Source organism: Manis pentadactyla, chromosome 10 (genome assembly GCF_030020395.1).
Source record: "Manis pentadactyla isolate mManPen7 chromosome 10, mManPen7.hap1, whole genome shotgun sequence".
NCBI classification, from domain to species: domain Eukaryota; kingdom Metazoa; phylum Chordata; class Mammalia; order Pholidota; family Manidae; genus Manis; species Manis pentadactyla.
The window spans coordinates 38,542,931-38,682,333 of NC_080028.1; the positions used below are offsets into that span (position 1 = coordinate 38,542,931).

The window sequence follows — 139,403 nt, forward strand, 5'->3', positions numbered from 1 at the left end:
TCCCTCTCAACCTCTTTCCTCAAACCCTCTTCTTTGCTGTCTACTCCTAGAAACATAGAAATAAAAAACAGGGAGAGAAAAAAGGGAAAGAGGAACTGAGCAGCAGATGATTAAGAGAAAACCAGAAACTGGGAAAGCACAAGGAACATAAGAGTCAGGGAGAGGGAAGGCAGAGAAAACCTGGAAAGAGGGAGCATCCTCTGTGTCCTGGTGTCAAAAGCAGGAGAGACATGCCCACACCCTCTCAGCACCTTCAAGGAGCAGGCAGCTCCATCTCCCCTGCCCCCCAGGTCGAGGTGCTCCAGGAGGGGAATGGTGGGGCAGGAAGTAGAGAAAAGGGTTGTGTGACAGACAGCAAAGGAGTGCAGTCAGGCCCAGGTATCTGGGAGCTGGATTCTCCTGGTTCCTGCCAGGAAGAGCCGAAACATACAGTAGTGGAGGGCTGTCGTGGGGGTGGGGGATTGAGGGGACAGGCCACTTGAAGAGGTGCTCCTCGGTATTGGGTATTCCAAGTAGCAGGAGGGAATGGCCCACCCGTGCCCACACAGCACAGGCAGGGCTTCAGTCACCTGCCTCCTTCCGCTATGCTGCAGAGCTCACCTGCCCCCACCTCCACCTGTGCTGCAGATGGAGAAGTAGAATTTCATCAGCGGCAGCAGCTGTGCCCAATTCCTTAGCTCCCCACCAGCTTCCTCCCCCCAGAAGACAGCAGCAGCAGGGAGGGAAAAAAAAGAAGGGGTACAATAACCCCAAACCTTTTCATCTCGGCAGCCCCTATATTTATCAGCCAGCTCAATTCTCAGCCTCGCTCTGGCTCATAACCAAATGATCATACAAGGCTTTGCTGAGAAGAGGCATGAGGCCATTGAGCAGGCACTGCCTCTCCCCATCTGGGCGGGGCTTCCCATTATACACAGAGATGCACCTGTTTCCAGAGGTATGGGGTAGAAAGAGCTCATCAAGAGTCCCAGATTGTTGCAAGAAAGATAATAATTTGATGGGGTTGAAATTAAATGTCCAAATTGAGGCTGCTTATGGAATTTTAAGGAGGTGGAGACAATGTAGAGTGGAGAGACCAGAAATGAAAAGAAAAAAAAGACAAAGAGAAAAACACACAATATAGCAGACAAAGGGGAGAAACCATAAAAAACACAGACGCACAAATAAAGACAGAAGCTGAGAGAGGAGGGAGCCGGCACCTGGAAAGCAAGATGTTACAGCTGCAGAGCTGGTGGGGGAAGCAAGAGAGCAGAGCAGGGAAGAGACAAAGGCCAAAGGAGCTCAGGAGTTAGAAGCAGACCCTTCCCCTCATGTGCCTTCTGCTTGTCTACCACTTCAGCAGGTGAGTGCACAAGAGTTCTTACCCTCTGATCTTCCCCATCTCTGCTGCAATAACAGAGCCCCATTACTGGTATGGTGTGCTCACACCCACCAGCTGGCCTCAGCTTTTGCCTGGTTTGGCCTCTCATTCCCTTCCCCTCCCCCCACACACAGGTCACACTCAAGGCTTGCGTACCAGCTTGGCATGTCACAGGCTGTAATGGGTTTTCCTCTGCACATGCTCATGTGAGCAGCCTCAACACTAGGCTCTCACCCTCAGGTCACACCTCCTTCCAAAGGAGGAGGCTGTCTGGGGGCTGCTTACTCTAAGGGCAACTTAAGAGCTGTGCACTCAGTGACGGAACTAAGCTGACTCCCACACAGTGATCCTCCATTTCCTCCAGACTGTCGGTGCTGCACTGATTTCACTAGCTCTGCAGCCCTCCAGTGGGGACAAAAGGAGACAGAACTGCCTGGCTCTGAACTTCACCAGCACAGAGGCAAGATTCCTGGAGGAGTTATGAGCGATGGTGAAGACATCTGAATGAGGGCCATGCAGGCATACCCCGACACACAGGATGGCAAAAAAAGCAAAGACAGCTGTTCAGGATTGGGAGTGCTGGTGTCAAAACCCTGGAGTCCTGCTTTGCAATGGGCCCTAGGCAGAGATGAGCAGCACTACGGTGAGAGAACTAGAAAGAGACCGAAAGGGAAGGAGCGGCAGTCCCAGGCTTCAGAGGTGGGAAATAAATAATGTCCAGAAGGGCCTGGCTCTGAAGTGGACCAAATGGCTCTCCTGTCCCATGTTTATGGGGTCATGGACCATTAAACCAGCCAACCTACAGATGTCTTCATAAGACTTTACGAGATTTAGACTGGGGAGACCCTATAACTCAGCTGCAAGAAGGAAAACAAGAGTGAAGAATTGCAGATAAGAGATGGCGGAAACAAGAAGGCTCAGCCTTTGGAGGAGTCACATCTCAGTGGGAGGATGTCTGGGTTCTGGGCTTCCTCCGTTTTCACTTCTCTGTGAGCTTCGGCCAGTCTCCATTAGACAAAGAACAGCTTTATATTGCCCAATAAATTCTTGATTATCTATATACTTTCTTCCTTCTAACCAACATAGAATTTCCCCGTCCAATCCCCCTCACCATGTTTCTGACCCACAATTATTAGCTCCTCAGAGAAGACAGTTTCTTTGGTTTTTGTGAAGCACATCAGAACAATAGTTTTATTTACAAACACACATATTTGGATTTTCCAACCTGATTTAGATTGTCAGAGTGGTTTCCCACAAATTCTAATAACCAGGAGTTGACTCTTCTAGGGATCCCTGGGTTCCTGAACACTAATGTTTATTCTCTGGGCTATCAGGGGCAGAGACCGTGCGGAGACCAGGATGGCATACACTCTGAACAGGCTGAGAATAGAGTAGGGAACAAGGTACATGTTTATTCCCTCGGGCTTGCGCCACCCTGTGGCTATTTGCAGAAAGCCAGAGACCAATGATCCTTCAAAAAAAGCTGGTTCTCAGATCCTCTTCCAGAAATGCATGACTGACTGCTGGTTGACATTCCAGGGCCCACATTAGGGAAGGAGTGTTAAGACCCAGATCTTCAAACCATCACTCAGGATCCATATTTGAAAAGCAACCATTTATTAGAACCAATACAAGAGTATGAAAAGAGGGAAAAGAGGAGGGTGGAAGAGGAGAGAATGAGGTCTGCAACAGATGTCAGTTGTAGAAACACACAAATTGCCTACTTTTAAACATTTACATTTAAAAGGTGAACATATATATATATACCACTTACCCTAAAACAATAAAAAAATAAAAAGCAGACATGTCTGGCTTAACTAAAACCAAGAAACACAACCAAAACTCCCCACAAACCAAGAAGGTCCATAGAGAATTCAATTTCCTACTTTTCCAATCAGAAATCTGGCAACAAAGTGTAATTTGCTTGCTACTCAGGATGGTAGAGAGCTGAAAGAAACCCAGCCTCTTGAGTCTCTTAGATCCCATCCTGGGGAAGGGAGGTCAGGCCGGTGGGTCATGGGTGAATGAACTCCTGGCTATTTGGCAGCTTGTCAGCATACGTGCTCTCTCCATCCTCCCCAACTCCAGACCCACCTGGCACTGCCAGCGCTGGGTGAACAGAGCAGAGTCCACAGAAGAGAGAACCAGAATGTGACTGCAGTAAAGGGCCAGGGCCTTGTGCTTTCTCATGGGTTACACATTTAGGGCCAAGGAGAGGGAAAGGAGAAAGAGCCTTATTGGGAAGAGGAGCTGGCTGAGTCCCTAAACTGAGATGAAGAGTAAGGCTCTTGAGCCCACACCTGGGCAAATACAACGTGTCCGAAGTTTTCCCAAACCGGAGGGAAAAAAGGTCAAAGTCAGGTTCAGGCTGTGGACACTAAGAAAGAAATGACAGACACTGAATGCGGTGAATTAGATGAAGCTTTAAGGAGCATCAATGCCCAATTTTGAGTGTTAAACATATTCCTAGAAATTTTTTTTCTAATGTGGCTCTTCTCTGGTGATGGACAGAGGAAGCAGATACATTTATTGAACCAGCTGGTTCCCATGGGGAGGCAAGGGCTGCAGAGACTCGGCTGTCCTGGATTAGTTAGCAGAATGATAAGCAACAATATAAAGTAAACCCACTGTGTTTGCTTTGCTCCTGTGATGGCCCAACTCACATGGGAAATGGGACCTCAACTACCAACCTGCAAGAGAGAAACAAATAGTAGCATTCTGGCTTCGTAGTTCCCTAATCCAATGCTCTTGAGTTTTAAACCACCTCTGTTTGTGGATGCAACACAGTAAACACCAAGTGCCTTCCTCCAGAACATCCAAAGTTAAGTCTGGACTAATAAAACTCCAACATTTACAAAAACACTGTCAACATCTGAACTAGCAGCTTTGATGAGGGGTGGGGGGCAGAACTTGCCGAGATCACTAAGTAGTTCCAACCTCAGGACAGCTCAGTGAGGACTAAGGCCTATGTCAGGCCTCACCTTCGGCTCAAGGTGTCCCCCATCGAGGACTCTAAAGTATTCTACGAGTTTGATTTACAATGCCTCACAACACCCCGTGAGGTAGGTCAGTATTATTACCCCCATTTGACAGATGGGGAACTGAGGCATTGAAAGGAGTGACTTGCCCAAGGTCAGCCACTATGGAATCAGTGGAGGAGGTTGGCATATAGAGTCAGCATCCACTCAATTCTTCTTCTACTCCCTCGAGCATTTAAACTTAAGAGTGCACTTGGGAACAAAATGAAGTCAGTAGGTACAACTCACTCTGTAAACCAGACAAATTCAATCAACCCGCAAGCATTACCTGAGGGCCTATTATTTATCTACCATAACGTGAGGAACATTAGAGAAACAAACTCTTTCTGAAAGTCTTGTGTCAATGCATGTTTGAACAGAAAACTTCATTTTAAACATTAAAGGCATAATATTCTTTTGTAAAGAAATATCACTTTATCCTAACAGATGAAGGACTAACTACATCACACTAATTTCCCGAAGTTCTTTACTGAGTAACTCACATTCCTAAAATCCAGAAACAAGACCACATTCAGAAGAACCATTTCCCCACTGGGTGGTGGTCTTGGCAGTGCTTTGAGCTGCAAGGTGGTGGGGGAAGGCGAGCACTCCACAGGCTAAGCGAGGAATCTAAGAATCCTACCACCCACCAAACACCCTCCTGCCGCTACTTCTCTCTCCCCACAACACTCAGAGGGTGATCTCTCCAATCTTCCTGCCTCAGCTCAACTTCAGGAGTTACATCATTTTCAAAATCAGCTCAAGATTAAGGATATAAACAGTAACCCCTACTTTTCCATTCAGGAAGAGGGTATGAAGTATTCCCTATAACTTGTCATAAGACTGTAATATTCTTTCCTCCTTAACTATTTAACAAAAGAAAAGGCAGAAGAAAAAACATTTTTCCCTCTCCTTTGAATTTACAACTGGATTCTGGTAAAATGATGACCTTTATCCTAAAATTAGGGGGAAAAAATAAGTCCACAGCCAGCCCTTGTTTCAAATCAGATACTAAAGCTACCGGAAACTGTAAAACACTGACAAGCCTTAAGAGTGCAGTGACCCAATTAAGCTCTACCTTCTCAGGCTTCTCAAAGAACCACCAGGCAGAAACCCCTCCTTTCTTCCATTACCCCCTCACAGTAGCCAGAGCAGGACTCTATATACATCAGAAGCTCAAAAAGTGATTTATCAAGTTTAATGCTCACCAGATATACTTTAGTTCCAGGAGACTAACCATTCCAAGACCTAAATATAAACCTTTTTTCACTGATTGCTTATCACACTGGACAAGTCCAGGTGATGATAGTTTCAAGACTGATTAAAGTGGCAATGACAGTTCAGGTTCAGTCTGTTTAGAATTCCTCAAAAAGTGTGATGAACTGGCCCCTGGACCAACTTTGAGGGTCACACCTGCCAATGCCAGGGGACATTTTGCGCATACACATGCCCACACACACACAAACCAGAATGGCAAGATAAAAAGTTCACTGCATTCAATTTAGTCTAATTTCTTGATAATAGTTTCCTATTAGATTTTCCGATTAATACTGATGGCTCTTACCTAGGCTGTGATAATTAGGTTTTGATCTATTGTGACATTAATGATCACAATCAGTTGACTTTGAAATTGTCTTAATTAATGGCTCTTCCTTGTCGGCTGCCTTCAGTGCAGGTTCTGCACCCCTCGCCCCAACCTTCGTTTAACTCTTTCTCTTACTGATCTCAAAGACAAATAGCATGGGAGGATCACTTTCTCTCCATGAACAAATATTTTAAAGTATTTTTAAAAACTTCTCTGACGGAGGAGCAACATGAGATACTAGGTGAAATAAGGATCAGGAGAAAAGGCAAGGCATCACTGTGCCCGTGTAAACAGCACAAATTCCACCTTAGAAAACCACCAAAGTCAAACCTGATGTTAGAGAGGCAATAACAAGCTGAAGTAACTCTAAAAAGACAAGATGAGGTAGCTTAAAATTCAGTAAATCCAGCACAAACAAAAAGAAAACTGTAAATGTCTTCATGAAGCTATCCAAAGGACCTCCACTTTAGTTATTCAGAACCGTTGTTCTAATTCCTGGGAATTCTGACTTTCAAAGCTAAGCAACGCCAATTATCCAGGCAGAGAAAAGTATCTTTTTCTTGCGGTCACATGGTCAGAACTGAAACATTTCTTAGGATCAGACTGTTCCTTAACAGGCCTACTCCTCACCCCAACCCTTCTTAGATTAAAAATCAAACTCCAGGCTGTGTGTATTTTGGGAGAGGTTTTCACATAACTGACACAAGTCTCTGCTTAGAAATCACCATCTTTCCATGTTGAATGTAACTACATCGCCCAGAGTAGATGCCCAGTTGTTAATAGATGTGCCCCAAGCCTTTTTTTCAGCATTTTTGTCATTGGAATTATGTCCCTATTTTAGGCTTAAAGCCAACCTCATGTTAATTCCTCCAAACAGGATGAGAAAGTGAAAATCGTGTGAATAACTGTGATAAAATGTCCAGGAGAAATAAATGTTACAGAACCCTCAACAAGGTAACAACATATAACTGGACCTACAATATAATTAATACTTTACACAAGCAAGGACTAAAACTATACAATTATACCCTTTGGCAATGGGCCTAAAATAGGGACCATAAAAAGAGTCTCTCAATCCCCACTTACTGTTTTCTCTCAGTTCTAACAGCAGCTTATCTAACAAACCTTTTAGATAATAGTTATCTTTATTTTCTGGAATAAAACAAGCCCTAGTCATTGTGGTCTAACTATGGCCAGTTAGCTCAGCTCATTCAAGATCCTAAGTCTTTTCCACATATGAACCAACTGTCATCCTTCTACTTTAGAGCTACAAACTACAACAACTAGCTGTCTCTGCCACAAAATCAGAAACGTGTGCCCATTTATAACCTTTATTACACACAACAATGTTCAGTTCATCCCACACCAGTATGAAAAGTTCTTTGAGGTCAGGGAACTGCAGTTTTGAACTTTGTATCCCCAGGGCCAAAAAATGTTTGCTGAATGAAATGAATGTTGACATACACTAATGTGGTTAGAATATGGACTACTCAATACAAATCTACTGTTATTAATTGGGTGGGGGGCAGGGGCACCCAATTCTGAGCATGCTGTTGGGTGTAAGGCTGATAACCTATTTATGAAAACATAACTGGAACACACTGGATTTAGACCTTTCCTCTCTCTGCCTTGCCACAGGTATGCTTGCTTGGTGGTCTGATCGCAAAGGTACAGACCTCAACACCGTATTTATTCTAAAAATCTAAACCAAGAGGATGGGAGTGACAGGTGCAAAATGAATTTTTCTTGGACCTCATTTGAGAGAAACTCTACATTTCCTTATCTAATGCCATAACCCTTCCTGGGGTTCTCATGGCGTTGCAAAGTAGTATTTTAAGTTCTCAAATTTGAACCCTCAGGGCAAAGTCAATTGCTCCCCAGCTCAAACGCAGATCCTACTTGATCCCTCACTGTACCTTAGGAATGCTGGGCTAAACACAGATCCAACAAAATCACAATATTAAAATCCCAAGCATCTTTGCCAAGGCCCTAGGACTTGGCCTGAATATAAGGAAAACGGATTGCCCACAACACTGTGGTTACAGAACAGGGATGGAAAGAGTTAGTAACAACCTGACTGCCCAAGCTATGGGAACAAGACCAACCTTCCATCAACAAAAGGTAGTACTCGATATGGCTGGGGGACAGCCAAGGACCATCTAGACCTCTGAACCTTAAGAAGCACACAGGTTTTGCTCCCTTGCCCAAAAACTGGATTGTAGCAGGAAAAATGACACAGCTTTCTCTGGGTTAAAAATGAGTGCTTCCATCAGAGCTGACTTTCCTAACAGCTGATCTTAACACGAGGGCATCGGCCCAGCCCAGGGCTCAGAAATGCAGCTACATTGACCTTGATAGACTCTGCTGGACGAGGTTCTGCTACATTCTGTGGAAAGGGCGATTCCTGAATGCTGATTACCAGAAAAACTTCGCATTAGAAAGATGTCTTGGAAGAGGACTAAACACAGGAAAAATATACTTTGAGCACTTGAGACGTAGATGTTTTAAGGAGTGCTTGGCCCAATGCTATATAAATTCTTCTGTTAGGAGAAAGCCCTAAGGAAACAGGTTCTGTTTGAGGTTGCACTTCTCCACGGGGCAGAAGAGCTACTTAGCACAAATGCCAGAGGCACAGGCAGGCACCTGGTTGCCATTCTGCTGAAGGCTGAAATCAGTATTGGCTTCTGGCTACCTACATTTCTATAGGAGCAGCTGTCGGTAGGCAGGACAGAACAAAAGTTGTGTTGGCAGCACTCAGTACAAGACTATGATCAACAAACTGTGGACAGAAAAAGATGAATGGAGTAAAGAGTAAGGTACTAAGGGGGTATGAGTAAGAATAAGCTATGAACAGTAGTTGATACTGTGGTTATTTCGTTAAAAGAAAATCAGCTATCAACAAATATCTCAAGTATTACCTATAACCAATGCAACCATGTGCCTTAAGTTTCTCAGGACCAATCTCAGTAAGAAATAATTGTTGTAGTCTTTGCCCACGTGTTAGATTTTGGTTTAAAAAATATGGTCACTGTAGTTTCCATGCCCACTGTCCCTATGAGATAACACACCAGCTACACGGATAAGCTATTATTTCTCCATTTGCAAACTGAAAGACCCAAATCACTTCCTCAGGGCTCTGGCCTACTTCTGTCCTATTCTTGTCTATCCTAATTGACATCCTCAGTTACTTGTATGACAAATCTGTTTTCTGACCATTCTTTCTTTCTGTTAGATATCTACCTATCAGATTAAGTACTAACAATTCTCAATAACCTAGCACTTATCTAGGCCTTTAATTCCTTCAGAGAGTAAGCGAAGATGGAGCTAAAACTCCTACCCACTTGAGGTATGGGTTATGAGTTTCACCCAATAGCATTACTATTTAGGATTTTCCCGGATGCCTTAAACCAAAAGCTTCATTGTTCCAGTCTGTCACATCCCTGCGGCAACAGCTGTCTCCTGAAGTGTGCAGTATACATCCTGACATAATTTATACAAGCACACAGAATTCAATCAGTAGCTGAGCAGGGAAGCAATGTTAACAAATGCTATGAATGGGTATATGATTTGCATATTATTTGGCTCAACTGTGGACTAGAGCAATCCATCCATTCTCATTACTCTGAATAATCCAGAAATGGTTCAACGCCACTGGCCAGAAAGCTGTGTTTTAAAAATCAAAAGCAACAAGAACCACCTCAATGGCCAGTGAACCCCAGAGTTAAGGCTACTTCAAGCATTTATTCTTATTTCCTCAGCCCTGGCCTGGGAAAAGGATGCTCAAAACCCTGCTGTTTCCTTACTTTTAGTCTTGGTTCTCTAGACCCCCATTAACTACAAAAAAAAAGGGTATTTCTGTAGGGCATTTCTTGGGGTACAAAGGCAGAAGGATATGATCGGAAAAACTATCTCAGTGTAAAGGCAAAGTGGGAGGCAGCCAAAGGGAAGTATTTTGCTGAGTAGGGAGAGATGGTTGTGTTGACACACTAATGCCAGGGCCTGTCACTCTCTTGAAGTGATAGTCTTCCACAGAAATGCATTTTTAAAAGTAAGATACAACTACGAGTTTGAGGATGGAAATAGGAAAGAGCATTAATACCTCGGGGTCTCTTAGTGGCAAATCCAGAGTCAAAAAAGCAGGAAATTTATGACTATAAATGCTATTAATATTTAAAATCGATATTGTGGCCAATGGCTCCAAGAATTCCCCACTGAAAATAATGGCATGGAGGGGAAACTCGGGTTCACTGAGAAGTGAGGGTCAGGTTTGAAGCCTCTTTGGTAACAGGAATGCTTTGGGAGGCCACAAAAGTTGGCAGGGTTGGAGGGTGCCTAGCACCTTGGCACAAGCAAGCACCAGGCAGTCACTCACACCTACATAAATATATAGTCCAAATGTGAGGGATGGAAGCAAATAATACATACATACCATATGTGATGACAACTGTATCCTACCCCATCATCCTCATGTACTAATAGCTAAAAATCTACACAGTTAATAATCTTGTAATTTTATGACAGATTACACCACCTTGTAGAAGCAGAACCAGAGACTGCTAAGAAACAAGGCCAAAAGCCCTAGGGCTAAATTTGCCCTGACAAATTTGAATGTAAAATTTCAAGTCCTCCAAAGGATAGAGCTACTTTGGGAGGATGGGTGAGGATGAATAACAGAGGGTGGCTCTGAAGACCACACCAGGAACCCTGTATTCTCCTGGATAGAGCTGAATGAGGGTTGGGAAAGCCCCAACAGGTAGGCAGTTGCTATTGGTTTTTTAAAAAGATGGGCAACATCTTTTCCTTACCAACATCTCAAAACAAAGGCTAGCTGGTCATCAACATGTTCTAAAAAACCAAAGTAAGAAACCAAAATTTATCACCACTGTAACAAAATCCCCCAATCTAAAAAGCAACCAACTCTGAGAAGATCGAAACTCTAAGGTGATTATAAAGTTAAAACTTATCTTGACGTCAGAAAGAAACAGAACAGAAAGATCAGGGCAAAGGAAAAAATTGTGGGAACTATACACAGTATGTAAATGCCTGGTCTTCACAGAGAGACACTTATGAATGAGACCATCAGTTATGTTACAAGAGAACCAATACCAACACTTCTCCTGTGGAGCACAGTGATAAGCACATTTTTTATGGATGTGTTTAGGATAGAAGAGGGTGAGTAGAAGGGAGAGGAGGCAGGGAGGTGAATGTATTATGTACAAAGAGAAATGACAGAGACCACTCCCTCCTTTAGCTCTTTGCTGTTTCTTTCTCTTTGTTTTCCGCATCCTCAGGATATGCATGCCACGTCAGTCTCTCTTCATAAAATGCTATCACAATCTGGGGACATTTTACATTAGCTTCTTTTGCAAGAACCAGGTCTGCTTCATCTGTGTCTTTCCTGGAGAGAAAGAATATCAGACTTAGAGGGAGACAAAGTCAGAGTAAGTCTGTCCAAACATAGGTTTATGTCATGTGCATTTAGCTGATGTGATTTCTTCTTCATCTTGATAGCAAGGTGAAAAGGACCCTAACAGCTCAGTATTTTCAAGAAGAAATTAAGTAACTGAATCAAATTATTAGTGAATATCATTTAACTACTACATCACAAACAGAAGTCTTCAGCCAAAATTTAAATGGAAAATAAAGCAGGCTTAATCAAAAGGCTGAAAATTAAATTATATGAACTCTGCTCTCATAATTTTTATATGTGTATGAGCACACAATCAAACCTACATTCAGCCCTACTGATTAAGCATAAATTCATCAATCCGGTTTCTGGATCACTTAAATGAAAAGGGTCCTAACCCTTCTCCCTGTAGCCTTTTAAACACTCATTATCCTTGTGGTCAGAACCGTGGGAACAATAAGAAAACAGAAATTTAAATCAGCAACAATACTTCTAAAAGGGAGAGTAAGGGGAATAGAAAGTCTAGACACTAAAATGAAATGTACGAATTAAGAGCAAATTTCAATTATCTGAGTTACACAGGCTCTCCTACCAACATGTAACAAAAAAATCTATCAAGTTTCTTGACCAGGATTCCAAGAAAAAAATATATTTTAAATTAAAATGCCACAGTGATGTGAGCAAACACAACTACCTCCTTTTCTAGAAAACTGAGATATTTAATCCATACAGTTAAATATTATGGGGGAGAGGGTGGGAGAAACACACAGGTCGGAGCAGATATTCAAAGTTGGACTGTGATGGAAAAAGCTGGTTAATATGTGAATGTAAATCACAAGTAACAGATGGCTGAGTGGGAAAAGCAGTCAATACAGATCCTTACTTCTGACAGAGTACGGTGATTCTTCAAACATAGGATCTGGGTAATTTACAAGCAAAATCTCAATCAGTTAAAATACTAAACTTTCTGATTATACAACTTTTAAGGTAATTAGCTTCTTTAGTTGATACCGTAGCATGAACCCTCTATTTAGAGACCAAACTTAAATCACAAGCCCAGAACACTTCAAAATAGACAGTGAGGCCCACAACATAACTCAGTAAGTCTTTAAGGAACCAAATTGAGGGAAGTAAGTACACTTTCCTCTAAGAGCCATTCCTTTCTACTGGATTAAATAACTTGTGCTTTTGGCCAGTATTATTCTTAGTGCTTTGGTTGAGATTATTTTTCTCTTTTAGACATTTTTCAGTTGTCTTGATCCTCAGTGATGGCAGAAAGCCTCATTCAACTCCTATCCCTCAGCCACAGGCTCATGGTCTGATGGTAAATGATTCAAAACTGTGTAAATAAATGGTTAGGTCATGGTTCTATGTTTTCTACCTCAAAAGCTACCTTAGGTATTTGGGCTAACATAATTTGGCTTAATATCAAAACTTGAGCTTGTCTTAAATCTATTCCAAATCATAATACCCACTTAATACTGACAGTTGGCATCAGTAAATGATCCTTAACAATCAAAAATCTTAGTTGACGAATACTTATTCTTCCTTCCTTATCTTTCATAAATTTCCAAGTCCTGGCATAGAAACACAATTGTAGAGTGAGGCCCAATCTCTCTCACCATTTCATTAGGAACATTAAGTCACCACAGGAATCTGTCGCCCCAATGATCTTTTCTGGTTCCAGTCCTCTCTCAAAGCCCCGGGCGATATCATTGCTCTGCTATAAATAGAAGATGAAGAAAAGTTACAGCTTGGAGAAAGCGTAAAAGCAATCTCCCCATTTCTCAGCTCCACAAAGCACAACCTAAGTTAATATCGCCTGATGTCATTTTTGTCACCAATTCATAAAATTCTTAGAACTTAAGAAATACAATACTGAGTCAGCCAGTGGCAGTGGTGATGCCAAGAGGTATTCTTTCCAAGAGGATGCAGCGAGAGGATATTCTTCCAGTATTCCTTCAAAGGATTAGGAGTTGCCCCTAAAATTCTTTAATATCCCTTAAGATATTCTGGAGCCACCATCTAGGAGCTCCTCTAATCTCCTTAATATTATAAATTGACTACCCCTAAGTTCCAAGATGATAAACAAGTCCATGTTTAGCCAAACTAAACCCATTTTCATTTTGTAAACCTCAAATATATCAGCGCTGAATTTTTTTTTGACTTTCAGTTTACCTTAATACTGACCAATATTTCTAATGCTTTTCACATAGTGATCTGTATTTATGAAAGAACAGGGGTCAGAATGATTCAAGGCAGTACCATAAAACAGGACTTGTCTTTCAGAGCTCACAGACGGCAACACTCAACACTTGCAGAAGGGGCCCTGGTCTGTGCCTATTCTCCTCCTCCTGCGGACAAGTTGTTAGCATTAGAGGGCAAAACTGGACAGTGAGTTCAAAACAAACAGGAATTCTCTACGTGACTGTTCAAACTTGGTCAAAATGCAATCACGCAGGCTAGAGAAGCAGCACAAGTGTGCTGATTCAGGTGTGACGGCACTAGTAATAGCACAATGGTAAAATTTTAAACAAACCAGGTAGTTTTTAAAACCTTGTTATGGTAGATAGTGTAAGCTTATCTAGTGGCAACACAAAGAAAGATTTAGAAAGGCAGCCTAAATGAACTGAATCTCTGATGTCTGATTTTCATAAAATCTCTTTGATCTGACACTCACCTTCTTACTACTGAGAGATACAAAGCATTCAGGGTCCAGGTGGCTCCCCAGATACCAGAATCCACAATGGGAAGGAAATTCCATACATGGATCAGGGGAGATAATGGCTCAAAAACATAGCCTCTTTGGGGGGCGCTTAAGGGGAGGAGGTTCCCAGATGTGCACACAGCTGCTCACAGCTGGAATGCTGGCGCATGAACTGAGTCGTAAATCATAGCTGGCGGCTGAAAACAGTTTGCCACATAGGGAGGGAAGGGAAGAAAAATGTTCAAGCTGCCGAAAAGGAGCCGAGGCGAGGAAAATGCTAAAATCATCACACAGGCAGTAATCTTAAATCAGGCATAATGCCGACTAACAAATTTCTTTTGCAGTGGTCTAAAGAAAGAAACACAATCCCCTCCTGTACCTTTAAAACTGAAAATCACCTATCTTCCCAGCTGCCTACCTGACAGCCACTGGCACTGCTGAGAACACTGTCAGGGGCCCCAGATGAACATTACAATGTAAGGGACATATGGGGGTTGTTTTCAAGGTCGGCAGCATCAGAACCTAGCCTAGGAAGGAAATTCTCTCTGCACTGACCAGTGGCTCTAAGCCAGACTGCTCCTTTTTATAAAGACAGAAACCTTTGGTTGAAGAAATACACACTGTATCACAAATGGCTAGTCAGAAGTCTTATGCTGTGTTGTTTTCTGGTTTCTTTACTTAACTAGAAAGTGAATCAAATGATAAAACCCAGAATACAAAGGACTAATGAACAACAAAGAACAAAGCTAAAGAAGTCTTAGCTTCTTAGAGAAGGGGAGGCTTTCTCAGATTCTTGATCAGTACCATGTATCATGATATACACACCTCACCAGAACAGAGTAGTTTTAAAAAATAAGCTTGGAAAAAATAAAACTAAGCAGGTAAACAAGTAAGGAGATGACACAAACCCAAAGTCCACTTTCACTTGCAGCCTCCAATCTCTCACTCTTACTTCTTTTTGGAAAGGGACTCTCCCAAGTTCTCTCTTATGGAGGCCAGGAATCACCTGTGCAGTCTTTATAAAATACTGATGCCTAGGACCAACCCACAGAAATTTGAACTAAACTGGTCTGGGTGTATCTTGGGTACTGGAGGTTTTTTTAAAGTGTCCCCCATTCCCCCACCCCTCAGATTATAATGTGGAGCCAGGCTACAAATGAATGCTTTAGAAAGATGGGTATACAAGTAGAATAAAGATAAATAGGGATGCTTACAGCAGTGATGCTAAAAGATTCAGAAGTGGACTTATGCTTTTATTTTATTAAATTTTAAAGATACGGCACATTCTTCACCACGAAAGCCTTCATAACCTTGAAGTAAATGGAGTAGAGGCTGAATGAGTGTGTGTTTTGTGTGTATGTGCACACACATGCGCACAGACAGGAAGGATATATTGGAAAAAAAGGCAAGAACAGAGCTTATGTTAGATATTTGAGAACTAAAGATTAGAAGAACCTCCCCAACTGAATCAACCCAAAGTTTCATAAACACACTCTCAACACCGAATAGATTCAAAAGGAAGATGAAAATTAACTTATTATTTTTAAGTATGTACAAATAATATCAAGAGACTATACATGTCACTGAACTGTACAATTTTTAAATGGTTAGGGTTAATTGTATGTCTGTGAATTTCACCTCAAAAAAAAAAAAAGGATTGAAAATAAGTGCTATCTTAGGAACAAAAGAAAAAGGAAGTAAAGAAGTAAAGTAAACATTTTAAAGTCTTTTTCTATCCTTAAATAATTAATCAAAGACCCTCCCCCTCTCTAAGATAACTTAGGTGCCTATTTATGAAGGCAGAGAGAGTGGTTGAGTATTTTACAGAGATTTAATGTTGCCATCTTAATACAATTAGTAGATTTTCATTTCTCACTCAGCCAGGAGGGGGCACTGTAGTTAGTCAACATACCTCCCTGGAAGCTCTTTTGTTCAACAATTTTATCTTGCAGGCCATCCTTAGACCAGAGATAACCAAAGTAAGATTTTTTTTGTTTTTTTGGGGGAGGACGGGGGAGGCAGCAAAAGAAAAGTTTGTGGAAAAATGGGAAAGTAAGCTTACCTCTCTCTTTTTTTTGGATTTGATATCATCAGCACTGTTGGAGAAATTGGATTTCCTCTTGTTACTTTCTGACTTCTCTCTTGGTTTGTTATTTTCACCCTCCTTCATCTTCTTATATTTTTTCATAAACTCAGAAATTAGCTCAGGGCAATCCAAATTTTTCTCAGGTTCCCAAGTATTGTGCTCCCTGGGCACAAATAATGAAGAAAAAAGGGAAAGAATGAGGAAAATACAGTCCAATGCCTTATTTTAAAGAAGTAGCAGAAAAGAAAGAAATCCTACACTTAAAGAAGATAACAAATTTGATCTAGGAATCAACTGAAATTAAAATACATTCACAAAAAAACTTGCACATTATTTATAGCAGCATTTTAATAGCCAAAGAGTCCACCAACTGCTGAATGGATAAACAAAATGTGGTATATCCATACAGTAGAACACTATTCAAACACAAAAAGAAACACAATACTAATTAATACATGCTACAACACTGAAGAACCCCAAAAACATTATGCTAAGTGAAAGAAATCAGACTATACATATTGTCTAATTCCATTGATATGAAATATCTAGGAACGACAAATTTAGAGGCAGAAAACAAATCAATGGTTCCATGGGTTTGGGGCTTAGGATTAACTACAAATGGGCTGAATTTTGGGAGGTTATGGAAATGTCTAACACGGGAATGTGGTGATAGTTGCACAATTCTAAATTTACTAAAAATCATTGTACATTTCTAACGAATGAATTTTACAGTATATAAATTATATATTAATAAAGCTGTTAAAAACTCAAATATGAATTCTACTTTATTAAGTGGCAAAATAATGATTTCATAAATATAATCAAGGCAATCCTGAAGAAAGAACAATCTAATAAATCATGTAACCACTAGTTTACAGTCTTAAATGTTACCTATATTTTGAAATGTCAATAAATTATTGGAAGATTAGAAAGCTTTCAATTTTTTATTGACAGTTGATATACATTATATTGATTTCAGATGTACAACATAGTGATTCAACAATGACATACTACTAAAATGCTCATCACAGTAAGTGTAGTTACCATCTGTCACCATACAAAGATATTACAGCATTATTGGCTGTATTCCCCTATGTTATTTTTAATCCCTTTTACCTATTTCACTCATCGCCCCACCCTCCCTATGGTAACCAACAGTCCACTGTCTGTGCTTATAAGTGTTATTTCTATTTTGTTTTGTTTTTTAGATTCCACATATAAGTGAAATCACAAGGTATTTGTCTCTTAGTTCACTTAGCATAATATCCTCTAGGTCCATCCATGTTGTCACAAATGGCAAGATTTCATTTTTTATGGCTGAAAAATATTCCATTGTATATACATACCACATCTTCTTTATCCATTCATCTACTGACGGACACTTAGGTTGCTTCCATATCTTGACTATTGCAAATATTGCTGAAATAAACATAGGGTGCATATATCTTTTCAAATTAGTGATTTTGTTTTCTTTGGGTAAACGCCCAGTACTAAAATTACTGGATCATCTGGTATTTCTATTTTTCATTTTTTTTGAGTAATCTTCTCATTTCTTTTCATAGTAGATACACTACGTTACGTGGAAATAGTTATTTAGAAAAAAGGCAGTAAGGGCTTAAATCATTAGAATATAGGCAAACTGTAAGACAAAGACACAGATGTAGGATTTGGAGTGTATTAAGTCAATGCTCTGGATTCAAGTCTACTGTCATTAGGTAGTCAGAATATATTTTACATTAATAAGCAAAAAAAACCACTCAAATTAAATAACTGGGTCTAATTATTGATCTAAGCTTGGATCAAGGGACTCCTATTATGAGGAAAACAAATATTCTAGTATTCACAGTTGTTCTCTGTATTCCTGGCATAAGTTTTAGAAAACTAAACCATAAGTTATGTTTAGAAAACAAACCAAACTTACTTCGTAAGTTTACAGAATCAAAGCAAGAAATGTACCTACATGTTACCAGGCATCTTCTTCACTCTTAGCCAGTGGCAGAGGTTCTTCTGGTTATATAGTATGGCCTAATTTTTATTATGATACATCTGTAAATATACCACAGAAGCAGTTTCTACAATCCTTTCACTGATAGGGAAATTTTTTTTTAATCTATGGACTATCGATTTTAGATATTTTTGTTTTTTAAACATAAGGTATCTTTACATAGGAATGGTTTGAACACATGCCATAATAACTTGACTCAAATAAGAAGCAGAATGGTAGAAAAACATGAGATATTTACTCGAGATTTAACTTCCTGCAAAAGGAGTTTAAGAATGAGACAAAATCTATTTCTAAACCATTTAAACCAAAACTGGAAAAGCCTCTCTCCTTCATAGCTCTTCAGAAAAAAACAAATACCCTCATATGGTAACTTTCCCCCAAATCCACATACATAGTTTACTATTCCAGAAGAAATTAAGGAACCAAGATCAAGAGGCATACCGACACTGTAACACAAGCAAGTAGACGATGGGTTAGGGGAATGTCTCTGTTGACAGCAAGGAAAGCCAGCCCTACAATGGGATTATCCCTTGTCCCAGCATATTGGAATTCCTGTTTCTACATCAACCAATTTTCACCCAAAGACAATATGGCATAATTTAAATAGTCTAGGCTTTAGGGTCAAAGAAATCTGATATTGGATCCTTGTTCCCACACTTACCAGTTATGTTATTTCAGCAAATAACTTCACTAATTTCCAGAGCTGTAAACTGAAAATACCTCTAAAGGCTGTTATGAGAATTAAAGAGAACACATGAGATAGAATGGAGACATGAAACAGAATATAACCACTGCCGAGCAAACAACAGATACTTAGGTTGAACAAACTTGGTTCTAGCCTTCAGTGAAATCCTGGGCATTTCCAACAAAGACAAATGCTTAACCAAACCTTGTCTTTCCCTTCTTTATCTATGTAAGGTACCAGTAGCTCAACTACAGACACAGATAGTTTCAAGTACCTTCAAAATATCCAAGAATTTTCAGTGATTCAATGGGCCCAATAAACACCCTTAAAATCTTTAGGTGTTATTTCAATTTCTATTTCATAGTGCTCTAGATCTCTCATAGATCTTGTACCTAGAGGATGTTGTGGTATCACCACTCCTCTTTAGAATATACAGAATACATCCTCATTGCTGTGCTACCCACATTTAGTGCCTGCTGTGTGCTAGAGATGCTAAGCATGCTATACTGTACCAACTATCGCACCTAAAATGCCAATAGTGCCCTGGATAAGAAACCCTGATTTGTGTAAGTAACCTTAAGTATGTTCCCAAGGCTCCTTAGTTATACCTTTGTCCAAAGGTACTATCGAAACATGGAATCTAAAGCTCTACACTTTAAAAGCTTTGATGTTCAATATGGTACTAGCCACAGTTGGATACTTAACCACCTGAAATGTGACTAGTCTGAATTGAGATGTATTATAAAATATACACCAGCTTTTGCAGACTTATTAGCATGAAAATATAATGTAAAATCTCAGATGTTTATATTAATGCTGAAATAGCATTTTGATATATTGTGCTAAATAAAACATTATTAAAATTAATTTCACTTTTACTTAATATGACCACCATAACACTTTAAATTACCTATGTGGCTTGCATTGTATTTCTATTGGACAGCCCCACTCTAAGGAGCCTAAACCACTTTCTATCAGTTCACTGGGATTCTGAGAAATTAATTCTTTGCTGTCACGCATCCTAAGAAGAGAATCAATCAGAAACTGAGGCAAAATGCCTAATGATTAGTTTCATGTAGTTCACCTTTCAAGCTACCTATTATATGCTTCAATAAGTATCTACTTCTGTTTATTCCAAAGGAAAGAATCTACTTTAGCACTTAAGAACAAAGCCAGTTACTGCCTAATAGACATACTAGTCAATTCTTCAGTATTGTTCTTAAAACTCACTGACTTAAAAAGGAGGGTTTTTAACATCTTTAAAAAAAGAAAAGAAAGGATAAACTAATGGACAAAGGAATAGATGGATAGTTTATATTAAAATGTTAATTGCAAAAAGTATGTTAAAATGCTAATTGCAGTGTGTATCTGAGTGTTCACTCAATTTTTTACCTCAGCTGTATATATAAAATGTTTAAAAATGAATATGGGCGGGTTGTGGCCTCAGATTTAAGTCTCTCATTAAGATAAGTGCTTTTCCTAGGACACTTCTGAGATCCAAGGATCATTCTGGAAGGCTATGAGACTGATGACGACTTCTCCTGCTGTTGCATAAATGCATATATTGTAGCGTAGTTATATCCAAAAGGATAGTTAGCAATAACAGTTTATTAATAGTAACAGTAGTAATAACAACAGTTACACTGAGCTTATGAGTCAGGCTGTGTATATCTATCCAACCTCTTCTATGGCAAGTACCACTTCTTACCCCTATTTTATTCAGGAGGAAAAAAAGATTAACGAACTTAACTAAGGTCACTCAGCTCTTATCAAAAGTGGTAGACCAAGAATCTGGTCCCAGGCAATCTGATTCCCAAGTCTGTGCTCCTAACCAATTCATTATACTGCCTCTCAAAAGCAGTATCATTAGAACACCAGCTCTAAGGGGATGACTTTGTTTAGTTCACTGTTTTTCTGACTCTAAGGAAAGGCGTGTAGGTGGGAAAAAAAAAGACGAAGATGGCAGTGGTTCATGGGGAAGTAAACCAAAGGTGTCTATCTCTGCAGATTCCTAAAGCCTGAGAAGGCACTTACTCAGAAAAGCCTTTCCACTTCAGTAGATATTCCACTTGCCCCTTAACCACACGCCTGTCTAGCACCTTCTCCACCACGTACTCCTCCTCATCCTCTGAAGAAGAACTGTCAGCTGTCCGCTTGGTTTTCTTTCCCATGTCGCACACTGTTCCACCTGAAGGACTTAAGGCCACCAGGTTCCTGCAAATGGGAAGGACAAAATGGACAGAATCCATGAGAGGAGTTAAAACTTTCTGTCTCTTCTTGATGGGTTGCAGTGTATTAATACAAAGCGTCTATGTGCCCTTGGATCTTGAAGCATTCTAGAGATGAGTTCTAAGAATTTAAAAAAAGGGTCAATCCTGACCACAAGTTTCTCCTCAGCTAACAAAGCCAAAATTATTAGATGGCATAATTGTCTAATTCCTCTACCTTCAGATTCCAAAACACTAGTGTGGTACCTTACTCCTGGCTACTTCTGTAACTTTACAAGCCAGCAATTCAAAAAAGAAATGTGAAAACCTTCAGTTAAAAGAACCATGACTGAATTAAAACCTTTGCCTCCAAAACAAACAAGGTTCTTTGTAAAAGCGAAGAAGGAAGAGCTACCAAAATGTAACTTTCCTCTGCTCTGAGATCTTCCCCAGTCTCTCAGCTGCACAAAGAAGGCCTGCTCAAGCACCTTTCACCATGCTCTCAGGGACTCGGTATACCTCCCTTGAACAAACTGAGTTTGTCCCTTTGGAGCATCCATCAGCTCACAAAAGCAAGGCTGGTGTCCCAGACGCACTAAGTGTCCTTTTCAGTTGGGGATGCAGGCAGGGAGAAGAATTCTTTCAGTCCTTAAAATCAAAATTAGTCATTGGATTGTCCAGTAATTCTCAAGGCTCAAGTAATTCAAATAGTTAAGGAGGTACTGCTCCTCTTAACTGGAGCTGACTTTGGGCCAAAGGAAGAGGAGGAAAAAGGAGTTTGGCCCCAGACTTGCATCAACACGAAGCCTCAAAACACAGAGCAACCATTCATAGGCCCAAGGAAAGCTGAAGCAAGGCAACACAAATGGAAATCGAGTTAAGCTCAGAAATATGCACAACCAGGGGGTACTCGACAGAGAATCTAGCTTTAAATTCCTACATTGCTACCATAATCATTTTTTAAGAATTATTCCTGAACCATGTTAAATGGTGCCTACAGTCTGGATTATAGAATAGCAGGAACTATTTTCCTAGCTGAACTCCATTTTTATCTTTGCTGTTGTATTTCAAGATTTTCAGCTCACTTTAAAAATATTTCCATCTACCAGAGGACCACTCCCAGGAACAGGGAAGGCCATTACTATCTCCAAATTTTGTTCAAGTATCACAAAAAGTTGCATTTATCAATGTACTTCAATTAGCAAAATTTGAAGAATTATTCCAAGAATACATAGGTGAAAACCATTATCTCCAGAACTTACCAGCAATAGGTCCTCACCCAAAAACGGTACCCATTATCGTTTTAATTGAAATACTTTATTTGGAAGAGGGGTTGGGGGGAGAGTGCAGGTAAGCGGTTTCAGAATGTTTCCATGAATTTAGGAGAGTCCTAAGCTTCAAGGAAAAAAAATCTGATTTGAGTTATTTAAAATAAAAACAGCCTCCGACCTCACCAGAGACAGGAAATGTCATATTCCCGGGAGAGTACCCCACCCCCCACCCCCACTCACCTTGGAATTTCCGGGCGCTGAGCAGTTTAGGTCAGAGCACTGGGGTTAAAACCAGCCCCAGGTCAGACGCATGCAGTTAAGCATTGTGGCTATGGCCTCCTCTGCCTCATGAGGAAAAAACAAGGATTTACATATGTGTTCAGTTTGAGGGAGGAAAGAGGGAAAATCTCCCTTTACACCTTCATGCAGAAGAGGAGCCCCAAAGGTAGAACATGAATCGGGGGTTCCCTCCTTTACCTACCGGATCGCCCCAGTTCTTTCTTTCCCTCTGGGCTAAAAGGAGGGGCCTCCCCTCCCAGGTCTGGGGCTTGGCGGGCTGGCAGCTCCCCTGCCCCCACCCAGCTGCCTGGGAGCCACTGCGCAGCTGTCCCAGTCCGTTGCTATGGCAACTGGCAGCAGTACTAGACAAGGGGGGAGAGGCAAACGGAAAAGTTAAAAGGCTTAACTTTCCTTTTCAGTGAAGGCTGGGCGGAGAAATTGGAATGTACCTCCCTTGGCCTCAAGACTAAGGCATTCTGAGCTCAAGGGAACTGGTTCTTCGGTTTTAAATCTAAAACTTGTGCTTATTTCTCTAAGAGCACTGGGAATTAATCAATAGCATTTTGAGATCATCTAACAGGATTATAGCTCAACTGGAAGGGGGAGGGGAAAGGTCCTAATACAACAGGATCAGTACAAACCACCAATCCCCTAATCCAATCCACCACAAGCACTATAGACAAGGCCTTTTCTACCATCTGTCACTGAACAGTTAATTAAAATTTCTTGGGGGGTGGTGAGAGAAATAACAAGAATGGTGGGGTGGGAGGGAAGTACTTTAAAGATACTAAACAACTTTCCTTCTTTGGGGAATTACTAGATACAGAAACAGAATCCAGAGACTTGAAGCACTACCAAGGAGCCTTTTAACTGAAATTACAGGTAGAAAAAAAATGTAATCTTTCAGTAATTTTAAAAAAGGGAGAGGAGTACTGTTAAAACCACTTCTCATTATTGCTCTTGAAATGCTATGAAACAGATTTTTAATTAATTACTACTCACCTTAAACAATAATATGTAACATAATAATTTAAAGCCTCACATATCAGTAATCCCAATACTTGAGAAAAATAGGACTGAGATGGAGACAGAGACTTGCAGTCCCATAAAATTTCTTTTACTAACCCTAATGGACATTTTAAAGCTTCAGCACCCTGCTCTGCTTACAGATATAGGTCTTGAGAGAGAGAAGCTGCTGCCACAGTAAGAAAAAGGGACAATCAAAAGCAAAGAGCCCAACTGAGGAAAAAGGAGAGAATGGTGCTTATTTTAGTTATCAAACAGAAGAAATTAGAGGGTATGAGAGCAAAGTAGACAGTTTTCAACTACAGGATTTCAACTCATTTTTCAACTAGAGGATTTTCTCAACTTCAATTGGACCCATCAGGAAATCTCTGACTAAAAACTGCCTTTTCCTACTCTTCCAAACTTTTAACTTGTTGTAGCTAAGGAATATAAAAACAATGCCAAAGGATTTAGTTCTGATGTGTGATTAACTTGCCATGTGTGATCTTGAGTAAATAAATTTTTGATCTAACCCTGGAATCACTAAAATGGGCCAAATAAATCCTCACTGCCCACCTCCTAGGGAAAGAGTGAGTTTATATTGAAACCGAAGAGCTGTTAAGTCCCCCAAAGAGAAACTTTTGTAAAAATATTATAGGGCCGAATACAACAGCAGTAGGAAGTTTGTGACCTTCCAAATTCCTAAGCCATTAAACCATACCCCATGCAGTAACTCCTCTACTCAACACGTCAGTAGACAGCAAAGAAGGAGGAATAGTCTTTGTTAATGACATGCCAATAAACTAATAAACCTTCAAAGAATAGGTAGGTACATTCTCTCTCAAGAGTAAAATACTTAATCTTACTCCTTAAAACTCAAAAAAGCATTGGAAATGGCAGAATCCAAGGACTAATAGTATTTCTGTGAAGGGATAAAGGACAGGAAAGAATGACAGCAACACTAACATTTTAGTAAAACCTTTTGGCGGGGAACAAGTGAATTCAGTGAGGAAAGGGACAAAAATATTCTGGTATCCACTCCTCTTCCTAACACACTAGGAAATGAAATCAGATCAATTCCCTCTTTCCCACTCTTAAGAACTGCCTAAAGGGCATATGGCGGAGAGGTCCCTCTCTCTTTAGAAAATGGGTTTTGTAACAGCTGACAAATCAAACTTGGCCTGATGCCAGGAGTCAGAGTCCAACCATAATATTCTAAAGAATGGCATGCAACTGTCTTGTAAATCTCCTGGACAGTCACAGATCAGAAACTGGCAAGGATGACGACATAGTTCTGATGGAATGTGTCTTATCTTAACCTTGAAGTTACAGATCTGCTCAGGAGCAGCAGTAAGAAATGAGAAATGCACTCAGACATCGGAGGGGACATAATTCTCTTTTAGACAGTGCGACCCAGTGTATTAGGGTCAAATGAAACACAAAGCCAGATGGACAATTTAAGGGCTAGAGAGAGCCTGCATCAGATAAAGCATCAAGACCGGTGGTTCACGCTGAACTTGGGAGGAGGGAGAGAGTACTCCAGTATGAGAAATGAGACATGGCAGGCAGGATGATGGAGTGATTAAGGTAGAATCCCAATACCATGACGGAGGAAGAGAGGATGAGCCTCTGAAAGCAACCTTATCCTTGTGGAAATCTCCATAGGAAGGGGTGAGCAGCTTCTCAAGTTTTCTAGTCTTTCAGGCATAACAGCTCTCAGTCCTTTCTTGGGTGTACACAGGAACTCTCAGGTAAAGTCATCAACAACTGCAGACAGATTCTGGCAATTTAACTGCCCATCAGGAAGCAAGAAAAGAACAAACCCCATCAACCCTTCATATCAACAATACAAAGCAAATTCACCTTACAGGCCTCTGAGAGCTGGTGAAAAAAACACCTAAACCAGGGATCTGGTGAAAAGTCAGCCTTGGCAAAACATCAAAGAGCTTTGCAGTCAGGCACAGTCAGAACCCACATTCCAAGCTGATGACAGAGACTTCTTTAACAGATGAATCTTCCGGGGGGGGAAGAGGCAAGAAGGTGAAGCAGAAAGAGAGACAAAAATCCCACACACTGTAAGGGTAAAATGAAAAGCATGTAAAAACTGCCAGTCCCCAGAAATTAGAGAGCTGGGGCCATCCCGAAGATATAATGGTTAACTATTTGCATTCACCAATCAACCCTGAGACCAAAGAATCACCCATATGGAGTGAGTCTTTGCTACCTGCTCCACCCAGTTGAGGCTCTGCCCAAGTCTCCGGGTCACTACTTTTCACTGCCAGCTGTCTTGGTGGCTTTTCTTAGATCTTAGTGTAGCACATTTTATTTTCACCACTACTTATGGGCAAAAGCATATATATAAACTAGTTCTAAATTATTCTCTAAGCTTTCTTTGTACTGTTTAATAAACGATGAAAACTAACTGGTTAAGTTGCCTCAGCAAACTACCCACTGAACTGCTTGGAGGTGGTAGTTGGACCATATATGAAATGCACAATTAATGAGCTCTCTCTTCATTCTAGAGTTTCAATAAGCCCACTAGGAAGGTAAAATCCTCCAGAAAGTAAGCCATTCTAAAGAGTGGGGAAGGGAGAAGACATATGCAAAGCTCCCTATCACAGGTATTAATTAAACATGCCCACTGATGGGTGACTTCAGGAGGCCCAGGCTTGAGAAATTCCCATTCCCCCCTAAGGCTCTTGAGAAAGCTAGTGGTTTAGGTGAAGATTAAATGGTCAGGTACAGCATTATCTTCAAGGCATCCTCTATATAGCCTTATTTTAACAAATAAAACAGATGAAAAGAAACCAAATTCACACAACTATTTTAATCTGGTCTATGTTCTTTGCTTTTTATGGATTTAGCAGAACCAGTGGTTTTAGGTTTGTAACACAGCATAAAACTAAAACACCCTCTATAAAGATGTTTTCTTCCAGTAGATTTATGATTTACAAAGTATTAGCCATGTGGCATTTTTAAAAAAACACAGCATAAAGATGCAGCTGTCCTGGCTGTCTCAGGTTTTGTTAAATGGGCTGATAACTATCACTCCACCTGAATCAAAAAGCCTATGAGCACCCAATTCAAGGAGTTAAAAGCGTTTTAAATGTCTATTTAAGAGACTGGATTAGGAAAGAGTTGAGGAGGAAGATTAACTGTGGCCGTTAACACCCCTATCATTAACAAGCCACAAATAGACAACACAAACTTTATTAATAGAAAGGAGTGTGGAGAAAGGAAATGCTCTCCCTTTGGCTAGCACAGCTCCTGCTTGTGATCCTCTAAACATCAGGCCCAGGCACTGCTTCAACGAGTCACAGAATTAATTCTGGGGCAAAGTATCCTGTTTGTTGACTTCCAAGGGTCCTGCTCCAGTGGGCAAGGAGTAAAGGGTCCTTTGTTCTTTTAAATTAAAATATATACAGTATAAATGGAGATAAAGGCTGCCTTACAAATTTTATTTGGTTGTATTGTTCTCTAAGCTCTGACTACCATTAAAAATATAAATGAATGTTTAGTACAGTAATTATCAGAACTGCTTGAAGTTACAAGTCTGGTTCGTTGGTATATAGCAGAAACACAAATTTTTGTTATCTCATTAGCAGATCACAGCCCCACAAAATAATCATCTTACATGGGATTTGATTTTTCCCTGATTAAAGCCTACTAAATTTCTTCTTTCAGGCGTCAGTTTTTAAATTTAGTTAGAGCACATCTAAACCCATCACTGGGCAAGAAGTTAAATATCCAACTGTTCCAAGATTTATGAGAAATAGAATTTTGCATCACCACAAGCAAATTGTCCCTTGCTTCGCAACAATTCTATCCTTGAAATGTACTCAGCTCATCTCAGGGCACCACAGTCTTAGATCTAATACCCAATCCTCTTTTATTTAAATGAGACAGAGCATGAACTAGTAGTAGATCCTGTCACCTTTCATGAAGAACCTGGTGATCTCACCATAAATAAATCTTAAGAAAAATGGATAATAATAGTTTGGGTAGATCAACATGAATCTTAGATTTTTACATACCACTCTGGCAGAGAGCACGTTCACAAAATATGGAAGGGTTCAAAGAGAACTAATTGTCTATCCCCAAATAAAATTATGGGCATAAAGCACTTTTCAAAAACCCATTAAATTAAGAATAGGTTCTTACCCTTGCATCATGTAGCTTGTACAGATGTTGGACATCAGATATAAAAGCCCCTTCAAGTCACTTCATCAAATCCTCTATTTTAAGGAAGCACTTTTACTATACCTATTTATGTTCTCTCATAGCCTTAGTTTAGTGAAGACTTTCAAGAGACATAAAAATTAACTTGCATAACCATAAAGTATATAAAATATCTCTGTTGAGATGGTATTAGAATTTAAATCAATATGCTAAAATCTGATTAATACATGCTGACAAAAAAGGAGTTTTTACATAATTGGAATAAGAAAGATATCTCACACTGTAAAACTTCAAGGAGTAAAAAAAAACATTCCTCCAACATATGCCATAATTTTGTGTTTTGCCATTACCTTGGTGTATTTACAACATGAATTATATTGAAGTCATAGACCACGATTTAAAGAAATGAAATCAAGCCAGTATTGAACTTTTTCCCATCCCATACAACAGTATCCTTGGCAGCGCCTTGGCCATCTATTATGATCCTGACCAATTTCTTTCTGTGGCAATTTAAAAGCTGTAAAAAAATACATAATGGGTGATGACAGGAGAAACAAACCCACACCAGAAATTATTGAACCTTGTAGGTCTTTGCAAGTGTCTCTATTGACATTTAAGTGTGAGTTACTATGCCACAATATCATAAAAGAATGCTCTACACTTCAAATATATTGATAGTTAAATGCAAAGAAAGGCCACTATCAGATAAACAGCTAAGGGGATGGCCAATCTCAGACCACCCAGCTCTTCCACTGAGAATTTTGATGTGTTACTTAAGCCAAGTAAGATGTTTCTGGCTCTCTTTCTGTCCAGTTTCCAAATGCAATCCCCATTCAAATCCTGTGCCAAAGGGATGATTAATATTGTAATTCTGATCCTTGCTCTAAAATTGGTTGGTTCCGGAGCACTTATTGAGGGCCTAGTAGGAGTCAAGCACTGAGTGGGCACCAAGTCCAGCCCAGTCTTCAACTTAAGGGCTGAGGATTTTAACAGCTTCTCCTTGGTTAAGTCTGCACTGGTTAGCACTGTCTCCAAAGGCAGTTACAAAAAAGCTACTAAAGGAGCAACTTGTTAATAGCTGCAAGATCATGCCTAGGATCAGGGGAAGCAGTCCTATCCCAACTACATCAATTCTAGTTGGTAGAACTGGTCAATTCACTTAACCTTAAGATCGTTAGTATTTGCCCTACTTTTCTCATACATCTGCTGCAGGAAAACACTAAACTGGAAAACACTTCTTAAAATGTAAAACAAATACAAGTTAAATATCTAATAGTAGATAAAAACTTAAAAATGACAGACACTTTTAGTAAGTGTTCCCTCCTCTATTTTCTGGAAGCATGTGTGCAGAACTGATATTACTTATTCCTTAAAAAAGTTTGGTAAAATCATTAACAAGGCCACCTGGGGTCCTGGAGTTTTCTTTGTGGCAAGGTTTTTATCTACAAATTCTATTTCCTTAATAGATATTGGGCTAGTGAGGTTCTGGGTTTCTTCTGAAGTGAGCTGTGGTAGTTTTTCAAGGGAGTGCTTCATCTAAGACATTGAATGTAGTAGCACAGTTGTTCATACTATTCCCTTATTACCTTTTTAACGTCTGAGGGATGAGTAGTGATATCCCTTCTCTTATTTCTGATATTTGTAATCAGTGACTTCTTTTCTCTAATCAGACTTGCTTGGTTTATTAATTTTATTGATCTTCTCAGAAAACCAACTTTCGGTTTCACTGATTTTTTTCTCTACTGTTTTTGTTTTATACTTCATCAACCACTTACTGTTTTACCTTTACTATTTCTTCTGCTTACTATGGGTTTAATTTGGTCTTCTTTTCTTATGTTCATAATATAGAAACACAGGTCACTGACTTTAGACTTTTCTGCTCTTTTAACTGAAATATTTTAATACTATAAGATATATATGTATACACATATATATAAAGCACTACCTGTTAAATATCTCAAATTTTGATGTCATGTTATCATTTTTATTCAGTTCAAAATATTTTCTAATTTTCCTTGTGATCTCTTCTTTGATTTATGGTTACTTAGTATGTTGTTTGTTTCAGTTCTGTATGTATATATTTCAGTTCTATTGTTCTTTCGTCCATGTATTTTGAAGCTTTATTATTACTTGTATAAAATTTAGGATTGTTGTATCCTCTTGATGAATTAATAACATCTTACGTAGTGTTAGCTATTGCCTTACCTACCTCATGTCTGTTATAGAAAAAGAACAAGAAACAGTCTGCAAAATATACAGGAAACAGAAGGTAAAATGTTTGGAGGAAGTTAAAAATAACCTTAATGAATTTTCATAACGATCTTTTATCTATGCTTGTCTCCAACTACTCATATAAATGAGGTCTGCCTATGTTTTATCAGATACTTAGATACAATTTATTGTTGTAAATACTGAACAAATTAGCAGTATATTACCCTAGGCAACTTTCTGTGAGGTAAATGATTTAGGAATGAGAAACAAGGCACATGGAGTTCAAGGATTTGCCTCAGAAACCAAACTTAAGATAGTTTCCCCAGCCTGTTGGTTGACCTCTTTAGCACAGGGCATTTTATTCCGACATAATTATGGCCCCTGATATGAACTTCAGATATGAACTTGCTTTATTCTAAGAAACGAAGGTAACAATCAGAGAAATACTTGAATTCAACTTGGTTCCTTCTCTCCATGGAAGAAATAAATAACGAGTGTTATAAAACATGAAGTTGGAATAGTCCTTTAAATGACACCATCTCAATTCCATGCTGTCTAGTGTCCTAAGCAACAAAGCACGAAGGAACAGGCACTCAGTATGTCTGAAGAGTAAAACTTCATGTGAAAATTTTTTAAACTAGGTTCATGACCTAGTTTCAGGTAGAAAAATCTGTCAGTGTTTAATTTTGACTGACTAGTCTTTCCAGTAAGTCACAGTACTGCACAGTACACAGCCTGTTGTCCAGCTAGTCCATTACACTCTTTTTAGAAAATCACACAATAAACAAGTATAGGTTTGTTATCCTGTGTCAATACCCCAAGGAGTTGACAACCAGCCAACAACTCAGTTTTCTGTTCTCATATCCTGGCCACGACGATAGAACTACACTGGCCTCAAACATTAGAATGAGTTAGTTCACATTTAAAATTATTGACTCCACAAACAAACTCCAAGATAATTTAGGAGTCACTTCATAAATTTTTTTGGTCTATAAGGCTATTAACTATCATCAATCCAAATCCTTCCACATAAAATGAAGAAATTAATGAACAATGGGGGGAAATGACTCACCCAAGGTCACATCACTAGTAAGTGGCAGAAATGGGAAGAGAACCTAGGTTTCCTGACGTTTTTTTCCCTCCCCATTTGCCTCTCACTTTTCAAAATAACCTTTTCTTTTTGAATAAGGAAAAATTTATTTGGGTAGAGGTTAGAAAACAAGGGGTTTGTGGTGTGACAGCAACCCCCCCAAAAAAAACACCCATTTCCTAATTCCTTGAACCTGTGAATAACACCTTATATGGTGATACATGTGATTAAAGGATGTGAAAGGAGAAGTTTATCCGGGATTATCCAGGTGGGCCTTAAATGCAATCACATGTATCCATATAAAAGAAGCAGGAGTTCTAAGCCAGACACAGAGAAAAGACAATGTGGAGACAGAGCATAGGGAAATGAGGCCACAAGATGAGGCTGACAATTCCCAGGTGCTGGAAGCAGCAGCAAGAAAGGGACTCTCCCCCAGGGCCTTCAGAGGGGCTCAAGTCTGCTAGACTGCAGAATTCTGGGAGAATAAATTCCTGTTGTTTGAAACCACCAGGTTTGTGGTAATTTGTTACAGCAATCACAAGAAAATAATATACAGGGGAAATAAAACCATTAACTGGACATACATAAAAACCAATTACTGATCCAAAAAGAACTGGGTTCAAAGTGACCCTTTGCCTAAAACCATTAATTCCTCACTTCAAAGGGTAAATTGAGGCAATCACAGGATGTAATTTACCCAAAATATATTGCCAAATCTGAAAAGACAAACTCAGAAAGTTCTAATATTTACATAGCTACTAACAAGAACAGTTTAGGTTTTCCCCCCACACCTGCTAGCTGGTAGAGCTCCTGGACAGACTAAACACAGGCAACAGTTGTTACTGTGGGTGTTCTGCCAAATCAAGTGTAAAGTTGTCATCAGAAATAAAAATGTGGCTTCAAGTGGCTTACAGAAATCCAACAAATCTGCATCTTGGACTCTGTACAAGCCAACTCTCCTCCTCAGGATGACCTGGACTCCTTCCCATTAGAACAATGATCAGCTAAAGCCATCCTTTATCAGCAGGGAAGGAAAATCAAAAGTTTATGTCAGGAAAAAAGATGATTACCCAGAGTCCAAGCTCATGAATAACAATGTGTAAATAGCAGCCGTAAGTGATATTTCCCACTGTTTTTATTACTTTTAAAATCAATATCCACAGCACACAATGTTAAACCCAATTTCAGGTGAATGGAAATAAAAATAGACCAAGTAAAAGAACAAAAAAAGGGAAGAAATGCTTTCCTAGGGGTTGTCAAATGGACTATTCAAGATGTAAATCATGCTATATGGTTAAGTAAAATATCTGAATAAAAGTAGAAATACTAGTTTTCCTCACAAAGGTACCCTGGATACCTTTCTCTCTTTTCTAGAGCTATTCTCTCATCAATAGCTCTGAAAACCATCAGAACTTTCCTAGACATTAAAATCCAGTCACTTGAGAGGTATGTTCTTTCCTTTCCCCAAACCATCACCCTGCTCACCTACTACCCACATGGCTTTCTACTAACTGGTGTCAAACAAAACAGTAAAGATGTATTATTTTCCCTGGGTAAATTCATCTCACCTCCCCACACACCCTTATTTGTGACAATCAAAATGTCTCCAGATAGTGCCAGATGTCCTCCGGTGGTGGTGTGTAAAATCCCCCCAGTTGAAAAGCATTAATCTAAAATGACAGATGTTGGAGTTGATTATCTTGTTAAAATCTTTTATTTGACCAACTGGAAATTAGAAGGAGAAGTGGGGTGAAGTATTTAGGAAGTGGCCTTCTGGAAATGGATCACTAAATCCTAATTATCTCTTCAGATACAAAGTGATTATTGTGCTATTGGCTGAAAGGAAATTTTTATTGTTATTTATCATTTCTTGCAATTCAAACATGATTGATTACATCTTGTGTGTGTTTGGTTTCTCAAAATAATGGCAAATGTGTTTTTGAAGAAGGTATACTTAAGAGGCATACTATTGCAGCTAAACCTAAAAGGGTATGTATACTTTGCTTCAAACACTTCATACATTTACAGCTCAAAATGTCAATAATGCTGAGGTTGAGAAACCCTGTAGTAGAAGAAGACTGTTCCTTTCAAGCCTAAATCAACTAAGAACTCATACCCTTAACCTGTATCTTTTGTTCATATAAACTAAGCAGTTGCATTATTAGCAAAAATAGTTTATAACCAAATATGAAACAAGTTTTTGCCATTTTGCAAGTACCAGAGAACATGGAAATCTCTCCTCTGTTCATTATAAGCTCAACAAAATCTTTCTTTTGTAAAATATCAGAAAGGTCTCTAATCGTATACTTCATATGTAGTTGAACTTACTATAGTATTTGAACATCTTTCCCTTGATCCTAAATATACCAGCGAACACAGCACTATAGACTGTGATGCAGCCAATATGTAAAGAAAATTCCTGTATTTTACTAAGACATCTTGGAAAAAGCAGAATGAGCATTACCAAAAGGAGATGGATTGCATGTAAAATAAACACTTTAAAGAAAATATATCAAAAGACAATGGAATAATCGGTGATGGATGAGGTCATCCCATCTGCAACACCCTAAGTATCACCCTCCCTAAGCAACTTTCTTCTTATCCAAATTCAGACACCCTCAGAGAACAGCAGAAAGAGGGGCTTAGAAACTCTTCCAATAGTATGATACATGTCTTTATGGGGTAAAAGTTCCTCACAAGCACTGGAGACATGGATAATTTTTGCAAAGCGCTTAGCATGATGCCTAGCAGTTACTGAGTACTCAAAAAAGTTACCTTTTTAAATTTATATTTTTATGCCGAGAATCACCTTGGCACTTAAGGGAAAAACAGCATTCTTTTGAGGTGTAAGGAGAAAAGAGATGATTATGACTGAAAATACTGAAACTGCCTTTAAATTTTAATCATAAATCATTAATATCCCTGCAAAGATGTAAACAGCGATCCAACCTGCCTAGATTCCACTGTGTCCCTAGATGTAACACACTTCGGTATGTAGCTTTCCAGAACTTACTCTATGGATTTACAAACACCGATTTGTCCGTGGAAATACGATTATTATTTAATTTTTCTCAGGCGCCTTTCCATGACAGTACAGAGATTATCCTATTCGTTCTAACATTACAAGTCAGACTTCAAAAGAAGCGAGTTCTCAAAGTTTAGACTTTTGTTTCCCCGAAACCTAAAAAGTGGTGGATGGTAGGATGTGCAGATGGCGGGGGGGGCGGGCAAAGTCAAGACACACAAGAGTAAACCGTTAAGTTTCTCTACCAGGTAGGTGTATGGGATGGAGGCCTAAAGGCTTCGTTAGAGAAGTCGCTGTGCAAAAAATACCCACCCCGACGCGCCATGATAGGTATTGAATCCCGTTCCTCACAATCTCTCATCTAAGACCTCCCTCTTTCGCAGCACTGATTGGACGATATGCGCGAGCGCTTTCCGTGGCCAACGTTCGCCTACTGGCTCCAGATTAGGTCCATCCAATTAACCACCCGATTTCCCATTGGAGTCAAACAGCGGCATCCTGTAAGAGCCCAACCTACCGCGCGCTTCGGGCTCATTGGCTCAGTGAGACGTTGCTCAGGAGCGGAAAACCCGCCTCCCGTATTCCTATGACCCAAGGACGGATCAGTTGGCACCTAGAGACAGACCCAATTGGCCGATGCATTCGTCAGTCAATTCGTAGGCTGCAAAGTTCCACAGAACCTACAGAATAAAACATCCCGCCCCTCTTCTCTCATTGGTTGGTGGGACCCACCGCTCCCCTCTCACGAGCCCCCACCCCGCTGTCCATTCATTTTACACAATAACGGGCCCACTTGGAGTCGGTTCAAGACCTCGTATGAGTAGGGAAGACTGTCCGCCACTTACCCAGGATCGAGACAGGATCACTCAAGCTAACGTCTTCTCTGTTCCTCTGTGCTCAGGCGGGACCACAAGCCACCGCTGCCGCCGCCTTCTGCGCAACGCCAACCGCCCGCCAAAACGGATCCTTCCCTGCGCTTGCGCGACCAATCCTGGGACTGGACCCTTTCTCCGCCCTTTACGCCTGCGCAAATAGAGCCACAACTCCCGCCACTACGCAGGCGCCGTAGGTTCGTCGTGGTCTCCCGCCCGCCATTTCACGTGTTACAAGCTTCAGGCGGAACTTCTTAATGCGCCTGCGTAAACTCGCCATTTTACTACACATGCTCTCAGTCGGCGGGGGTTGAAAATAATTGTCACATACTACTTTTCTAATACATAGTATTAATCATGCTTTGCCTAGTGAATTGAATGTGATATTTGGGGCGTAGAGAACTTAAAACTTACTTAAATACTGTAGGTACATTCAAATATGAATGATTGGTTGACTAGCCAATCAGATTAGTTAAGGGCAAATTACTCGGAATCCAATAGACGCCAAGGGGTGGAGACTGCGTAGAAAGCCAAGACGGATTACGTTACACAGCAATGCGGCACCACAGACCAATAGTAGTGGAAAGCTATTTCAAATATCCAATCAGAGAGACGCAGAGGCGGAGTCTACCAATGCGGAAAGTGAGAAGGCGGGATAAAAAAGCGAGGCCGAAGGTAGGCTGGCAGATACGTTCATTCGCTTACTCCTTTCTGCCCGTGGACGCCGCCAAGTAAGCATCGTTGAAGTCCCCCGCCCCTTTCCACTGCCGTCATGTCTAAGTCAGAGGTGAGTAACATACTCTTCTCCAACTTATTCTTCCTGGCGCTTTTCTGACTTCTGTACAATAAGGCCTGTTTTTGCTCCGTGCAGCAGCCCTTTCGGCAGTTCTAAGGCCCCTTCCAGGGCCTACCCCTCCCAAAGTTCCCGTCGCCATTTTGTCCTCGTCGCCATGAGGCCGCCGTCCTGCAACCTTTAGTTATCAGGCCGGGCTCCTTCCTCCTGGCAAAACTCGGACACATTAAATCGATTTCTTACCTTGTCTCCGAGAACGAGTTTCTTGAAAAGCAGCTATAGCCTTTCGCTGGCGCTATAATCCTCCCTCCCGCTCAGTCCTTTTGTTGCGCGTGCGCCGGGGGGTGGTGGGTAGGGACGCATGCGCTCGCAGCTTCCCAGCCCCCAACATACCGCCGCCCTCAATGAGGGGAAGCACGTGGCTTGCAGGGACCCAAAGGAACAATGCGTGCTACGTAACGTTGAGTTTTGTTTATCTTAACTGAAAGGTATTTCTCGGTATCCCCAGTTAACTCTCTTTCCCCACCTCCTAGTCTCCTAAAGAGCCCGAACAGCTGCGGAAGCTCTTCATCGGAGGTTTGAGTTTTGAAACAACCGATGAAAGTCTGAGGAGCCATTTTGAGCAATGGGGAACGCTCACGGACTGTGTGGTAAGACGGGACAAGAGACAAACGAGCAGTAGAACTGGTTGATTTTCCTTGCTTGTCTTGCTGTAGTTAGGTCTGAATGCTCAAAATGGTTAATAGGGTTATGGTCGGAAATTGGCAGGGGGAGGTGTGACTTCGTTAAAAATACACACTAGATCTGTAGTGAGAAACTAAAAGCTTTGTTCTTTTGTGTAAAGAGCCTACTCAAGATAAAAATGACAGTAATTTCTGGGATCTTAACTATGTATTAAATGAATTAACAACTCAGGTAATGAGAGATCCAAACACCAAGCGCTCCAGAGGCTTTGGCTTTGTCACCTATGCCACTGTGGAGGAGGTGGATGCAGCCATGAATGCAAGGCCACACAAGGTGGATGGAAGAGTTGTGGAACCAAAGAGGGCCGTCTCCAGAGAAGTGAGTGATTCTTTCGGCTTGTTAGTCAATTATAAGTGTGCCACTATGGACTTCACATCTACTGGTAATCAAAAACTTACATTCTTGATTTGGGGGGTAGGTTTTGCTAATAAAAATAACTGGGAGTTTTTTCTTAGGATTCTCAAAGACCTGGTGCCCACCTAACGGTGAAAAAGATTTTCGTTGGTGGGATTAAAGAAGACACTGAAGAACATCACCTAAGAGATTATTTTGAACAGTATGGGAAAATTGAAGTGATTGAAATCATGACTGACCGAGGCAGTGGCAAGAAGAGAGGCTTTGCTTTTGTAACCTTTGATGACCATGACTCTGTAGACAAGATCGTCAGTAAGTATCAGATAAGACTGGCATTTGCAAAAGATTTTGAAATTCCATGTTGTGTTCTAAACCCTAAGATCGTGTTCTCTTTTTCTTCAAAACTTTTTAGTTCAGAAATACCATACTGTGAATGGCCACAACTGTGAAGTAAGGAAAGCCCTGTCTAAGCAAGAGATGGCTAGTGCTTCATCCAGCCAAAGAGGTGGGTTTATTGCTTAGTTAAAGCTTAAAAGTAACTTTGTAATTCCAGTCTATATGACTTTAATACTTAAAACTTCTTTTTTAAGGTCGGAGTGGTTCTGGAAACTTTGGTGGTGGTCGTGGAGGTGGTTTCGGCGGGAATGACAACTTTGGTCGTGGAGGAAACTTCAGTGGTCGAGGTCTGTATGGTTATAGTTCACTACTAAGAATTAACAGTACGCTTATAATTTGTTCCCAGATGATTTGTCGATTTTACAACTTGGGGGTAAATGTAACTGCCAGCAGACATTTTCAGTTACATTTTATCCCAATATAGTTGGCTTTTCACTAACCAGAGGTTTAAAGTCTTAAGTACAGAGGTCATTTTTGCAGTACAAGAATTGCTTGTTAAACACTACACTTAACAAGGGTGTGGTTCTATACAGTCCATACACTGCACACCTGGTTTAACACTCTGCTTTCTTCCAGGTGGCTTTGGTGGCAGCCGAGGTGGTGGTGGATATGGTGGCAGTGGGGATGGCTATAATGGATTTGGTAATGATGGTAAGTTTTTGAGGAATACATAGGTTAAAAGGGTTTTTGGCAACCTTTAGAATAGGTTAGTAGAGACTAAAATTGTAGTGCATGACAAGCTTAGCTCTGACCATAACAGCATGCTGTGAGCAGGCCTTTAAGCCATTAAGCTTGCAGAGAATTCGATTGCTGAATACTTTTGTCTTATTGAGAAGAATTGTATTCTTGTAGGTGGTTATGGAGGAGGCGGCCCTGGTTACTCTGGAGAAAGCAGAGGCTATGGAAGTGGTGGACAGGGTTATGGAAACCAGGGCAGTGGCTATGGCGGGAGTGGCAGCTATGACAGCTATAACCACGGAGGCGGAGGCGGCTATGGCGGTGGTAGTGGTAGGTATCCAGTGATCCAAGTACTTGGTGTAATAGCTAGATTAGCCTTTTAGAGTTTATGACCATAATGGGATTTAATATTAAAGCATTATGTGTGTGGTACACTGCATGGTAATGTTTTTTAATGAGCTTGCTAATGCTACCTCCTCCTAGCTTTAAGCTGGGGCCGCCTCACTCCCAAATAAATAAATAGATGGGTAAGTGGATAGTGGCATCTTCCATTGGAATTAGATTAGCTTCCAGCAGGATTTAGTATCTTAACTCCTTTGGGATCTTAGGCACTTAGTTGACATATCCAGTGAGTTTGCAGTGACCCTGAATGGGTAAAGGCCTTCAAGGCTAGAGAATATACACCCTTATGTCATGGTGAGTTGGGTGAATTTTTACCTGGATTGTTCAACTGAAGGCCTTTCCCTGAAAGGATGAAATACAAAGATAAACATTGGAGCCACCAGAGTTTGGGAAGAAAGAAAGATCATAGAACTTCTTTTCGTCTGACACTAGAATTCAGACCTACCATCTTCCCCCAAGTAATAGATAAAGACGCTCTTTCCATTTGTAGGAAGCAATTTTGGAGGTGGCGGAAGCTACAATGATTTTGGCAGTTACAACAATCAGTCTTCAAATTTTGGACCCATGAAAGGAGGAAACTTTGGAGGCAGAAGCTCTGGCCCCTATGGTGGTGGGGGCCAATACTTTGCCAAACCACGAAACCAAGGTACAATTATAATGTAATGTTGGAGTATGAAGTATATAATTACTGATAAGGAATACAATGGATCCTGAGGTGTTACATGTGTAAACAACTAACAGTTTTAAATGTCTGGGATGCTTTACTGGTAACCTAGCATCAAGCTGGGGAAAATGAGCATAAACACTTGTAACTGAATTTTATCATCTTATAAATTAAGGTATTGATTGCTCTTACTGATACTGGGAAACTTAAAGGAACAAATTTTATTTTTAGGTGGCTATGGTGGTTCCAGCAGCAGCAGTAGTTACGGAAGTGGCAGAAGGTTTTAATTAACTGCCAGGTAAGTAAACAGCTTTTTTGTTTTCACTTCATTATTATAATTGATAATAAACCCCAGTAACCCTAATATAGCTGAGCCATGCGACATAGTTAACATTATAATTATAGTAAAATTGTGGATTTTAAGTTAATGTTCAGATCAGCAAAATTTGTGGGAAACAAAACTTGCTATTGGATTGTAGCCTTGAGTCTTAATATGTTTAGATTAACAACTTTATTCCATATTGTTCAACAGGAAACAAAGCTTAGCAGGAGAGGAGAGCCAGAGAAGTGACAGGGAAGCTACAGGTTACAACAGATTTGTGAACTCAGCCAAGCACAGTGGTGGCAGGGCCTAGCTGCTACAAAGAAGACATGTTTTAGACAATACTCTTGTGTATGGGCAAAAAACTCGAGGACTGTATTTGTGACTAATTGTATAACAGGTTATTTTAGTTTCTGTTCTGTGGAAAGTGTAAAGCATTCCAACAAAGGGTTTTAATGTAGATTTTTTTTTTTTGCACCCATGCTGTTGATTGCTAAATGTAATAGTCTGATCATGACGCTGAATAAATGTGTCTTTTTTTTAAATGTGCTGTGTAAAGTTAGTCTACTCTGAAGCCATCTTGGTAAACTACCCCAACAGTGTGAAGTTAGAATTCTTTCAGGATGATGCCAGGTTCCATTCAGAATTTACCTGCTTGGGCACAGAAGCCATTGTCTCCAGAAATCTTGGTGTAGTTAAACTTGAGTTATACTGTGTTGTGACCTGGAGTTCCATGAAAAGGGTCACCCAAGCAGTCAATGGAGTTTATTTGGTTATTAATATGATTGATTGTTGGCACATCCTATGCAATATATCTAAATTGAATTATGGTACCAGATAAAACTAGATGGGAATGAAGCTTGTGTATCATCCATTATCATGTGTAATCAATAAACAGATTTAATATCCTTTGAATGGAATGACAACTGTATGGATTTGGGACTGGCAGAGCTTTGGACTTTACCCTGCCCACTGCCCCTGATGATGTTCAATGCTTCTATCACAATTCAAGTTCAAAACTCTGCCAGAGAATAGAAACCAGCTGCTGGCTGATGCCACCCTATAAGTCCACAAATTAGAAGTGTTTGGGAGACCTTTTTAAACTGACCAGCACCAGTAAGAAATATCTTAATTCTTAATACAAAAACAGGCTTAAATTAAAGGAAAACTGCAGTTTAACTTTGGTTGGGTGGGCCTTTTTAGAGAGGTTTTGTAGATCAACCACACTAGTTATTACCTGTTTGGAGATAAAAATTACAGAGATGGTGAGGAACCATATCTACTTACATTGATAATTAACTGCAGTTTTCCTTTAAATATGGCCCAAGATCACGACTATTCTAAAATGTTAATTGTATATAGAAAATGATTTCTAAACTTATTTTTAACAGTTACTTAATACCTAGTCATTGTTATTTGTACATAGGTTCCCTCCCTTTGGTACCCTCAATTTCAGTGCCATTGTACCTAGTAGCATAGAGATTGTTTATCCCTGTAGGACTGTGTATTCCATCCCATGGGTCTGTTACTTGGAAGTTTGGGGAGGAGGGTGGGTAGATGTGGGTTTGGGAGGGTGGATGTGGGTGGGAAAGTGTGGATGATAGTTCCATGGGTTTTTATATTGGCTGAGTTTGCAATGGCAGGTGGAACCTTAACTATTGAGGGAGTTTGCAGATACCTCAGGATTCGTGACAATGCCTTTAAAGATCCAGGAGAGATGTTCAGCTACTAGGAACTGCTAGCAAGTATAGCGCGAATGGCTCCGAGCTCAGACTCTACAGCTGAGAGTAGACACTTGTGGTATGTGGAGTACAGATAAGCCAGGGGCGGGCACGGCACGCTCCATGAAAGCTAGGAGGGAGTGAAGTTTTCAGTGATCATCGCAAGAAAGGAGGCAGACAAGAGTAAGGCACACCTGACTCTTAGGACTAGCATTCAGAACCAGGAGAAAAGGTTTTATTGCTATGCTGGTAGGTAAGAACAGATTTTACTTACATACATAATAGTTACCTAAAATCCAGTTTTGCTATATTTTCCTTAATTTGAGCCAAAACTAGTCCAGTCAAGCTGAACCTGGTTTTTCTGGAGATTAATTTATTTTGAATTGACACCCTAGTCTTGGTGGCTCTGAATTGAAAGAAGTGGGCACTTTTAACTATTTCTACTGTGATACATATTTTTTGGCCCTTTAATTTTTATCTATTTCCTTCCTACCTTTGACCCATTTCTTTAAAATAATGGCTCAAAGTAATGCATTAAAATCTTCCCCAAAAGGATGGAGGGAGGTGGGTGGGCAATTAATGGGGCAGGGGTGGGGAATTTAGCCTGAGATGGGACTTGGTCTCACAAAAGAGCTAGTTTTAAAGGTTGTTTACTTTTCTAGGGAGGAGTCTGCTACCACAGGCTTTATCAACTCTTAAAAAAAAAAACAGAAACCCAACTATCCAAGTTCATGGCTAAAAGGTAAGCTTGAATAGAGTGACAGTAATGTTTGGTATCACCAACTAAGAATTACAAAGTGCCTTTGAACCAGAAAATTTAGGTCTAGTAGATGAGCCAGCAAAAAAGTACTAAAGCAACTGGATTTCCAGTAAAAGGGAATGGATGTGATTGTAGAATCCTTCACCTGCTTAATATGAATCTTTTTCTTTCTGCAGGAACATCCTTGTGAGGACAACCTTTGTATGAGCCACTGTGCACTTCATTTTTCACTGCCATGCAGTTGCTACTGGCTGCTCTGCAGTTTCAATGTAATCATTCAATTTTGTGAATGGACTTTTTAAATAAAATGCTTTTAACTTTGTTTCTTTTGTTCTCTGATACCTGTGGTAAATAGCTTGATACTGTACATTAACCATTTCAAGTTGGGAATGGGAATTAAAGGCATTAATGACATCAGATGTCTAGCGGAAAAAGTTCTTTTGGTTTTACTTTTTTTTTTCATTGTCCTTCAAAGCAGAATTTTTAGCAGAGTCAAAAGTCCCCCTTCCTTAACCAGTGTTTCTTTGTGTCCTTATAATCTAAGGGATCCTCCTGTAAGTATGTTATCACTGCATCTTGAATCTAGCAGTTGAAGGAAAAGTAGAGTGTAAATGCTTTAAAGAAAACCACAGGTTTGAAATTGGGAAGGATTGGGCTATTTGAAGTGGTTCTGATGGTTGTGTAGATTAAGGTTTATCACAGCAGCAGCATTTAGTGAAATGAGAAAATAGATGACCCAGCAGGAGTCAGTCTTCACCCAGTTATAAGTTACTGTTGCTGTACCTGAGTGTTTCCCTTTACTAGCTCCTGTGGCAAGAAAGCTAAGTTGTATTAAAAGCAAACAGCTGCCATTTAGCCCTGAGTCTTACGATTGCAACACTTGTCAGTTGAGGTTCTGGAAGGGCTTAGTGGATCTCTGATGGGTAGGTTCACTGTTAATTAGCTAAACATTCAATCCAGGGGAGAAAAGATGTATGATATGAAAAGTCTTAAGAAAGGTGACCTAAACGTTGATTAGGAAGCAACGTTAACCCTCAAGCAGATGCTTATTTTTACCCTACAGCATTTTAAGTCTCCCAGCCTCCGTCCTAGCAAGAGGTGGGAAATAAGGTGTGTGAACCCGTAGGTCCTTCTACAACTGATTTAATCTTGCTTGAAATTAACCACAGATGTTCTGCATAATGTAATCATGGTTTGGAGGGAGGGATAGGACAACTCAGGCTACCAGTTAGCTAAAAGCATTCCTATCCAGTAAAAGTTTATTCTGCGATCACATTCTGTGTTCTTTCCCTACCTGATTTACGTATTTAAAATTGTTAGTAAATTCCTTACTTTTCAGATGAAAGATTCAGTTATCTCAATTCAGGTCCTTAGGACTTCTGGATCACATAATCCAGGTCACTCAAATAGTATGTCCCACCTTTGGTTTTAGGTAGACATACCAAACTGTAGGGTGGTCTTCCTCACAGTGTATCCAGAGAGCATTGTTTTGTGTAGAGCATAGTAGGTGCTCAAATACCTGTTGAGTAGATGAATCTAAATTTCGCTTCTGAGTTACCATTGTTAAGAGCTTGGTTAGAAGTGAAAAAATCTGTTATCCCTTAGGTGATCAAGTTTCTGAATAGCTACAACTTCATCCTGTGATCCTGTATTTTCAATCTTTTGGGGAAAACTTGACAAGTCTGAACTGTCTAAAGATCTATTAAGAATAAAGCTTTAAATTGCTTTTATTTCCTAAATCTAGCCAAGAGATGACCTTTCCCAGAATCTGTACATATGACCATTCTACATCTTTGATCATTCCTGTCTTGTTTTTATGTCTCACAATTGTAATATCAGAACTAGAAAGTAAAGTTTCCCTGTTGGGATGGAGCTAGTAAAATTGAATAGAAGTTAAAACACCCTAAAGTGGTTATTTGTGTGATTCAGTGACAGAGAAGATTGAGAACTAAACTTCAAGAAGATGGGTGTTGGGAAGCTTTGATTGGACTTTGACATGAAGGATTCTGAGGCTTAATTGTTTCGTGGGGTGGGGACTAACAAAAGGTCCTACATCTTTATAAGGATCTAGAAAAGAGGACTCACAAAACAAGAATAGGGTAGGATCTAACGTAACCAGGTAGAGAAAATTTAACCAACGTGTATTATACACCATTCGGAACAGGTTTTACCCAGGCCTGGATGTGAAATCCTCTGAAGCTTTGATAGCCAGTCAAATTCTCTATTCCAATCCAGAGCAGCTTACTTAGTCCTCTGAGAGCCCCAGCATGTCAGGACCTGAGCTAGGCAATCCTACAGGAGTAGGCAGGAGGGGAAAACAAAAAAGGACTGTGGACATGCCAGGCTTTTCTGTGCTCCGAGGATTTAAAAAGACAAAAACCTCAGGGGTCTCACAGGGTGTAGCTAGCTTTGACAATGATCCCAGCTCCACATGGGGGCCACCAAGGAGTGGGGATCTTCAGATGATGTATGGCCCTTGGCACTGAAAAGAGGGATGAAAGTAAATCTCCAGCTGCTCAAACCTCAACTTCATGTGTACCTCTCCTACAGAGCTATAGGGGAAAGGAGTGCAGCAGGATTCCCTCCCCACCAACAAGCAGTAAGCTGTGATGAGTACTCAGCTTCATCACCCTCTCGAGAAGGAAGACACCGTGGAAGGTTGCTTCTGTAGAGTGCTTTATATACCAAAGCTCAAACATGAGGTGGAAGTTGGAGACCTGCGAAGCTGAATCTTGGAAGAGAGAGTCCAGCCCTCCCCTCACACGCTTGCTTCAAGGCAAGCCTCGCTGAACACATCCTGAACCTTCCAAATACCAGGTTTCCAACGTTGTCCCCTCCTGGTCTGGAGAACTCATCTCCTCCTGGGCCTCAGGATTGGGGAGTACTTTTATCAGAAGGGAATGAAGGAAATCTCCATCACCAATCCTGCCCCTCTGGGCCAGCTCAGTCTGTGGCCTCTATCTTGGTCCCCCGGGGCACCAGGAAGATGGCCCCATCAGCAGCCTGCTGCAGTGCATACTCTTCAGGAGAGTAGCTGTTGCCTGCTTCATCCCGCAGGTGCTGGAAAATGTCACGGTACAGTTCTGTTAGCTGTTGGCGCATGACCTCCAGGGTCCGGTCAGCCTCCCCTCTGGCCCGGAGAAGCCGCTCCCGTTCACTGCCCAGCCGCTCCAGTTCCTGCTCCAGCTGCACAATAGTCTCCAACTTTCTCTTGCGACAGTTCTGGGCTGCCACCTTGTTCTTGCCCCGCCGTCTGATGTCCCGGACTAGTGCCAGCTGGCTCTCTGTTAGTGGGTACCGTGCCAATAGCTCATTAAAGTCATCTACCGGCAAGTTAACAATCTTGTCCGTAGGAAAGGGGATCTTCATAGCTAGGGCCCGCCGCTCATCCCGACTCCCTGTCTCCCCCCGTGCATTGGGCTTGGCCCGCACAGGGCCTGAGGAGGATTCTAAGGCTAAGGGGATCTCGGCAGGCGGCAAGGCATAGTTGGGGTGGGCTAAGGAGTTGGGCATAAGTGAGTAGGAGTATTCCACTGGGTACATCTCTACGTATTCACTACGCCGCCGACCAGCCTCTGTCCCCTCAAGCTCAAGAGATTCAGCATCACTATAGTTGAGGGATAATCCTGAGTCTGACTCTGGGTCTTCTTGGGGCTTGGGTGGCCCCGCTGGCAGCCCAATGTCCAGGAGGGCCAAGGGTTCTGGGAGGGGCTCACTGAGCAGACCTGAGAGGGTCAGTGGCTTAGAGACTGGTATGGTGATGTTGCCATACGAGTATGGGGTGTCTGGGACATGAGAAGCGGGTGCTGGGAGCTCATAAGGTGGTGGAGGAAGGGGGAAGCCAGCATCTGGGTGGATTGAGCAAGGGCAGTAAGTTGGGGGCGGCAGGGGCCCAGGGTATGGAGCTGGGGCTGGGGGCTCGAATGATGGTTCACTTGGAGCATTTAGGCCCTGCAAGAAAAGACACAAAGAGGTTTGGAGACAGGCTTTCAAAAAGAAACCACTCTCAAGACCAAGCTGGGTCCTTCTGAAAAACCCAGTGAGATAATAACAAGGGTAACTGAAAGGTGCTAAAAATCATCGAAAGCTTCTTGTAAAGTTGTAATGCAGCTATTCCAAGAGAAAGCAGCTTAAACAAGAGTGGAAGTCACTGAAGTCAGACTTTAGAAAGGACTAACATTGCAACATTTATGCATCTCCTCACCAAGAGAAGTTCTTACTGGATTGAAATGGTTCATGTTTCTTAATTTCCTTCAGGAAGACAAGGAGTTGTTATCCAAGATGGCTCCTTGAAACTCTTTCCTGCTGCAATTATCTGGGGTCAAAGGTTCAAGTTCACACCCTGAGCATGCCCTGGCTGCCCAGCAGAGGGAGCTGCTGTGCGGGAGGAGGGCTTAGGGCAGATCCTGGGGGCCCAGGCACCAAGGCAAGGGAGAGAAAGGGAGTGGTTGCAGAACCAGGTCTGAGGGCTAAGAGGCACCTTGGCGAGCCAGCACAAACCCCACCCTCCCCCTTCAGTCCCTGTCCCTGCGCAGGTGCAGTGAGGAGGAGAGAACATGATGGAAACAGGGCCCCCGACCCACGTCGGGGAGCCACCCTGCTCCAGCCCAGCTGGGGACAAAAGCATCATTGTTAGGCCAACAGACACCCCTTTGTCCAACTAGCAGGGGGAGAGGACCCCGGCATAGTCTGACCCCCCTTCCCAAGGCCCCTGAACTACTGCTCTGCTACCTGGGGGAAGGGGGGCCAACTGCTGAGGGCAGGGGGAGGAAATGGAGAAAGATGGGAGAGGGAAGTCAGAAGGGAAGAAGGTGAGATAGGGAAGGCGGGGCAGGAGGTGAAATAGAGAGATGTGAGCAGAGTGGCTGCTGAGAGAGCTTACACCCCCAATCAGATCCCTCCTTCCCCACATTCTATCCCCTGCTCATTCACATCCCTTCCCCCCTTAATGTTCTGGTCTTCCATCCAGATCTCCCTCTTACTCCAGCTCTTCCTTTTCCAGTGCCTGAAACATTTCCAGCTTGCTCCAGCCCCCTGCCTCAGTCTCAGCCAGACTCCCTGCTTAACCTTCCTTCAACTCTGTACCCCAACCCCACTCACCTGCAGCTCTGTGATGGACATGATCTCTTGCCAAGTCAGTTCCATCTCACCCAGCTCCAGAGTGGGCAGCTGTGTCACCCTGTTTCTGCTCTGCTGGGGAGGACACGGAGGCATCCTACTGGACCAGGGCCTGGTCCAGGGTCCCCCAAAGCTCAAATGGTCCCAGTAACCTGTATCAGAGGAGAAACAGGGGTTAGGGCCTTTCCTGTAAGGATTGGCAATTTTGTCCTACCTCCAACTTCACCTGAGAGGACAGATCCCCCGCATCCATGTTTTCCTCAACCAACTCCTTAAGCTAGAAAGTCTCTGAGGTATGGTCTCCATCTCACCTGCTCTCTATATAACTAACTATAGTTAATTCCTTTGGGAGCATAGTAGTCTTTACCTTTTTTTTTTTCCCCCAAAGATGATGCCTTCTCTTTCCCCTACTTCTTACTCCCCAAAACTGTATCACTGGCTGGGGCAAAAGTCATATCTTCTGGAATTTTTTTTTCCAGTTTTCTGGAGCAGCATCAGAGATTACTCCTGCTTTTCTCCTGTCTTCAGTTTTAGGATCCCAGTCTTTTCTTCCCAAGATGAGGGTGAGTGCTTGGGGATCCCCTAGGAGTGTTGTGGGAAAGACCAAGCAGACAGCTCCTCCCCTTCTCTGAGATACAGCCCAGGCCTGGTGGCTGATAGCAGCCCTGCCCTCTCCTCCTATCCTTGCCCTGGGCTCCCCTGCCTGTACCAGATAAGAGGTTTATCAACTGCAAGCAGCAAAAGAGACACTGGACCTCTGCCCTGTGTCCCCGCAGGGTCATCTTGGCCATAACCCAGCCACACAGCCAGGGTTTTTTTTTCAACTTCTAAGGTAATATAACAACCATAGCAAAAACTTATTAAGCATTTGTCAAGAACTGTGCTAGTGTTTTACAAGCATTAGTTTATGAGACTGATTTTCACTAAGACCTTATAAGGTCCATTCAGAAATTGAGATTCAAGCTCGTAAATATTAGGCTCAGGTGTGAAACCTGTACTGGCTGACTCTGTTAGCCTGTACTTGTTTTCCAGGCACCTTCCCATCCCGCTCCTGTGTCTCCAAACTCCAAGCCTCTGTTAGTGGTCTACATCAGTCGATTATTTCTGTGGAAACTCAGTCTCTCTTCTCCTCTTCTGGAGAGTATCACTTTAGAGCCCTAAACCTACATTCCTTTTCAGCCCCTTTTCTTTTGATCTGGGCTCCAGCTGCCTGTCAGTCACAAAGCAGCTGTGTGATCTTGGGCAAGCTATCACACTTCTCTGAGCCTCTGTTTCCTCTTTCGTAAAACCAGGGAGTTGGATAAGTTGAACTCAGAGGTCCCTTTCTGCTTGGACAGCTTAACATTCTCAGCAAAACCTCACCCCCTTCCTTCATCTTCCCTTCTCTATCAGCCCCTTTTCTCATCCTACCTCCCTATTCCCTGACACCCATCTTCCCCTGCATCTGTTCTCCCTGCTTTGGCAAGAGATTCCCAGTAGATTTGGCAGGGGCCTCCTGATCATTTAGGGCCAGACACTGTACCCTGTCCCTGCCATATAAGTTAATTGGTGGGGGAAACTTACAGAAGGACACAGGATAGAACTGGATGACCTCAAATTGCATGACCTTAGATCACCACAAGAATGACCTATCACAGCTATTAAATATGGAATCCACTCTTCGACTTACCACAAAATTAGTGAGAATTACAAATTATCCTTTTTAAGAAGGATCTCCCCAGACCCTCACCCAACCCTTTGCTACAGTGCCATCCCCAGAGCTGGACTTGGTGTAGCCACAGGCCCTTGGCCAGTGGGCAGAGTGGGTGGGGTGTTTATGTCTGTCCAGGATGCCATTTCAACACCGGAACCCCACCCTCCCCACCCAGGTTCTGGCGGAAATTGCCCAAAGGCAAAGTGAATGGAGAAGGGGTTTAGGGGGCAGGGACAATGACTCTTGCCTTGTAGTCCTTCAACCCCCACCTTTTGTCCCTCCTTTTATCTTCTTAGATCTGACTCAGGTGCAGTACAAAGATCCAGCCCTAGGAGGCAGGAGACCAGGTTCTCTGGCCTTCAAGATGCATGACCTTGAGCAAATCGCTTCACATTCAGTCTCTTCTGTTAAATGGAGACAAGACTGGAGAACCTCCTTGCTGTGAGAGGCAGTAGACTGCATCTAGTTTAGACAGTCGCAGACTTTATGGTGTGCCACATTCACTTGGACTACTGGCCAAAACACAGAGTCCTGTAACCCACCCCAGACCTACAGAATTGAATTCATAGTTGCAGGTACCCAGCAATCAGCATTTTAGCAAGTATTTCCATTGCCAGAGGCCCACCCACCTTCAAAAATACTAAACTAGTCTAATCTTATGGATTTACAGGTAAGAACACAAAGCCAGAAAGGAGCCTACCAAATGATCTCTAGACTTCTCCTAGCTTCAGACCCTTGACGTAGGTTCAAGACTCCCCCAGTCTCAGAGACTGGATATCAACCCTTTCTCAGGAAGACCAGGAGCTCAAGCTCCCCCTTACCTTGGGACAGGGAAAAGAGAATCCAGAAGGGTCACTGGGGAAAGTTGGGGAAGAGGGAGCTGAGAGAACCTCTGGATCAGCTCCAACCAGCTCCCTGCTGCAGTGTAAGTTTGCACCAGACCAAGGGAAGTAGTATGTTTTTCCCTAGACACTCAAGCATAAGTCCCTCTGGGTCTCATGAGCCTACCTTTCTGAAGATGAGGAAGGGTGGGGAGGGGGCGAAGGCAGCTAGTGGTATAGATTAATGAGGAGAGTGTAGTCAGAATCAAATCAAATAGAACATCACAGAGGATGCAGAAACTGGAAAGATATTGAGAAAGTGGAGTGGGCCTTCCTGTATCCCTTTTCTTTTACAATAAACAGTTCCCACTTTCCACGTTAGCTTGCACTTTGAGGCCACACAGCCATCTTACTTCCCACCATCATGTTTCAGGAAGGACTGGAGCCATCTCCAGGTACTTTGATCCACCCTCCTTTTATTCTCATCCTGATGGTCCTGTCCTGCACAGAAAGATGGTCCTGTCCTACCATCAGAGTCCCTGGGTGCTCAGAGTGATATGGAGCTTTATGCTTAAGGATGAGGACCATTTGGGGAGGGATGCTGGGGAGAGGAAGGCATTTGGCCTCAACTGCTGTCCTAGAGTTCTACCTCCCTTGACAAGGGAAAGAGAGAGTGGGGGGAGTTGCCTCTGAGACCCTGTTCTGAGGCTTATTAGGCCACTCCCCCTCCAGATGTCAGTAGAAGCAGTGAAAGGATGGGGAGGGATCAGTAAAACTTGGGGTGTAGAGTGGCAGATGAGAAAACTATTTAGAAAGATTCTCTCAAAGAAGGAGAAGGACACAGAGGTGAGACGGAGAAACAAACAGAATTGTGGAACTGGAGAGAGAGACTGATTTGATCAGAGTGAGATTTAGTCTACGGGGGATATCCATGACTTGAACAGGTATGGTAAACAAGGGAGAGAAGGACAAGTTTCATTATCCTGTCTCTCAGCCCCTAAACTCCAAACTCCAGACCTATGGGAGCCAATGACTAGAGAATCCCACCCCCAACAGGTCTGATACCTACCCTCTTCTCTTCCACTGCCTCCCAGCCCCCTACCTCCCAAGTTTTACCACAGTTTCCAGTTAGAAGGAACTACACTGGGAGTGGGTTCCTCTCCCAGATGCCTTCCTTTCCCTTTCAGTTCTGGCTGATCTCTACTGCCCTGGGCCCAGAAGAGAAGGAGCAAAAACCTCAGCACCCTTACCCCTACCACCCCATCCCGCTGCAGCAACACTTACTTCTCAGCCATCCAGGCATCCAGTGTCATCAATTCCTCAGCTTCCCCCAAACCTTCCCAGCTGGCTGGCCAGGGCAGCACAATACACTGGAGTAAGGGAAAGGGTGGTACCAGATACCTGAGGATTATGGGCTTTCCCAGGACAGCCAGCCTGCTGAAGGGTTGGTCAGGGTCACTCCCCACCAGCTCAGGGGGCCACAGGGAACCACTGTCTCACCCCCATCCGCAGCCTCTCACCCCAAGAATTCAGGGCACTCAAGAGGCCATCTAGTTCTTCCCCTAGAGTTCCCAAAGATGTCAAATTCCAAAACCAGGGAGACAGCTTGGGGAGGCCTGAGATCTCCTAGGAATGTGTGGAAAGTTGGTTATTTTTCCCTCTGCCTCCTCTACCTCCCTGCCTGCCCCTTGGATCCCACTGTAATCCCCCTCCCACTCCACCTCCCAGGCACCTGTGGCAGGGTCCAAGCAGAGTGAAGAGAGAAGAGGCTCCGGGTGCTGTCTCTAGGGAGGCTGGGCTGGGCTCACACCTCCCGGGTGAGTATCCCTGCTACGTCTGAGAACCGGGACAAGCCGTGCCCCGCCCCCAGGCCATTGCTGAGCGCAGAGTGTGGACACTCCTGCCAGCTGCACACCAGCCTCCTGTCTGAAGCCCTCAGCCTGAGTACTCCGTCCTTCCTCCAACCCTCCCCTTTCCCCATTGCCCTCCTCTTCTCCTGCCCCTTCTGGCCAAGAGAGGAAACTTGAGCCCGGTGTGGTTTCTGCCCACACCCCGCCCCCACCTTTCTCCCAGCCAGTGGGGGCAACATGGCTCCAAGCCTCTCCGATCCTCCTTTTGAGCCCAGGAGTCCAGCCAGGTCTGTATTTCTCCCATGAAGAATTCCAACCTGATGATCCACTCCAGATTGACCTCTAAACCTTATGCAAGTTGTAACCTCCTTCCCTATGCCCCCTTGACTCTCTTAAGGATGGGGAAACTGAGTCCATAGCAAGGTGGAGGGCAGCTGATGAGGAGGACCAACTGTTTAAGCAGGTGGGTATATATGGCACTGCTTTTATTTGTGGAAAGCCTGGGCTCTGGGAAAGGGGTAGGGGAACTGTTTGGGGGAGGAGGGACAGCCAGCTGCTTTGATGTGTCCTTTCACCTGTAGTCTTCTCCCCTCCCTCTGCAGCCTCAGATGTCCTAGGACAAAGGCCTCTTTCTTGGCCAGGTTTGTTGTAGATGTGTGAGGGGAGCTGGGTGTGTATGTGTGTGTGTGTGTGTGTGTGTGTGTGGTGAGGTTGCCCAACAAGGACATTATTCACATCCCTCAAAGGGGACCCCAGTGCCCTCGTTTCTCCTTTTTACTAGGCAAGGCATGCCAGCCACATGGCAGCACATACTCTGGACACGTGTGCGGGTTGTCAGGTCCATCTGCCAACACCCACAACATCTCCTTGGCAGGCCACTAAGTACCCCCAGAAGCCACTCAGGCATCCCTTTGCTTCTAACATACAACCCAAGCCCCAGGCCAAACATATCTCTCTTCAGAGACTAGGAGAAGAGTCCTGCTTCCTCCTAGATTTTAGTGGCCCTTAGCTTGAAGTCCTTCCTATGTCTAGCTTTAGTTCTTACAGCTGCAGCTTACACTTTTTCTCTATTTTTTCTTCTTATGATGTTCAAGTTAAAGTGGAAACAATTAAAGACTGAGGAGGCAGGCAGGTACCATCCCTAGACAAGGCTGGCATTTAACCAGCATTCTCTGATAGGATTGTGCACACTGTTAAAATCATGAAAATATTCTGTCCCAGTTGATAAAGAATAGCTGCTGGGAACCCTCCAAGTGTTCCCCACCACTATATCACTACATCAGCCAGCCCAGTCCTCCTTTAGCATCCCCCACAGCCAGCAACACAACCAAGCAACTTAAGGGGCAACGAATACCACCTCTTTGCAGGCTCCTTGCAGCCTGTGTATGTGGGATTGATCGATAGTCAAGCCAGAGCCATGGTTAAATGTTTTGAGTTTCATCCATATTTCCGGAGATCATGGTTCTAACATGTGTGATCTATGTGGGATATGAGGTGACTCATGGCTTCACTGTATGTTACATATGAGTTCAGAATCTCAGATTGAGGGTTCAGATGACCTAGGCATCAATCTAGGTCATCGTTCTAACATGTGTGATCTATGTGGGATATGAGGTGACTCATGGCTTCACTGTATGTTACATATGAGTTCAGAATCTCAGATTGAGGGTTCAGATGACCTAGGCATCAATCTAGGTCATCGTTCTAACATGTGTGATCTATGTGGGATATGAGGTGACTCATGGCTTCACTGTATGTTACATATGAGTTCAGAATCTCAGATTGAGGGTTCAGATGACCTAGGCATGAATCTAGGTCACATACCCAGAATCTGGGTATTCAGATACAACTTTCTCAATTCCATACTTATTTGGGCCCCTCAGAGGGGATGAGAGGTGGTGACAGTCATTCTAGTGGCTGATTAAATAATGATATCATGTTACAGCTAGTAATAAACATTTATTGAATGAAAACTATCAGTTCAGGGCACTGTGGCATTGCTGATACAACTATGGATAACACAAGCCTCATAATTCATTCATTCAACAGATATTAATTGTCTACCACTTTTTACACCCCAGGAACACAAAGATGAATAAAGGTGTAGTCTGTGTCCTCACTCACAGTCCAGTCAGGGAATTGCATTAATAAAGGTCTATATAACGGGCTGTGGAGCTGAATTTCTACCTGGTGAAATTCAGGGAAGGCTTTTCAGAAGAGGTGACAATTGAGCTGGGCTGTGGAGAATGACTAGGGATTCACCAGGCAGAGAAGGAGAGAAGGGTATTCCAAGCAAAGGTGTAAAGGCGCAAAGACATAAAACGCAGAGCACTAGTTTGGGTTTACTAGGGTGGGGTGTGGGGTGTGAGGTAGAAGATAAGCCTGGGAAGTTTGGGGCTAGTTTGTAAAGTGTCTTGAAAGTTAAGCTAAGGAGATTGCATGTCATCCTGTAAGCAGTAGGCATTCACAGACATATTTGAAGCAATTTAAAATATATTTAGGGGGAACAGACATGGTTGTGTAAGGTGAACTAAATGAACAGCGAGCCTTCCCTGAGGTGATTAGCCTAGCAGTGGTGTCTCTCCCACCTCACCCCAATGCCCCTCCTGTAGGAAGAAGCTGTAACTGTGGTTCCCAGGCTGTGTCCTGCCTCCAGAATACCCTTTCCAGCCCTCAGGGGCAGGAGTGACTCCTTTAGCCCCTCCTCTCAGATTCCTGATGTCTAGAGTCACCACCCTTCTACCTTGAGTCTCCTTTGCTTGGTTTGTGATTAGTGAGGGATTAGGAGCCTGAACAGGCTGGATATAGTGCATGCGGCTTGGTGAGGCAGGAGACCTAAGATTTCCCTGTCCTCCACATTCTCGCCCTTCCACAAAGGTATTAGAGACAGAATATGGAGTAAAACATCGCCACATATGTTTACTCTTATACCATTCTCCATTCATGCTGCTCACCCACCCGCAAAAGGCTGACTTGTTGTCACCCCTGGTCAATCCACCCCACCCTCACCCCAACTCATGTGCACACCACCACCAGCATCAGGTCAAGCCACAAGCAATGTTGCCAAACACCCCACTGGGTTATGCAACCAGCTTCCCGGGCAGGGTGGGGAGGGTAGAGGTGGAACCAGGGGAGGGCCATGGTCCCAGAGGGAGCTGGCTGCCTTGCTTGCCTGCTGGTCTGACCGCAGTGGCCCCAGCAGGTGGGGGCAGGGCTGGCCCTTTATCAGTGCCCTGCAGGGTTGCACCCGCCACCCCCTGGCTTCCTTTCTCAACAGACGGAAAGGGGAGGCAGCCACAGGGGGCAAGGGGAGGGCTGGGTGTTATCCTAGGCAGCAGAGCCTGGCGGTTACCCCGGATGGCTGGGGGAGGTGGTGGAGGGGCTCTGGGACCCGGGAATAGTGAGAGGCCCCTCTTACTAAAGCAAGACAGGGGGGAGACATAAACTGAGGCCCAGATGGTAGAGCTAGATCTCCTAAGCCATCCATTGGTTTTTCCTTATGTTCCAGTTTGGGTAAGGATAGGAAAAAACAGTCTCTGAGGAGGTGTCTTTCCACTGATAAGAATTCTTGGAGGATTGACTCAGGAGTTGAGGAGTCTGTGCCCCACTCTCAGACAAAAAGTGTTTGGGGCTCTCAAGAGTCCAGGGTAGGACTGAGGTTTCCAGACCATGTTATCTGAGAGCTATGCCCTGCTAGCAGAGCCCAGCTCTGAACCCAGAATCGATGAAGGCTGATAGATGAGTCCAGAGTAACCCAGAAAAAATAAGCCTTGGGGTTGAATTCTAAGTCTAGAAAGAGAAGTATGCATGGTATATAGCAGAATGAGGGAGGACCAGATCGTGAATCTTAAGACCTGGGCTTGAATCCCCACAGTTACTGGCTATGTGGCTTTGTTTCTGAGCTTTGTTTCCTCACCTGAAAAATGGCGATAATGATGATGATAACTATTTCATGCTGTTGTTGGGAAGATAGAATGAGATCAGTAAGATAACTAGTCTGTTATTATTAGGAGATAGAAGCTTAGAACCCTGAAGGCCAGAGGGCCTCAGGGGCTTGAGGACCTGAGAACAACCTGTCTGGAGGCCACATTCTGGGGGAGAGATGCTCAGGACAGAACTGAAGCCAGTGGGCTTGCTGATTCTGGGAGAGAACCAGGACTAGAATGTAGCAGGGTTTGGGGGCTGTGGCTAGACTTCCAGGAAAAAGCCCTCAGGCCATGGCTCTCCCACCCAGCACTATTGGGCGGGGCCAGTTTTAGCCACACAGTGGGCACAGTGCCAGCCTTATGGGCTCCAGTCACCTTCCAGGAACCCCAGAACCCCTACCCCCACCTATCCTGTTGCAATCCTCTGCAGTGGGCGGAGCTGCCTAGGAAGTCCCACCTCTGCTCCTCAGAGGATGGAAGGCTTGATGCCTATTTATTTACCCCTTTTCACAGGCATCCTGCTCATTTTAACCAAAGCTCATTCTTTGCTCCCTCTGCTCCCCTCCACCAGGATGCTCTTCTTGGCCCATTCTACCACCCAAGGCAGTATGGAGTAGAAGAGAGATCTGGGTTTGACTCTCAGCTCAACCCTTAGCAGGGTGCACCCAGTTTACCCTGGCTAAACAGGGAGAACAGAGCTTCCGTCACAGGTTGTTGTGAGGGATCAGATGAGACGATGTACATATAGTATATTAATGTACATTTCTTTTTTTTAATTAAGGTATTATTGATATACAATCTTATGAAGATTTTATATGAGCAACGTTAATGTACATTTCTTATACATAAAGTACATTCATGTTGGTTCTGATCCACTCTCCAAGGCCCAGTTCATCCAAGTTCAGTTCTATCTCCACAACACTTTTTGTGGGTATGTCAGCCCATACATATATTTTTGTTGTTGTTGTTTAACTCCTTTATAATTATTTTATGTAGCAGATAATTAATAACCTCATTTAAGTATTTTATTTCCTAGTTGAACCATTTGATTTTGTGTTTTATTATTATAAGTGATAATAATAAAACTGTATTAGTGATAGTATAAACTGTATTGTACAAAACTTGTCTTGGGCACCATTGTGTAATGGTTAAGAGCATGAGTTTTAAAGTTGGAAATTTCTGCATTCAAATCTTGGCTCTGACAGTCACAGATCTCAAGCATATACTTTAATCTTTCTGAGCCTAATTTTACCCATCTGTAATGGGAGGATAACAAAATTTATGTTATTGTGAGAAGTAAATGAGTTAAAAACCAGGTATGTGTTTTCAAGCCAGTGATTCAGTGCCTGGGATATAGAAAGCATTATTAAATGGCACATATGTAGTACATCTTATAACATAATTAAATAAATATTCAGTATATTAAATTATTGTTAGGTAATAAATGAATTTTTTACTGGGAAAGATTGCATTTTATATTTTGTCTTTTCTATGTATACCTCAAGGTGCCCAGTTATGAGTACAATAGGTTATCACTCTCTCAACAAATATTTATAGAGTATTTACCAAATTGCTGAATTTGGAGGATAACAAGATAATTAAGGTGTAATCCTTGCCTTTGGGCACTCACTCACAGTCTAACGCAGCAGACATGTGTATTAACAGGTAAGTGGATGTAGCCCATGATATAAGAATGGATAAATCAGGTTTTTTGGGAACAAAGGAAAAGGAGCAACTAACTCTCTCAGGAAAGAGGAGGTAACCTTTCATTAGTCTTGAAAGATGAAGAGTCTGAATTTTGTAGGGAGAAAAATGGGGGACAGTGTTCTGGGAAGAGGAAACAATATATGTAAATGCACAACTGTGGGAGAAAGTCCCCAAAGGTTTGATCAGTTACAGTATATGGGAGCCCCAGTATTATAAAAGGAGGTTTGGTTGGAGGGGAAGTTTCTTGGGACAGCAGAGTAGGTCACAGTGACCAGGCTCAGGGCCAAAAGTCTAGCTGCTTATCAAAATTCTCAGATATTCCTGTCCCTTCAAGTATCCTGGGGCAGTTTGGGCTGACCTACCCTGGGGAAACTCAAACAGCTGTACTGAAGTGCTTCCAGTCTCTAGGAGAGACCATCTTGGCCACAACTGACAGGAGTGGTGCCCTAGGGTTTTCACTGTAATGAGCCTGCACCCTTTAATTTCCAAGCACTAGGAGATGAAGGAGGAAGTTCATCTAATTTGCCTTTGGGCTGCTCCCTCCAATTCACTAATGTTTAAAGTCCTTCACAAGCAGGCTATCTCCACACCAGTGCCTCACACTGTCTCTGTTGGCAGTTCTTGTCTGTTTCTCTCCTGTTGCCCCTGAAACTCTGCCCATAAGCTGGTTGCTTCTTCTGCCTCTGGCCATGTTTTCCCTAAAGAGAGAATTTTCCAGAGAATGAGACACCATGAAGAGGAAGGTATAGAGCTCCTGCCCTTATCTTCCCCCAACTGTCAGCTTCCATTTTCCAGAATAAAGAGATAGAAAAGGAGACATGGAGATCCATATTGGGATTGGTGGAGAGTCAGCATCTCAGACAGGAAATGAAACGTAGATTTCATTGCTTCTTTCTCTGGTGGGAGGAGAGGTAGAAAGAAGAAATAAGGGAAAACCAATGATTGGAAAAGAAAAGAAAGCTAGCACAATTCAATCCAGACAAAATCGTCTGAAATGTTGAAGTGTCTCACCCTCTGTTGACCATTTTCTGCCCTTTTTTCTCATACCCTAACAGGCCTCCTCCCACCCAATTACCTCTTTTTCCTCAAGGACCTCTAAACCATTGGTACTATCTTTTTATTTTATTCTTTAAATAATCCACCTACTCCCCTTCATATCCGGAACTATAAAGTTGTAGACACTTGTTAACTTCCTTGCCCTTTTCCCTCCTCATTCAACTTTCCTGGAAAAAAATACCCAATTCTGGTTAAATCCAACAATACAGCTTTTCCACATCTATACCTATAACCTGTACTGATAGACAAAATCTCAGAATCTTGTTCACTAGTATCATTTTAAATTTATGCCCCCAAACCTCAACCTTGTGCAATAATCCCACATTTTCCTGGTAAATTCTCCTTTCTACTTTGCTCAGTGACTGTTTCACACCTTCTCTCTTCTAAAATCTCCAACACCCCTTTCACTCCCCTCTCAGTAGATAACCTTGCCTCATATTTCAGTGGAAAAACAGATGCAATTAAATGAGATTGTTTTATTTTTCCAATACCAAATCCACAAACCTGCGTGCATCTATTTCCACATGCTTGGCTTTCTGCATTATTAAGAAGAAAGAAGTACCCCTCCTCCTTACTAAGGCCATCTGCTCTTAGCTCTGCGAAGAGATGAGAAAATTAGATTCCTCTGAGTGGATAGCTAACATTCAGATTTGCACCCCAGCAAGGTTGCTCTCCATACAGCTGACTATGTGGATTCAGTCCCAAGAAACAGTGATCAAATAATTCAGAGGTAAGGTTGAACTGCCGGGTGGTGGTATTAAGAGTTCATCAGGTAGAACTCCTAACCCAGTCCCTTGGATGAAATCAATAGCTATATAATCCCAGGAAGCCTTTTCTTTGTGGTCTTAAGATTTCATCATAATCATACTTTGGGGAGATACTTCCTACACTTCAGAGACAAAGCCAGATTGCTGTTAGGTCAGAAAGATGCTACCTTCTCTGTTTCCCCAAGAACTGCTACACTGTCAATGAGTTCCCCACTGAGACCCAACACTTGAGGGATCTTCACCAGTCATCCTGTGGAGGGGATGTGCCTACATCTCCAAGTCAGCAGTTGTAGCCGATGATACTCTTCTGTCTGTGGTTACCACTGTTTAGGTTGCTTCCCATTCTGCGTGGCTGGAGTAGCAGCAATCTATGATTGCTTTAGCAGGGCAGAGCAAGCCCTGGGCTGAGAGTTAGAGCCCTTGACACATCTTGGTGAACAGTGTGTGGCCCTAAGCAACTTGAAGCATTTCCAAGTCTCCAGTTCCACTCGAATTTGGAAAGACAAAATAACAAAAAACTTCTCTCGTTATCTCTCTGAGTACATGAAATAAGGCTCCTTCCACACTTGGGCTGATGTTGGCGTGATATGAGATAGAAACATTGTTGATTTTTCTTACGAGGATCCAAGCATGAAACTTGAATGCCCAAAAGTTGATTTTGGTCAATTAATTCAGCTTGGGAGAACTCACTTATGTTGACCAAACTTAAAAGACCATGATATATATAAGCCATATGGTTGATTTACGTAATTCTCCATAAAACTTATAGTAGCCTAGATAATCTTATTGACTGATCAAAATAGTTGACAACTTTGGAAGTCAAATATTATAATTAGAAGGTTGCTTATTGAACAAGTGGAATTAGTTGGATAATTTTAATGGCCAATAGAACTGCACCCATCTTATAAATATATAAAATTTTCACCTGTGCCAGCCAAACAGGGAATCTTCTTCCCTAAATGTCACTGGAGAAATATTGACAATATTTTTTTGGTTGAGGAGGAGGAATTCTATGCAGGCTATCTCCCCCTTCTATGAAGACAAGGTACAATTCAACTGATTGGGCTTCAGCTCCAGCAAGTTAATATAATTGATTCAGTTTATGTTCACTTCAGCCATTTTATTATAATTGATTAGGTTAGAGTTTGATGTGTTAGGGCTCCAGCCACTTTACTTTAAGTGATTAGGTTGCTAGAGCTCTAGATATGTTGATAGAATTATGCTTTCCTGAAACTACACCAGGTCATTTGCTGCTTCCACATATGGCTGATCTTATCCATTACACTTGAACTTTTCCTAATTTCACCTGTGGTACACAATCTTTTGGGAGCATTTTTTTGCTGTTACTATTTATGTTCAGTGCAACTTGAAGAACTGCAGTGGCTCCTATCTGGTCTTTCTGCTTTTCATCTCTCCAGCTTTCCTGCACACACAATTGTCAAATTAATCATCTTAAAATTGCTTCAATGTAACCTACAAAATAGGAGAAAATACTTTATCGCATATCTGATAAGTGCGTAGTATCCAGAACAACAAAAAAACAAAAAGAAAAAAACAATTAAGAAATGGGTAAATGACTTGAATAGACATTTCCCCAGAGAAGATTTATAATGGCCAACAGCACATGAAAAGATGCTCAGAAAATTAGTCATTAGGGAAATGCAAGCAAAACCAGTTAAACACCATTTCATACCAACTAGGATGGCCATTAAAAAAAAAAGGAAAGTAAGTGTTAGTTATAGTGTGGATAAATTAGATTAGAACCCTCATGGTATTATGATTGGTGCACATGGTGTGTGTGTGGGGTCACGGGGAAGACAGTGTAGCACAGAGAAGACAAGTAGTGACTCTGGCATCTACACTGATGGACAGTGACTTCAGTGGGGAATTGGGGGGACTCGATAATATGGGTGAATGTAGTAACCACATGTTTTTCATGTGAAACCTTCATAAGAGTGTATATCAATGATACCTTAATAAAAAATATATAAAAAGACTGTATACCTTTTCTTAGAAGAAAACATAGGCAAAATCTCTTGAATATAAACATGAGCAACTTACAAAAAATTAGAACCCTCATACCTTGGATTGTAAAACAGTGCAAGTGTTATGGAAAATAGTTTGGTGGTTTCTCAAAAAGTGAAACATAGAATTACCATATGACCTACCAATTCCACTCCTAGGTATATATCCAAAAGAACCGAAAATAGGTATTTAAACAAATATTTGTCATGCAAATGTTCATAGCAGTACTATGCACAATAGCCAGAAGGTAGAAACAACCCAAATGTCCATCAACTGAATGGATAAACAAAACAGGATATATCAAACAATGGGACATTATATAGCCATGAAAAGGGGTTAACTAATGATTGCATCTTGAAAACATTAATTAAGTGAAAGAAGCCAGATGCAAAAGGTCACATGCCATATGATTTAGTTTCTTTGAAATATTGATAGAGACAGAAAGCAAATTGGTGGTTGACAGGGCCTGGAGGGAAGGGGAAATTGGGAGTGACTACTTCATAGGTCCCAGGTTTTCTCTGGGTCTGATGAAAATGTTTTGGACCTAGATACAGGTGGTAGTTGTACACCTTCGAGAATGTATTTAATATCACTGAATTGTACACTTTAAAATGTTTTTTTGTTACATGAATTTTGTTTCAATAGAAAAAATGCTTCTATAATCTCATGCCTCTACTCAGATGTGTTCAATGGTGTCCAGTTATTTATAAGATAATATATAATAATAGTAAATAACAATAGTAGAGCATTTAACAGTTTACACATATTTTTACACATATTATTTCATTTAACTCTTACAACCTTATACTCATTTTGATATTTTTTCTTTATTAGTTTTTAATTATAAAATACATTCTCATTGTAAAAAAGCCAAACAATACCAACATATGTAAAGACAAATTAATAATCCACTCTTTCCATCCCACTCTCTAGGGTAAGATATATTAATACTTCTCTCCACATTTCTTCTATGTTCTCTTTGCCTGGAATTCTCTTCCCCCAGATCTTCACATGGTTCATTCCTGTACTCCTTTCAGGTCTTCAACCAAAGATTTCCTTCTTAGTAAGGTTTATTGAACTGTCCCTCCTGCTCCCAGTGTGAATAGTACCACTCCAAATTGTGCAACATAGAGGAATTGCCCCTTAGTCTCCTTTACAGTTTTAATTTTCTCTGTAACATTTATCACCAGCTAACCTCTTATACAGTTTACTTATTTCTTTGGTTACTGTCTGCACCTACTCCCCTATAATGCAAGTTCCATTAGGGCAGGAATACTTGTCTGTTTTGTTTACTGCCAAATACCCAGTGCCTAGAGTTAGTGGCTGGCCCACAACTAACATTCAATTAATATTTGTTGAATGTATGAAAAGAATAGAATAGAAAAATTGGCAAACATTTATTCATAATTAGAGTCTTACATTTTTAAATAAAAAAATGCAGTTGTGCCACTTAAATTCTTCTGCAGTTTATTTTTTGTTTAACATGCCATCACCATGTCTCCAGGTTAATACTATAGCGCTAACATAGCTTTTTATTAGTTGCATATTATTCCAAAGTTTGGCTGTACAATAACTTATTCAGCCATTTCCCTATTTACAGACAATAACGTTATTTTTTGCCATTGTAAACAATGTTACAATAAGCATTCTTGTATACATATCATTATGTACTGAGTTATATTTTTATTTCTCTAGGAGAGGATGTACTCATGTTTAATTTTACAGAATAGTGCCATAATACTTTTCAACAGTGTAATGGTTCCAACTCCCACAGTCATGTGGTCCCACTACAGCAATCACAATCTGGTCACACAGTACTTTTCCAGTTTTATCTCCATCCTCTTCCCTGTTTTTTACTTTGAATCCTTTGTCCCATGAAATCAATCCCTCAAAGATTTCTTATGCAACCACGAAGACATTATGCTAAGTAAAATAAACCAGACACAAAAGGACAAATATTACATGATTCCACTTTTATAAGGTACTAGAATAGTCAAATTCATACAGACAGAAAGTTGAATAGTGGTTACCAAAGGCTAGGGGAGGGGAGAGCGAGGAGTTATTTTTTAGTGTGTACAGAGTTTCAGTCTAGTATGATGAAAAAGTTATGGAGATAGATGGTGGTGATGGCTGCATAACATGTGAATGTGCTTAATGCACTTAATGTACTGAACTGTACACTTAAAAATTGTTGAAATAAATTTTATGTTACGTATAAAAATAAAAAACATTTTATTTTACAGTTAGTAAAACAAAAAATTTTTCTTACACATCCCAATGCCATACCTTTATTCCTATCAACCTCTATCATTTCATCAATGCATGAATGAATCAAGGCCTAACTTCTCTCAGACCTGATCCTCACTCCCACCTCAATCCCCAGGTATCACTCTCTTCACAATATCTGTGCCCCTTATTTGGCATTTAATTCTAAACTGTCCTCTGACACTGCTCATTCGTCTTTTTATCTTGCATTTTTGTGAATATTTACTCCATTCAGTAAACACTTCTTGAGGGCTAGGTGCTAAGGAAATAAAATAAGTGGGACAAATCACTGCCTCAGATGGCAAGTGGCAAGCTTGGTGAATTAGACTGATGTGTCACAACATCACTATTATCAGAGTCAGCAATGGCAGCAAGGAGGAAGTGTCCAACTCTACCTGGGGACATCAGGAAAGGCTCCATGGGGGGAAGATGTTTTGTTTTAAAAAATATATTTTTCTCCTTTTAAAATAGCACCTACACATTTTAGAACACCTGGAGAATATGGAAACATTGAAAAAGTCCTAGTTCTTCAAAACAACCACTGAGTCACATTTTGGTATATTTCCTTCCAGTCTTTTCCTCCACACTTTTTCAATAAATTGTTTGTAACCATATATACATGGTCTTATATTATGCATATGTATATATGGGGAGGGAGGCATAGCATTTTCTATTTGATTGATTCTTAAAGGTTTTCCAGATGATGGGGAGATGGAAATAAAAGGAGAGGGAATGTTCATAGAACTTTAACACTAGGTTGGGCCTTAGAAAGCTCTGGTTTGAGTCTTCCCATTTTCCAGAAGAGGCAGCTGTAGTCCAGAGAGGGTACAAGGACTCGCCAGAAGTCTCCCACTTACTAAGACAAAGTCATGACAAGAACCAGTGTCTTCAACCAGCCAGTTGCCTTTCCCCACCTCACAGTTACCCAGTAGGCTGGACACCTAAGAATCAACCATCTTCTGGAACACTGTCTGACTGTTAAAATTTGTCAGTTACTCCACAATCAAAGAAAGGAGCCAAACCAACCCCACCATGAACCAACAACATTACACATTTTTCCTCCTTGTGGTCCCTATAAAACATCTCGCACTGGTGTAAGGTGCTTCAGGTAGGACTGGGGTACAAGAGAGCTCTGTGCCACAAGTCTTGAGGAGCTAACGATATGTTAGCTCTGTAGATTGTTTTGTATTGTTCTATACTTTTCTCGTAGGTCATCTGACTCTACAGTGAAATTACTAGAAAAACTCCTGGGTAGGTTTGGATGCTCTTCTTGCAGAGCTCTTAAAGACAGAGTTGTCAGAAACAGGGGAAAAAAATCCCTTTGTGGGTAATATACAGCCAACAGAAGGTGTCCCTGATCTAAAGGGGTTTGGGACCAAGGAACCTAGGGGTAAGGGAGCTCTAAACTTCATCAAAACCCTTCCCTGTTGTGCAATCTTTGCATTCAGTAAACTTCTCTTTTCTCATTTTGCAACGGCTTGTCCCTACTGGAAAACCGCAGACCCTGCTCCCTATGCCCTTTTTTATCCTGGACCCTTTACCCCTTTATCCCTCCTACTCATCTCTGGTCTTCATTTTACGTCTGGTCAAAGAAAATCTGCTTTTAGAAACTCACTGGCTTCTTCTTCTCCTTCCCTGCACCCAGCAAAGCCTGGGACTCCAGGGGACTCGGGGAGAGTGTTAGTAGCTATCAACTTCTAGCAGCCTTGGTTTATCTATCAACACGCAGGTCATCTCTTGACTTTACTCTATGGTTGTGCAGACTTTCTGTGGGGATGCTGAAAGTGATTTGAGCCAGTGTGAGGGAAGAGCAAACAGTGTACGTTTTGGCCAAAGCTACCATATCAGGGACCTGGCTGGGGATGCTCTTGGAATAGGGATTACGGTCGGATCTGTCAGGAGCTGCCGGTGTTGAGGGCTAAGGAGACACAGCGCCCCCTAAAGGAAGTGCAGATTAAAGTTGCTAAGTCAGGCCGACGATGTCACGTGCCCTCCGTTCTGCCAATTGAAAATTAATAATCGCTTCCTCTGTTCTCCATGGAAACAACCCCGCCCCCATTGACCCTCCCGCCCCATTCAGTAGAGGTTGGGGCATTTTATTGAGTATTTAAGCTGACAATCAAAGATCTGCGCTTTCTGGCTGGACACCTTGCTTTCACTAGGCAAGTTAGCGTGCTGATTGGTCAACAGAGCTATGTAGTCCAATAATCTTAATCCTGGGCGGGGTCTAATGAAGACATAGGGCCAATCAGCGGCGGCGTTGCGTTTGAGGCTCCACGTCTGCACCAGCTTCGGGGCAAGATGGAGGCGCTGATTTTGGTAGGAGCCGGAGGGGCGGCTGAGGTGCTGCGGTGTCCAGAGGGACCGGGAGTCTGGGTTCAGCCTGATTGGGAGGAAGGGAAAGGGGAGTTCCTGGTAATACCTTGAGGGCCGAAGGTTCTGCCCGCTCCTGGAATAAGCGTGTGGCCTAGTGCAGGAGCTGAAGCCTCGGTTTTAGAGTAGGAACCTCAGCTGGGGAGAGGGCAGAATCGGTGGAAAGTTGAAGGGAGCACATGGTGGCCTTAGGACAGACAGGGTCATAAGCGTACTAGATTGGGGTCCTTCAGGTGTCCCACTAATTCTGAGCATTTTGGATTATGTCCTGATTTGAGTTTTCCCAAACCTCCAGACTCGCCCCAGATTATAAAGAAACAGAGTGCAGGTGTTTGTCATCACAGGCTCCTCTGATGATTGTCACAGTTGGACTCTCCGTTGATAATTCCGTTACATTCCTTCAAAAAACTATTCTTTTTGCTTCGGCTTCCTGTTACCACTATCACATAGGTTCATCGTGATCATCAGGGTTCTTCTGTCAAAGTTCTGGAATACCTGATAGAGTTAGGATGGATTGTGGAATATTTTTCAAGACCCTTTATTCTGTTCTCTTTATCTCTCCCCACTTAGGTTTTAGGGACTCTTACTGTAGGATCTTGGCTGCTAACTCTCCTAGTTATATGAGAATTTTGGTGGCTAAAGGCATGTATTAGCTCCCTTGTCCAGATGATCCTTTTTGCTTGTTCAAACAAATGAAATACTATTACCCTTTCTTTAAAACTGGATTAGAGCATTTCTCTCAAAAGTGCCCTGTTTTGCAACTTGGGGATTCTAGTGTATATGTGTGTATGGGAATTTAACCCCCAGCCTCCGTCCTTGGTTGAGTTGAACTCTAGGCTCTTCCCAAAGATGCTTTCTTGTCTTTTCCTTTCCTTCAGCTCTAGTACTTGTACACTTCCAGATCCTCAATGGGCAAAAGAGAATAACAGGTTTCACTTCCCTTCTTTCAAAATGGCAAAGGTACAGATAATTCCTTCTTAATCATACGGGTTGGTCAAGTCTAGGTAGGAAGCTTAAAGTCTGAGTAGTTTTTAATTTTTTTTCTGTGCCAGGCAGTTAACCAGTATTCTTAACCAGTTAACAGACTAGGATAAATTCCAGGTAATGCGTTTCTTTGGAGGATTTTAGAAAACTTTGGACTGCTCCCTACTTGTTTACAAGGGAGCCTGCATAGAGGTAAAGGAGTGAGGGAGAAGATACCTGGGGAGCCCTTTTAACAGGGGGTCTGTGTGTGGTGGTGAGTTGAGGGAGGTATATGTGAGTCTCTTGTTTTCACATTTTCTCTTATTTCAGTTTCTCAGTCTCCTTCCGCAATGAAATCTATTTCAACCGGATTCTTTCTTATATTATATACATCTTAATCTGTGTGTAAGATGCTGCTTTCACAGATAGATCTCTGCTAACTTAGTCAGGTACCACTCAACTTGCCTTTAAAAACTATACTGATTCTTTGTTATGAAATCTATGTAATGGGGTTACGGGAACCCAAATATATGGAAAGGGGCTTCCTCGAGGAAGCCCATGTCAAAACTAGGATTGAATTTTGATTCTTCATCCTGGCAGACCAAGTCTCTCTCTGATGTTACTGTAAATTCTCTTGTAATGGGCTTTCCACTTCTTCAGTATGTAAAGTTGTACTTTCAATCATCAGTTATATAAAGCTTTGGTTGCGGACAAAGTACTGACAGGTAGCAGTTTGTGTGCTGGTCTCTAGTTTTTAGGATATTAAACTAGTATTTTCCTTCTTTTGTGTCAGCTCTTTCCAACAATTTTTTCCATTATAATTTCATTGTGTTTGGGACCTCCAATTAAGGATTAATATCTTTCTCACAATTCCAGCCTTTCTCAGCTGGACTTCTAGGAGCCAGTTAAACCTTAAGGCATCCATTAGATGCAGTGAATTAACTTCTCTCCTCCTATCCACAATGGCAGTAGTTTTTACCATCTTTGAGAGAAGTAAGAGAACAGTCATTTAAATAGTTTTTAGTATTCCGTGGTTCAGCTGAGGAACCCTAGTTGAGAATCAGGTGGTATTTCCTAAATTTTTATTCCTCTTCTCACAACCCTCATACTGGCCCACAAAATTTAGCTCCATCAGATTCACTTCCTCTCTGCTCCTTTTTATCTCATCCCCTCCTTTTTATTCAGCAGCATCTCGCAATTCTTAGGTTGCCATCTTCATTATGAAAAATATGAGGAATCCTTGGATCTTACCTTAGCTCCCTTCTCTACTGAATTACAGTTGATCTGATTATGGGAATTTCTAAATACCAATAGGTTCTTTTACTTAGGTACTTCTCAGTGGATTGCATTTCTTTCTAGAATTAAGTAGTCCGGTCCTTGATTTCAAGCAGATTTGTCCAGTTTTTCTCAGGTCTTCTTGTAGTCTTTAAGGAAAGAGACTCTTTATCTTCCCGTACAGTGCTTAATAAATGTTTCCAGCCTGCATTTTTGGACTCAGCTTCTTCTGCTATTTGGGCTGGTTCTCCTCTTAGTTGTGAATGGAGAAGGATCTCTGCAGGTCACTTATATATAACCTATGGAATCTCTGCAGGTCACTATTTATAACCTATGGAATCTTAAAGATAACGACTTATCCCCTTCCTCCCTTCCCCCTTTACTTTTTTTTACAAAACTGAATTACTCTAGCAGTCTAGATCCTTAAATCTTTTCTCATAGGTTTCATTTTTCCTAATCCTCTCAGGATTCACTTTCTGAGTGCTTTTCCAGGGCTTTACAGAATAGACATCTTAATTCTAACTTTCTCTCCCCTTAATAACATTTTTATCCCAAAACATTGACCAAGTCCTGAATTCAAAGCCTCATTCAAAAATCAGGGCATCCGGAGTGCATGTGAGTATGCATTTATATGAAGGAGGAAACTATGCAAAATACATCAAAGACTCTTAAAGGTTGATATTGCTCTGTGGCCTTCGCTTCCTGAATCATCTTAATGGGGCCTTTGTTAAATTCCTTTGGCACTAACTGTAGAGGTACTTGGCCTAAATGCCCCCTCCCCCGGCTCTGGGCAAAGGTATCAATTACATTAAGCCCCCAAAGCACTCCCATCTCGTTCCTGGCAGTCCCCTGTGCCCCTCTTCCAGCTGCGTCCTTGCTGGTGCGTGGCCCCTCCATTTCGTTAGGAGAAGCAATCTCCTCGCTCCTGCACTGTGGAGATATATTTCTCAGCCAGGGCGCGAGCAGTGCCAGCACTGCCCCCGGTGAGGTCCCTGGCAGCCATAAAAAATTTTATTGTGATTATGTTGGTGTCGGGGTGTCCATCTGGGTTATTGCACACCTAGTTTAATTGATTGAAGTTTAATTTATTGACACTTCAAATTAAATGATCAGAATAAACTGTGCTGTTACTCTGGCCTGCTTGTTTTAATGGTTGATTGCTGGAAGCAGACCTCGGCTTGAACTAAAACCCCCAAAGAGCAATTGGCGCTGCTTCTAACTCTCCCCATGTCTTGCCCTCCAAGAAGACCTCGTTATAGATTTCCGACGTATTTATATATATTTTTTCCCTCTCCTTCACAGTGGTGGGAAAGAGTTGGTCCCTGGCAAGGTATAAATTATATCAAAGGTCTAGGGGAGCTGTCACATGGTCAGGAGAGGAGGGGGCCTCTATGTGAAGAAAGCCAAACCCTTGAGAAGCCAGGTCTTCCCTGGGAGGCAGAGGATGAGTGCAATTATCTAGATACTTGAGGGAGCCTAGTGGCAGATGTAGGATCTTTTTCATCCAGATACTTGCTCTTTTTTACTTTACTCCATCAACATGACTAGGTTAGAGTCAGGATATTAACAAGAGAGCTAGTTCTGGAAAAGGGAACTAGAGGAGATGGAATGGCCATAAAGAATCAGTGCCTACCTCTCCACTCACGTGAGAGTAATTAGAAGATGGAAGGCAGAGTGCCCACAGGCACCTGATGAAGGTGGATTGGGATGTTGAGTCCATGAACATTGTAAGATGCCTGTACTTCAAGGGGCCCTCATATTCTGCCTCTCCTGATTCTGCACAGACTAGGCTTCCTCTCAGATCAGACTATTAGAAGACTTTTATCCTTAGATTCCCTAGCCTGTGTCACCTCTTCTAGTGTTCGACCACCCCTGTCTCTTCAGGAATTTTTCCGTTTTGTAACAAGTCATAGATGGTGCAGATGAAGCTTGTGTCTCATTTAATTTTTCCACTCTCAGGGCAGATAGCCCCATCCATAGCCATTTGGCTTTAATGTCTACCAATTTTCTCCAGCTCCTATTATTCATGTAGTTTTTAGAGGGAGACAAACTAGGAGAGAGGATAGCAATTCTGCCTCAGGGGTTGATTTGGGGGAGCAGATAGGCTGAAAGATGAATACAGAGACTGTCAATTCAGTCTTTTAAAGACTAGCTTTTTGTTTTCAGGAGCAGTTGTGGTGGGGCAGGGGACATAAATTGTGATAAAAGTCATGACCAAGGACTCATCAGAAATAGATCTAGCCCCATTTGATTTCTCTGTTTGCTGAGTGATATTTAAAGGAAGACTTTGGATTACAGGACTGGGAAAGCAGGAAGTTCTAAGGTTGCTGTCAGGCCTCAGGTCTGGAGCACTCTGATTTCAGCTTGCTAATTCATCTCTCCTCCCAGCAGTGCTCCTTGCTTTGTCCTGCATGTCTGTGATTCTTTCACTTCCATAGAGTTGAAGAATTAGGGACCTTGTGGCCCCTGGGCAAACGTTCTCCAGATGGGCTTTCTGAATATTAAGAAAGGACAGGAGCCTTTGCATTCTTGAAGAGCTTGGGGCTTGGTTGCTTTGTCCTGCCTGTCTCACAGCCCCCTAATTTAGTCATTGAAAGCTGTGGAGGGTGTGGTGCTGACCTTTGCTCCCCCTGCTGGCTGTTTAGTTTTCTCAGTCATATTTATTAATTTATGAAGGCCACACACATATTTTAGTGGCCATTATTTGGTGCAAGGCAGAGGAGAGGGGATGATTTACAAAAGTATCACTCATTTTCCCCTTTTTTCCTCCCCACACCATCTTGTTATCCTCAGAGAGAATCTTATTTAATTCTAAACCAACTCTGTGAACTCCTTGAAATGATATAACTGTTGAATTCATGTGTTTTTTTAGTGACAATGTCTGTAGATTCCATCAGCTTATCAAAGGGGTCTGCTGTAACCTAAAAGAGTTAGTAACCTTAGCTGATCTAGGTCAGGTCACTCATTTCTCTGATGAGGAATTTGAGTCCCAGAGAAAGGTAGAACTTGAGTTAATGGCCGATCCAGACTATAAGAAAGGATTTTCGGAGTTCAGAGATGTTCTCTCCTGTAGTGTCAGAATTCTTGGTAACTGCTTTCACATTTTCCATCTATGTCAGATAGGAAAATTCCTTCTAGGTGTCTCCATGCCATCAGTTCTTCCTAAGACTTGTGTTCAGTTTCCTTTTTATAACCAATATTTGGTTTCATATCAGCTGGTTAATGTTCTGTGGTCCCTGTGGCTCCTTTCTTTCCTGAAGTATGTTTCTTAAATCTGAGCAAACCTTGGGTGGTATGTGAAAACTGTACTTCCCTGTCAAAGCCTTTAGGTAATTCTTTTTCCATTCGAAGTCTCTAGTCTTGTGACTGGCAAAATGGAGCCCTCAATCCCAAAGGAGCTTTTCATTTTAAAGAAGTTATTGCAGAGTCAGGGAGCAAAATGCCCTCTTAGCCATGTGGAGCTGGGAGTGGTATAGGAATATCTCCTCCTGGTTTGTACTATCTTGGTTTTACTTTATAAATAGGATTGAGGGAAGAGCATCTTATTTTTTGTTGATCAAGACCTGTTGCCAAGCCAGGGTACTAGTTTTTGGCATGGCCATAAAGATTTCTTTACAAGTGGAGAATGAAGAACTTTCTAGGAGTTTCAACCAGATTCTTACTCGTGCCCTTTCAGCTCTGTGGATAGCATCCTCTAACTTCACAAAGGCTTCTTGTTCCATCTTCCTGCCCCCAGATGAATCCAGTAATTAGTCATAGCCCCCAATATCCTGTCTACCTGCTCCAAACACTCCCTCAGTCCTTTTCTGGAGGCATATCATGGTCTTACCCCAGAGTGTTCTCTTACTATATACATTGTGAATAGACTTAATTCAGTGCTTGAAAAGAGCTCATCTTGCCTAGCTTGACTTACAAAACACACAGAGAGCTTTTGTTCAGAGCACCTTTTAATATTTTTGCTAATGACTGTAATCCTGAGGAAGCTGCAGGTCATCCAGAGGCCCACAGGGGGCAGCACTAGAAATGACTCTTCCCCTCCAGTCCTCTGTATGCTGGGGGAGGGAGTACTGGGAGATGTTTTTTGCCAGGCTTCAGAAGCCCCTGATTGAGATCAAAGACTCCTTTGCAGCAGACTAGTTGCTTCTTCACAGTGTTGTTTGAGCTCTCTTCAGGAGTCCAGTCTACTTTTCTTGATAATAAAAACATACTTGAAAATCTGTTTTAACCACCCAACATCCTACAAACCAATCTGCCTTACACATCATTTCCAGTCACCATTAGCATTTGAGGTGAAGTTCTGTTATACACTCAGGCTGTGGCTCTCTGAAAGTCAGTGCATCACAGAACTTTGTCTCGAAAGCTTTCTAGCAGCTACCCATTCGGGAGTGGAGGGAAAAATAGACCTTTTAAATCCTTTGAACATGGCCCTAAGCTTATAGGTTCTTTCTCAATAATCAGCATTTATGGTGTTATGAAGTCAAGCCTAGTCCATTGTCCAGGAAGCCCATTTCTCAGTTGCTGGGAGTTATTTATAAACTTTACCTTTTCAAAAACTTAAAATGAAATTATATTACCAGTAATGGCCTCTGGGCCCTTTAAACTGGCTGGTTTTATAGTATGAGGGGAACTCTTGGCCCTCCCCAGTCCTGAGAGGTAAAGGCCCCAGGCTGAAGTGGAACCACCTACAGTCAGGAGGTGGCAGGAGAAGTAAAGGAGAAGCTGCTGGCTCCAGCTGTAGCAAAAGGGAGGTTAAAGCAGCATTTAAGCTCTTGCCTAAATTCTCAGCTTTGTTGTGGTTACTCCTTTGGAAGTTTGAAATGACCAGCCTTTTCTCTAATGCCTTCCTCTCCCTTCCAGAGCTGTAATAAGTCAGATCTGGTCTTCTCCTTGCTTTCCTTTGCCTGTCTTTTATCCTTCTCAGGAAGATCCACTGTTTCTATTTTGGGGGTTTCCTTGATAACATCTTCTAGGAAGCCAGTGAAAAGAGCCAGGAATAGAATCTAGGAGTCTATTTCTCTCTGTGCCACCTGTTTTAGGCACTCAAACCCATTGGCTAAAAAGGACATTGACTCTCCTAGTTGGCTGGTGGCCATAGGGATTTTTCTTATCTTTGGGATCCATTCTTTGTAGGGATGCCTGCCTGCCTTTGTGGCTGCAAGAACAAGTTACTTATGCCACATCAATACCCGGTTTAAACTTTTAGGTAGCTCTTGGAAGTTGCTTCAAATGTGGATGGAGGAACAGAGCCAGAGTTCCAGGGAAAAGGTTGTGGGAAAAATTATTTATTCTAGTTGTTTCTCTGCGGACTTGGCCTCTGTTAAAGAAACTCATTCCCATTGGTGTCTCCCTTTTGGTGAATTCAGGATCTAAGTTGCCATAGAATTGAGCCTCCTTTTTGGGAAGATCTTTCTTGTGGGTTTAGGAGGTAGGAAATCTGCTCCAGGTAGGAAATCTCCATTTTTGATCTTTTAGATGAGACTCGAGGACTTCTCTCTGCTAGACACACAGTCCCTTAGTTTGAGAGAGTATTTATTCCAGAGAGCAATGTGGATAGGGTGGGAACTTCTCTAAGGAGTATTTATCAGAGGAGAGAGAAGTTGGTAGTAATAACACCCAAGCCAAAAATCTACCTAGACTGTGTTGATGGACAGTGACTGTAATGGGGTATGTGGTGGGGACTTGATAATAGGGGGGAATGTAGTAACCACAATGTTGCTCATGTGAAACATGAGCATAAGATTGTATATCAATGACACCTTAAAAAAATCTACCTAGACATGACAGTCTAATTATAAGAGGGTCCCCAGATGCTTACTACATCAAGAAATTTTTACTTCCTCAAACTTCATTTATTCTCATAATCATTTAACAAATATTGAGAGTTTAGTATGTGTCAGGCATTTTTCTGGACACTTCGAATATATTAGTGAACAAAACACAAAAGTGCTATTTTCAAGAATTCAAGTGGGGAAAGCTTTCATTCTTCATCACCCTGTTGTCAAAAGACCGGGTTCCCTGTACTCTCATTCTTAATTCCCTGAGCCTAGGATTGGTTTTTTACATGGAACCATAAACCTCCTGGAGCCTCATGGGACAGTTTACCTTTGTAGAGACGGCAGTTTCTGGATCTTTGGCAGTGATTCTTCCTTACTCTTGGGTCTTTGTTAAACACATGCGTGACGAATGTTTGGCCCCTGTGAGGACTGTGGGTTTCCTAAAGCCAGAGAAGGGAGGTAGCAAAGCAACAGTCTTGTCTCATAGCCCAGAGAAGGGATATCATGGTAATACTAATTAGAAAGTCAAGGAATGTGAGTCTGCTAACATCTTCCATACACAAAGCACTGCCTCCTCTCCCTTCCTCTTCTTCCTCTCCTGGTTAACTGATTTCCTAGAAGTTGCAGGAGTAGCGCAGCTTTTGCTGAGTGATAGGCTTTGCAGTTGTTCGAGCAAGCATTAAGGCTGAAGCTGTGATTCCTTTGTGAGAGCCTTTATCCTCGAAGTTTTATTCTTGGTAGTGAGAGAACACTCCCCTCCTGCTCATTGTCTCCAGGCTCCAGAGTATTTCTTAGATGGATCCTCTTCTTACTGTTTCTTAACTCCCCCCAAATTCAGATTGGTTTTTGTCTTTGCAAATTGAGTGGTGGTAGTCGGGAGTGTAGTAGACGAATTGGGATTATAGAGGAGATCTTGGAAGGTGGATGTCTCACTGGGCTGCATTTAGAACTGGTGTGTCTGAGTGAGTGTGTGTGTACGCATGCGTGCTCATTTCCCTCTGCTCAGTGTGTGGGTGGTTTAGGGAAGGCTTGCTTTATGCCTCTGCATTGCTACTGCATTGGGACTGCAGAAACTTCCAAGTACACCAGGGCATTCAAGCCTGTTTTCAAATAGCTTTGTGCAGTGCCTATTAATTAATCTGGTCACATTCCATACACACCTGTGCATGGGAGACCTGGGAGGTAGGGTAATTTGGAAAATAACTGTAGCATAATATTTGGAAATAACAGCATGACCTACCTTGATTAAGCCCTCTGAGAGCGTGGTTCAGAAAAACTGTTTCTCTGCTGCTGCTTTGGAGTCCTTCATGAAATGCCCTCCCTCAATTCAGTTCATTCAAACTTGGTCATTCCCAGTAAGAAATGTCAAAATCTAATCAGGTTGGGATAGGGGTCATACAGATACACCTCTCTGTCCCCCTGTAGCCCCAGTGGGACTAGGGAAAGGTACATAGTTTGCCAGTGGTAGCAGGAGCCTTCAGGACTGAAGGTATGTTCATATCTCTTCAGGAACCCTCACTGTATACTGTCAAAGCCATCCTGATTCTGGACAACGATGGAGATCGACTTTTTGCCAAGGTGAGATTCCCTTTCTAATTAGTTTAGGAGCAAGACACAGGCATATTCCGAGATTTGGATCTTGGGACTGTTCCTACCTATTAACTATATTTCTTGATACTGTAATTTTGAGAATTCTTCCATATAATGACTCCTTCAGATAAAACCTAAACTGCTTTTGTTTCTTAGTTGCCCTGTTTCTCTACTTGCCATCCTCCGACTTCAGCTTTCTTTGTTACCAGCATCAGCATCAGAGCAGGGAAAAGCCTTGGAACTCTGGTTTTTGAATAAAGCAGTGTCTAGATGAGAGAAGCAGCCTGCCCATGCCCATCACTCCTGTCCCTTTCCCCTCTATCTTGTCACTCTGCCTGGGCTTTTCCAGGGAATTGTCTTGCAGTTCCAGGGTTTCAGCCCTATGTCTGTAGTCACCACTGAGTTTGATAACTCCTGACTTCCCCAGGGTGCTGTTTCAACTTTGGGTCTATTGAAAGAGAGGAGGAAGGACATCTCTTTCCCCCCTCCTGTAGAAATTTTTCTGTCCCTAGTGTATTAACTCCGGGCGAGCACAGCATAAATCAATCAGCAGGTAGAGATTAGTTTAGAATTCACCAGCTGTTCCTCCCTGTAATTGGATGTAACTATGCAGGACACCTTTTGAAACAGTTACCCAGTTACTAAATGCCAGACCTGTCATAGGTCTTCAGCTGACTGCGACGGATTAGCCCCTAAAGAGCAGAGCGATTTAGCAGCCTGCATCTCTGCCTCCGTGCCAGGGAGAGCTTGGGAGGACGCTCAGCAAAGTACTAGATTGCCTCCTTCTTCTTGCCGTTTGCAGAAAACAAAACTAAGATAGGAGAGAGCACAGGCTAGGGTTTTTGCCTTTCTTCAGAGGTGGTTCTGCAGGCATCCCCCTTCCTCAGCTTCATACAGTGAGTGAGGGTGTGAAAGAAGTGGTCTGTGTTTTTGGTGCCTTTTGTTTTCTATAGCACTGCTCCCTAACCTGGGATAGCTCCTAGGAAGCACTTGAGAATCATTTCAGACTTGCTCCCCTGGAATGCAGACTGAGAAATGTGAGGTGGGGGCTGCTTAACAGCAGGATCCTTAAACTTTTTTTTTTTCCCCCTATTACTCAGGCCCATTCCCTGCCTCTGTAGTTCTCCTTTTCATGTCAATATTTCTCTCTCACTGCATGCCTTAAAGGAGAGAAATCCAAGATCCAGGGCAAAACACAGTCACTAATCATTCTGGGCTCCCAGCCCTAATGACCCAACCCTCTGGTCTCCTTTCCCTCTGACCAGTACTATGACGACACCTACCCCAGTGTCAAGGAGCAAAAGGCCTTTGAGAAGAACATTTTCAACAAGACCCATCGGACTGACAGTAGGTCATTTTCCTTTCAACTACTTCCTGTGTTGGGGGAACCATGGTGGGAAGAGGGTGTCAGCAGGACTGCAGAGAATGGATAAAAATCACTCTGCCTCCTTTCTCTCTTTTTTCCCTCCTCCTTTCGTATAATAAACTCTTCAGAAATGTAATGGGGAGGTGAGTGTACCTCACGTGGGAATACCATGCTGGAAGGTTGGCTGTTAGCTACCTGTCTAGTCCCTGGATTTATGAGCCTCACTTGACAAATTTAACTGCAGCTCTGCTTATTGTACCGCATCCATTAGGGCAGGTAAATGGAAGTCTGTAAAGGTGACCGCTCTGCATTTTCACCTCTGAAGGATCGACTAGTATCCTGTCTCATATACAAGGAGGGAAATAAGGGTAGTGGGAGGGGGAGGGTGGTTAGAGGAGAAGATACATTTAGATTTCCCCAGGTTTATACTTCCCTCCCTCTTCTACCACCTAAAAAGAAAAATCAGGTCAACTTTGGTCTTTGGGAGTCATTACAGCCTACCTTCCCTCAGCCCCAAACAGCTGGGTACCTGGAGTGAACGGAACTCCTATTCTACTTCTTGTCTCAGGCCACCCACTCTTTCCACCTTTTTCTCCCCTAGGTGAGATCGCCCTTTTAGAAGGCCTAACAGTAGTATACAAAAGCAGTATTGATCTTTATTTTTACGTGATTGGCAGCTCCTATGAAAATGAGGTGAGAATCCCCACCCCTCTTTGCTTTCTCTGGTCTCACTTCCTAAACCACAGGCAGGATGTAGTTACTGGTTCTTGGCCTTTGGAGTGCCATGTCCCTCTGGCTTCTGACTGGGTTAATGAAATTGTGAGAGATCCCTGCCAGCCTCACAAACATGGCCTAGCAAATGAATCAACCTCAAATAGAAGTTTTGCCTGATTTCTCTTTTATTTCCATGTAGGGGACGCCATACATACTTAATACATACTAACATATCAGTGGCCTTCCCTGGATAGTGTTTCTTTTAATTTATTATTTTCATTTTGTTATCATTAATCTTCAATTACATAACATTATGTTTACTAGACTCCCCCCTTCACCAAGTCCCCCCCACAAACCCCATTAGAGTCACTGTCCATCAGCGTAGTAAGATGCTATAGAATCACTACTTGTCTTCTCTGTGTTGCACAGCCCTCCCTATGCCCCGCCCCACATTATACATGCTAATCGTAAGGCCCCCTTTCTTTTTCCCCGCCCTTATCCCTCCCTCTGGATAGTGTTTTTTAAGGTGGATTTCTGAACTGTGGTCAGCGTGGGGGTGGGTGATGCTTGCTCCTGCTGGGAAGGGTCTACGCCTATCTGAGTTTGGGTCAGTTAGCCAACATTCTGGGTCATGCTGAAGCCATACATTCTGAATGGGTCACTTGAGAAGGCTGTAGATATAATCCTAACCTGCTTCCTATACACAGAAAAAGCTATTTATCTCAGGTAGCACCATCTAGGAGAATAGATAAGTAAAAATAAGCTCCCACCTTATTTGAGGCCCAAGTAAAAGTTTGAGAGAACCAACTCTTACTGAGCTCTTATTGCTATAATTACTTTGTAAAGTACATTGTTATTTAAACTTTACACACTTTATAATGTGCATTAGTACCTTTGTTTTATAGATGAGGAAACCAAACCATGAGGAACCATATGAAATTACTAGTGTTTGAGCACTGTTATACTGCAAAAGTAGCAGTTTCATGTGATTTAACTGAATGACTTTCCCAGGGTCACATAGCTAGACTTGGCTCAGCTGGGGTTTAAGCCCATATTTGACCTCAAACCCCACACTTTTTCCCTAGTTCTATGACTTCAGCTATTGCTTGGTTAATGGTTTCTCTATCTAAGATATCAAATATAGTTGGTAAAGATGTGGAGGACTATGACAGGAAAGTTCTCTTTGAACAGTCTTGCCAAACAAAGACCTCAAACTGTGAGATCATGGAGCAGAATCTATTTCTATGAGAAACCACAGGTCTGCTTCCTGTTTTGCTCTCACTTCCACCTTCTGCTTTTGGTCCTTTTTGAAAACCTGTGTCTTTTGATGCTTAATGAGTTAGAGGGTTTTGTTTTCAAGTAGCAGCTTTCAGGGCCTTGAACTTTATCCTTTGCTGCCTCTATCTCTCAACAGCTGATGCTCATGGCTGTTCTGAACTGCCTCTTTGACTCTTTGAGCCAGATGCTGAGGTAAGCAGTCCGTTCTTAACATCTGTGTGGGAGAGAAAGTCACTATTCTTAAGGTCCAAGGATTTGTGGGGGATTAGGCAGTTGATTTACCTTGAGAAGTGGCCTTATTATTTCATAGTAATTCATACTGATGGGGAGGACTAGAATGAGAGGATGTCCTTTCTGTGAAATAGTTCTCAGAAACAGGATTGGGAGGGAGCAGAATCCTCACCTCTGTGTACTCTCTCATTCCCCAGTGGCTCGTGTCTCTGTCAAGAGTTCGAAGCATCCTCAAGGTGCTTTCTTGGGCTTCATTTTTTACATTAGAGGTAGAGAAAAGGCAAGCATAGGGAATGTCCCAAATGAAACATCAGTACGTTGGGAATGGAGGCAACACCCCTAATTTTTCACTCCTGGCCCTAAGTTTTTCCCTTCTGTAGAACAGGAAGAATGGGACATTTATTCTCTCCTCTCCTTTTACCTCCCCACCAGCCCTCTGTATCCGACATAGATGGGCAATAGAAGAGATATAAGGTACTTTTCCTGAAAACATCAAGGCTCTGAACTTCATTCACTGAGCAGCTCCCAAGTGAGCCCAGTGCAGACAGCCATCCAGAGCAGAAGAGCAAGTGCTCTCAGCCAGACAAAATCAGCAGGGTGAATAGCTCAGATTTCCTTAGAAACAGGATGATATATTTCTTAGCCAGCTGAATGAAGAGATTTCATTTCAGTGATCTAGAGAAAGAGTCAAACTGATGGATGTGACTGGCCACTTGCACCACCTACTGTCTCCAAGGCTGGTGGAGGTGCGTCCTGAGTACTCCAAACCCCTGAGCTGGGCTTCTTTTCAAGGCCTGAGCACAGCTGGTGAGGGAGGGGGAGGAGAGGGGAAGAAGCTCAGGTTTGTCAGAGTTTGAGTGCAAGTAGAGTTTGTACTGAACCCTTCCCACCTCCTGCCACCTCCAGGTTGAGTTTTAGCTCTGTTTATTCCCTTTTTTCCACACACTGGTGTCAGTGTTTATGAACAATGTAACAAGCAGCATCATGACAGGTAGGAGAGAAACAATAGCTCTGGATAATCAACCTTTGAATTCACTGATTTTTTAAAATTTCTTTCCTGACATTCCTGATCCTTACTCAGCAAGTAAGAATAGGAAGAGGTTTAGAGTAGATTAACCAGAAAGTTCTTATTTACCTCTCTACTTCTTTGTGTGGCTGGTAGAGACATTTATTGGTCTAATGTATTGGTCAGACAGTATCCTAGGGTTCCTTTCACACACAGGCTGGTATTTCTCTTCTCTTGGGGACTCAGGAAAAATGTGGAAAAGCGAGCTCTGCTGGAGAACATGGAAGGGCTCTTCTTGGCTGTGGATGAGATCGTAGATGGAGGGTGAGTTCTCTGACCTGCCTGGATCTTCCTGGATGTGGGTTGAGCATTGTTATATTGCAAAAGTAGCAGTTTAGGGGTTAGGGGATAGGATAACTGCCCCTGTCCTAAGGCAAGTAGGCCAAGTGACCAGAGTATACCCACAGTAAGTTGGCCCTTCAGGGAAGAATGAATGGTGATCTCTTTTTTGTCTTTTTAGGGTGATCCTAGAGAGTGATCCCCAGCAAGTGGTACACCGAGTGGCATTAAGGGTAAGCAGGAGTGTGTTCCCCTACATCTTCCCATCTACTCATCCTCCAGGGCCAGACCTATTAAATGCAGTTAAGGGTTGGGACTTGTAGAATACATACAACCTTCTCTTTCCGTTTCAAATTCTCATTGTCTCAAGAAGGGAAACAGAAGGAACATATTTCTGCCCCTAGCCTGGTACCTAGTATCTCCTACAGTCTTTGAACAGAGTAGACATTTAATATATACTTATTAAATTAAAGAGGAAATTTAAAAAATCTTAATATCGATGGTTCTGAAACTATAAAGGAACTTGAAATTGGCTTATTTTTCCTTTGGGGATGGATCCCAATCATCTGAGGCAGAGGAGTGTCTTCCCTGTCTTTTAATGTCTTACATAACTGAGGACATCACTTGTCCATCAGGAAGCACTTACCTGCTGAAACCTGAGTCTTCCTTGTAGCTAGTGATACCAGAAAGTTAGCCATAGAAGGCTCCAAGTCTGTTGGGGGAGGTAATGGTGGATGCAGAAAGAGCCCACCAGCAAATTGTGGGGTTGCAGAGCTATCTGAGCAAAGCAAATTTCTCCATTCACAGAATGTCCCAGCTCTGACCTCCACAGAGTGAAGGCTGACAGTGCTGGGTAATGGGAAATCTTCTCCCTTAACTGCTGTGGGCTCAATTTGCATAGTTTAATCTTCTCCTGTAACATATGTCTCTATGTGGCAAGAGAGAGGGTCCCCCCCCCCCAACTCCCTCCTTCCTTTTCTCAGGCTGCTATTGCAGCAGTTTATTTCTTGAAATTAACATGCTGTCGTTACCCATCAGGCCTTGCGGGATCCATTAAACTACCCCTGGCTCCCCCTCATCCTTTCCCTAGTGATATTGATATTCGGTGGAGATCTTCTCTGACTAGGGAATCAGGTCTCCCACCCCCAAGTTGAAGATCAGATAACCTGCTGATTAGTTGGAATTAATACATCTTTTAAAAAGTCCTCCTTCCTTAAAACAGAGGGTGGATAAAATGACCCTTTTTTGCTCACAGTCCCTCTGGTCAAGTAAAACTGTGGCTGTACTAGTCCCGGGAAGGGACCGAGAAGTTTAGGGCATCTGCCCTTGGCTTCAGTTTAAGGACCACCTCTTTCTTCTCCAATACCAAACTTCAGGTTTTATTCCCACTTTCTCCTTCCCTGAATGCTTGTCTTTCTGTGCCACAGGGTGAAGATGTTCCCCTTACGGAGCAGACTGTGTCTCAGGTATGACTTCCTTCTTCTTCTCCAGATGAACTGGGTCACTAAAGAGGCTAGAAGAGCATTCCACCCCTACCCACCAAGTCTGCATGAGACTAGACTGAGGACACATCTTCCTTGGCCCCCTCTTAATTCTAGAGAAGTGGGATTCATACAACCAAATGCCCCCTGCCCCACCCCAGCTCCTATCCCAGTTTTATGTGAGCAGTGGCTGTCAGCCCTGCTCTATACCCTTCAAACCCTCCCTTCCTGATGCCTCATTCAGTGATTTATTCCCCAGCAGAGGCTTGCCTTAAGCAGATGGTCTGTGTGCATGAACACACACTCTCTCTTTTTCTCTTATTATTCAAATGAGGGCTAAGCTGGAATGCATTCATACAATGTGCCAGTTTTGCAGATCCATCCTGCTACTTTGCAGATAGATTGTCTACCTGATGCGGGGGCAAGGGAGGGATTCTGTTTTCTAACCACTCGAATTCTCACGAAGAAGTCCATCTGGATGTGGTAAATCCCTCCCCCCTTTTTTAACATATGTCTAGTAACCCCCAGTTTTTTTCTTTCCTCCCAGGTATACCTCTTCTCTCTTCATCCCCCCAGTGGATTTGAATTTTTTTGGAATTTCCCAAACTGACAATCCTCTAGGGTCTTAGAGAGCTTCTTCCTGTCCCTCTATCCTTGGGGATTTCCTATTTGCCATTCTTCTAAGGACAGGGAAGGCAAGTGAGGGGAAGGAGAGCCCCCATCCCCATCCCTGTCCTGCCCCTCATCAAGCCCCTCAATGCTGCCCTTGTCCCTGCAGGTGCTGCAGTCAGCCAAAGAACAGATCAAGTGGTCACTCCTTCGGTGAAGACCCTCCCATTCCTGGCTCCTCATCCCCTCAGAAAATCCACATGTCTGCTGTGTCTTCTCATCCAGTCCCCCAACTGATGCTCTCAGGGTCATCTTGGGGATCACAAGAGATCCTTAAATCTCCATCCTGTCTGTGGTTGCCCCCACCACCCCCTATATTCTTACCTGTCCTTCTCACTTTTTCGAAGTTCTGGGAGTAAAGCTCCTGGCAGATTTGGATGCAGGGTGGGGGAAGCACCCTCTTCCTTTCTAGACTGGGTTATGCTCTCATGCTTTCCTTTCCCCCATATTGTCTCCTTAACGTTTGTGCCCTTTGCTGCAGCTGTACTTCAGATCAAAGCAGGAGAAAGAATGTGCTGAGTGTTTTTCTCCCCTTGCCTTTATCCAGGCCTTCATCCCAACAGCCCATATGTCCAGCAAGGGGAGGAGAGAGAGAATTCTTTTCTATAGACTAGGGGTTGGGAGAGGTATATTCAGTCTCAGCTACAGCCCCACTTGCAGGTTTCAGCATTTTCTCCCATTCCTTCTTACTATCCCATCCTCTGGCCTTGGAAAAAAGATTGAGAACAGCTCACAGGTAGGGGATAAAGTGAAAGAAGCAATTTAAATGTTACTGGATAGGGTTTATAAAATTCTGTGTTTCAGTCACAACTGCATTCTATTCCCTGATCTGGCTTATAGCTTCAGAAACTGCTGTGGTCTGTGGGTGTTCATTGTGGGAGCGCCCATCTCTTGGTCCACTCCCTTAACTCTCCACCTTCACTACCTGTGGGGTCTTGGCCTGTCCTGTCCTATTTGTGCCCTGGAGTAAAGCCAGTCTCTGAACTAAAACTCCACTAGTCTAGGGAAGAAGAGTGTTCAGAACTGGGGAGGGGGTGGAATTTATGGCTTAGACCTCTGGGCTGTCAGTCTTCATCGCTCCCTCATACATGTCATTCCTCTACCTTGGGTCTACAGTCTTGGCTACTCAACCCTGTCTTCCCTCCACGTCAGCCTTACAGCCAGGTAGTTCTGGGCTCTTCCCCTCCCTAGGTCACTGAGAGGGTTGTCTTTCCTCAGAAGACCTTTGGGGTTTGGATTTCCCCAGGAGGATGGAGGATGGAACATCTACTCTTCGGTCTAATCTTTCCCCTTGACCCAAATACTTGCCACAAAAATCTCTCAAAAAACCTTCCTGAAACTTAAGAAAGAGCCCTACCCCACCCACTAACTGCTAGTTCTCTAAGACTGAAGTGGGGTTGATAATGGCATTATTTGAAGGGGCATTTTTGTGTCAAGTGATGTATGGAGTCAGGAGATAGCCACCTTCATATACTGCTCTGTGCAAAGAGGAATAAAACAAATTTCTTTTTCCAAACTGCCTTTGTGTGATGTTTCTGTTCCTCTTCCTCTCTTTTTTGGCAGCTGCTCCTATTCCTCTACCCACACCCCCCATCACTCCCCATCTTATCATATTTCTTCCCTCCTACCTCAGAGACTCCCCAGTACCCCCCCAACTCCATCCCTAATTTACGGGACTGTTTGCCTCCTTGGCATCTCTCAGTCCCCTCGCCTGGAAATTGGCGCCAGGGGTAGGGTGGGGATGGTATTTTCTCAGTGGGAGTCCCAGGGAACTGAGTTCTCCCCCTACCCCGCTAAAGCCAGCTGCCTGCTCCTGTCTCAGCCATTCGTAACCCAGAGACGCGCACCTGCATGGGGGCTCTCCAGCCCCTGCTCCCTTCCTGCACCTCCCACTTCTGCTCTGAAATGGCGCTGAGCGGGTTATTTATCGGAGCCAGCGCTGCTCCAGAAGGTCAGGACGGTGGTGTAAATAACCTCTTCTCGCCATTTCCCCGTCCCTCCAGAGCCTGCCTCCCTCCCCCTCCTCCACCTTTATTCGCACAAATGAATGTGGCTGGGCTGGCGCAGAGCCTGGCCCTGCATCTTAATGGGGCGGTGAGCTCACAAGATGGATTTAGCTGGGGGTTTTATGGTTGCCGCGGCGACAGGAGAATGCTTTGGTTTTCTTTTCCCCTTCCTCTGCAGGATTTTAAGGAGGAGGGAATGTGGGGGGCCCTCCTCTGCACTGTATTTTGAAGGGTCTCCTTCTTAGTCACCTCTAGTGCTCATAAGATAAGGCCAGCAATTCTAGAATTTAAGAGAGACCACATTAGGACCTCAGGAAAGGATGAGGGAAGGAAGGTAACAGGAGTGAGAAGAATCTTTCCCACATCAAGATATGAGACCCAGAGTTGTCCAATCTTGCCTGTGCTTCTATGAGAACCTGACGATTAAGCTCAGCAACTCTGGGGCACCTGAGCTTGGAATCCTCCTCAGAAGATAGAAAAAGAAAAATGCTTGGGTGTATACCCCTGTAGTCTTGCATTGGAATTTGGGGTCCAGGGGCTGGATGAAGGCTAGATATCTTTGCCTTCTGAATTGGAGAAAAAGCCGGGTCTAACCTTATCACCCTAATCTTCCTACTTAACACCCAACACTGACCCGGGCAGGGGTTAGGGCATGGGAGGGTGAGAGTTCGGCCATGCCAGTCAGTGACTGTGTGGAGAATGGGGTTCTATCCAGTTCTCAAACTTGGAATTCTCTGAGCTTATTTCCCCAGCCTGGCCTAGTTTGAACTTTTCCTGCCTTCTCTGTTAACCATGAGGAATGGAACTTTGGTTTCCTGGCTTACCCAGTCCTCTGGCCAGCAGTTTTCTTTCAGCACTATAAGCAAACCCATCTCCAGCACTGACTGAAGCGGACAGAGACTAGGGAGCAGGGTCTGATTATCTCCCTCAGTTGGTCTCTGATTCTGGGCCTCTGTATCTCTGTTTGTAAGCCTTTCCTTCCCCAGGGAACCCTGGGAAGCCCCTCCTCCCTCCTCCCCGTCCCTCCCCTTTGGCTGGGAAAGTGACTGCAGCCTGAATAGTGCCAGACACCTGCCTGCCAGATGTGGCGATTCCCCATTCTTCTGTCCCCCACCCCAAATGTCTCTCCTTTCCCCACCCCTCTGAGCTCAGGCAGAGAGAGCCCCCCACAGGGTGATTTAATGCTGCAACCCCTCTTCTTTAAGTGCCCCCTCCAGCTCCTCTCTTCCCCCTACTGCCCATTCCCCTCCCACCCCTGCCCACACCACCCCCTTTTTCCACCATGTCCTGCAGATGGCTTCTTGGTACAGCTTCTTCCCACTCCCACCTTGGGGTGCTGGCTTGTGTAAACCCCAGCTCCTGGACTGGAGAATGAATGGGCAGGGCAGAGGTGACTGGCCTATTTCACCCATGGGAGAGTTCGTCATCAGGGCTGAGCACAGTGGCAGTCAGAGCTGATGTCATTCTCACTGGTGGGGAGGGGAAGTAGTAGGGGAGGAGGTGAATGGGGGGGGAACAGTACTTCAAGACCATATGCAGAGGAAAGAGAGAGGTCTGTAAGACCTTCCCAGGTAGGCAGGAGAGCCCAGAATTATGGCTTCCTGCTGGACATCTTTGTGTCTGGTTGGGTCTCCAGATCTTGTGTCTGGTCTCTGTTTCAGTTGACTCAGTACACGCCTCTCAGCTCCTCCCTTTCAAACTGACCCAAAATACACTAAAGGGAACCCTTAGTCTTTACTATCCTATCTTTAGTGTCTTTTCTCTGTCAATCTCTCCCCTCTTGTTTCACCTCTCCTCCCTCAGCTGAGCTGCTGTGCTGGTCACCTGGCCTCCCATCCTCCCTTCCATCCCATATCAGTAACACAATAATATTGCAGACCTCCCACCAAAGCAGGGACTCCATTCATAGCCTCTCTTCTCTTTTCCCATTCCTCTGAGGACTCTGGGGTGGCAGTGGGGTACAGGGGCAGGGCAGATAGGGAGTGCACAGGAAGATGAAAAGAGAAGCACAATGAGAGAGAAAAAGTGACTGAGAGAGGAAGAGGCAGAGGCTGAGAATTAGCAGAGAAATAGCATAACAAACCTGGAGAGAGAGAAACTGACACAAAAAGCTTTAGGACTGGCAACAGAAAAAAAGAGATGGAGACTGGAAAGTCACAGCAAGAGAAGGTAGCTGGGCAGGGGCCAGTCAAGGGGTAGGCTGCCTCTCCTGGGCTCCCTCATGCTGATGGGCCATAAATCTTGTATTCTCATGTGTGTCTGTCTGTCTATCTGATGTGTGTGCATGCATGGCACACTTGTGTAGGAGTTTGTGGTGGGGATAAGGATGATTCCCACAGTATTCTTATTCTCCCATTTCTTCAAGCAGTCTCCTTCCTTGAGACACTCCACAAATCCCCCATCTCCCAGTATTCCTGATGCTCCAGGGGCCATTCCCAAGGCATTTCCACATCTCAGGAATCCTGGCTTTCTCATTTGGAATGCAGGCCGGCTGGAATGTGCAGTCAGGGTCTGTAGAGTTAAGAGGCCCTGGCCCCTCACTGCCCACCTCCCATGCCTGCTCACCAGCTGCTCCTGTCCATCTTCTCCCACTCCTTGTATGTCTCCCTCCTCCACACTGACCCCTCCCCCAGTCTCTGACCCACCCCTGCTTTTGCCTGGGGCCCAGGTTGGAGAGGAGACAAAGACAGGATTTATCACCAGGGTAGAGAAGCAGCCAGAGACCAGGGCTGAGGGCAGTGGCTGACCTCCCTGTGATGGGAGGGAGTGCTCGGCCAGATGCTCAGAAGCTAGAAACCTGGGTTCCAACAGCCCCTGCTCACAACTCCCACCATTTCCATTCCAATCTTGCTCTCTCCATGTCCCTGAAAACTTAAGAAACAGAGAGACGATGGCCTCAAGGTGATTTTAGGCCTTGAAGGAAAAACCTGGGAGGAGGGAAGAGACGAGGTTGATATCCGAGAGTCTTTCTTTTATGGATACTGAGGGGGATTTGGAAACCAGGGAGCAATCAGGCCCCAATTGTTTCCAGAACTAGAAAGAAGTTCAGGTTTAACACTGCAATAGATGACATGGAGAGGGCCCTGACTGCCAATAGAGAGGGAGATAAAGGTGATTATGGGTCCCAAAGATGAGAATACAGTCCCATCTGAAAGTAAACAAAAGGCTACTAGCTGCAGCCCCTCTGAGGCCTTCTTCCCTGAGATCCCCAACTACCTCCTGAGAGGTATGAGCCCCTGGCCCCTGCCTTTACAGTAAATAGACTGTTGGCCTGAAATTGTCTCTGCTCAGCAGGCAGGGTGTGTGCGCAAGAAGAGGGAATGTATAATCCAGGAGTTTCCGAGAAGCTGACCATATATCTTTCAGTGGACGGCTCCTACAGCTTCCCTAGCTGCCCTTGGAGGCCCACTAACCCCTCCAGCAGCTCACTCAATGTGTCAGAGGCCTCCACAAACCCAACTTTGAAGCTCTTGGACCCCTTCTGGCCCCTAGCATCCAAATCCTGCTTCCTGCCGTCACCCGACCATCCCTGGAGAAGGCCGCTAGAGTTACCTCCCAAGTGAGAAGAGGTGGAGGGAAGAGAAACTGAGGCAACTGTGAGCTTCCAACCTACCAGTCTCTCACTACAATCACCCAACTCATTCCCACCTGGGCTCTGCTGGGGAGACTTTCTTGTAGTTTAAACTCTTTCATAAGTTGAAGCAATTCCCTCAATTCCTTATGAAAAGCCCCAAATCAGACATTTTAGTGGGGAGGGGTTTGGGAGGAGAGATTGATGGAGGACAAAAGAATTGGGAGTAGGGAGTGCAGGGTAAGGAAGAAACAGGAAGAGGGAGAAGAGAGCATCTCAATTTTCCTCACTCTCCCTTCCCCCAGTTGAGAAGACAGATTTACAGCCTTGGTTTGGGGAGGGGGCTGGTAAGCATAAGGAAGACAGATCTGCAGTTCTGCCCTCTGAGTGTCTGGGTACTTAGCTTTAACTCCCCCATTAGCATCAATCCCCATCTTGCTGCCCATCCGTCTTCTGACATCAGCTCCTTCCCCTTTCTGTAGCCCAGGCTTTCTGACCCTAAGAAGCTCTTAAAGGGCCAGTCTAGGCCCTTCTTTCCCTCCCTTCTCCCACTCCAGGCAGCACAGTCTGGTGTGTATATGCGTGTGTGGGCATGTACATGCACTGTGGCCATCCTTGCTAAGGCCACAGTAGAGGGAGTGTGTGTTGTGTAGGGAAGGGAGCAACTCTTCTCCAGCTTTCTCTGTTCTCTTCGGACCCCATCTTTGTTTACTACCTACCCAAGCCCAGAGCAAGCCCTTTGACTGAGCTGGGGGGGTCACAGACACATGGTACCTGGAGCTGAGGGACTGGAGAAGGCATATGGATCCACAGGTCAGATCTCTTTCTTATTTTCTGAGAGGCCAGGGCAAGGTGTATCAAGAACTACTGGCTGTTTCTAAATCTCAGTGAGCAGAGGGTGGGGGGGATAGGTTGGGGGCTGAGACTCCCAGGAGATACCCTGAGCCCCACATTCCTAGAGCCTCCTTTCCCAGGCACCCAGGCTGTGGTCTCTGAGGGGTGGGGAATTTCAAATCTTCCTCTCCCTATGAGGGAGGTGACAAGGCAGAGAAATCTGCCTCTGAATTTCCTGGCTCCTCTCTCCTATTCCTCAGCAACTTGGCTTAATGGGGTGTGTGTGTGGGGGACTGGCTTCTCCCCATTTCTCTCCATCTTCTGCAGAAGTGCTGTAACTGCACTCCAGGGGCTATAAGAACACCAGGATGCTTGGAAAGTTCCTCCTCCATCTGCCTTCAATCCTTTCTGCTGCAAAGATCTGCAGTCCTCTGAGGGGCTCTCCAGGATAGTCAACCCCCCTTCCTGATATCTGAAACCCATTCCCCACCTCCCTAGTGCTCCCTTTTCTGGCTCAGGATGAGAGGGAATTGGTGGGTGGGGGCTTTGGGAAAGTGGCCACGCTAAAAATAGGAGCTCCAAGAACCCCCCCTCCATGGCCCCTTATTTATCATCTTCCAAACCTCACTCTCAAAGAAGCATAAATATTCCTAATTCCTGAAGGCCAGCCCTGAACTCATAAATTTAACTGAGGAGGTGGGCAAGGGGGAGGAGTGAGGTGTAGGGAGAGGGGAGCCTACTGCAGCCTTGAGGAAGTAGAACACCTCTTGGGGGAGACGCCCCCAAGCGGACGCCTATGGGTCTTCATCGAGAGGAAGAATAGAGTTGTTTCTCTCAATCGTTCCTCTGAGGATTCGCCTTTTCTCACTACACCTCCCCAAACACAAAACTAAAAACCAACGTTAGCTGTGTCTTCTCCGTTAGGTCACCATCCTCCCTCTAATTACCTTTCGGTTTTCCTTTCCCGCTCCTCTCTCATCCCTCTATTGCGCCTTTCTCTGACTGCTCCTCTAAACCCCTCCCCTTTTAGAGCCATTGCGTGAAGAGGAAATTTCCGTCTCTTACTCAGTCTGGATACTACGATTTGAAAAAGAAAAGTCTCTTAGTTCCGGAATAACCCTGCTTCAGCTCAGTGGCCCCTTCAAACACGCCGTTTCACAAAAGTCTCCCTTTTTCTCCTCAGCCCGGCCCCCCGAGTTTTTCTTTTCTCCTCAGCCTTCCTTTTTTTGTCTCCCCTTTTGCCCGCAACCCCCGCCTGTTTCCCTTTCGCTCTTCAGTTCAGAAACCTCTCTTCCTCTTCAATCCTCTCTTGTCTCCCTGCTGTACCCGACACCCCTCAGATTCCTCTGCTCATCTTTACCCCTCCAGACCCCGGCGTCTGTTTCAGTTCCTACCACCACTACGCCCCACTTCCCCCTCCCTATGGCTATAAGAGAAGGGAGGGGGCGGCTTGAGAGACAGGTAGAGTGAGTGCGGCTCCTTTAAGGCAGGGAGAGAAAGAGGAGAAAAAGCTGGGGAGAAGGAGGCGGAAGCGGCGGCGAGGGGAGGTGCAGCCTCTCACCCCAGCTGCGCCTCCTTACCCGCAGCCACTGAGCCATAAATCAGGGCTGTGGAGCTTTGGCCAATAGCAGGGTGACTCGTAAATCGGCCTGTCAAGTTTAGCCAATAAGAGGGGACGTTAAATCAAGTCCTGTCAGTGCTTGGCCAATGAAAGACCCTGGGCTGACCATAAATCTGCCTGTAAGAGACAGCGAAAGAGAGAGAGAGTGCAAGCGAGCGAGAGCTGCCTGGGCGGGGGACTGGGGAGGGGACGCGGGAGGGGGAGAAGCCGGGGAAGAACGAGTGTAGGAGAAAAAAGGCGATAACAGAGGTACTAGAGATGAAGACAGCCTCCAGCAGAGATGGACAGATGGAGAGAGACAAAGAGAAGCCGTGAGAGATAGCGTCAGAAAGTCAGCGATAGAGCTCGGCTCGGGCGGGAGACTGACAAGAGATAGAGACAAAGACAGACACTGACACACTCATGAGGACCCCAAATGCACATACACACTTTCCCGAGACACATGTGAGCTCCGCACTATGAGGTACCTCGTGCGTGGATACACGCGCGCCATACACACCCACAGGAGAGAGAGAGCCTGAGAGAGAATCTTACTTTTCTTCCACCTCTCAGCCCAGTTCTGATTGAAATTAGGGGCAAGGGTGGGTGTGTGGGCCGTGGAGGGTGAGAGAGGAGGAGGTTGCTTTCCTGCTAAGATCTGTCCTCTGGACTCAGACTCCAGGGTTTCCTCCTGTGTCCCCTGAGTCATTTTTTCCAACGATTGGGAAGTCCTTCCTGAGATCTAACCTCAATCCTTACTGCTGCTCCTCTGCTTGCCAAAGCTTTTAAATTTCTTTTAAGGATTATGAAAAGTGAACTCTATTACAACCCTTCAGAGAATTGTCAATTTTCTTAGAAGATCTGAGGAGGAAGGAGTTTTAGGGATCATCTGGTCAATTGATCCTAGTTTTAGAAAAGCAACTGTCCTGTAGTGGTTAGACATATGGGCTGAAGTCAGACTCTCTGCCCTCAAATCATGGTCACACTACTTACCTTTCAGCTTTGTACAAACTGTTTAACCTATTTGCGCTTCAACTTTCTCATGTGTAAGAAAGATTACAATAGCTATCTCATGGTAAATTTTGTGAGGATTACATGAAATAATATATTTACAGCATTTAGGACAGCCCTAGACACAAGGAAGAATGTACCTGGTCCCCATCTTTGTACACATGATATAACCTGAGGCCAAGAATGGTCTGGGGTACTGCTCAAGTTCACAGAGCTAATGATCAGAGAGCCTTGACTGGACCCCTGGTCTGTATACTCCCAGGCTGATGTTTTTTATTGGTCTTGCTGCTCTTTATTGGTCCGGCTGTTCACGTGGGTGGCCCCATGCCTCAGTTGCCTGAACTTGACTCAGTTTAGGCTGCTGCAATTTTGTGGAAGGAGGACACTCAGAAGCACATGTTCCAGATTAGGAGGCAGGATTCCTGGGTCCTGAAAATATGTTGAACGTGAAGATATTGATCTGTCCAACCCGAACTATGATTGTTTCTGCCCTTCTTTGTCTAATCTCTCTGCTCTTCACTATGTTCTCGTAAACCATGGACTTGGGAGGAGGGAGAGGACAGCTTGCAGACAGAGCAGCATTACTGTAAACATGACTCACATTCCATCCTCAGTACCAGCACAGTGTCCACCCTGCTCCTCCCACCTCAACCAAGTAGAAAATAAGTATCCCATGAATAATATATGTCTACTTTTTCACTTTTCTTCTTAAGCTTTGGTGAAAAGGGAGAGGTGCAGACCCCTGGATCTCCACCCCTGCTCGCTGGCAGGGAAAGGGGTGGTCTCCGGACTCCCAGCCCCTTTGACACCTTCTGTCCTCAACAAGAAAGCCAGAAAGGAAACACAGAGAACCAGCGTCACCTGGTGGCCACAGGTACTTTATCCTGTGTATACAAGCACATGGATGATAGGCTGTTCGTCATGCTGGAAGAGGGGAATGGTATGATCTCCCCTCAGCCTGGCCCCTTAACCCTCTTAACTAGAATCTCTGTTTTGTTCTCATAAGCCCGGATGACAAAAGCAAATCTGGAGGAAGTGAGGGACCAGGACCTAGGTGTGTTACCTCTGACCAGTGTGACTCTTTGAGGGCAGCTGGAACCCCTGTCTACCATTGCCTCAGTTAAGCTCAGTTCAGTTTACGCAGAGCAAGGAGTCCTCCTCCGTGGCAATTCTCTTAAGATAGGGCAAAGGCCAGGGAGCTGGATGGCTCACTGGAGTGGTTATCAAAGCTGGATTACAAAACTTTTTTGAGCTGAATAAATCTGTTTGTGGGAATGGAAGATCCTGGCAGAAGTAGTCAGGGGCAGGGGACATTTCTGGGAAATTCAACAAAGAAAAGAGGTCGCTCCTCTTAAACCAACTCAAATGTTTTATAGCTGGAAGCCCCCCAGCAGAAGGTTATGTCCCTGATAGACTGCTTCCTCTTGCCTCTGTTCTGACCTAGGTCTCCCAGAACCTTCAACTATTATGTTCCGACTGTACATCAACTCTGGCCTATTTCCTTCTTCAAAGACCATAGCTGATCCTTAAAGGGATAGAATTCATTTATTAATAATTAATAATGTACCTTGGGCAGCCTAGGTCTGAAACATTGATCAGGGATAGAGAGGTCTTGTTTGAGGGTGGAGGAAGGTTGTCTGTGAAAATATCCACAAGTCTTTCTCTCATCTACTTCCATACCAGCTGGTTACTTTAGTTCCGGAAGGGACAGTCCTGGATTCTGGTGACTGGGGACATAGTTCTAGTGGAGCCTACGGAAACTCTGGGGTCCTCGTTTTAGGAGGGAGCCATAGGCTTGGCGGAACTGGCGGTTCATGGCTGCATAGAGCACAGGATTGATGCAACCATTGAGCCAGGTGAAGTTGGCAGCAAGCATGTGGACAACCCGGGGAGCCTGGACCTTGGCATCCAGTATATTGAGCAGCAAGAAGGGGATGTAGCTCAGAGCAAAGCAAAGGAACACAGCAAAACACATCCGAGTCACCTTCCTAAACTCTGATGGAGACTCCTGAGCCCTTTGGCCTGCTTTAGTTGCCCCGGTTCTGGCAGGTGCTTCTGGAAGGTGTTTCTCTGTCATCTGCTTAGCTACCTTATTGCTGTGCTGGTCCCCCACTTCTGATGAGTCCCTTTCCGGGGTCTGGGTGGTAGCAGTACTGACTGGCTCAGATGAAATCCCCTCGCTGGTCTCTCCGGATGCCAACCTGCTGCTGTCCAGCTCCTGGAAATGACCAGGTATGGACTCATTTGTCCCAGCCACGTGGTTGGAGTGGATGCTTGCTTGGTGCAGCTTGTACTGATCCAGTGCCCGTGCTGTTCGCTTCACCTGGCGGTGGATGAGGCAATAGAAGATGCTGACACTGCTGAGCCCAAGCACAAAGTAGATGCCCATGAGGATGGTGGTGTAGGGCCGGCCTTGGATTCGGTCAAAGCTGCAGGTGCAGACTACGGGCACCAAGATATAGATAGGCCAGAGAGGGGCGAAGCTGGCCACAGCCAGCACCCATGTACCCACCAGTGCCAGCACTATTCCCTTGGCACTGAAAACTTGAGGAAAGAGCTTGGGATGAGCAATGAGGAGGTAGCGTCCCAGGGCGATAAGACAGAGGGTGAGGATGGAGACAGAGTTGGATGCAAAGAGGAGGAGCCCAAAGACCCTGCAGAAGGTAGCACCAGTGCGCCAGTATAGGTGGAGGTAGGTGTCCACAGAGAAGGGCTGGAGAAGGGTGCAGTATAGCAGATCGGCCACTGTGAGGTTGGCAATGAGTAGGTTGAAGCGGGTACGGAGCTTGGGCTGGATGGCCAAGGCCAGCAGGGTGAGCACGTTGCCTATGGTGCCTGTCACAGCCACCACCACCCCCCAGCTAACTGCAACGTAACGATAGCCCAGCACAGACTCATGGTAGCAGGAGAAGTTGGTGTTGAGGTTGGTGTTCCACATGATGGAAGCTGAAAAGGGAGGAGTAGAAGAGGAACAGGGAGTCAGAAACCTGGTCTGGAACTTAGACCTGAACAGCTCTGGGCCTCAGACACCTGAACTGCTCTGGGAGCTCACCAGCCTCCCAAACCATTCCAAGCCTCTTCATCACAAGATCCCCAACATTCTCCTTAGGCTCTTTTAGTCCTTTCCCATTCTCAAAGATTTCCCAAATGCTTATCTAAGTATCTCCTAGTCTCTGTCCACAACAGACTCCAGGCCTCCTCAGTATCCATCCAGATACTCTCAGCAACCTCAGTGCCCCCCAATCCTTCCAATTCCTTCCATCCCCTAAGGTCACCCAGGATTCTCCTCTCTGTATGCAGGATGCCCCTGTAGTCCCTTCTGTGCCTGTCCATTATGCACATATACAAACCTGTTTTAACCATCTGGGAGATGAGTAGACAGAGAAAGTAAATCTACCACAAAAGTACTCACCCAAGTCTCCCAGCCTTCAATTCTCCCTCCAGTGGAAGAAGTCCAACCCACTGAAAGAGTAATTCTTTCTGATGGGCAGTCAGGCTTCAAGTAGGAGGTATCCTGCTTTTGGTTCTCTTTTTATACTAGACTAAAAGAATAAGAAATTCCCCAGTTGCCCAACTTTAGCTACTTCCTCCCTTGTCCTCGCCACCAGTCCTACTCATTTTTGTTTTGGCCAGTACAATCTGGGCTTCTCTGTTGAAATTCCCCTGCTAGTTACACCAAACCTGCCTCACTCCTTCCTTTCTCCTTTCTGAGACCCAAGCTCTGTTTCCTTCCTTTCTTTGCATGGTGGGTCATGATAAAATCATTGCCAAGAAGTGTTGGGACATGGAAACGGATCATCAGAATATCTGGGCCACTTTTCGGGGGGCCAAAGGACAAGGACAAGTTCTAGGAGCAACTCTAGGCACCCAAGAAGCCTTGGGTTACTGTCTTCCTTCTTGGTGGTTCTCAGAGATGGTTCAAGTCAGAGGGTTCCATGTGATACCCTAGCACATCTGAGGAAAGAAGTCAGATGAAGATATGTGAGAAATGAAGCAACTAGGATTTTGGCTTCCCTCCCCACAGGGTGCAGGCCCCTGGGCAATCATTCATTCATCTGTTCACTTGACATATATGTGCTGAGTGCCTACTATGCTTCAGATCCTGAACTGGATACTGGGGGTACAAGAAGGTAGGTACATAGGCTTGTGCACAGTCTAGCAGAGAACACAGATATGTAAGTATATAAATGCTTAATTGGTTCTCTAAAGCCGGGGTTCAGCAAACTTTGGCCTCTGGGCCAAATCTAGACCACCTCTCTTTTTGTATGGGCCAGGAGCCAAGAATGTTTTTTCCCTTTTTAAATGGTTACATTTTAAATGATTACATTTTTAATAAAGTGTTTCCTGACCCTTAAAGTATTTCAAAGACTTAAGAGAAAAGGAGCTAATTGCTAAGGAGGAGGTAAGGAAAGAGTTCACAGAGAGATACCTGAGCTGAGTTTTGAATGATCAATAGGGCTTTGTTGGGAAGATAAGAGGAAAGACATTCTAGGCAAAGGGAACAGGATGCATAGAATCAGAGGTTTTGGTAGAGGTAAACAAGAATGTGAGGTAGGGAGCAACAGAGAAGATTCTGGAGGGGTGAGCCATGATAAAGGAAGGCCTTGTGTATCATGCTAGGGAGCTGGGGTTTTATCCTGAAGTCCATGAGAAATTTGCACTCAGGTAGCTGTGGGTAGGAGTGAAAGACAGAAGTAGGAGTAGGCCAGAATTGAGAGAGAATTGTTAAAGCAGCACTTGTTCACACAAGAAATTGACAGGGCCTGAGTTAGAACCAGGGCTGGCTTCATGGGCATGCCACCTGGGTTATCACACAGGGCCCCACACTTAGAAGGGTCTGGTGCTTGGTTTAATGCTCTGTAGTCACTGTCCTGAGATCCTTTTTGAACAAGTGGCTCTGCTTTTTCATTTTGCACTGGACCCCACAAATTATGTAGCTAGTCCTGCTTAGTGCAGTGGTTGTGGGAATAGAGAACAGTGGATGATCAGAATCACTAAAGAGTCAAATAGGACTTATTTAGCGATTCATTGGAAGAGGTGTTAGGAAGAGGGAAGACTAGGATAACACTCAGTTTTCCTGGTGGATTATGGTGCTCTGAATTGGTAAGATAGAGAATGTGGGATGAGCACATTTCCTTAGGAAAAGGGGTAAATGATGAATTCAGTATTAAAGCAGGTTTGAAGTGTCTCTGGGGCCTATTAGCATCCCAACCCCTTTATTCCTAGTTTCTTCCAGCCCCCTATTTTTCTTCTCACATGTGACCTAGCCTGTGCTTTTCTCCACCCACTCTCCTCTAGGGCTACTCTTGCCCCTCAGATTTCTGGATCTCCAGTCTCTGTCTTTTTTGTTTTTTAGTTAGACAGACCTGGAGAAAACAGACAAAAAACAATCTCCAACTCCTTATTGAGTTCCATTTCTGAATCCACAGTGAACTGCCATCCCCAGCTTCACAACTGACAAACCTAGGAGGCCCCTCTTCCCCTCTCCTTCCTCTTGAGTAGTCATCATCTCACCTTCCTTCCCCCTTTCTTCCAAAAGACTGGGAAGTGGGTAGAGAAGAGGAAGTGAGCAAAGAAGATGCAACTCAGGAAGACACCATGGATATGCTGGGTTTTGGTTTGGTCTTTTTTGTTTGAGCTTCTTGTCACCCAGCAGGGCTAGAGGGCAGGGGTCACAGAGTCACTGGCTGCTCTTAGGGAGTATGTCATTGAAGTGAATTCTGGAGATAGAGAGGAGATCCCTTCCCCTACATCATGTGAGAGGCAGCTGAGCAGAGAGCTTCCCTGTCCCAGAGACAGTTTAAGTGACCAGATGAAAAGGTATTCCAGCATATCTGTAAATGGCACAGTCCCAGTTTTTAGTCTTAGATATAATAAATTTCAATGAACTTTTGAGAGACCCAAACCTGATCATTTTGTAGATGGGGAAACTGAGGTTCAGGGACGGAAAGGACTAACTCAAGGTCACTATATGAAGCCCAGTAGAACCTAGAGTTCAGATTCCCAGTCCTTGCCCCCACATCTTCCCGTGCTTTGCGTGTCGCTTGCGAGGGTTTCCCACCAGGGGTGCAAAAGCCTGGATTCTTCCCTTTGTCTGAGACGGTCCAAATCTATCTCCCTAAAACCGTGAGACACACCGCAGGAGCGGCTTAGCCTAAGGAAGACTCCTTTGCCATGTTGTTGGCGCCGCCTGGTGGAGTTGCGGCGAGGTCTGGAGGAGACTGGACTTCGAATGACTCCCCAAGGCCAAGTTTACACTTGCGCTGGGCGGGAGTCGGCGTTGAGTGGGATGGGGAGTCCCTACTCGCTTTGCACAAACCTCGGATCTTGACTTTTCCCACCCTCGTCTTCCCATCCCCCTTCTTCTGGTCCCCCCCTTTCCTGCACGCGCGTTCCCCTCACCATACAGACAGATACTTCTCCAGACGGAATTCTCCCAAACAACGGGCAAAGACTGAGAGTCCGAGTCTGCGGGACGGGAGGCAACGAATCCGGACTTTATTGTCAGGGATAGGGAAAAGGGAAAGACGTGGCTTGGGGTTGCTACATCGTCAAGCAGAAAGAATTGATGGGGACGGGAAGGCCATTGGGAGCCCGTCCCCGTCCCGGGGCGGGTGCTGTAAGGGCTGACGATACGGACACCACAGAGTTGTGTGTGTTGGGGGGAAGGTCACATCCCGCCCGAGTTGTGCAGTGGAGGTGTCTGGTGGGAGAGCCATGAGGTCTAGGAGCTGGGATGGGGGAGGCTACAGACTTGGCGAATCCTGCAGAAAGGGGAGGGGCGGGGGCGAGGCTTCTATTGCTTTTTGCTCACAGTTTTGCGGAAGGCGAGGCGGGGGTGGGCTTAGACTGGACACCCCTTGCCCCCCTCGGTACCCCTTGGGCGATGGGTGCTGGTGAAAAGAATGGAATCCAGACTGGGGAGGCAGAAGGTAGGGAAGGATCTATAGGGGCATCTACCTGGTCCCACCCAAGTGCCGGAGATGCCCCCAAGTGCTGTCCCCTGCGATGGGCCCAGCTAGATCTGGGGCTGGGGCATGGTGCGGGGCGGGCACAGTGAGGTTGCAGGCGATAAATCCAAAGTGCTTTTGAGGGACCCAGGATCCCGCCTGCTTCCCGGCCCCGCCTCCGCTGCGGAGGACCGGGGTGTTCACGGAAGCGCTTCAGTTTGAGGGTAGGGGGCCGGAGTCCCAGAGTCCGCTTATTGCCAAGAAAATCCATTTCTGCCCCCTGGACCCCGACCATGGCTTGTGAACCCCGTTTTGTGCTAGGTTTGGGAGGAAGGGCTGGATAGACATGGCTTTTGGGAGGAGGGGTGTCTCCAAGGGGCTCCAGGGTGAGACGGCCCCCCCTTTTCTAGGGGAGAGGGAAGGGCAGGGAGCGGGGTTCCCTGAGATCTGGGGTGTTCCCCCCCTTCTGAAGACCCCCTCCCCCACTACCCCTCCCCTTTCCTGGAACCCCGTACCTCGGGGTGGGGGGGAAGGAGAGAGATCATTCAGGGAGTGCCGGGAGGAAGGGCGGGCTTGGAGCCCGGAAGCCTGGGTCCCGGCTGGAGGGTGGGGGTGGGGGGAATGGGCGAGGGTTCAGTGTTCAGGTCAGTAGGGGGAGAAGAGGATGGGTCCGTGCGCAGTTCGGATGGGCCCGGGAGCGGGGTGGAGCAGGGGGTGGGTGATCGGCGGTCCCTGGAGTAGAGGTGCGGCTGGAGCTGGGCGCAGGGACAGCGGGGAGCCTGCTGCCGCCGCCATCACCGCAGCCACCGCCAGGGGGCTAGGGAGCAGGCCGCCGGCCAGGGGCTTGGGCAGCTCCTTGGAGAAAGTCAGCGTGCCCTGCACCGGGAAGAGGGCAGGGAAAGAGAAAGGGGGGAAGTCATTCTGTTGGCCCTGCACACCCCACCTCTCCCAAGCCAACCCGCGTCCCCTTCTGCTTCCCGCTCCGGTCCCCCAGTTGTCGAATTTTCCAGCACCCAGGCCTCACCGCCAGCTCCCCAGCGCCCCTAGGTTTCTTGTGACGGCTCAATAAAGGGTTGGGCTTCCCGGCCACGCCATCTCGGTGCCTCCGGCTTGAAATGTGCTGCGGGGATAAGTGGACAGGGACTTGTGAGCCACCGGGAAAGGAGTAGCCGCCAGGGGGCAGGGCCATAACGTTGGTAATCACACCCACAAGTGCCTGGGCCCGCTCCTTCTGTGGCACCAAGGGAAGACCTAGAAGACGAGTGCTTACCCAAGCTCCCTGTTCTCCCTCCCCCTAGCTGGTGGAGCTTCCCAGAATCTCTGGGACCATGGACCCACCTGTTTCAGTTGGACCTCCGAGTTGACCTTGACATTGCAGATCTCACAGTGGAAGGTTCTGTCCTGGGCAGGGGAATCTGGTTCCCCAGGTGTGGGAGGCCCCAGCCGAGGGTAAGCTTTGATGGGGCCCAGCCCACTTCGGGCCTCCAGAATTGTCTTGTGCTTAGTACCTGGAGCCCACAGAGGGCAGGAGGTAAGGGGTGGAGGAAAAATTCTCCAGGCTTACTAGCCTGAAAATACCCACATTCCCCATTATAACATGAGGGAGCGTCAACTGTGGGAGTTTTCCAAGCTTCCAGGAACTCACCCAAGCAAAAGGTGGGTCGGGAAAGTCAGAGGTAAATGAAATAAGGGTGGAGGAGGAACTGAGGAAGTGGGCCAAGGAATGTGCGAGATGATTAGGGAGGGAGATAGGCTGGTAGGTCTTAGAGAGTCCAAGGATATTGGAAGCCTGGAAAGTTAGGCTGTAGGAAGCAGGAGTGGGCTGAGAGCAGGACAGCAGGGATGGGGGTAGGGGAGTCTATACCTTTGTTATGTGCCTCAAGCTGGGACAGGGAGTTCACTGCCACCTTGCACAGAGCACAGTAGAGCAACCGCTTGGCTTTCTCTTCCTCTTCCTTGCTGCCCCCAGGCAGGGAAGCTGGGACAAGAGTCACCCCTTCACCCTTGGTTGCACCCTGACCAGTCTCCGGCATGCTGGGAGGGGATGGGGAACCAGGCTGTTTCTCTGGGGATCCTGGGGCTGGACCCAGTCCATTCTCCGTGGAAACTGTTGTTGGGGGAGAAACATAGGGTCACCCGAGGTGGCTTTTGGAGAGGATTTTTTATGTAGTAGAGACCCATTTCCTTGAGGGCAAAGACCCAGGAGTCCCCACCCTGTGACAACATGCATGCTCTCATGCCCTGGGCCAGAGCCAGATGTGGTCCAGCTGCTGAAGGCTGGGTGTGAGACTCCAATGTCTGGCTCATTCTGCATAAGCTGAGAATGGCTGAGGGGTCCAGTCCTACTGGAATCCCTTTCAGGATGAAGCTGGCAGTCAGCCTACCCAGGGGGAGAGGTATAGAACAAAGATTCACCCCTTAGTGGCCTGTCAGCCAGTCTGGGATTCCTGCCCAGTCAGCCCCTTCCCAGAGTCCTGCCCAGTCCCCAGGGAGGCATGCCAAAGAGTTCTAAGAAGGGGCAGAGGCAGTGTGAGGAGAGGTCGGGAGAGACACAGACATGGCAAAAGGGAAACAGAAACAGCAGAACTGAAGAGGGAAGAAACAGGAATGTGGGCTGCTCTATAATTCATAGCTTGATTAAACATGCACAGGCCCCAGGGCTCAGCACTGGGTTCTGGCCTCTGTACAGGAGAAACTCTAGCGCTCCTGTTCTTGCTCCAGTAGCCGATCCAGTTTCCGGGTCATGGGGAGGCTGGCAGTGGAGATGGGGAGCTGATGGGAGGGGACCTCCTGACCCCTGCAAGTGTCCATTTGCTTGTCCATCCTGTGATCTCTCCCTTTATTTCTCTTACCTATTTATGACATTCTTTACCTCCATCCCAATCCAGACAGCACACCCCACAGTGCAATCTGGACAGGACATTGTGGTTTACAAAAGTAGAGCAGGTATCCTTATTTCCTTAAAGATATAACCTAGGAACTAAGTGAGCTGATAGGCATAAAGCACATAGAACAGTGCTAATGAAGAAATATTAGCTGCGACCACCATCATCATCATCCCCATTTAACAGAGATGTTACTAAAGTAACCCAAGATGATCAGGCTAAGAAGTGGCCAGAGCACAGAACTCAACTCATCCTCCAGCTCTATCCGAGGAAATGGGGAAATTAGGGATGTTGGGCCTCTGGAGTTGGCCATGATTGACATCTGATGTGGTAATCCCCATAGTGGGGTTGGCTCATATCTTCCCATCTTGATATTTCTTTCCAGTTTCTTGGCTGTGAGTATTGTTGAGGATAGCCATCAGCCGTGAGGGAGAAAGAATCTCAGGGTTGCTTTTTGTAAACCCAGAAAAGACCTCAAAGATCTTAAAGTCTCACTCTCCTATTTCCCAGGGAAGAAAACTGGCCGAGAGAGGTTGTAAAAGATCTACCAAGATCATCCAGGGAGTTGCTAGGGATCCTGGGTTCTCAGTCCTCCCTGAGGGGAGTTCTAGTAGACAGGCCCTCATATCTTGATTTCCTCTCCCACCCCTCTCCTCAAGATGAAGGGGCCTCTCCCTGGTTGACAGTTCCCTTTTACTTGAGGAAGTTTGCCAGGTGGCCCCACCCTAGCCCCTCTCTGAGTCACTGGGCAGTGGAGAGGACAGATACTGGGGACTCTGTTAAGAGGAACCGGGGGCAGGAGTGGGGGTGACAAGATGGAAATTTTCTATCACTGTGCTTGGCTCCAGGACTCACCTTGTGTTGGGGGTGGGGTGGTGCTGAGGAAAAGAGATGAAAGCAGAGTATTCTGGGAAGTAGGGAAAGAACAGAGGAGACAAGATCAGTTGTAGAATGTGGGGGGGTCAAACACACCTGGACGGGGGGCTACACCATCACCATTTGCGGGGGTGCTGCTGGGGGGTGCTGGGTCTCCAGGTTCCCGGACACCAGGCTCCCTGCCTCTGGTCTTGGCAGCCTCGATGCCTTTGACTCTTCTGGCGTGGCGATTACCCTTGTAGTGCGCCTCAGCCTGGCTCTTTAGGAATGGAGGAAGAAAATGGAATCTGAGATCATCTTTCATCTGACCATTCTCCCTGCAGAGCTCCTTCAGGTCTTGTGAAAGGCAATGGGGGCGGGGAGAGGGGTTCTTAGCAGGCTGCTGTGACTCTCTTCCTACACCCATGAGGTGCAGAGCCCCATGCCAAGGAGCCTTGGTTATTCCTGGGGTTCAGACTAGCTTGCGAATAAGCTTGAGTTGCTGGCAATGTGGATCCCACCTAGCCCAGGCTCCACCCTACCACCACACCAAGGGCCTGGCTGTTGACTCAGAGTTTTCACCTAGTCTCTGGGTAAGGGAGGGTTACCCCAAAGGGAGAGTAGAACCTCAAATGGGAGGGGCCTAGCCATCCAGCCAATCAGCATTACCTTAGACCTTGGCCTTACTGTCTGTGTCCCCTGGCCCCAGGATCTAGCCTTTACTGCCTCTGTTCTTCAGCTGTGACTCCCAGGAACTCTGAGGCTTGGGCTCTACCGTGATAACTCCCCCTGGGTCTCATTTTCCCTGAAGCCTCTGTGGACACCCTGGAGAACCCTGGCCCCATGCCCAGTTCTGGAGACAGAGAGAGCAGCAGAGACAGCTGTCAAAACAGAGCCACTTGGTTGGGGAGGGAAGGGGAGGGCAAAAAGAGGGGAGGGCTGCCTACTACTGGCCCCCTGCCCCTCCAGTCTTCCACCCTCCACCAGTGAGGACCCAGGGTTGGGAGAGGGGATGCCTGGGGTTGAGGTTGAGGGGAGGCCAAAAGCTGGATTGGTCTAGGTTCCTCCCCACCCCATGTGCATGCCCTGCTAAGAACATACAATCCTAGAGCCACAAGGTCACCCCAGACAGGGGTAGAATAGAAATAAAAGCTGTGGATAGTCAGGAAAGAAGATTGACAGTCCAGGGGCGGGGCTGTGGTGTGCAGAGCTTGGCAGTATGGTGTGTGTGCATGTGGACTGAGTAGAGAAGCAGAGTGTGCTTTATTTTCCCCTACTCAGCAGAATGAGACTCTGCTATTTTCCTCTAAAAGCTCTTAGAACCTGCATTCCACAGAGCCCTTCCATAGAGTCCACTCTAGACCCCGCAGATGTCCCAAGGGAGCTTCAGAGGGAGGAAATCTGGGTGACCAAACACCTAGGCTCTGAGTTTTGGGTGGCTTTTCCCCATGGGAAAGTCCTATGGGAGGGGAGTGGGGGATAGGGCTTGTGTGTGATTTGGAGGAATGGAGGAGAGATTGGGAACCCAGGAGGTTAGAGGGAAGTGGGTGGGCCAGGGGAGGAGTTTTGCGGAGGCCAAGGAGGGCACAGGCTCTGTGTGGGAGCCAATGTCCTAACTTGGTCCCACCCCCGAGGACAGATGGGACAGTGGCCACACTCCTACCAGGACACTGATGGCCACCTGTGTTCAAGAAGTCCTGAGCCAGGGATGTCTCAGTCCCCAAGAGAGGGAGGAGTCAGCCTTAGAGGACTGGTCTACTTCACGTCAAAATACGCAGCCACCTCTTGTCCCTCTCAAGTGCCTTTCACCAGCCCCTAACCCTCCTGCAGCATCCCCATTCTCTGCTCTTCCCCCTGCATACCCTAATCCCTGCCCCTCACCAGAGCTCCCAGGCTCTGCCCTCCCCCCAGATTCTCTGGCTGCCCCTGTCTACCCATTGGGGGGTGAGTGGCTGGGCTTCTTACCTGAGAATTGAAGCGGATCTGACAGACATTACAGGAAATGATAGGCCGCTTGGTCTTGAGCAAGGGTCCCCCAAAAGTGTGGGAGAGCACAGCCTTCTGCACAGGGTCCATCTGTGGAGGCAGGCTGGGGTGAGTCAGGAACCCCAGCACAGGTTCATGTCCATCACCCCCGCACTGGCAGCAGCTGGGTTCAACCAAAGTCCCCAGAGCCTCTTCCCTACCCCACAGTGTACCCGAGGGCTCTGGGCTTCAGTTCCCTGATTCCCTTGCAGCCCAATCTTCACAGCACTGGAAGGGACCTGAGGGATCCACTGGCCCAATGTTTCCAATTGACAGAAAGTAGAAATGGTTTGCCCAAGATCACACCATGAGTTAATAGAAGAGCTGGAAATTGAATTCGGACTGCTGTCTCAGTCCATCACACCATGAAGATCCAACTCTTTCACCTTGACCTATTCTCTAACAGCCAGGCCAACCCACCAGAGGCCCACTGACAGGAAGGCAAAAGGTACTCCAGATCCTAGGGCCTTCAGCAGAGGCCTCTGAACCCTTTTAGCCCCCACTCTGGGGCAAGACTGTCTACCAAACCAAGCTTCTGGTCCCAGGAGACAGATGTTCCCAGTTTCCCAGCTCTGGGCCCCAGGTTGCCCAAACATATGCTCTCCCTGGACCTCTTTAAGGCAGCTGCTTCTAAAGGCACTACAAGAACTCAGGAGGGAGTAGGTGGCTCTAGCAAATACTAGGGAGTAAGTGAGGGGAACCTAAGAAGCTGGGCTGGCCGGAGGCAGCCCAGAGATCTCAACTCTCTCCTGGATCACAGTGCTTCTGGGGCAAGGCAATGGGGCTGGGCGGGATTAGGAACAGTCTGCCCCCACCCTGGGTCAGCAGATGTCTGCAGTCTTCTGCCAAGAGTTCACATGAGGAGGGGAGAGGATGGGAGTTTCTCTCTGAGGCCCTCTGCTATCAGGGGATGAAGCCAGGCGCCTAGACACATGAAAACTCCCTGCACAGTCCTCCTCCCTTCTGGCCCTTAAGCAGCCAGGGAGAGGCAAGGCTGGAATGCAGCTGAGGCTGAGGACTGGGTGATGGTTGGGACCTCTCATAAGAATGGAACCAAATTAGAGCCAAAGCCTAATCTTCCAGGTGGAAGGATCAAGTGAAAAATAGTAGGTGGGGACTTGGGGTCCTTAGTTCCTCAGCTGAGCCCCTCCCTGTGCCCAGGTCTTCATGGCTCCCAGTGAGACACTGGTGAGAAACAGGAACATGAAATGGGGTGGGGGGCACATGAAGAAGGTGATTGGAAGTCTGGAAAGCCTACACAGTCTGGCTCCTCTGCTCTCCCCAGTAGCCTCACTGGCTAGTTGGGGGCAATGTCAAGAAAGGAGCTTTAGCAGGAAATGGGCTGCTGCATTTGGTAGTGGTGAAGGCAGAGGCTGTGACCAGGTTCAGATAACTGGTCTGACTGACAAGCGTCCATCTCTTGGCTTGCCCTTGGCTGGAAGCAGCCCCTCTCTGTGACTCACTTTTCACCTCCTGGAAGCCTGGGTCTTATTCAAAGAAAAGCCAAACAGGGGAAGAATGGGTGTGTCTGTGTGTGTCTAGGCAGGCTGTGATCAATCTGTGTGCATGGGTGGAGTGTGAAGGAGTGTCATGTGCTGCGTGTACATCATTTATGTATCAACATTTCTGTGTTGGGGGCTTTGCTGATGCCATGAGTGGTCAGATTGTGTAATCTTCAGCTGTGTGTTTATCTGTGTGAATATATGATGTGTTTGGCAGAAAGAAAGACAGACCAAGTTGGAGGCAGGTTTAATCAGAACAGGGAGATGACTGCTCTCAGCTCCCAATCTCCAGGCATCAGGCCTCCCTATCCAGAGACCCCCATCTCTGCCCCAGAATTCTCCTCAGCCCCTTGGCTTCTTGATATGCGGGGTGGGGAATGGAATTCAGCCCAAACAGAAACCCAGTCTGGGCCAGGAAACCTAAGTTGATAAAGACTGTAGGGAGAAAGGAAAGGGATGGAGAGGGGAAAGCAGAGGCCCGTGGTTCTCTCTCTGCCTCACCCCCCCACCACACCACCCCAGCCTGCTCCCCAGAGTGCCCTGAGGATGTCTGGTGAGCTGACCATCCCAACGTCCATCACTAGAGGATGGTCCCTGCTCCACTTGGGTCTTTCTTCCAGGGAGAGAGCCTTTCTCTTGCACACCCCCCTTCTCAAGTTTAAGTCCATAAATACCAACTAGCCGTGAGGGTAGGTGGAGAAGAGGGCTGCAGCCCAATCAGGTGGGTCTTTCCCACCCTGTCCTCCAGGAACTGAGGAGACACCAGACTGAAGGTGAGGGATCTTGGGCCCAATCCCTGTACAGGTGGAATGTGAGCCAGGCTGCTCCAGGCCAAGGTCAAGGGGCCCTGGTGACCTAGATGAGGGCTCTCTGGGGAGGGGTGGAGGCCAGCATCTCACAGAGCCTGTCTCACTCCAGAGCCCCTTCCCTGGAATTTTGGCCTATGCACTGTCTGGAAAGGTCTACATAACAGTCCTCTCCCACCTGCCCTCCAACAGCAGACATTAAGGGGAATTGCTCCCTGAAGCTGGGGCAAAATAAATCGGGAAGAGCAAGAGGCAGGGAAGGGGAAACCAGATCAGGAACACAAGGTGGGACCTATGATTACATATCCTTCCATTGCCCTTTATCTGATGGAAATTTCTGCCCCTTGTTTGACCATGCCACTTCTACACACACACACACACACACACACACACACACACACACACACACACACACCACCCAAAATAAAGGCTAAAAGGGAAGGAAGGTGGAATCTCAGGGATGGGAAGACCTGAGGGACAGGAAGGACTGAAATAGGAAAGAGAGAGAGCTAGGAGTATCTAAAGAGCAGGTGGAAGCAGGTGGGGGAGGGATGCTGGGAAGGGGAGAGGCTGGGATGGGGTCAGGGCTGGATAAGAGGGATCTGAGCGACATGGTAATTGAGGGTAGGTGTAGAACCTGATGGAAAGTCTGAAGATGTGGGGGCCTCCAAGGACCTGAGAAGCAGAGGCCGGGGTATGTAGTATGGTGACAGCACTCTGGGGGCGCCAGCTGGGATCCAGAGATTGGTTGGGGCCGTGCCGATTATGGGGGATGGGCTGGATAACCCGAGGACCAGGCGAAAGGAGAGGTAGCCAGCCCAGCAGGGGCGGGCGGGGATGGGGTGGGGTGGGGGGACGCTGCGGCTGCGGGGGGAGCCGGGAAGAGAGGAGGGGCCGGGTGGCTTACCCTGCGGGACCCCGGGGGCCGCGGCTCCATGGCTCGGGGTGGCGGACCCGAGCCGGGGACCCGAGCCTGGCCGGGCCGGATAGGCCGGGGACGCGGCGCTCGTTGCCCGGGTGTCTCGGGGCTGTGCGGCCCGGACGGCCCGGAGACTGGGAGGCGGTGCCGGCCGGCACCGGAGCCCGCCCCAGAGGCGGGGACGAGGGCGGGCCGGGGACGGGAGCGGGGAGAGGAGGCTGAGAGGAATGGAGAGGGGCTAGGGCGAAAAGAGGAGAGGAGGGGGTGTTCACGTCCAGACACTCGATCCAGGGAAGCCCTTGACCTGTCGAGGGATTGCTGGGCCCGGCGACGAGTCATTGACCACGGGCTTCCTGCCCTGGAGAACCTTGCTGAGTCCAGGGTACCCACTAATTTTATGCACGACCCCGTTTCTCCAGCCCAGATATTTATTCTTCCATCCCTTCCGCCCTGACCCTCGCTCCTCTGCTGACAACCTCTCTTCCGAGTCCCCCAGACGACCCTTCTTCCCCTGCTCCCTCAGCATATGGTTTTTACATGTGCCCCTTTTACATGTCACTTCCCTACTTGGGATGGCAAACCGAGCCCAGGTACCTAAGTGTCAGGCACTGCTCTCCCAGTGACCCTTCTGGACGGTGCAGTTGGGGCGGCCCAGGGCAGAAGCGACCTCAGATTGGGGACGTCGTCCCTAACCTGTTCCCACCTCCTCCCCTCTCTCGCCACCTGCTGGAAAATTAGGTCCCTGAGGAGCTTAGGCTTCGTGCACATGCTGCCCTCTGGCGGTCGAGTGGGAGCAGCACTGGGGGAGCAGCCCTGGAGGGCAGAGCAGCCCACTCCCCCCATACATTTCCGCATCCTCTCTGGACAGGTCCAAGCATTCCTGTTCTCTCTTCTCTGGATCTTATCCCCTCCCATTCCACCTAGGACAGATCGATGAGAGACGCAGGGGGAGAGGCTGTCTTTGGGAAATAATGAGGGACATCTAAGGGCAGAGAGAAGCATAATGTGGGGAGAGGTCTAAGGGGTATGGACTTCCCAAGTAAGAGAGAGATCTGAAAATATTAGTCCAGGCAGGGAGAGATTCTGACATGAATAATAATAATACCACCACCTAATGTTGACTGAGGCCTTGGATGTGCCAGTCTCTGTACTGAGCACTTTGCATGGATTATCTAATTTAATTTGCACAACCACTATTCAAGTAAGTAGTGTTACCATCTTAATTTTATAGATGAGGGAACTGAGGTTTAGAGAGGTTAAATAATTTGCCCAAGGTCATAAGCTAGTAAGTGGCTGAACTGGGATTTGAATTTAGAGCTGGGCAGCCTGACTCCAGAGCCCTGTACTTAACTGCTGCACAGTAATGCCAAAGGCCTGCCTGCAGCTTTTCTGCAGTCCTCGTTCCCCTGCAGAATTTGACACTATTGATGCAGGCCGCCACACTCCCTCCCTTGGCTTCTCCAACTCTACAGCAACCTGGTTCTGTCCTCACCCCCTCCAGTGGCTCCTCCATTTCCTCTGCTGGAGTCTCCTTCTGTTCCCGCTGCCTAATTCTGCTTATTTCCCAAACCTGAGGTCTTAGCCATACTACCTTTCTACTTGATCCTCCCTCATATAAAAATAATAGCAATAACATAATAATCATAGCACCTAACACTGAATGCTTACTTTGTGTTAGGCATCATGGTTCTATAATATGATTCTCATAACAGCCTTGTGAATTGGTACTATTACTATGCTATTTTATAGCTGGTAAAATTGAGGTTCAGAGTGGCTACATAATTTGCCTAACGTCATACAGCCAGTACTTTTGGAATGTCAGTTCAAATCCTGCCAATCAGATGCCAAAGTTGGAGCTGCTCAATACCCTGTTGCACTCTTCATGCCTATTCATGTTCATGGCTTTAAATAGCTTATCCCCACTAGAAGCAGTGGAATCATGCACCCTGGGGGAGTCAGAAACCCTGGATTATCCACATGAGTCGACTAAGTAGCTTTGTGACCTTGGGCAAGTCATTTAACCTCTCTGAATCTGTGTGTTTCCTCATCTATAAAATGTGGAAAGTGATGAGAGACCTGAGGAAAAGTGCACATTAGGCACGTAGATGGGTGGTGGTGGGGGGAGTGTTCCCAGCACCTTCTGCTCCAGTCAATCCAATCGGTTGCACTTTCTCCAGTGCTATTTTCTAGCCCTTGTTCATGCTATTTGCTTCAGACTGAATGTTTTCTAGACCCCTTTTAAAATCCTACTAATGGCTCTCCAAAGCTCAAATCATATGTTATACGATCCAGGTTCAACCTCCTTTTCCTGCCTAGCTCTAGCTGGTCCCTTAGGCACCACCCCATCCATCAAGTCTTCCTTGACACCCCCTTGGGCTCCCACACAAGCTAAATGCCTCTGACACCACTCTTCTCACATCATAGACTACCTGTTAATGTGTCTTTCCTACTAAACTATGAGCTCCCTAAGGGCACGGACTGAGCCCTGTAGCCCTGCCAGCACATAGTAGGTTGTTCAAAATATTTTTTTCGGGGTTCGCTTGCATTCTTGTTAGTGTCTCTGTCATAATGATTGTAACTCTTCCTCTATTTTACATTGTAGATCACGGTATGCATGTCTATTATTTCTCCCTGAATATAAGGTCCTTCAAGACCTACTATCATGTTTACCCTCATGTCTCCATCATATCTAGAACCATGCCTTGCTTATAGTCAGTATTCAGTTTTCTCATCTTTAAAATGAGGGTAAAACAACAGTTACCCACAAGCTTGCTATAAAGGTTGGAATACGAAAAACACTTTGTAAACTTCAAAATTCAATGCAAATGTTGGTTGGGATTCTTCGGGAGGAATTTGGAGGGAGCCGCTGTGGTATAAAGAGAACTCTATTTGGAATCAGATACTATGGGTTCAAATCATACCTTTAGGCACATACTATGTCAGCTTAGCTAAATTACTAAACCCTTCTGGGCCTTAGTTTCTGTCTTACCATATGTCAAGCAGGACTAATAAGGCCTACCTTGTTGGGTTGTGGTGAAGATTAAATGAGATCTTGTATAGAAACATCTGCAGTGCCTGGTACATAGTTGATGCTCAATATACGTTTGTAGCTGAATATGATTTGAAGGTGGGTTATTTGAGTTGAATAAGGCTGACTTCCCCCAAGCCTGTAGCTCCAGCCCACTCTCCAGGACCCAAATTCCAACTGTCTGTTGGACATTTTTGGCTCAATGTCCCACTGGTACACCAACTCACTATGTTCTAAAGTGAGTTCAGCAGCCTCACCCCAGACCAGCTTCCTCTTCCAATACCCTGTCAAAGTGATTTTTTTCCTCCCAGTCACAGAGGCCTGAACCCTGGAGTCATCCTTGACTCATCCTCTCTCTTCTCCCCAATTTCCAAATACTGGTTGGTCACCACAACTTGTCAAAATTTCCTTGGAAACACCTCATCCACCCCCTTTCCTCTCTACTCACACTGCCACTGCCACCATCCCAGTCTGGCCTTCCAGGTTTCCCTGCAGACCCTTGTTGCTGGGACAGCCTCTAACTAGCCACCTTCCTCCAGGCTCCCTTCCATCTCACTGCTCCACCCACTTTCTCCAACCACTGCTCTTACCAAGTCACTATCTTGCTTAAGAATGCATCTCTCCTACTTTAAGTCTAGATAATTTTGTCGGCCCTTTAAACCCAGTGACCCTACCCACCCAACTGCAGGCTCTAGAGAGCTGGGACTTACAAACGAGTATGCTTACGTCGCTGCTTATTCCCTCTTTCTGGATTCAGCACTTATCACCCTCCCACCTCCCTGTAGTCACAGCCACCAATCTAGGTCTCATTACTTCTCCAGGTGGTGGACTAAATGAGACGATTCATATAAAACACCTAGCAGAGTGGCCCATAGCAAGACCTCAGCAGATATTAGGTATTTTTGTTATTGCTGTCCATAGTATACCAGATAGCCAACATACTTGTAATTGACTAGAAGTAAAGGAGATAGGGTCCTAAGAAGAGATAAGGAATCAGATACAAGGGGAGAAGAGGGCAGGGGTGGGTCAGAGGGAGAGAAGGAGCCAGGGTCACAGGAGGGTGGGAAAGGCAGGCAGGCTACTACTCACAGTGCTGTAGTTGCTGAAGAGGCCCAGGGTGGGGGCTGGCTCCAGTGGGAAGGGAAGGATCTGCTTGAGGTCCAGTGGGGGCTGCATGATGGGGGGCTGCCGTAGCAGAGGGAGGGGCCCTGCCCGGCTCAGGCTTCCTGAAGGGCAGAGAAAACATTATGTGGGGCAGGAAGATTGAAGCTCAGGAGCCCCACCCAAGCCTGTGAATCCCACTCCACAGCTGGGGCCCCCACACGTGGAAGTGTGACCCCCATGCACACACACTTCCCCTGTTTGCTGGCTCCAGAGCAATGGAGCACAGTGCCCTGTAAGCCCCGGGGGAGGGGACAGACCAGTCCTTTCCTTCTAGGGGTTTTTCACTTCCCCCTTCTCCAGCCTCCCTCCCTCAAGACCTTTAAGCATTTTATAGACTCAGGAAGAGCACAGACCTGTGAGCTGGACCAGTAGGCCTTGGGAGCCCTGTGCCCCTGGCCACTCCCTTCTTCTGGTATTGCTGTTCCCCATGAAGTGTTGAAGGCTAGGTTTCACCCCAGAGAGTACAGAGTCAGGTGGTTGATTCATCCCACTGCCCAGAGGGGAATACTGAGGCCTAGACTTGGAGGAGGGCTACTGATACTTTCAGGTACCCCAAAGAGTTATGATTTTGGCCCAATCATAATTTAAAATTAACTGTTGATATCTCTGGGGGCAGGTAGTAGGTGAGTGGCATATGCTCTGAGAGGTGGACTTCCTGAGGCCGTTCTCAGAGCCCCTTCTCCCAGCCTTCCTGTTTACCCCCACGCCCTTTTGTCTCACTGGGAGTGTTCAGCTCCATTCCTGCAGGAGGAACTGCCACCCGGCGTCTGGAAGGGGGAATGCCTGGGTCTGACCCCAAGGGGAAATGAAAGTCCAGGCCAGCCACTCCACTACCCTCCCCTGAAACTCTTCTCCCCCACAGCCATGGGAGGAACCCCATCAGGCTCCCAAGGGTTGGCCCAATGGCCCTTAAGACCCTCTTGGCCTCCACTGGCCCAGCTCAAGTCTGTGACCTCACTGTCCACCAGTCAGGGAACTCTGGCTGCCCTTCACTGCTCTTGCAACCCTCTGCCAGCAGCAGGGGTTCCCAGGAACAAAGGCAAACCTAGGAGTCTGCAAGCTTGGCCCCGTCCTCCCTTGACCTTCCTGGGGCAGAGGGTCCCCGCCATCCTTTCCTGCTCCCTCCATACTGTCCCTTTTCATACCTTTAGTTTCTGGTGCCTGCTGCCCCCAGGCAGTGGCCTGGCCCTGGCCCCCCAGGGGCCTGGGCCTGACAGCGTCCCCTTCCCTTGGTTCTGCCCCCTACCCCCTCCGTGGCCAGCCCCCTCCCCCCAAGTCCAGTCAGTAGAATCAGCCAATCAGAGTCCTGGAAAAGTGGGGCAGAGGGGAGGGCGGGGGAGCAGGGATTAGGGGAATCGGAGGCAGAGAGGGAGGGGGTGGGGAGGGTTTAGGCACAGCTGGGGGCAGGGAGCTGGTCCAGGAGGTCTGGAGGGGTCTGTCTCTTCTGCCCACAGCCAGGTCTTGGTGGCCAGGGTGCCCCAGGCCAAGAGAGGCCAAGGCTGCTGGGAGATTGGGCTCTAGACATCCAAGGGCTGACAGAAAAAGCAAGATGCTTGGTTTGGCCCTTGGGCAGCTGGGCTCTGTATGCCCTGTGTCCGTTCCCTCCTCTGTCACCTTAGAGTTGGGGTGGGGCTGGAGGTGAGGAGACAGACAAAAATGAGTGAGAAGGACTAACAGAGCAGGAGTAAGCGGCTGAGAAAGGGACATAGGCACTGATAAGGAAAAGGATAGTGAACAATGGAGAGATGAAGAGAGCAAAGTGAGAGAGAAAAGCAGAGACCGCTGACAAGCTGGACACAGAGCACAGGACGAGGGGAGATAGACTAGGGAAGACCAATAGACAGAGGACAGGAAGAAAAAGAAAGAGAGAGAGAAGAGATGGACAGACAGACTGCTGGGCAGCCCACCATCTCTCCTTCCTGGTCTGTCCCCTTGTGGCCTCTCTCCCTACGCCCCTCCCCTCCCCAGGAGACCTGGGCAGCCTTAATGAGCCCTAGGCAGCATCAGGAATGGTGAGAGAAACCTGAGCAGTCCCAGAGTCCCTGGCACCCAGCACCCAGCACCCACCTCCAGCAGCTGGTTTGGGGCTGGCACTTGCCCCATCCCAGAGCACCAGAACCAGCAGTTCCTTGACCCTTTCCCCAGCTTTAGACTCTTTAGGCCCCCATGTCTCAAACACCCATCTCAGAGGAATGAGATGAGTTCCGGAAAAGGCAACAGCAAAAAAAAGCATCAAGGAGCCGCTATGTACCAGGTAACGAATTCTGAGTGTTATCACATTTAATCTTGGAGGTAGCTATGTTTCTATGGAGTGCTGATACTACTTTTTTCATTTGACATATGAGGAAACTGAGGCTTAGAGAGTTAAAGAACTTGGCTGATGTCACACAGCCTATATGTCTCAGAGCTGGGATTTAAATCAAGATCTGTCACACTTGGTAGCAAATTCTTTCTCTGCTACATAACCCCAAAGGGCTCTAGTCTAACTCTGAAGCAGAGATCTGAGCACAAGCTTCCGTCATGTTCAAAGGGAGGAAGGGGAGAGTGAGGGCCCTGCACTTTCTGGGGTTGTTGGAAAAACAGTCAGCAGCCACTCTCTATGGCCACCAATTTGTCTTTTCTATTGACATGAGCACAGGGGTGGGGTGGGAGGAAGGGGTGAAATGAGGATGGAGTGAAGCAGGGAAGCAAGGTGGGCAATTCTGGAGGTCAGTTGTCTCCTTTAGATTCCTGTGTCCACTCCACTCTGAGATCTGAGGTGGGAAGAGGGCTAGATGACAGCTCATGGGCCGAGGTGGGAGAACAGGCCTAAGCCTCAGTTCCCTTTCCCTTTTCTGAGAATAATAATAGTTGCTACTTTTTGAGGTCTTACTTTATAGGCACTTTACATATTCAGTTTCCCTGCTCAGTACCTGGTTGACTAGCTAGTTTCTTGGACTTTCTTAGTCTCATTTGTCATTTGTCACATGAGAACAATAGTGCCTGCCTCATGAAGTTGTTGAGAGGATTGAACTAATCCACATAAAGTACTGACGTGCCACAGAGGAAGCTCAATAAATATTTGCTAAATAAATGAACCCTCAGTTTATAGATGGTGACAATCAGTTCAGAGAGGGGAAGTCACTTGACCAAGGTCACACAGCTAGTCAAGGATTTGAACCTATCTGTCTGGCTCCAGAGAAAAAGTTTTCAGGCACTACATTTTTTCTGGATAGGCTAGAGGTGGGAGGGGGACAAGGCAAGAATACAGTAAGGATTGGAGAAACAGGAAACCATGAGGTAGGAAATCCGGGGCTTTTGACATCTGTTTAGGTAAAGGCTTCAGGTGGGTTTGGAAGAGGTGGCAGTGAGCAAACTGGAGTATGTGTGTATAAGTTTGCATGTGTATGTGAGGCACACATGTCAGGCAGGGCAGGGAGGAGCTGGGGCTTGGCTGGGACAGGCCACTCCAGAGGGAAGCTCATTAGAGTAATTACCCAGTAGACAGAGCCCCACCCAACTCTGTGGGGAACTGCCAAATGCTTTATTAAAGACAGTTTCCAATGCACTTTAGAGGGGGTGAATTCTCAGACCCTTGAATGGATGTCCATCTGTCCATTTCTGTGCCCTACCTAGCTCTAGGCATTTTGATCCTGCTCAGATTTCCCCTCCAGCACCAAGCCACATCTGACCCCTTCCATCCCACTGATGTGTGTCTGGTCTTTACCCTTTTCTCTTCCCCAGAAATTCTGGCCAGGTCAGAGTCCCAACCCCTTAGCCAGCTATCTTAGGTAGGGCCTGGGGCTTCAAGCTCTGGAGATAAAGAATGGGAGCTTCTGCCATGGGCTGGCTCAGGAGTGGCGGTGTGTGGGTAGGAATAGGAGCCAGGAAAAGTGTTGTGGTAAGGCTGTTGGTCAGTGTTGGTCTGAAGATTGGGCCGGGATGAGACTCAAATCAGAGAGAGGTATCAGGGTTAGGGTTGCAAGTAGCATTAGGGTCCAAGGTGATGAAAACATGGGGTCAGTACTGGGTTAATATGGGAATTAGACTCTGCGGCCAAGGGAGAAATTGGACTGGAGTCTGGACTGGGATCTCACCGATAATCCATCTCTTTTTCTCCCTCCCCAGAAATGCCTTAAACTGGGGGTTGAGGGAAAAGCCTTGAACCCCTGGGTCTTGCCTTCTTGACCAGGTTCCATGGTTCTGTTCCCTTCTGCCTCAGTTTCCCCTATCTTAGCAGGAGGCAAGCTGAGGGCTGGAAAGCCTTTGAAGTCAAAGATGAAAGCAACAAGGGAGTGATTATGAACACCTACTGAAAACATTATCCCTAATAACCCCAGGGTGGATGTGGGTGGGGGCACGGCCCAGAGGGAGGAGGTGGCTAGGAAGGGAAGGAAGGAAGGCCCCTGGGAGATCTTCCCAGCCTGACAGGAAAGAGACCCCATCAATGGGCCCTTCACTGCACTCGGGGCCCACATGGAGAGGACAGTGAGAGGCACAGAACAGGGAAACTGAGCCCGGAGCCACTACCTTCAGCCTGGTCCCACTGTCTAGATCTTGAGCAAGCAGGTTGGGCCCCACCTGCTGGTCAGGGCCACCATACACATGGATTCATGCACAGACCATATCATGCCTCAGCATTCAGAAACTGAAAACCCTCGAACCAGACCCTGAAGGAGGGGCTTAAACCCTTTCTGGCAGTTTCTTCCCTCTCTCCTTTCCTCAAAGACAGCTAAGGTGTGTGAACTGCCAGGCTTCCCATCCCTCTGTGGGCTGGGCACAGGAGGGAGTTACAGTGTCTTCCAGGGGAGATGTGGTAGGGGCTCTTTGGTGGACACAGGCATTCGTTCTATGGTGGGCTTTTGGTCTGACTTGAGCAGCTTGCTGAGGTCCTCTTTAGGGCCTACTGCCCAGGGGGAGGTGCAGCTCACACTGGCCTATTGTGGACAAGCGTGGTGCTGCCTCTGGGGCCTGTGCCTGGGGTGGGGCCTGTGCCCAGGGTGGGGCCAGCATGCAGGGATTGCACAGGTTGGAGGAATGTGGAGCCTGTGCTCTGGGGGCCTGAGTCCAAGGGGTGTTGGTGACAGTCACTCTAGGGTGAGGATAGTCTTCATAGATGGGTGGGGAGTCTCTTCCCTGCTAGAAATACTGACGGGATAGAAGGTGGCGAATACTCATTCATTTATGGAATTACTTCCTTCATTTATTGAACAGATATGATGGTGTGCCAGGTGGAGGGGCAGACACAGTGGGAGAGAGAGTGATGAGATACAGGAGGGAGAGAAAGAGATGGAGGAAGGAGGGCAGAGGGGGAGAAAGGCTGCTATTGGGAAGTCAACAGGGGTCAAATTAAAGAAGAAAAGCAAGAGCCAAGGAGGCAAACAGGAGAGGGTCTAGCAAAGGGCTGAGGTAGGAGCCAGGCAGGCCCTGGGACACCAGCAAGGGGCCAGGTGTCCCCAGTGGGGGACAGGGAGACACAGGTATCTGGGCCTGCTGGGGGACTCCCACCATAAACAAGGCCCAGGAACTGGCCTAGCCAGGGCAGAGGTCAGAGGTCAGGGGACAGGGTAGACCTGTGGACTAATGTGGAGGTAGGGGCTTTGGAGCCAAGCTGATGAGGAGCCCACCACAGCTAGTCCCTCTCCTCCCCCACCCAGGGCTCCCTTCCGATGTAGGTCATGAGGATGGGGTGGCTGTGGCTGAAGAGCTGTCAGCGCCCAGCGGGTGTTCTCCTCCCCCATCTTTACTCTCTCCATTGCCCCCTCCTCTCCCTGTGCCCCTGGCCCAAGGCAGAGGTGGCAGTGGGGTTGTGGGAGGAAGGAGGAAGAAGGAAGCCGGGAAGGAAGGGCCCAGGCAGCCAGAGCAGGGAGAGAGAGAGGCAGGTCCCGGCGTGTTGGGGCAGGATGGCTGCGGAGACAGGATCCGAGCCGCAGGGGCCCCGGGATGGGCAGTTTCCCGCCCCTTCTTCTCCCAAGCCCCTTTATCTCCAGCCCTCAGGTCTCCACCTCCCACCACACACACCTCGAGGCTACTCCCACCATCTTCCACCCCCACCCACACCCCACTTCCTCCTTTCCCTCTTATCCTGGGCCCAGAAGGATGTCAGAGTGTTTGAGCTAAGGGTGGGGGAAGGCGCAGAAGGGAGGGGGGACGGGTCAGAACCTCTCCTTCAACTCCACCGGGCCAGGACCAACCCCCTCCCCCAGCCTCTCATAGACTGTCATATAATATTCATGAGCCTCATGAATACGCAATGTTCTCATTATGGGGTGGGGGTCTTATTGGGCTCTGCCTCCCCCCTTACCACTCCCTAGATTACTGGGAGAAGCGGCAGCTTGGGGAGGAGGGGACCCCAGATGTGGAGCCAGATGAAGGGGGAGGGGGAACCGGTCGCTGACGGGCGGCCGCAGTCACCGCGGTGCCGGGAGGTTGGTGGGGGGGTGACCTGCTGAGAGGGACCCAGGAGCCTGGAACCTGGAGCCGCAGAGCCCACTCACCGAGGATCATGCTGGGGACCCAGGCGCCGGGGGTTCCGCGTCGCTCTGTCCCGGGGGCCGTTCTGGCCGGGCTGGGGGTACGGGGGGAGGAGTCGGGGGAGGAGCAGAAGCCGGCCGAGGCGGAGCGGGGGCGGAGCCCGCAGCAGGTGAAGACGGGAGGAGGGGGGACCCCGACACCCAGGGCTCCGTGAGGGGGCGTCCTGGCGGCTCCTCGCCGCGTCACACTTTCTCCTGTGCTTGCTGCCCCTGGGTCTCCTGGATTTGGAGCCAGGGCTGAGGGAACAACACATCTAGAAGACAGTGAGGTGGTGGAGGAAGCTGTAAACTAAGATGCATGGGTTCCTGGGAAGGGCTGAGTCTGAGGTCGGGAAGTTTGGTCATGAGCTCATATGGGGTGGCAGATGCCTAAGTACTCTGGGGAGGGACGGGGCCTGGGTTGGGTGGGACACCTGGGTCCTCTCCAGAGTGATGGGCTTGGCAGGGCCCAGGCAGAGAATGTTTGGGTTCTTATTTGATTCTCCAACTTGGGAGCAGGATGCCTGGGGGCTGGGTCTCAGAGGTGAAATGTGGGTTTGAAGTTAGATCCCAGGTTGAACTCTGGCTGGGGTCTGAATGTCTAGGTCTTTAGGGAAAGTCTGAGTAAAGAGGTTGTACTCAATGGATCCAAAGAAGTGGACATAGAAGTTTGCAGCTGAAGTCATTAGAGCAGCCAGAAGATGACACAAGACCAGAAATGAGGCTTAACCTTGTAGAGATGACCTGGATTGGGGTGGGGATGGGAGCATCCATCCAGGGCCTGAGCCCAGGGCATTTCCCACTAAGGTGAGCTTGGGTGGAAGAGGACTGATGAGGGTGTCTGGTGAGTTGGAGAGGAAGATGAAGGATAGGACAGAATGTATGGGCTGGGGAGAATGTCTGTGGGGAGGCAGTGTGCAAGACACAGGATGTATTCTAAGAATCAACAGGTGGACTTAGCTGGAGGCAGGCTACTGGGACCCTAGCATGAGGCTTGAGTCTGGGAGTCTGCAAGGTGTCTGGGGAAGATGCAGCTGCTGCAGCCTGGACCTGTCTGTACCTGCCCCAGGGAGGTACGAGGCAGGGCAGGAGGAAGACTTCCCAGAATGCCAGGCAGCCAGCTTCAGGCCAACCCAGCCAGAGGGAAAGGAGGTATGACTGGGAACTAGAACACTTGGGATTTAGGGAGGGTGGAGGCAGGGAGGAAGATGGTGGGTGGGAGGGTGACAGGATTGTACTTTTGGAACAGCCTAAGAAGGGGAAGGGGACTGGAGACTGGTATTCCTGGGTTCTGCAGGAAAGTGGGGACTAGATGGCTAATTAAGGTACAGGAAGTTGAAGTTCCTATTTCTGGGCCTGAGCAGTCTCTTGCCCTTACCCCATTGATATGGTTTGAAGAAAAGATCTGTTTCTTTCCCAGCCAAGATACTCCAGCTCAAGGGCAAGAGAATGTTGACAGTGCCTATGCCGTGGAATGTTCTCATTCAAAGGCCAGAGATCTTAGGGGACAGTGGCTTTGCTGCCCAAGTCTGACCTGGGAGAGAATGTGGGGTCTCCAAGCTCACTGGTGGAGGTTCTCTTGCTCCAGATCCAACCTACCACCATACTGTTCAACCCTAGTATCACAAAGCCTGCTTCTCCCAGACCCTGTTATCCACTCCCTACACATACACTCCTTGCCTCTTCCCATTTTTTTCTCCTCCCAGGTGGATTCTGAGAACAAACAAGAGTCAGCATTAGGAGTGGTACTGGTGTTAGAGACCCCTTTGTCCTCAGCCCTGTCTACCCTCCCATCCTGCTCCCATGGACTCTGAGTTAGGGAAGTCTTAGAAGAGGGGGTGCTTAGCTTACTAAGGGTAGGCAGCTGGCTGGAGGGTGGGGTGACCTTGCAGGTAGCTGAGGGTGGGGGTGCAGTGTTCGGGGTGAATTCATTATTGATGAGCCCTGCACCCCGGGCTACTAATGAGCCCAGGCAGGCTGCTCTAATTGATGTCAAGAAACTTGAGACCCCCAGATCAGCTTCCCGCCTGCCAGCTGCCTCTCCTGAGCCCCCTCCCCCTTCCTGTACCCCCAGCTGCTCTGTTCCCTCCTGGGGGCCTCTCCATCCCATTGAAACAGACAAGGTTAGGGCTCAGGCCTCCTAGGCTCCCCATCCTCATATTCTTCTGATCACTCAAGCCTCAGGACGGGAGGCAGCATATTCTGGAGTGGCTGAGAGACTTGGAAAGGAAACAGACCAGGACCTGAGAATTACAGTTCAGGACAGAGAGGCCAGTGTGGATTTCATCTGCAGCATTTCTCAGCCTAAGAATTCCTTCTTTAAGATATTGTGCATCCTTGGGAGAGACCTTGTCACTCTCTGAGACTCAAAGGCACAGGCACTACACAGACACATCCATGACACCAGTCAATAAACACCACCCACCTTCTCTCATTTCCTCATACTCATACATAAAGAAATCTCAGATCTGGTCCCTGGAATTTGGCTGATGCCACTTCCACCCCTCCCCCAAGAGGGGGAGTATGGGAGTTTCTTCTTTGAGAATTCCCAGTGCCTCTGCCATAGCTGCTAGCCTGGAAATGCTGGGTGGCTCTGCTCTATCAGGTCTCTCCCTCCCCATCAGTCCCTCTTCATTAATGGGTTCTAGGAAGGAGTTCCTGAGGTACAGAATTATAAGAAGTCACAGATTGGAATGTGAAGCAGGACTGGTCTCCCAGGAGAGATATTCCTGAGGTGATGCAGTCTCTGGTAGGCAGGAGCCTGAGTTAATAAGAATAGCTCTGGTGATGGGGAATGAGGATGAGGTGGATCGCATAACCTTCTTTTCCCAAAATTCCCATAAATTTGTGGTTATGCTGCCCTCTGGTGGCTAAATTCTGGTCTAGCAGGACATGGACATCTTCCCCTCGAACAATCCCATTAAAATTTCAGCACCCCTCTCCTTCCTCTTGCTACACAAGGGCCTGAAGGGGACAGACAACCCTGAGGAGCTCCCTCACTGACTTCTCACCCAAGACCTGAATCCCTATGGCATGTTGGTTAAGGAGGACTTTCACAGTCAGACACGGCTGAATTTCACTCTGCTCTGGCACTCACTGTATGACCTTGGGCAGGTTACATAACCTCTTTGGACCTCAATTTCCCATTATGGAAATGGGGTTAATTGTACCTACTTCAGGGGATTACCGACAAAAATTAAATGAAATAATGCATGCAAACTATTTAACACCCTTTCTACCTACCAGCATACAATAAGCAATAAAAACAAAACAAAGAAAAACCTAATTGGCTTTCTTCTGATTGAGTTCTGTGGCTTTTTCTCTCAACCCATTTCATAATTCTTATTTAGGGAAGCCCAGGTGAGTCTTCTGAACCACCTTTCCCTACCTTTAACTTGGACCTCCCCCTTTGCATTCTTTCCTAATCCTCAAACCCAAAGAGAAGGTATTCCTTTCCTTTCTCTTGAGAAGGGATTGAGGACCAGACCTGGTGTTGGGGGCTGACAGGTCAAGCCCTCCCTTCACCCTTTCCATCACCTCTCTCACCTCAGATAAGGGATCCCCCAAACCAGTTCCACAGTTCCTGGGGGGGGGGGGCATACTTCTGGCTCCCAGTGGAGAGAAGCTGTGAAAAAACATGGACATTTCCTACCCACCAAGCTGTGTGGTTCCAGGATGGGTTTGGGAAAAGTAGGGTAGGACACAGATTCCAGCTCTGGTCAGTGGAGGCACCAGGCCGGGTTTATTGCACTTGCAACAGAGTTTAAATAAGTCCCGGGTGTCCGGAGCCGAGGTGATGGGAGGGTAGGGCAAGGAGAGGAAGGGCAGCATCAGTGCAGCTGGCGGGCAGAACTCAAATCCTGCAGGCCTGGGACAGTGGGCTCCCCTTTCCTGGGGTACTGTGAGGGCCTGCATCTGGCTAGGCTGAGGTTCCAGATCTGTTGCCACCGTGGCCCCTTCAGGGTCCTGGGCAATCCTGACTTCTCCTGAGTCAGAGGTGGACTGGGCCTCCAGGCCCAGGTCTGGAGCAGGCTCAAATGTAGGCCTGGGTCTGCCTGATTAGGTTCCCAACGTCCGAGTCTGGGTCCCAGATCAACTCCAGGCCCTTTAGAGTTCTGATTCCCTTGGAGCTGGTTCTGGGCCAGCATTGATCCTCGTTTGGGATCTGTCCTGAGCTGGGCCTGAGGCACCATCCACAGTTAGTGTTCCTTGTTGGCCCATGACAGTGGGGGCTGTCCAGAGCTGCCAGGTCTCACTCCCCAGGTTCCAGGTTCTTAGCTTAGGGCTTCCTGTGGATCTCTGGCAAGGCTGAGGACAGATTTTTGCAGGCTGGAGCTGGATAGGAAGTCCTGGGGCACGTCTGGCCCAGAGTACTGGGACTGGACTTCCCCAGTTCGGTTCCAAGTTGTTTTCAGGAAACTTTCCAAAATGCAAAAGCTGCAGGGAGGCTGGGGCCTCTGTCCCTGGATCTGAGTTCCCCCATCCATGAGGAGGGCATGTGTAAACGAGGGTCCTTCACAGTGCATGGGGGGAGGGGATCCCCAGCTCCTCACCTCCCGGCTCTGGCCCTTCAAGTATGTCTCTGGGCTGGGGAGAGGAGCTTCTCCCTGGCCCTCAGCACCTTCGGGAAGTGCCCAGCCCCCTCCCTGTCAGTAGACTAAGGGTGGCGGACTGGGCCTTCAGCATTGGGAGTCTGGGATTGGGAAGAGTCAGGCATCAGAGGTGGCTGGAGGCTTGAGCTGAGCTTTTTCCATGGCGGTGCCGTATGGGAGGGAGCGTTTGAAGAATCCGAGCTAATGAGGGGAGAAGGAGGGACAGTTTAGATACTCTGGCTCCCATTTCTCCCTATATCATATCCTAGGTGGGAATGAAGAGGACTCTAGGGCCTCCAATATCCCCATTTTGCAAAAGTGGCCTAGATTTAGGCTATTAAGACTCTCTCTCAAAGAGGTCCACTGGGCCAGGAGGGCTAAAGCTTGGGGTGATTTGGTATAGGAGGGTCTTTCCACCAGTGCCATAAAAATGCCCCCAGTTAAGCCAGGGATGGCAAATGGGTTTGAACTCAAGTTCCATGTCTGATCACCTCGTAGTGGCTGCCTCTTGTGAAGGATTCTAATGCCACTTCTAGAGTATGATCAGTTAGTACTGGCTGCCATGGGTTTTTGGAGGATGTGACATCACAAATGCCACATATTTATCACCTGAGAGTAATGTTGATTTTGCAAATACAGGCAAATGCAGGGGCAGAATGGGGTGCAATGTGGCCAGGGCAGAGGAGGGGGCATGTAGCTAGAGAACTGGTCTGGAGGTAGACGCTGGGGACTGTGCTGGGTCAAGGGCAGAGCCTCTAAGAAGGTAGTAGCTAAGTCATGGGTAGGAGCTGGCTGACCTTGTAGAGGATGTAGATGAGCAGACCTAGGAGCAGGAGGCCAATGAGGATGGCTAGGATAATGATCCACAGTGGGACACCGTGGCTGCCTTCTGCCTTGGTCCACTGCACAGTCGTGGCCACCTATGGAGCAAGTCAGGAGAGGTCAATGCAAGCCATCAGTTCTTCCCATCCAACACTTGGCTCTCACTTGCCATTGGACCTAGATTCACTTCCCACTTCCAATCTAGGGCGAACAGAATTCTGATCTTCAAAATTTTGATTCCTAAAATGTTCATTATTGTCTCTTACTTTTGGGTTTTCACACCTGCTAATTCCCTCTCCCCAGAAAATATGCCTTTCCTGACTGGTTAGCCTGCTAGTTCCTATTTATTCTTCAGCTCTCAGCTTAAACATTACTTCTTCCAGGAAGACTTTCCTGACACCACAAGACTGTGTACTCTGAGCCCTATTTTCCTTGGCCCAGACCCCTGGCCCTGAACTCACCTGCAGCTCCTTTCGGGGAAGCTGCCAGGGCAGGATTCGGTAGGGCATCTTCAGGGCTTCATACACAGCTTCACACTGCAGGTTAAATGGCTGGTGCTCCCGCTGTGGGTGGGAGCAGGGTGTTCAGGGAGGTGCCTTTTGGGATCCAGAGGACAAAGGACTCCCCATGGCCTGGCTAAGGTTGTGATATCTCCCTATATGGACTCATTTCCTTTGGAATCATTCACTCTTGAATCTCTGTGTTCTTTATACGAGATAATAAATGTGCATTTGAATAGTTATAACTAAATAATGTATAATTAGATAACTGCATGTTCAATAAAAAAAAGTTTTTGAATCATTCATGTAGGCTAATCACTCAGGCTAATGCCTGGTCCATAGTGTGCGCTTAACAAATGTGGCTCTTTACTATTTCCTCATCTGTTTGCCTCTCCACTATGATACATCTTCCATCTTTCTGTTTTTCTATTATTCTCTGCAAGCTGTTCTCCCTCCAGCCCTCTCTCCAGTCACTCCCAGTGGAGCCACCAGGTGGCGCCAAGGAAAGCAGCCTTGCCTAAACAAGGGCGAGGGAGGGAAGCTGGAGTGTCTGGGTCCCATTCACCAAAGGTGGCTAGGATAGTGGGCAAAGAGAGAGTCACTCTGGCTGGCCAGAAGGTCAGTGGGGCTCTCTCACATGCAGGAAGGTCTTGGCCCACACTCGGAAATGCAGTTGCAGACTTCGGCTCTCTTGCCGGTGCAGTAGCCCAATCTCACAGCGCAGTCTGAAACACTCCACCTCTGGGCATTTCTGGGAAAAAAGTGGAGGGTTGAACTGGAGTTCTGACCTTCTAGTGGCTCTGAGAACCCAAGTCCCAGTACGACTTACCAGGATCTGAGGCCCAGGGGAGGCTGGGCCCTGGCCTGGAGCTTCCCGCCTTTGCAGTTGATGGTGCTGGGAACCCTCGGGATCCAACTGGAAGAGGAAAGGGACCCTTAGCTGCCCCTCCCACCTCATTACAGTGTCTAAGTTGGCATCTAAGTCAGTCAGCCAGTGTCAAAGTTTCAACCTGTTCTTTTTCTATCCAACTGACCACCTCCAATAGCAAGGAACCAAGCTCAGCACTAAAATGTGGAAATAAATTGAACTTGGTCATTGGAGTTTATGGGGACATGTGTAAATAATTAGGCCTCTGTCCCTGCTTTAGCGCCTTTGCACTGGCTGTTCCTTCTGCTTGGAATGCTCTTCCCTGAGTTTTCATAAAGCAGGTTCATCCTGCTTTTCAGGCTTCAGTTTAACTGTTACCTCAGGAGATTTTCCCTGATGACTCAGTCTCTAGCCCCTCAGCCTCCAGCATGTTAGTATTGCACTTCATCACTTTTAAATAGCTGTTAAATCTATCCTTTTTCATTTTGTCTATTACCCTCCACTAAAATGTAAGCACCATGAAAGCTTGTTGGTTTTGTTCAGGGAGATACGTCCTGAGCTTATAACAGTGTACAGTGTAGATGCTCATTTAATTAAATTTTGTTAACGAGTAAAAGAAGTTTAAACCAGGCACTAGGGCCCAGGGAAACAGGTGGGAAGAAGGCTTCAGAGGAGAGGGCACAGAGCTGGGTCCTAGGAATATGCCAGGGGAAGAAGTAAGGGAAGGATATTTCAGGTGGTGTATAAAATCTTTTTCCTTCCCAAGGCCTCGAGGTGTTTGTGGTCTCAGTCCTAGCTTCAAGCACATCCTCATTGGCTTTTCCAGCCCCCCAGTGAACTTCTCTACTCCCCTAGCCCTGGTTGCTCCCCCAGGCCAGTCTCCAGGCCCCTTACCTCCAGGCCCTGTGAGTTGAGGGGGTGACTGGTGGTGCAGTTGCTGAATCCTGTGATCCTGGTCATGTAGAGGAGTTTCTGACCTTCCAGAGCGTGGGGACAGCTGAGCTCCAGCACGCCCCGGCTAATGGAGCTGGGACCCAGGTTGATGAGCTAAGGAGAGGAGAACGCAATCATTTTGAGAAGGAAGAGAACTATTGCCCCACTGAGAAGCAGGGTCACCACAGCCCCCTCTACCCTGATGCAAGTCTCCTGCCTCAGAAGGGAAAGAGGGAGTCAGTCAGCAGAGACAAATCCTCTACAGCCAACACTCCTGCAGGTGACTCCATCCTTCCCTTCCAAGTCAGTCCCCGGGCCTGTCTCTACTCTGGCTGTCTCTCACATGGCCCCTGCACAGGCCTTTGCATATCATTACCACCTCCCTCCTCTCTCTCAGCAGCTCACTGTGGTCCCAGCCTGTGTCACTCACACTATCTCCTCCTTCCCTGCCATTCATTATGGGCCTGCCCTTCCACTCCCAGCCACTGCCCTGGCCCTGGCCCTTCCTGCTTCTATCCCTCCTCACCTCATAGACATGGTGGACAGCAGGACCCAAGTCCCCCTCCTCCTGAGGCTGGTCGTGGGGATGCCAGTCGCTCACCGGGAACAGTACTGCCTCAGGCTTGGACACACTGAGGAGGAGGGTGGTTTAGAGGACAGTGGAAGCGACCCTGTGTGCATCCTTACCTAGAAGTCTGTCTCCCCTCCCTGACAGGCCCCATTTTACCCTGGCACTGACCCGTTAAGAGAGACCTGGGCCTGAGCCTCCACTGAGAGCCGGAAGGAAACCACATCGCTTTGCGAGTTGTTGAGATTCTTGCTGTGGGATGGAGACTGAGGTGGAGATGGAGCCCGGCTAGGTTGAATTCACCCGGCCCAGGCTCCACCCCTGCCCCGCCCCCTACGCCCCGCCCTCAACTTGTCCGCCGCCCGACGCCACCCACTCCCTACCTGAGGATCTGGAAGTCAAACTGGACGGTTTTCTTCGTGTCCCGGAGATGAGGGACTGTGAACCGAAGGCCTCCCCAGAGCTGCAGGACGGGGAGGGAGGACAGGGGCCTGTCAGAGTGGGCGTTCGCCCCACTCCGCTTCCAGCCGCCCTTCCCATCACACAGCTCTGCACTGGACAGGCAGGTTATTGTCTGCTCAGGCGTCTCCTCTCTGCCAACTTACACTGGCCCCTGCCTTCATGGGGTTGCCCAGGTCACAAACCAGTAGGCGGCTCTGGTTCACAGCAAAGTAGTCACAGCTCAGGCTGGAGAAGTTCTGAGGATTGGGGAGGGGGGGCGGTGAGGTTTTGGTGCCTCTCTGGCAGGATCTCCTCCCAAGCCCTGCCTGAGAGCCCCTCTCACCCCGGGGTGTCTGACGAGTCCGGAGTACTCAGCCTCCGGAGGAGCGGTGACCCGAAGCTCAGCTTCGTAGGCGCCGCCCTCACCCACATTCTGGGCATGGAAAGTTAGGTTTAGGGAGTTCTTGTCCCCCAGGTACACGCGGTTCTGCTCCCTGGAGGGGACACACAGGGGTAAGGAACACTGGGCAATAATCCCCACACCAGGACAACAGTCCATAATGATGATAATAACATAATGACAATAGGTGTCATCCAGTGAGTTCCAACTCTATGGCAGGCACTAGGCCAGATGCTTTATGTAAATTATTTCATTTAATCCTTCCAAAAAACTAGAAAAATAGATGCAATGATTCCCACTATACAGATGACAAAGCTGAAGCTCAGAGAAGTTGAGTAACTTCCTAAGGGTAACTTGGGAAGTTGAGTAATTTCCATACAGCTAGCTATTCTCCTGTTTCAGAAGCCAGGTGCTTCCAAGCTCCACATGTCCTCATAGGAGCCCTTGGCATGTGGAATCCCCCAGTTCGATGTCAGCCTTTACTTACCCAAACACTTCCAGCTGTAGGTCCGGCACACAGATGTTGTCTTCTCCACAATCCAGCAAGATCTGAGCCTGGGAAGTTGGGTAGCCTTGAGAGGGGGAATTTAGACCCCTGCTGGGCTACAGACTCCCCCTTCCAGGGCCCTATTCACAGGTGCCCAGGCCTGTCTCCTCCCAGGTCCCACGCCCCCCACCCCCTCCGTCCTCACCTTGTCCTCTATGCGGCTCTTGCTCTGGTAGTGTAAGACTGGCCGGAGGCCATGGCTATCCACAGGGGATTGGGGGTCCAGCGAGAAGTTGAGGGCAATATGAATCGGGGAGAGTTTGTCTCGGAACTCTGACTCATTCTGGGGCAGGAGAGAAGGTTTACAGAGTGAAGGGACACTGGGGACTTGGTGGCCCTGCTCCTCAGTCTCTCATATATCCCTTTGTCCACTCAGGGCTCTTGAGAATCCAAGTGTCCAAATTTGACCATCCTCATTGCTTCACAGGACTTGGCAGCCTGTTTCCCAGCTCCTCTGACAGAAGGGGTTCTGTCCTCAGGCCTCCAAAGTCCCAAGCCTTTCACTGGACTCTCCCCATCTCTTTTCCTTCAGGAGGGATTCCCAGTTCTATGTGGCCACCCTCCCCAGGCCAGTCTATTCCCTGCCCATGGGGCCATACCCTGAGATAGATCTTCATCTCTCTGCAATCTTCCCGAGCCCCATTCTGGATAAGTAGAGTCTGGGTTAGGGTCACCTGTCTGGAGGCCAGGAAAAGTGCCCGCCGTACACCCCCCTTCTGCTTCTGCCAGTCCAACTGGAGCTCCACCGTGAAGCCTGCAGTGGGGAGCTATGTTAAGGAGAATCTGCCTCTCCCTGCCAATCCATTAAGAGAGAAGGGAGGTGCCCAGGTCCCCAGCCCCTTTATCCTCTGTCCCAGTGCTGGAGAGATTCAGGCAGTCTCCCTCACCAATGGAGTCAGGAACATGTTTCCCAGAAGCATTGAGGCAGAAGCTAAGGTTGATGCTGGAGGAAGACCAAGAGGAAAGCTGGTGTATCCAACTGGAACAGGTATCCTATCCTCTACCTATACCACCCCACCCCCCATGACCGACCCAGACTAGGACACCAGTGTTTATCCCTTACCCCAGACCTCATCTCCCTGCCTCTCCCAGGCACACACTGATGTAGCCCAGACTCAGCCCCTGCAGTCTCCTGAGCCCCAGCTCACCAAGCCACAGGGTTCCCCTCCAAGCTGCAGCTGCGCTCCTCTGGGTTGAACATGGCAGGGAAGATGGTGAGGGAGGCACTGGCAGACACGATAGGGCGACCCCTGCCAGGAGTGGACGTTGGGTTCAGTAGAAGCAAGACCGCTCTGGAACCTGGGCATGGGAGGCTGATGCCCATGCCCCAGGATCCCAGTGGTCTTTGTACTTTCCCAACCGCAGCCCTACTGAGAAATTCCCCAGTTCTCACTTCTCCCAGGCTGCCCCCGCTGGAGTTCATACCTGTATACCACAGCCTTGTCCACACCAAAGGACCCCACAATCAGATCTGCAAGAAGTCAAGAAACTACTCCTTACAGCAAGCTCCAAATCAGGATTATTCCTTCCTACCCGCCTTCTAGTTTCATTAGTCTAGGAGGCTGAAGTGGAGGGACAGTGCCATCTGGTGGCACTACCCTAGAACTGCACTCAGGGGCTTAGGAACGTGTCAAAGACAGGGTAGGGGTCTGTGACCAGGGAATTCCAAGGTGAAAGGGGCCTCAGGCACAACTCACCAGGGTATCCGTTGCCATCCAGGTCTCGGCCTCCTCGAAGGGCAGAGCCAAAGAAGTCTGGTGTGTGGCCGGCTGCCCACAGGGGCAGCAGAACCTGGGAAGGCTTAGAGCCTAGCCCTCCTGGGCCCCCAGGGAATACAAACACCACTCCCTGCTGGGTCTTCCCACCAAAGGGAGCCCCGACGGCCACATCTGCAAGACATACCACACACACCAGTCAGCAGGCCAGGAATCCAGGAGTCCAAGTCTCTACCCCCAGATCCTAGGATGCAGAATCCTATTTTTCCCATCTGTCATTCCTTGTATTCTAATCTTTTCAAGCCCCAGGACTTCACCATTGGGATCTTAAAGCCTAACATCTCCTTGGGAAGTCGCTGCAGGTCTGGTATCATAGCTATAGTTCCCTTCTCCCCAGATCCTTTCTGACTCAGGCCTCGAGGTCCTCAGCTCCTTGAGCCCAAGGTACTTAACATTGTAGCCATCCTGGTCCAGGTCCCCCAGGGGCGTCAAGGAGCTGCCAAATCGGCCAAACTCATCATGGCCAGTGAGGGTGAGGGTGGGTGTGGGCTCCATGCCGGCTGGGTGCTGCAGGTAGATGTAGACCCTGCCCACCTCCTGAGGCCGCCCATCTGCTGTCCGCTCCATGAGCAGGGGTGCCCCCACCAGCAAGTCGGCCAGCCTGGGGGTAGACAAAATACCCAGCCATCCTGGTACCCCACCTTGCCACCTCCCTGCCCCAGTCCTAGTGCCAGGAAATCCCAGGCATCCTGGATCCCAACATCACTCCCACCATGTGAGAAGACCTGAGGTCTCTGGTCTTTAGCTCTCAGCTGTCTCCTTGCTCCTGAGTGAGTGAATGCAATCACCAGGAGGATAATCCAGAGAAAAACTCTCCTTGTAGTTTTCTGTCCTGCCCCACACTCTTCCCGCCCGGAGCTGGGAAGGACACTGTGGTGTGCTCCTTTCCTCCTTACTCACCCGTCCCCGTTGATGTCTGTGGCAGCCACTGCATAGCCAAAGTAGGAGGCCATCTGAGGGGACAAGGGCAGCACTGTGTCAGAACCAGGGGTTAATCAACAGGGGCAATGGGGACTGGTCAGGCTGTAGGGAATCTGAGAAGTCGGTCGAGCTTACTGGGGCAGGGCCAGGGCTTGGTTGGCAGAGGGCCACGCTGGGTGTGGAGGGGGTGTCCTCACCTGTTCCCCTGAGAAGTTGTAGAGGGATCGGATGTCTGAGCCATTAAGGATGGTGACCTGGGGATCAGGAGAAATGCCCATTGGTCCCAGACGTTCAGACCATCTCATGGACTGAAGAAAAATGGGTACAGTATACCCAGGGGCAGGCATTCCTTGTAGACACAGACCACTTGTCCCCTCTCTCCTGAGCTTTGCCTTCACATTCCTATCTCTATGCAGGGTGGCTCTACCCCATAATAATAACTTCATTATTTTCTCCTTATCATTTATCAACTGCTGACAGATTTCTGTCTGTTGTCCATTTCTATCAACCAAAATAAGATCAGTGGGGGCAGGAACTTGGTTTTGTTCTTTGCTTTCTCTTTAGTGCCTCAGTGAGCAGTAGACATAATTACTAGCTGGATGACTGAATGCATGTTGAGACCTCAGTCACTCCTCATCGTCCAGCCCTCTTGAACCACAAACACTCATGTCTCCCCTCTGTCCACACTTAGCAACCGGCCCTACCAGTCCCCGCGTCTCCGGACTCCTTGCTCTATTCCCACTCTCACTGCTGTTCCCCTGGAGTGAGCCCTCTCCCAGGACTGCCAGACTGCTTCCTGGCCAGCGCCCTGCCCCCATCCCAGCTGACAGACCAATGGCCCCAGACCGGGTGTGGGAGGAACGCCCCCCACTTGGAAACAGTAATCCCCTGCAGCCACTTCCCAAAGTCTCCACTTCTTGGCTGGTCCTCCAAGTCCCTGGAGAATCGGGCCCCAGACTATCTGCTTCTGTTCAACCTTTCCTTATTCTCTACAACCTCAATCAGCCCACAGTCGGCTATGCTAGCCTGACTTTTTTCTTTTCTTCCATGACTTCCTGCATGTTCTGGCTGAGGATGCCCTCTCATCTCATCTCCACTGATCCTTCATAGAACTTTCTCTGATCCATCCCTGATAAAGAAAAAAGGTTATTTCTTCCACTAAACTGCTGTATCATCTTGGCCACTTTTCTGAAATTTATCATAGTGCAGAAGGAATGCTGACTTTGGAATAAGATGGATCTGGTTTTAAATCTCTCTAGCCACTTACTAGATGGGTGATCTTCAACAGCTTCCTTGGTCTCCTAGAGTCTCAGCTTTCTCATGTGTAAAATGTGAATGATAATATCTAACCCAATTAACTTGTGGGAATCAATAGTAGCTGCACCTTAGCTTATATATGTGTACCTTATCTTACATACTTGCTTGGAATCACCTTATGTGATAGCGTATGATGTCTTATTCATCTTCTTATCTCTTACCTTGCCTTAATATGTATCGTTAATTAAACACACCCCTATGGCATTCTTATCTATATCCTTTTTAAAGCACTTGTCATGGTCTAATAATAACAGCTGCCAGTTGTACATTGCCTACCAGCTCACTAAGTACTTTCACATGCATTATCTCACTTCATCCTTACAAGAGCCTTGTGAGGTCAGAACTATTATTATCCCATTATACAGAGAGGTTAAGCAGGCTCAAGGCTTTTATGCAATGAAGTAGGGATATGAATAAATAAATAACAGAATGATTCATCCAGAGGAAGTGCTGGAACTTGAACCTGGGTCTCACTCTGGAGCTTGTGTTTTGATCCACTTTTTGAATCCTCACAAACTGCCATGCATGGTTCTTTGTGACTATCCAGGGGAAGAGGGGGAAGGGAGGAAAGGGGAGGGAGGGAGGGAGGATCAGGCTGGGTCTTACATAACCATAGGTGAGGTTCCCTTTGGGTACACCAGCAACAAAGTCTGCAAAGAGAGAGAAAGTTGTGGGCTAAGGGCAGGGAAAGGAGAGTCAGACAAGAGTGATGTTTCACATGGTGTTGGGGGGTCACGGGGAAAACAGTGTAGCACAGAGGAGGCAAACAGTGAATCTGTGGCATCTTACAACACTGAAGGACAGTGACTACAATGGGGCATGGGGGGGGACTTGATAATATGGGTAAATGTAGTAACCACATTGTTTTTTCATGTGAAACCTTCGTAAGAGTATATATCAATAATACCTTAATAAAAAATTAAAAAAAAAAAGAGTGGTGTTTCAGTTTCTGTGGCCCCAGATCCTGGTCTCCATCTGCCCCTGCCCTTGGCCCCAGCCTCGGGACACACTCACCTTCCGTGTCATCACCACTGAATTCACCCACAGCAACTGAGTATCCTGGGGGAAAGGGTGGGTGGATATTAGTAATACTGCCTTGGGGACCGCTCTGCTCTGGCCTATCCTGCAATCCCTTCCCTGCCCTTACTGTGCCTTTATAGGCAGCCTGCACATGACAGTATGGCAGAGGGGCTGGGGATGCCTGAGTAGGAGAAGGGAGGCAAAGGGGTGAATGAGGACAGGGGTACCTGAGCTTCTTCTCCCCCTGTGCTTCCCTCCCCACTTCTCACTCACCCAGGTAGCTGTCGTCATAGATGGAACTGGCCTGGCGGGTCTGCAGCTGCCCCTGAACCAGGTTGATGAGGTACTCAGGGTAATAGGATTCAGCAATCTGCTTCTGGGTGGCGGACAGGATCTGGCCTGGGGAAGGGTATGAGGAGATGGATGCCGGGGAAGGGGAATGGACGGGACGCTGGGGGCTGCTGGGCAGGATTTCAGAAGTCTCGTTCAAGGAAGTAAAGCTTGTGGAGGGCGGTGGAAGAGGACATGTTAGTCTCAAGAAAAGGAGAGGAGAATTGGGAGGGGACAGAGGAGGGAAGGATGGTGATGTCAGGCTGGCTGGGAGCAGGGATGAGAGGCCATGTGCCAGGGCACTAAGGGACAGAAGAGGAGGGACTTACCTTGCCAGAAATAGCTCCCTGGACCACCTAGGACCACACGCCCAGTCTGTGGGGGGAGAGAATGAGTCCACACATGGTCCTGATCCCCCTATGCCCACCACCCACAGCCACTCCTCTCCCAGACGACTCTCTCACCTTGGTGAACTCAGCACTGAAGCCCCCTTGGCAGTAACCCTGTCCAGCTGCCCAGCTGAAATCTATGATGGGAGAAGGTGGTGAGAAGGGGCCCGCAGAGATGGGTCATGCAGGCGGCGAGAGAACTTGGGGGAGGAGGTGGGAGAGGAAGCCACAGAAAAGATCTCTTTGGTCCAGACAGTGAGCATAAGGGCTAATGGGGTAGGGGGCTGTGGGGAGTCACAAAGAGAAGGCAGACACAGGGCATGTGCCCCCTGTTGCCCTACCTGAGCGGCAAGGGGCATACTCCAGAACCCGGGTGAAGTTGTCCGTGGAGAGGTAGCAGGTGCCCACGGGATCGCTCAGGGGCTCCTTCTCTGTGCGCCAGCTGTATAGTGGAGCACAGGCCTGGGAGGCCACAGGAGGCGGGGGCTTCAGGTTTGGTCCAACGGAGTCTCTCCTCCCTCCCCCCAGGCCCGTGCTCCACTATACACAGCCACTGCTTATCCCCTGGCCTCCACACCACGGAACTGATGGACTCTCACCAAGATGGAGGAGCCGTGGGCACGAACCGTCGCTCCGAACCACTGTAAGGACTTGAACTCCACAGGCTCCTCTCCCTCTAGGCTGGACAGTGAGGACTCCAGCATCCGAGAGCCTTGGGGAAGTGAAAAAGGGGAGTCACTCCAGGTTATGGGCAGCTGAGCCCTTGAGTGGCCTGCCCCTCCAGTGTGGGGGTGCCTAAGTATTTGCCAACCCTGAGCCCCATGACTTACTGGGAAGGGGAGGGTGTTTTCTTTAGGGTCTGCTTTGTGTGGCCTGACTCAGCCCTCCTCTACACACGTGTGCATATGCATATACATGCACACTCACACACACACACGCATGCTCATGGAACCTGGGGTTTCTAGATTTGACTTCTCCAGGTCCCCTTGCCTCCTCATCCAGCTGGGACAAGGATGCTTGAGGTGAGGTGGGGCCAGAGGGTGGTAGGAAAGGATGGCAAGGATTTCACGAGAGGGTAACCGTCTGGCTCTCTGTACCTGGGCCTGTGTCTCTAATAGCAGCTGTTCTATCTTCTTTCCTGACTGTCTCCCATCTCTGGATCTCTGTCCCCTTATGTCTCTCTCTTGGTGCCTCTGTCTGTGTATCTCTTTCCAAGCCCTAGCTCTACCCTCTGTAGGGCAGCCTTTTTTATTCCTCTGATTCTGTCTTTCAGGGTTTTTTTTTTAATTGAAGTACAGAGGACATATTATATTAGTTTCAGGTATATCACATTTATATTTATATATTCAACATTTACATACATGCTGAAATGCACACTACAGTAAGTGTGGTTTTTAGGCTTTTAAAATCATCATTCTGTTTCACGATCTTATCCTCTGCCCTGATGTCTCCATCTTTTTATGCTCTCCTCTTTTTGTACCTCACCGCAGTCTTGATTTCTGGAGCCAGATTGCTCAAGTTCATGTCCTTGCTTCACCGTTTACTAGCTGTATAACCTTGGACAAGTTGCTTAACCTCTGTTTCCTCCCCTACAAAATGGGCTTAAACCTCAAACTGCTGTTGAAAGGATTAAGTGAGTTAATATACATAAAGTGCTTACAACAGTGCCTGGCATAGAGCAAGTGCTTTTGAAGTGTTAGCTGTTACTATTGCTTGTCTCTTACCTGCTTCTGTCTCTCTCCCATCGGCCTCTGCATCTCCTCCAGAACTGGAGCTCCTTGAGGGCCGAGGCTTGTGTTTCAGTGCCCTGCAGCCCCAGCCCAGTGCCTGCCGTGCACTGCCACTTAGTCAGTACTTAGTTAAATGAAACAATCCATAGTCTGTGCGACTCTCCCTGTCTTTGTGTGTGTTACTGCCCTGGCCTCCTTGAGTTGTGGGTGATTCAGGGGAAATGAGAGCCACATGTTTCTGAATCATGCCCGCCCTCCTGATTCAGGGCTGGGCTGGACTGGGAACGTGGTGTGAGTGCCACGGGGAGCTGCTGCACCGCTGCACGAAGCCGGGAGGGCACTTGGCCAGGGCTCAGGGCAGGCTCCACCCCTCGCTCCAGGCACCACCCAGTCTGCCCCAGCCAAGCCAAAGTCCCACCCCCGGAGTCCCTCCCTGAACTTGCCGGCCTACGTCGGAGGTTACCTTTGCTGTCAAATTCAATGGGGGTGCATTGTACCGGGCTGGTGCCCCAGAGACAGAGGTAGACAGCACCACCCTGCAGCACGCCTGGCTGGCTGGTGTTAGCCTTGGGCGCTCCCACCAGCACGCTGACGCTGTGGAGGGGAAAAGAAGAGGCAGTTTAGGGTAGCTCCAAGCTCTTTACCAGTCTCTGGAGGCAGGAAGGACCCAGGCCCCTGGGCTGGGGCTGGCTGGGGGTGGGGTAGATGCCCCCTAGGTTGTATTTATATCTCAGAAGATGCCACAGATGCCAGAGGCACAGGCTGGAGTCAGGCGGTCCCCATGTGCCGCTGTCACTAACGCGGCCCCTCCCCCACCCCTGCACTCTCCTCTACCTATCCCAGAGAGAAGGAGCCAGAGTCGGTCTGGGACGGGGCCAAGGGCTAGAGGGCCTCGGCCCCAGCCTCTCCGTCTCTCCTGTGGGCCTGCCACAATAGGATGCGCAGGCCCTGAAGCCCTACGGTCCTTCTAACCAGCCTGCACCCTTCTGTCCCAAGCCAGAGCCCTTCCCTGGACCAAGACCGGGGCTTCAGGCTGCCTGGGGCGTGTAGGAGGAAAATGTGAGTCTTGGAAATCAGGCAGGAGAAATGGGGAGAGAAGCTGGAGGATGGTGAAAACAGATTGTTCCCCTGGGCCTGGGCCTGCCCTTACCTTGGACTCTGGTGTGGACCTCCCCATCCTGGCTGGGTCTCTGTCTCAGTCCCTGAGCCCCTTTCCCACACACCATCCCTAGGAGTCTGAGTTCAGATCCTGCTCTGCCGGGCTTAGTTCTGGACACAGGGCCCTGGATCCCCCTGAGAAGAGGACGAGAAGGTTCCCTTTGCTGGGGGTCCTATGTAACGGAGCGGTCATAGTGAAGGTCTTAGGAAATCTGTCTCTGCCGTTCCTGGGTCCGTCTGCCTCTGAGGCGTCTGTGCAGCTCTGCTGGCTTTCTCCTCCACAGTCTCCCATGAGGACCGCATCTGGCAGTAGGGGCTACCAGCCCCGGCCCCTGGGCCAGCGCCCCTGCCAGCCTTGGCCTGTTCTCCTCCCACATCTGCCTCTGGCGCTGCTTTGCAACCTCTGTCCCTCTGGGCACTTGCTCTCTTTGTTTTCTTTTTAGGTCCCCTCTCTCTCCATCTCTGATCTTGGGTTTCTCCCTCTCTATTGTTCTGCCTCCTTTCAGCTTTCACCATTCCCAATACCACCCCTTCCCTGATATTTGGATACCTTCTTCAGCCGTTCTTACCAGGAAAGAACCCTACTGGGAATTATGGTAGAGGTCATAAAACCTGGGGTGTCTTCCAAGAGGACCAGGTTGGGAGGGGTGAGAGGGATGGGGTCCAAGAGGAATAGGTGTGGGAACCCCTGGGAGCAGGGCCAGGGGACCGAGTGGGGAGTGAGGAATGGTCTAGGAGGGCCAGAGGATGAGAATGGAGGGAAAAGGCAGGGTTCATAGGAATAGGAGGGCCCCACCCCCAGGGTGAGAGTTCCTGGAGTGATGGGGGGTGGGGTGCCAGCACCGTTACCCTGGGGACAGGAAATGTTTACTGCCTGTGGCTTCCTGTCTGTTTCCAACCTCTCACTTCTCCGTTTGTCTCCCACCCGCGGGGCCCCACCCCTCTCACTCAGGCATTATATCCAGTTGGGGGGGTGGAGGCTGGCTACTCTGAAGGCACAGTGACCTGGTCAACTGCCAGGCCCAGTAGGTGAGGTTGTTAGTCGTGAGTTTTCATTGCCCCAGGGCTGGGTGAGGGGAGAGGGGTGCAACCATCCCTTCGTAGGGGCAGCCCCAGAGAATAGCTGTGGGACAGGAGGCAGTGTGAAGAGCACTGGGCCAGGAGTTAGGAGTTTCTGGGTCAGCACGAGCTCAGTGCGGGTTTAGGCAGTACCCTGGGTGGTCAGATGAAGCCTTTGAATAGGTTATCTCAAAGTCTCCTGGAGCTCTGATATTCTGTTTCTGAGAGCATAGGGCTGCAGCCAAGGGATCCCTGTTACCAGTTTTTCCATCACCCTCTGTGATTGGGGAGGGCCGAGACTGAGTGCTCTTGGGATGGCCTGAGAAAGAAGCTTGGGGTCTGGCAGGATTGCAAGGTAAGAGAGGCCTCGCAAAGCTTGTAAAGCCCTTAAACTCAGGGGCCAGGGGCATGAGCACTGTGGCGGTGTGAAGGCTCAGGGGACCTGGCATGAAGGCAAGGGACACAGCCCCAGCCCTGCCTCCATCATCATGGCTTATCCCTGGTGGTTCAGTGGCCCTTTTGTGCCAGCTCCCCATAGTTAGGCCAATAAATAGTGCCCTTCTCCACGTGCCAAGAGATGTGCTTGGTGTCAGGGGTGAGACATCACATAGCTTATCCTTACTCTTCCACTCTTGGTTCCTGCTCCTGCATGAGCTGGGCCTCCTTAGGGTTACAAGAAGGTAACAACAGAGGGTCCTTGGGTAATTTTCAGCATTTCAGAAGTCTGACAGAAATCATGCATTCACCTGGTAAGACGGGCTGGGCTAATTAAAACCTCAAGTGTATTTGCTTTTGGCTGGAATTATATCAGCTCATGTGGGGAACCCGGTTATGTCATATAGCTCTGATTGGCAGCTATAGATCTCTTCTTGTTCTAACTTCTAGTTGATAAAAAATGGGAAAAGGAATTAATTATTCCTTACTAAGTACACTTTGGCAGATAAGATCCTCCAAAATAGAGTCCAAGGGAAGAAATAACTGTCATAGTTTATTTTGAAGCCTCAGGTCCCTAAGGTTCTAGAGTTGGTTCTTGGGCATGCAGGCTGGCACAGCTGGAAAGCACCATTGAGAGCATCCACTGGCTTGAAGACTTTCTTGTAGATGCCTCGGGACTGCCACATGGAGTGAGGGGGGGCCGGGTTGGCCCTGACACTCCTCCCCATCTTCTTTCAGAGCAACCTCTTTCCCCTGTTTTACAGAGAATGCCCTGGTAATATATCATTCCAATTTAAACAAAAATAAAGGAAATAAAGAAAAAACTTAAATAGAAAACTGTTGACTTAATCCCATGTCATCATTTTACAGATGGGAAAACTAAGTCACGGAGAACTTAAGTAACATGCCCAAGGTCCCTCAGAATCCTTCCCAACAAAAGCCAGGAGTTCTAAATCCTAGGCCAGTGTTCTCGTTTACTCTGTTGACAATTTATCCCCTCCCCTCCTTTCCACTATCTCCCCAGCCAGGCTTCTGATTAACCAAGTTCCTGTTCAATACATGGTTACTGTTTGACCTGTTGGCCTAGCAAGGTTGGGGGTGGAGAGTAGCAAGAGGACAACAGCCCAGCTTCTGCAGGTCCTGTAGCAGTTCCAGCCCTGGCCAGGTCAGAGGAGGACACCTAGTTCTGGGTCCCCCAGTGTATTCTTAAGGGCTATGCCTGGCTGGCTGAAAAGTTGCTTCCACTTGTGGCAGTCCCAGAAGGGAATAAGGAGCTGGGCTAAGGCTGGTACACCTTTTGAGCTCATGTCCTGGGCCAGGTCATTTCCCCTCTACAAGCCTTGGATCCTCTACCCATAAACTGATGGCTTGCCCTTGAATGGTCCCTAAGCCAACTTCTATGATTCCTGAAGTTTTGGTTTATATGTGTATATATACAATATTATTACATATATATTTATAGAAAATGGGGCAATAATGCTTCCTCTACCTAATACAAGGATTCTTGTAGCAATGCAATGGGAAAATTGATACAAAAGTGCGACGGAATGTGAGGGACTAGTATTACTATCATTACTCTAAGCAAATACTAAAAGCAAGTAAGAAATGGGGACAACTTAAGCAAAGAACTAGGTGATGTCCAGGGAGGAGAGAGCTGGAACTAAAAGAGCAACCCCATACAAACCATGCCTCCCATGTATTGATCAGACTCTATGGACCAGGTACCTTTTGTATGTATTGTCTCATTTCATCCTCAGAACACTTCATGAAAAGACCAGGCTCCAAGAGTGTAAGTAACTCATCCCACGTCACAAACAAATGAGTAAGTGGTGAGGCCAG

At 46.5% G+C, this 139,403-nt stretch overlaps 7 protein-coding genes and 1 long non-coding RNA gene across 23 annotated transcripts in view; 3 read left to right on the forward strand and 5 right to left on the reverse strand.

Moving 5' to 3' along the window:
* Positions 1-2,956: 2,956 nt before the first annotated feature.
* Positions 2,957-36,106, reverse strand: CBX5 (chromobox 5). Of its 7 annotated transcripts, none has more exons than XR_008992032.1 (6): positions 34,965-35,119; positions 20,887-21,066; positions 16,139-16,325; positions 12,992-13,092; positions 9,788-11,360; positions 2,957-9,750 (listed from the first exon to the last, which is right to left on the reverse strand). XR_008992032.1 is itself a non-coding variant. In XM_036915336.2 (6 exons), exons 3-6 carry the CDS (start codon positions 21,021-21,023, stop codon positions 11,210-11,212), a joined length of 576 nt encoding a protein of 191 aa, XP_036771231.1. In that variant the 5' UTR covers positions 21,024-21,066; positions 22,571-22,671; positions 22,812-22,908; the 3' UTR covers positions 2,957-11,209. The 7 variants fall into 7 exon arrangements, 6 of the variants coding, with proteins under 6 accessions (XP_036771231.1, XP_057342708.1, XP_036771234.1 ...); XM_036915336.2 differs by lacking the exon at positions 34,965-35,119 and adding exons at positions 22,571-22,671; positions 22,812-22,908 and having other exon boundaries at positions 2,957-11,360; XM_057486725.1 differs by lacking the exon at positions 34,965-35,119 and adding exons at positions 22,571-22,675; positions 22,812-22,826 and having other exon boundaries at positions 2,957-11,360.
* On the forward strand, positions 35,624-42,147 carry HNRNPA1 (heterogeneous nuclear ribonucleoprotein A1). Of its 5 annotated transcripts, XM_057486722.1 has the most exons (13): positions 35,625-35,778; positions 36,318-36,434; positions 36,700-36,846; positions 36,984-37,194; positions 37,295-37,387; positions 37,473-37,565; positions 37,855-37,929; positions 38,131-38,286; positions 38,849-39,004; positions 39,254-39,320; positions 39,555-40,460; positions 41,728-41,807; positions 42,002-42,147. In XM_057486722.1, exons 1-10 carry the CDS (start codon positions 35,764-35,766, stop codon positions 39,307-39,309), a joined length of 1,119 nt encoding a protein of 372 aa, XP_057342705.1. In that variant the 5' UTR covers positions 35,625-35,763; the 3' UTR covers positions 39,310-39,320; positions 39,555-40,460; positions 41,728-41,807; positions 42,002-42,147. The 5 variants fall into 5 exon arrangements, with proteins under 5 accessions (XP_057342704.1, XP_057342705.1, XP_057342706.1 ...); XM_057486721.1 differs by lacking the exon at positions 39,555-40,460 and having other exon boundaries at positions 35,624-35,778; positions 39,254-39,302; positions 41,711-41,807; XM_057486723.1 differs by lacking the exon at positions 39,555-40,460.
* A 2,149-nt stretch (positions 42,148-44,296) lies between these two features.
* On the reverse strand, positions 44,297-51,406 carry NFE2 (nuclear factor, erythroid 2). Its single transcript, XM_057486726.1, has 4 exons — positions 51,190-51,406; positions 50,742-50,827; positions 46,926-47,095; positions 44,297-45,776 (listed from the first exon to the last, which is right to left on the reverse strand). Exons 2-4 carry the CDS (start codon positions 50,758-50,760, stop codon positions 44,769-44,771), a joined length of 1,197 nt encoding a protein of 398 aa, XP_057342709.1. The 5' UTR covers positions 50,761-50,827; positions 51,190-51,406; the 3' UTR covers positions 44,297-44,768.
* A 13,867-nt stretch (positions 51,407-65,273) lies between these two features.
* On the forward strand, positions 65,274-83,628 carry COPZ1 (COPI coat complex subunit zeta 1). Of its 2 annotated transcripts, none has more exons than XM_036915340.2 (9): positions 65,274-65,372; positions 74,948-75,016; positions 76,294-76,375; positions 76,996-77,087; positions 78,523-78,578; positions 79,840-79,947; positions 80,144-80,195; positions 81,390-81,428; positions 82,222-83,628. In XM_036915340.2, exons 1-9 carry the CDS (start codon positions 65,355-65,357, stop codon positions 82,267-82,269), a joined length of 564 nt encoding a protein of 187 aa, XP_036771235.1. In that variant the 5' UTR covers positions 65,274-65,354; the 3' UTR covers positions 82,270-83,628. The 2 variants fall into 2 exon arrangements, with proteins under 2 accessions (XP_036771235.1, XP_036771236.1); XM_036915341.2 differs by having other exon boundaries at positions 65,276-65,372; positions 79,870-79,947.
* Positions 83,629-90,824: 7,196 nt separating this feature from the next.
* GPR84 (G protein-coupled receptor 84) lies at positions 90,825-94,963 on the reverse strand. The gene is made up of 2 exons (XM_036915342.2): positions 94,547-94,963; positions 90,825-94,080 (listed from the first exon to the last, which is right to left on the reverse strand). The coding sequence occupies exon 2, from the start codon at positions 94,070-94,072 to the stop codon at positions 92,876-92,878; it is 1,197 nt and encodes a 398-aa protein (XP_036771237.2). The 5' UTR covers positions 94,073-94,080; positions 94,547-94,963; the 3' UTR covers positions 90,825-92,875.
* A 2,645-nt stretch (positions 94,964-97,608) lies between these two features.
* Positions 97,609-121,320, reverse strand: ZNF385A (zinc finger protein 385A). Of its 5 annotated transcripts, XM_036915345.2 has the most exons (9): positions 121,306-121,320; positions 117,745-118,034; positions 111,194-111,330; positions 103,790-103,900; positions 101,942-102,104; positions 99,949-100,191; positions 99,423-99,592; positions 99,109-99,204; positions 97,609-98,960 (listed from the first exon to the last, which is right to left on the reverse strand). In XM_036915345.2, the coding sequence occupies exons 2-9, from the start codon at positions 117,752-117,754 to the stop codon at positions 98,730-98,732; spliced, it is 1,161 nt and encodes a 386-aa protein (XP_036771240.2). In that variant the 5' UTR covers positions 117,755-118,034; positions 121,306-121,320; the 3' UTR covers positions 97,609-98,729. The 5 variants fall into 5 exon arrangements, with proteins under 5 accessions (XP_036771240.2, XP_036771243.2, XP_057342710.1 ...); XM_036915348.2 differs by lacking the exons at positions 117,745-118,034; positions 121,306-121,320 and adding an exon at positions 112,414-112,540; XM_057486727.1 differs by lacking the exons at positions 103,790-103,900; positions 121,306-121,320.
* A 360-nt stretch (positions 121,321-121,680) lies between these two features.
* The window catches only part of ITGA5 (integrin subunit alpha 5), a 20,025-nt gene continuing 2,302 nt past the window's right edge, over positions 121,681-139,403 (reverse strand). Inside the window, exons 2-30 of the mRNA XM_036915344.2 lie at positions 135,376-135,506; positions 133,782-133,894; positions 133,524-133,644; positions 133,258-133,319; positions 133,123-133,168; positions 132,737-132,862; positions 132,458-132,502; positions 132,050-132,093; positions 130,324-130,380; positions 130,106-130,158; positions 129,598-129,806; positions 129,128-129,319; positions 128,856-128,901; positions 128,579-128,680; positions 128,318-128,373; positions 128,030-128,184; positions 127,576-127,713; positions 127,371-127,438; positions 126,827-126,977; positions 126,648-126,740; positions 126,426-126,505; positions 126,214-126,294; positions 126,001-126,106; positions 125,436-125,588; positions 124,503-124,589; positions 124,311-124,424; positions 123,635-123,736; positions 123,149-123,271; positions 121,681-122,552 (exon numbers count right to left, since the gene is read on the reverse strand). Of these exons, the coding sequence (XP_036771239.2) occupies positions 122,469-122,552; positions 123,149-123,271; positions 123,635-123,736; positions 124,311-124,424; positions 124,503-124,589; positions 125,436-125,588; positions 126,001-126,106; positions 126,214-126,294; positions 126,426-126,505; positions 126,648-126,740; positions 126,827-126,977; positions 127,371-127,438; positions 127,576-127,713; positions 128,030-128,184; positions 128,318-128,373; positions 128,579-128,680; positions 128,856-128,901; positions 129,128-129,319; positions 129,598-129,806; positions 130,106-130,158; positions 130,324-130,380; positions 132,050-132,093; positions 132,458-132,502; positions 132,737-132,862; positions 133,123-133,168; positions 133,258-133,319; positions 133,524-133,644; positions 133,782-133,894; positions 135,376-135,506 (2,938 nt within the window). The 3' untranslated portion in view covers positions 121,681-122,468. The remainder of the gene's footprint in view (positions 122,553-123,148; positions 123,272-123,634; positions 123,737-124,310; positions 124,425-124,502; positions 124,590-125,435; positions 125,589-126,000; positions 126,107-126,213; positions 126,295-126,425; positions 126,506-126,647; positions 126,741-126,826; positions 126,978-127,370; positions 127,439-127,575; positions 127,714-128,029; positions 128,185-128,317; positions 128,374-128,578; positions 128,681-128,855; positions 128,902-129,127; positions 129,320-129,597; positions 129,807-130,105; positions 130,159-130,323; positions 130,381-132,049; positions 132,094-132,457; positions 132,503-132,736; positions 132,863-133,122; positions 133,169-133,257; positions 133,320-133,523; positions 133,645-133,781; positions 133,895-135,375; positions 135,507-139,403) is intronic.
* Positions 135,521-138,317, forward strand: LOC118927308 (uncharacterized). The gene is made up of 3 exons (XR_008992033.1): positions 135,521-137,104; positions 137,358-137,484; positions 138,129-138,317. It is a non-coding gene; the product is annotated as an uncharacterized LOC118927308 (long non-coding RNA).

Coding starts and splice junctions, on each gene's coding strand:
- CBX5 (XM_036915339.2), bottom strand. CDS start 21,023: ATGGGAAAGAAAACCAAGCGGACAGCTGACAGTTCTTCTTCAGAGGAT. Junction 16,326..20,886: donor AAGTGGAAAGGCTTTTCTGA/GTAAGTGCCTTC, acceptor ATTTGTGCCCAG/GGAGCACAATACTTGGGAAC. Junction 13,093..16,138: donor AATCCAAAAAAAAGAGAGAG/GTAAGCTTACTT, acceptor TTCTATTTATAG/CAGAGCAATGATATCGCCCG.
- HNRNPA1 (XM_057486721.1), top strand. Junction 36,435..36,699: donor GAACGCTCACGGACTGTGTG/GTAAGACGGGAC, acceptor TTAACAACTCAG/GTAATGAGAGATCCAAACAC. Junction 38,287..38,848: donor CGGCTATGGCGGTGGTAGTG/GTAGGTATCCAG, acceptor TTCCATTTGTAG/GAAGCAATTTTGGAGGTGGC.
- NFE2 (XM_057486726.1), bottom strand. Junction 45,777..46,925: donor TGTCCATCACAGAGCTGCAG/GTGAGTGGGGTT, acceptor CTTTTCTTGCAG/GGCCTAAATGCTCCAAGTGA.
- COPZ1 (XM_036915340.2), top strand. Junction 77,088..78,522: donor GCAGCTCCTATGAAAATGAG/GTGAGAATCCCC, acceptor ATCTCTCAACAG/CTGATGCTCATGGCTGTTCT. Junction 79,948..80,143: donor GATGAGATCGTAGATGGAGG/GTGAGTTCTCTG, acceptor TTGTCTTTTTAG/GGTGATCCTAGAGAGTGATC.
- GPR84 (XM_036915342.2), bottom strand. CDS start 94,072: ATGTGGAACACCAACCTCAACACCAACTTCTCCTGCTACCATGAGTCT.
- ZNF385A (XM_036915346.2), bottom strand. CDS start 107,415: ATGACTCGTCGCCGGGCCCAGCAATCCCTCGACAGGTCAAGGGCTTCC. Junction 102,105..103,789: donor AGATCCGCTTCAATTCTCAG/GTAAGAAGCCCA, acceptor CCATTCCTAAAG/AGCCAGGCTGAGGCGCACTA. Junction 99,205..99,422: donor CGGAGGTCCAACTGAAACAG/GTGGGTCCATGG, acceptor TTATCCCCGCAG/CACATTTCAAGCCGGAGGCA.